Genomic DNA, 117360 nt, shown 5'->3' with positions numbered 1-117360 from the left:
TCCAGGATGAAAGAAGTTCCAAACCCACCCACGGGCGCTTACACTGTCTCCCATTCACCTGACTGTCTCCCATTCACCTGACTCATGTCTAGTGAGGTAAGATGCAACCTACATAAAAAGTGTTTCTTCTGCTATAAAACGCTATCAAAAGCTGCTGTACTCCGATGAAGGAGCTGGGCATCTTTACAGCACTCACGATATACAGAATGCTAACTATAAAACAGGTCATGTCTCAATAGTCTTCTTAGCAACTAAAAAAATCATTATCTTCATTTTGCAACTCTGGCGCAGAGAGATACCTTACTTAAGTCTGTGCACCTAATAAGAGGGCCACAAAGGGAGCTAAACCTAAGCAATTCTGCATCGTATTCCACTTTATTAACTGAAATGCTATTTGTCAAATCTATGCTGTCCTCCCAGCCTGACTGACAGGTACAAATGCACACATGGGCTCTGAGAAACTACTTCTTCATGTCTTAGAAAAGTTCAAGCAGTTTCCTACACAATACACACAATGTTCTGATTCACTGTGTGCAGGTCCCATCCTCTACCCAGATTCAGTTTACCTAAAGACTGGTTTCCCACAGGGCAGCCAGACTGCTCAAATAAAGCCCACAAGGAAAGGATGGTGGCGGAAGGGAGCTGAGCAGTGGGCATGTTGCAGAAGAGACAGATGTCCCCTCAGAAGGACCACCTAACAGTACTATGGGGGCAGGCGGACCCCCCCTTCTGTCACTGGGAAGAACCAGTGTCTGCCAGGTCCTTCTGGGCTCCTGACAATTCTATGCAGATTTGGACCCCAGCTGCTGGATGGGACTGTGCCAGAAGGGGCAGCAGTGTCAGTGGTGAAAGGGGTGGGCACAAGATGAACACAAAGACTGTGGCGAGGAGGGGAGCCTCCTCCATCTGGAAGGTGCAAAGCCCAGATGGGGTTTCTCTGGAAAGGCCAGAAAAAGTGGGCCCAAGTCCGACCCCATCAAAGCCAGGAGCATGCTGGCTCCAGGCCTAGGGCTTCCTGGGACAGCTCTGGACAGGGCTGCCCCTTCAGGATTTATTTATCATGGTAATAGGGGTTGAACCCAAGGCCTTGTATGAGCTAAGAAAGTGTTCAACCTCTGAGCCACTGTCAGCCCATTACCTGGAGAGAAATGGTCACACTGCAGTTATTAGTTATTAGTTATTAGAGCAACCTTGGGATCTAGATTCTTGGGACCCCAGTCATATTCCCTGACTGCTGTGTCACGTGAGGGCCAGGCATTTCACTTTTCCCTTAAGTCTATTCCTGCTCAACCTTAAGGTATAGCTGTAATTTTGTAAAGGCCTGCGTCCTAGTTAGGGTTTCTGTCGCTGGGATGAAACACCATGGCCAGAGCAACTGGGGAGGAAGGGGTTCTTTGGGCTTATGCTTCCACATCATCATTAAGGGCAGTCAAGACAGGAACTCAGACAGGGCAGGAACCTGGAGGCAGGAGCTGATGCAGAGGCCATGGGGGGTGCTGCTTGCTGGCTTGCGCCACCCTGGTTCTTGGTAATAAGTAGTTGTTTTGGTTCTATTGGATACTGTGTGTGAGGTCCAGATCTCTAAGACGGGACAAACCTGACTTGAAGGAGACAACCGTGAGCTTTTAGGGGAAACTGAACAGTGACAGCCCTCTTCAGCACCAGGCTAGTTCCTCTACAGGTCCCATGACCAGCTTGGATGTGTATTGTATTGAGCTGACTCCTGCTTCAGACCCACATAGGAGGCCTGGATTCTCCATGTGGTGTTTCAGAGACCGGTCCCTGCTCTCTTGGCATCTCTGAATCCAGCCACATTTTACTCTTGTCTTAGGGCTGACAACTCAATAATGCTGGGTGACAGCCTCTCCAGTGCTCTTGCTGCTGGCCTCTGTCTTGAAGCTGTTTGCACCTGCTCTGACCACCAAAAATGGCTTGAGCAAGAGCTCACCAAGATGGGTGTCCTGGGCAAAGCATGCTGGTTGTTTTGCTTTGATTTGATTTTTGAGACAAGGTCTGGTTACGCAGCACTTCCTGGTTTCAAACTCCTGAGAGCTGGGGTTCCTGGCTCTCAGTCTCCCCTAAGTGGGGGAAGACTCACTTGGACTGACCATGGGAGATCTGACATTAGCTAAGGCCTGCTCCCAGCATCCACTTCTCCTCTTGGTTAGCAAAAGGGACCCACATCAGCCCAGGAGTTCAGAGCTGGGACACAAGGGCTGGGCCTCTTCCTCTGGACTTCTTGTTTTGTTTTTTAGAGACAGGGTTTCTCTGTGTAGCCCTGGCTGTCCTAGAACTCACTCAGTAGACCAGGCTGACCTTGAACTCAGAGGTCTGCCTGCCTTTGCCTCTTGGGGGCTGGGATGAAAGGCGTGCACCACCTGGCCCTCTGGCTTTCTCTAATTTTGGTTTTGACTTAAAAGTCTTTGCTCTACCCAGTCTGAGCCTTCCCTTTGGGTCCTTCAACTTACTTTGGAGATTACAGAGAAGGAGGAAAAAAAGAAAAAGAAAAAAAGGTCCTTTCACACTTTGCTGCACCCTCCCTTGACCTTGCTGACACTCTGCTCAGGGCAACACGTCTCTTCTGTCCACTGGTGCAAGTTTCAAAAACCGCCGAGCTAAGGAAGGACACAGGCAAACTTTTGAAGAGTGACATCACCTCGGCCAACTGACTGTCAGTAAAAGGGCCTTTGAACTGTTCCTAAAACGGACCATGAGACCCAGCATATACTGCCTAGGGACTGGTACCCACCACTGTCCAGTACCATCTTCAGGCTGGCTGCATGTTTCTGGAGAACTGGCACCTTCAAGGTTAACCTGGAATGTAAAGTGTTAAGCACTTCTGGGCTGGCGATTTGCTGGGTAGCGCCTGGCCCAGACACATGTCTATGAGAGCCAAGGAAATGGTGTGTCCGGGGAGACCGAAAATCAATAACTCAAGGACAGGAGTGGCTTTTGTGGGCGTCATCCGAGGGAAAAGTGCTGTCAACAGGAGAGCCTAGAGCCTCTGGAGATCAGTCTAAGAAGCTTGCTGCTGGTCTTCAGGTCTAGCGGGTTCATCTGGTTCTCCCCCTTCACTTCCCTTACCTGGCTTGTTCTGGCTGACTTCCTGAAGCTCTTCTCTCTACCCTGCTCCTGTTTGATGCCTCATTCTCTCATTCCTACTTCCCTGTCCCTGCCCTGCTACCGGCAGGAGAGGAACTCTCTTTGAGCCCCTATACCATGTGGTTCAGGGCAGAGAGGTCCTCAGGGGTTCAGGACTGCAGCCGTCTGCCTCTATGACCCCAGAAAAGTCATAACGCCACTCTGCACCTCTGAGCAAAGAGGAAATTGAAGTAAGTTATCTTTAAAAACAGCTAGAGTGGGCAGGAGAGAGGCTCTGTTGGTAAAGTGCTTGCACAAGCATGAAGACTTGAGTTTAGATTCCCAGTCCCCTGTGTAAAAAGCCCGGTAATGTGGCACTTGTAGGGAGCCCCAGCTCAGGGGGTGGGATAGGAGTTGGGGAGAGAGTGGATCCCTGTGGCTTGCCCGGTGAACTAGCCTAGCCAAATGGGTGATCTCAGTTCAGTGAGAGACTGTCTCAGAAAGGGCAGCGAGCAATTAAGGAAGATACCAGATGATGACCTTTGACTTTCACATACAAAGCAGCCTTGTTGAGGTAAAATTAACCAAGTAAGTTACACATACCCAGCACACACAGTGGTTTGCTTTGCCCTGAGAAATGCATATAACTGTCATATCACCTTTACCTTACATACATACCAACTGTTATTTAAAAACACAGCAGGGGAGAGAAAGAAGTCATGCTCATGAGCTCAGGTGGAGGGGTCTTTTATTGGGGGAAGGTGAATAGAAAAAGGGGGGACGGGAGAGGGGAGCTAGGCCTCTGGGGACAAGAGCAGCCAAAGAGGAAAGAAAGAGAGACAGAGAAAGAGGGAGAGACAGAGAGAAAGACAGAGAAGCTGAAAGAGAGAGAGATGAGAGGTAAACGTCTAAAAGAAAACGAAGTGAATGTGCACAGGAGATGCTCTTAGTGGCTGCATCTGAGGACCTATCCTGTCAGGACCCCAAGGGCAGGCCAGTGCAGATTCCTTAATGCAAACACCGACTACCCAAAAGACTTTCTTTGTGGCCCTTTGCAGCCCCTCTTGACATTTTCATGCCCCTACTGCCCCATAGCCCTCCTTCTGCCAGGATCTATTTTCTGATACATCAGGTTCACTCTATTTTCTAGACTATTCCTATCATTATTAGGAACATGTGTACTGTTCGGTCTGCTTCTTTCCCTGAGTACCACTGAGATTCATCTGTTCTCTATCAGTTATGTGCCAGTAGCTCATCCCTTTTCATTGCCGAATAGGATTCCATCATGACTATGCCTGTTTGTGTACCCATTCCCTGCTGGTGAGCATTTGGGCCAATAGCAAAACCTGTTCACGCCCGTACACACTCAAAGCAGGTGAGTTCACAGGATATACTGCTCACTTTCTTAGCTCATTAGCGGTCAAGGACGGGTCCAGCCTTTTCCTTCATGGCAGTTCAACGCAAGATGAAGTCACCCTCCTCTTGCTTGGGTTTGAACCCTGTTCTGTGAGTTGCGCCATGACCTTACTGGTTGTTTTGTGGGGATAATTACTCCTCCCGGGGTTGTGAGCATTACATTACTGCATGTAGCAACGTTTACCACATGCTCGGCCCAACATTCAGAAATGGGAGCTGTTGTGATCTTGCTTGTGCCTCTGAGATTTTTATCCTCTAGAATAGGTTTGCCCTATATCTCTGAGCAGCTACTGTGGCCCTTAGTGGCTCCTCCATCTCACTGAGGAATAACTAAGTCCTAAAGGAATAAGGGAGCGGAACAGGGCCAATCTTTGAGCTAGTGATGAATACAGATATGTCCTGGGATCCGACCTAGGGACCATTTCTACTGACAAGACAGGCAGAGGCAGAGGAAGGCCCTTGGTGTTTTCCAGTGACTTCACAGGGTGGTTCCTGAACTTCTGGGGAACTATGGGACCCCAAAGGGTTCATATTTAGCCCACTTTTCTTCAGTCACCTCAACCAAGTTTGCCTTGGGAAACCAAGGCAAACCTTAGTCACTTCAGGATGAATGGAGATAGATGTTCAGACTTCTGTCTTCTTCCATCTGTCTCCAAGCAGCCGAGGAGATGAGAACGCGGGCCAGGGCCCTGGAGATCACTCAGGCCCTTCGGTGTCTTTACAGATGGGAGAGCTCCAGTCTCGGGTCTGCTTTCACTAACTGTATCAGAGCAGGTTAGGCTCTGCCAGGACCACACACAACTCACAAGTTCAGCAGCTGAATACAATAAAAGTTTATTACTCGTGCATGGTCTGTGAACAGCACAGGTGTGACAGTGACGAGGCTCCTATAGCTTCCCTCTTTATTGGTTAAAGTCACAGGGCCACTTACTATCCAAGGATTAAAGACATGTAGGCCTGCCCTAGGCTGGAAGGCAGAGCACAGGAAACGTGAACAGCCCTAACGACTACTACCCTAGCCAAGGGACCTTTGAGCCCATTTCCTCTTTTGCAAAACAGGCATGATAAGTGCATACCTCCTAGCTGATCGTGAGGGCAGAGGAGAACATGTATGTAACTAACACAGTCCATCCAACGTGGTTACAGGGCGAGAGTTCAAACTCTCCCCTTTCAGAGGCCCGGCCTCCAGGGAGGATTACCTGTGTCCAGAAGGGTCCAGAAGGTTAAAGTTTCTTCCTGGAAAGCACCCGGTTCCCACTGTGCTGTGTGTAATCAGCAGACGGTGGGTAAGTTCCTGCAGCTTCCCCTCTCCACCCAGCAGATCTCACACTGGCTGCTCAGATGAATCTAGGACTCCAGGCATGCAGGGCAAGCCTCCCACCGCTGAACTCCAGCCCAGCCCCCACTATGACAACCTCATCCTCATAACCTGTGTCCTGTCAGCCTTCCTCACACTCCAGAGAGTGCCTCTCCGACTGGTACTCTTTTTAATAAACCCAACCCTCTGTCCAGACAGAGGTGGCGTCTGCTGGAGAAAAGATGGAGAACCCGAGGACAATGTGAAGGCTTGACACCCATTCTGAGGCAAGCACTGGGTGGGATGTTTGGTGCAGGGTCCCCCACTGTAACTTCATAATGGTCCCGAGATGAGAACGTGATTCTCCTCGATGTGGGAGCTGATGCTGGGTATGGTTACATCACTGGCCCAGGGCTACATAGCTCATAAGGGGAAAAACTGGGATGGGAGCCCAGATCTCTGTGACTCAGAAGATCACAACTCAGCCTCTGGGCTGTCTTTCGTTATTTCACTCAGACCAAAGTTTTGTCAGGACTATAAACTTACGATAGTCTAATTTCAGATGTTTAGCCTTGGGGTCCTTATCATGCTGCCATGGAGCCTGCCCTGGGATAGCACAGCAACCAGACTTTCAGCTTGTAGCTCAGCTCCAACTTACTGTACTATGCAACTTTCAACAAGTCTCTTTATCTCCTTTGGGCCTCAGTTCCTTCACTTGAAAATAAACTAGCAGTAAATGTGTCCTGGGGGTTCTTTTTGAGTTTAGGACTTGGTAACACTGAAAATTGCCACATTAATACTGTTAGAAGGTACAGCGAAGGAGAAGGGTACGTAAAATCACCATGTTTAATTAAAAACCATGTACAGAAGCCAGTGGTGGTGGCACATGCCTTTAATCCCAGCACAGAGGCAGGCAGATCTCTGTGAGTTCGAGGCCAGCCTGGTCTGCAGAGCGAGTTCCACGATAGGCTCCAAAGCTGCAGAGAAACCCTGTCTTGAAAACCAAAACCAAAACCAAAAAAAGAACCATGTACAGCGTGGTTGGCGCACACCTTTAAGTCCCAGCACTCTGAGGCAGAGACAGTCAGATCTCTGAGTCAACACCAGTCAGGAATACAGAGTGAGTTTAAAACAGTAAGGGCTACATAGAGAAACCCTGTCTCAAAAACCAGAAAGAGACAGAGAACTGTGTATAATGAGGTATGCCTAGAGTTATCTAGAAACTGAGGCAGGAGGACCATGAGTTTCAGTGCTGGCCTGTGCTTCATGGCTTAAAAATAAAAGAAATAGATACATTTTTGAGGCTACATAGAGCATTAATTAAATCCTAACTATATTTGAAGCAAAAAAAATAGAGTTTGTTTTAAGACTGATAGATGTTTGAAACCCACAGCTCTCTGCCATCCTTGCTATTTATAACAGACTCTGGTTTCCTCTGTGGCTCAGCCTGTCTCCTCCTAAACACAGGAAGTGAGGCTCAGTTCATGTCTGCACTCAGATCTCCTGAGTCTGCAGCTCAGTGGACCTTTTCTAGGGTCCTGAGCTTCCTGATGGTGGGAAGAACGGGCCCTGCCTCTGGGTGGACATTGAGGCTGCAGCTGGACAGCTGCTGAGGATACTGTTGAAGAACAGACTGAGGCCTCTGCTCCCACGGACCCCCCCACAGATGCTGGGAAAGGCCTGGGATTAGAACTCACAGTCCTGAGTTCTGTATCCACCACCACCATTGACACCAGGGCTTATTTAGATTTTACAAGGCTATTGCCCAGGGCCACCCCTGAAAGCGGGGGAGGGAGACTCAAGTTGAGACCACCTTTGGGAACATTCCTGGTATCTATGGGTATCCCCCTCCAGTGTTTCTATTTGTTCCCACAGCATCACTGTTAAAAAGTGGAATGTGTCTAAGAGAGCTCTGGGCCAGATGGCTGCCCTAAGTCACTGCTGGAGTATTTTAACTACAGTTGCGTGGGAGCTTCCTGACTTGGAGGGGGCTTCCCACACCTCCCCTAGGTTCCCATCTGCCCAGACGCCCACAGCTCCTGTCAGGAGAAATGATGGAGGACCCAAGATGCCTGGGGGAAGGGACTCAGCTCAGAATAGGAGTCAAGGCTTATGGCTTATACTCTAGTCCAGTTAGGGGCCAGTTCTCCCTCTCTCTCTCTCTCTCTCTCTCTCTCTCTCTCTCTCTCTCTCTCTCCCTCTCTCCTTTCCTCTCCTCTCCCCCCAGTGTGTATGAGTGTATGTGTGTGTGTGTGTGTGTGTGAAGCATTGGGGGCTGCATATGCATACAGTAGCTGATGCTGAGAAACATCATGTGTATGTCTATGTGTGTATCATTGAGGGGCTGCATACAGTAGCCGATCCTGAGAGATGTCAGGGGTGTGTGTGTGTGTGTGTGTGTGTGTGTGAAGTATTGAGGACTGCATACAGTAGCCAATCCTGAGAGATGTCATGGGGGTGTGTGCCAGGTGTGTGTGTGTGTGTGTGTGTGTGTGTGTGTGTGTAGCATTAAGGACTGCAGACAGTAGCTGACCCTGAGGGACCTCAGGGTTTAGAAAGGAGAGAAGGGAAAAAGAGCAGCTGGGAAGAGGTAGGAGGTGGGAACGCGGCAAAGCAGCAGTTGTGTTGAAGCCGGATAAAGCTCAACAAGGGCCGAGACTGTTTTAGGCTTTCTCTGGCCTGATCTAAATCTCTCCAAACTGCAAAGCCTCTTTCTCACCTCAGATCCCCACATGACCTCACTTCTGAACAGCGGAGCCTAGGAGGCAGGGTCTGAACCTCCGCCACCCAGACGCTCCTTGATGGCCCAGGAGGGAGCTGCTGGGGTGGGTGGGGGTAACTGGAACCCTGAAACTATCTAGGAGGCCCAAATCTGCAGCCCATGTGCCTCATTGCTTACCCTAACTGGACACCCTGGACGTCAGAGGATGCGGGGGGGGGGGGGGGGGGGGACAGCTCTGGTGGCATTTCCCAGCAGTGGAACTGTGAGTCAGAAGGGTCACCTACTGGTGGAAGTCTGGGAAGACCTAAGGCAAACAGGAAACCAGAATTAAGTACCAAAGAAGCCCAGAGATGGATGGGAGGGAGAGCGTTTTGGTAAAAACACAACATTATCATCCAGGAGGGCTTAGCCTGTAGCCTGTGGCTCCTTCAAGGAGAGCTGGGCCCATCCTGCTCCCTTCCCCTTAAGCACTCCCTTAGTGGTGATGGGAAGCCTAGAACTACAGGCGTGAGTTCAAATCCTCTGCTGCGTATAAGACTCTATTTTCCCACTTGCAAAATTAAAAAGGAGCACTAGAACCTAACTCATGAGGTTGGAGAATGAACAAGAACATACACAAGCAGTACCTGCCTGTGTAATACAAGTATCACTCACCTCCCTCCGTCCATTTCAGTTGGAGGATGGGGAGGTCTCAATGCCTCAATGCCCTGCCGGCCTCTTTTTCTAAGACATGTGGTTCACTGGCTTCAGATGCAGATATGAATATGCAAGATCCCACCAGAACCCCTTATCCAGACCTTGCCCCCGCCACTGTGGGGCATGGCTCTCCTCCTGTTTGCTGACAGAGTAGAAACAATACAGTGACAGAACTTTGAAATTTCCCTTTAAAATTATTCCAAGCAGGGATCTGGGTTCCTGGGCAGAGCAGTCACAGACGGTGTGGGGGGACGGGTGTGTGTGTGTGTGTGTGTGTGTGTGTGTGTGTGTGATGGCACCAAGAACTGGATCTTTGTGACCCTAACCCACACCCTTGCCAAAATCTCTGAGGCGATTTCATCATCTGAGGCTGATGCAAGAAGCTCAGGAGCCAGGCTCCCCTGTCTCCCCTCCCCCAGAGGTCTCCATCCACATCTTGAGCTGCAGCTGGGTCCTCCTCTTGGGCCTTTTCCAGAGGAGGGAGCTGGGTGAAGCCAGGGAAGGGAGGGCAGCTGGTGAGGGGCCCTGTGAATGGCCCTAATGTTGAGAGTTGGGGGGCAGGGAGGAGTGGGGCTCAGAGGGAGGGGAGGTGAACTGGAAAGGGAAAGGGAACTTCACAGCCTCCTCTCCTCTCTCAAGGCCCGGTGTTAAAGTCTCCAGGGCTGCCCTTGTCTTTTATGTAACTTTGTGTTTGTGGCTGCTGGCCTTCGCCTTCCCTTCCCATCTACTTTGCCATCCAGCCTCATCCAGGTATCTGGAATTAAAGAGCCCTTTTGTTCCTACCACTTCCTAGGCAGCTCTGGCCTCCCACATTGACCCTCTGCCCCCACGGTCACAAAGCAGAGTGTGAACCAGGCCCAATGGGTCATCTATGGGTCATAAAGGTCAATGAGACCCTAGTCTAGCAGGGAGAGTCTGAGCTGGCCTGCAATCAAAGCAAAAGATGGACTTTTAAGATGTTTCAGGGTGGAGTTGGGGAAATTTACTAAGGCATAAACAAGAATCCCCTTCAGTAAAGGTTGACGAATTTACGGGAATAAATGCAGAAGGGATACTTTCCTGGTTTTTTCAAATTGCGAGTTGCTAATCACTGTGGGATGCTCTGAGGTGCAACACACTGCCCGGAGGCCAGGGTTCTTACCCACTCCAAGCCACAGATTCGCTGTATGACCTTGGGCTGTTCCTCTTTGAGTCCGATTCCCCATTTAGGAAAGGAAGGTGCCACTGAGGCCGAGGTACCACGAATTCAAGGGCCGAGGTTCCCGAATGGTCAAGTTCCAGGACGAGTACATCATGCCACTCCCGCCTTCACCCCCAAGCCCTCCAATCCTACCAGCCCCTCCCAGCAACCCGGTGGACGCGAGCCAAGAGGTCCCTTTAAAGGCTCAAGTCCCGCCTCTGCTGCTCGTTGGGATCTTCTATTGGCGGCTCCAGGGAGGGGCGGAGCCCTGTGCGGCTCTGAGGGGCTGGGGGTGGGTCCTGGGGCGGCTCGGCCCCCGCCCCCTTTGTTCGCGCTGCGGCGGGAGGTAGCGGCCAGGGTGGGAGGTGTGTGCGCGCGTGTGCCGCGCTGTAGGGAGCTGCGGGTCTCACCCGCCCGCTGTCAGCCAGCTCAGCGCCGCCGCGCGATGGCTGGAGGAGACGCGCGGGACCAGCCCCGTGGGGCCGGCCGCGGGTGAGCCCCTCGCCGCCTCCTGCGAGCATGTCACCTCCAGCCTGCGAGGTCGCTTTCGCTAGCAGTGTCCGTGCCTCCGCCTCCTGCAGCCGCAGCCGCTGCCTGGAGCAGTGGCCCCCGGACTCCCACCCCTGATCCGCGCCCAGACCCTAGTGCCAGAGGACCATGGCTGGCCAGGGCGACTGCTGCGTCAAAGTGGCCGTCAGGTGAGCGCCGATGGCGGTGAAGGGGCGTGCGAGGAGGGGGGCTCGGGCTTTGTCTCGCGTGGACTCGGGCGGGGGGCGCGGGCACCGCTGGATCTGGAGCCCGCAGTCCAGGAGGAGGGGCCGACGCGCGCTGGCCCGGCTGCCTCAGGGGAGCGGCGGCCCTGCAGACTGATGGAGGGTGGCTTTGTTTGGGTGGTAATTTCTGGCCCCTCTTGGGAGCCCTTAATGATCAGAAAATCGAATAAACAAGGAAATCCGGTATTTCACACCCAGCTCTGGCCCAGGCCGGAGCGTCTGTGTGTTTCCTCTTCGCCTCCCCATGAGGCTGCTGTCTCATTCGGGGGTATAGGAGGGAATTCCCCCCTCCCCCCATCTACCCTAGTTAGCTAGTTCTCTGCTCTTGATCCAGCTCACCATCCTGGCAGCGGGTACTACAGACAAAGATCGGTTGTGGGACCCATGAAAAGGTTGGAATTGTGCCTCGGCCTTCCACAGGGTGCCAATGGCTTTTGGAGAGAACCCTGATGGTCCTGCCCCAAAAGGAGATGGAGCTAGGGGAGGGAGGGAAAGGTGTATCTGAGGGACTACCCCGAAGGGGTAAAAGGGGTGGCACGACCCGAATGCCACATCCACAGCAGGCACACAGATGACACTGAGCAAGCGGGGAGGGCCCCTAGGTTTATCTGGAGTCCCATTCCCAATACCTGTAGGTACTAGAAGTGATCGGACAGACATTAGGGGGAAGGAGTGTGACTGAGTGGGTCCTTTTGCACACAGGTGCAGGGTCAGGAAATGCTACAAAGTTGAACCATCTGTGTTCTTTGTGCTGGGTGGAGATGCTGTTCTCCAGCTCCCTTGATTTGGTTCTGGGGTTTTCTCTTTGAGGACATATGAGAGAGTGCCGATGGTAGGAGCTGGTCACCAACTCAGGCATGTCCAGAGGAGCACACGTCTCTGTTCCAGTCTTGAAGAATGGGACGGGGGAGTAGTCAAAGCCTAGGGTGGGTCTCTGAGACCCATCTCCAGATCCCCCGGGTTAGAGATGACCCAGATTCCAGGGATCCTGGGAAACTGCTCCTAGACAAGATCAGAGAAAGCGATGGAATAGGTTCGCTCTTCCTGCTTCATTTAGAGCAGGTGCCTCCAGCCGCCTGACCAACTCTGCAACCCAGAGAGGAGGCACTGGGACAGCGTACAGCTCCGGGTCTGAGGGAGGGAGGCGGAGGGCCTCCGGTCCACACCTCCTACCGCACTTAGACCCTCACTTGTGCACTCTCGTCCTGGCACCGAACAGCCTGAGACAAAGAGGAGCCCTGCAGGTGCCTGGTGGGCTGGTGGGGCGGAGCCAGGCTTGACATTGCAGCGGGGACCCTTGGAGGTCGAGGGAAGCGCATCGTGGGGGTGGGAGTGAGACGCGTAAATATGGCATTTACAGCAGGCGGGGAGAGGCGAGCTACCCACCATAAAAAGAAAATGGAACCCTAACCCTCAACCAGTATGAACCAGAACTGACAGGGCAGGAGGTGGGGTGCGCTATCCATGGGGGCTTTCCTTTAGACTCCATTTTGCAGGAGAGGGCCAAACAAAGGCCTTACCCCCTCGGTTCAGACTCCCCAGTCTGGGCCTGGCATGGTAAAATATGGAGTTCCTACTTCAAGAGCCCAGGGGCATGGGCACCTGTGTAGAGAGTCAGGGAGAAGCTAGTGTTCCCTTCCCACGACCACCATGAGGAGGTTCCTGGGACCCTGATGGTGCCTGCCCTCTGCACCCAGGTCTTTGGGACGTTTTTCCCAGCTGGGGTCACCTGTGTAGATGAAGTTGTGGGGCAACTGACCACAGTTAGCCTTTCCGAGGGCTCCAGGAAGGTGAGAACTCCGCCCACTCATCATCTGCCCTCTGGCTCTTGATCAGCCAGCCCGGCACACGCTGGACCTCCATGGGCAGCTGGCCCTTCAAGGCAGACAATGCCTGGACAGGACCCAGGTTCTAATCAGAGGGCTGAGGGTGGGACTGGGCTGGGAAAGAGAGCAGAAGGTGCCAGTGATGTGCTTTAGGGGGAATTCTCCGTGGTTTAGGATCTCTTTTTATGTCCCACCTTCAGAAATCACTGGTGTCACTGAAGGGACTGGGTTTGGGGCTACAGTCCCGTGGCACATTTGTGAGAAGGAGCAAAGATGTGGGATTGCCTAGACCTACCCACTACCGTAAGTTTCCTAGCAGCTGCTGGCAAAGCCAGCTCTTTCTGACTTCCCGGAAGTTCTTCCTCATCTTTGTAAATTCCCATGAGAATCACGGTGTGGGATCTGGCCTGGGGAGCAAACAAGACAGGTTGACCCAGGAGTGTGTGGGGAAAGAGAGGCCCTGGGATGTTAAAAGGGGACCCTGGAGCTCTTGGCTTGTAACTGGGTTGGAGCTGCCTATGTACAAAGTGATGCTTGGAGGCCTGGATTCCTAGAGTCAGAGAGGGAACTTTGAAGATGTGGGGGAGAGGGCCAGGTGTGAGCAGCCCCCAGATCCTCACATTGTGGTCTCCCCTGCTAGGTGGAGTCAGACCCGTGTGCCCTGAATCCAGGCCAGTCAGCCTCAGGCTGGAGACTCCCAACCAGCCCTCCATCCGCCTATGATCCTTTTAGCCATTAATCCCTGTACTCTAAAGGTCTTTACCTGGGGTGGGGGGTGGGAGGTGGAGAAGGGTAAGCAGTGACGTCAGAGAGGGAGGAGGTGGAGCTGTAAGCACCATGCTGTAAAAACAGAGGCCTGCAAATGGGGAGCGTAAGCGAGGGGGAGCAGCCAAGAAATGTAGTTGGCATGGTTAAAATTGGGGATGGAAACCAAGTCGCATAGTAAATTCATTTAAGCCCCCAGCTCTAGGCCGCACCCTAAGGAGAGCCCTTGGTTTTGCCTAGCCCCTTCCCCTTTTCTTTGCCTGTCTCAGCTTCCTTCCTTTAGTGTGCTGGGGAGGGGGAGGTGCTTTGGCTAGCCCCACAACCGGCCCTTAAGGCTACTGAGGGACCCAGCGGGCAGTGGCAGACTCCATCCCTGCCCCTTGCTGGGACTTCTCACTGCAGCTACTTCCCAAGTATTAGGCGTCTCTGAAATCTTGGTCAACAACTGCCTAAATTTTTAATCAAGGCTTGGTTGGGCGGCCAGGAGAGTAAAGACAGAAGTTCTGGGGTCCTTACAGGTGGGGTGCCTTCGGGGTACCAAAGCTAAGCATGGCTATTCAGTGCCAGCCGTGCCCCATGCTGCCTAATTTATAGATCTGGGGAACTGGGCCCTCTACGGGCTGTACGGAGACCTGAGAAGCGTAGTAGTGGCCTCCAGTTTCAAAAACAGTACTTCTGTCATCACAAGGAAGTGGAGTGTAGCAACCGCAGGCCCCGGAAATTGGCCCCCTCCACTACCCAGTCAGCCTGCTTGGTTGGATCTTAGCATTTGAAAACAGCAGAGGTGGGGTGGGGCAGGGGCCAGGGAATCCACCGGGGCGACACCAGCCTGACACCCTTATTCTTAGAGCTTGGAAGGCAAAGGGCCCAGCTTATGTAATTGTCTACCGGGTGGTTGGGTGGGTCACGCAACCCCTTCGCTCTTCTCTGGACCTCCTCTTTAGCCACTGTGGACTAGGAACACTTGGCTCACTCTGATCTGCTCCTTGTGTGGGAAAGTGCTTAGGGTGAAGGAGGAGGTGGAATGCCCTTGCAGGGACCGAGATACAGGAAGACTCCAGGCACCCTGAGGATGAGTAAAGTGTTTAAACAAGATCCCTAAGTGTCCCTAAGAGGTGTCTCTTAGTTTAAGTGATAATAATCTGTTTAGTAAAAATGAATTTATTTACATCTATTTATTCATTTATTTAAGCAGAGGTATGCTCCAGTGGACATGAGGCAGTGACTAAACACCATAATTGCTTAAATTTTTGCTCAGTGCTGGGTACTGTGCCTGTGCTGTCCTGCTCAGTTGACCAAAGAATTGATGCTGCTCTCAGGAGCAACACAGGGGAGCAGGGGTGGGAAAGACTGGATCTGCGCTCTGGCCACTCTTCCTTTCCAAGTACATGCTTACGACAACGTCGTTTCTCCGTCCCGCTGCTAATTGGCCAAGTGCTGTGCTCTCTGGCTTCAGTTTCTTCAGAAGCTTCACAGCCCTGCCTTGTTGTGGTGAAAGGGGATGTGGGAAATACACACGGTGCTGAGCAGATGTGCGGCAAGGGTGAATCGCTCCAAATTTGCCTTAGCGGTTGCTGGGCATAGCTGCCTGTCACCACCATGGCCTGAGCTTCCAAATCCCTGCTGTCTTCTTTTGTGGTCCAGACTGTTCTCCTCGTCTTGGGTCCCTGAGGCTGTCTCTTGCCTGAGCGCCACCATGTCACTCCCCAGGCAAGGAAGTTCTAGCAGGGGTTCTCAACCTTCCTAACGCTGTGACCTAATACAGTCATGGTGACCCCCAACCATAAAATCATTTTCGTTCCTACTTCATAACTGCAGTCTTCCTGCTTCTATGAATCATAATGTAAATACCTGTGTTTTCTGATGATGGTCTTTTTGGGGTCGTGACCCATAGGTTGAGAACCTCTGTAGGGTAACCATCCAGTCCCTAGGCAGTGTCTCCTAGCCTCTCCCTTGGAACAGCTGGAGCTAACTGCCAATCAGCTGCTTCAGCTGAGAAGATTTGCGTGGGGTGGGGGCACTCCGAGGGACCGTGAAGCCATGGGCAGGTGGTGGCCTATTGGTTGTGCCGTCCTGGTCTCTAGACTCTTCTCTGACCTCCAGCTTGTCTATGGTATGGGAAAGAGGGCATGTTATGGCCCCTGTCCCTGCATTCTAGGCTGTTTACCTTGGTAGCATGGCAGTGGGGCAGGCTGCCTGTCCTTTCTTTAGGCCGAGCTGTCCTAGTTCAGTGAGGTGCATCCTATCAGAGAGAGCCAGCTGCCTACAGATTTTTAATAGGGAATGGCAAAAGAGCCAGAGGCGGTGGGGGGGTGAGGGGGGAGCGCTCACAGCCCTCTCTTCCAGCCAGCCAGCCAGCTGCCTGTTGCTTGGCATTCCTCAGCTGGGGAGTGTCCCCTGGGCCCAGCCCCTACTGAGCTGCCCCTCACCAGATGCAGATGCCGGCACAGCTCGGGATCTGGGCTAAGCCTGATGCTGCAGTGTCTCCTGTCTCTTGGGAGGTCATGGAAAACCCCTGCCAGATGCCCAAGGATGGGAGTGGGACAGAGAAACACAGTTGAGTGGCACTTCCCTTTCCACAGGCTCCAAAGACCGGGGAGACCTGTCTCAGGAAGCGCCTGGTGCTGATCACAGCCTGGCTGCTTGGCTGGCCATTCCCAGGCGGGGGTACCTCCCCCAGACAGGGGCTAGCCTTCTCCCAGCCTCTTGCTCTCTGGCTTCTGACACCTCTCACTTGTGGCTTGCTGCTTCTAAGCCTGCCTGCTTTCAGTTCTTCTGGGGTGTGCATCTGAGGCTGAGGTCATGGACAACGCGGCTCTCTAGAGCAGGTGTCTCAGAGCAGGTGTCCTCCCCTGTTTACCTCTGGGTGTGACTTAGAACTCAGCGGCCAGGACTCTAGGATGGACTGAAAGGGTGAAGTTGAGGACATGCCCTTCGGAGGGGAGGGAGTAGGGTCGGAGCCCTAGACACCCCAGTGCCTCCTAAGGATTTTGTGGGGTGTCATGCCCCCTCTCTGTGATCTCAGAAACAGAAGTCAGGCAGAGAGTGTTGACTGACCCTTTTCACCAGGTCTACCAGGGTCTCATCAACCCATGTCCTTTGACCCCACAATACAAAGCCTTCTTGTTTGGGGTGCAGAGCCAGCCCAGTCTGTTCCCCGAGGACTGCCACAGGAGAACTCCAGTTGACTATGAAAAGCCAGGGGAGGTTCCCATAGGCAAACAGTGATATCTACTGATTCTCATGGGGTCCTGGTGACTCTGCCCCTAGTAGTGCTGGGTTTTCCCTCCCTCTGCGAAAGAGTCAGCATCCTGAATTAGGTCTTGCCACCCTGATGGAGAGAAGACTAGCCCTGGTGGGAAGATGCCTTGTCTAGGCTAAGTCAGCTAAAAGCCCCTGAGCGTCTGAAAGCCAGACTCCCCTGAGAGAGCAAGGATTTTGTTTCTAGCAGTCTTCCCCAGAGCTGGCAGGTTGCCAGGCTGCCTAGGAGAGGTGTGTGTGTGTGTGTGTGTGTGTGTGTGTGTTGGGAGTCGGGGGGGGGGTGCTACAGAGGGCAAAGGAGGCCTGCTTTCTACAAATGGCCCCAGCTCAGCCTCCATAGCTACAAAGCGGTAAATGCTTTCCTTGTCGGCAGGCAGGCAGACAGGCAGGCAGCTGCTGGTGGGATCAGCAGGGATTCTAAAGGGATCATTTTCCTCCATCCTGACCCCTCTGGCCCTGCCTAGGGATGGCCTGGTGACTGCAGCAGGATTGGGCACAGACAAGGCTGCTTTGAGTTTCACGTGCATCCTTGTAGACTGTGGGACTCGGAGCTGGTGAAAGGTCACCTTCGGAGTTTCACGTGTCCCCTGCTTCGCAGTGTTGTCCTAACACATTGCCTGTGTTCATGTGCAGAAGTGCACCTGGCACCCAGGCTCTCCATAGACGTTCAGGACTGTCCTCAGAGGAGGCTAAGGGGTGGGAGAAGCAGGGCTGCTGCCCCCAAGGCATGATTTCCTACTCCCTCAGGCTTGCCTTTCCAGGATTTAACAATCTCTACAGGCAGGAAGTTCTTTTTGCTAGCTTATCTAAATCCCTCCAGCTGTAGCTAAGTTCCCCTTTGATCTTGCCCAGTCACTGCCGAGGAAGAGCTGGCCCTTGGCAGGTCACAGAGCCCAGCAAAGTGACTCTGTGTGAAGGGCAGACTGGAGACCACAAGGCTCCTCTGAGTCCCTTCCCTTTCCTTTCCCTGGCATACGTGAGCCAAACACACACCATGAAAAGCCGGCAGCTGGGCCACCATTCCGTCTGGTCACCCGTGGTTGGAGCTAGGCGTGAGGAGTCAGGCTGGGCATGAGGAGGGAGCCAGTGGGCCTAAACTGCCTTTGGTGTCAATCAAGCTTGACTAAAGCACAGAGACTGGGTGATAGGCTCCTTTATTGTCCCTCTGGAGTCCTCCCCCATCAGCCCCCAAGGGCTCCTTTTCAAGAATCTAGAAAGGCCTCATTATAACAAAACAGATGTGCTTTTAGTCCGAGGAACTCCTTCAGAAGGATCTAGCATGTTGATTATTTTGGCCATCTGAGAGGTAACTCTAGTCCAGGTCTCTGGTTCTGAAAGCCTTGGGGGTAGGTCTGGGGAGAGAGTCTCTCTGTTCAGAAGTTCCTCAGGTGCAGATCTTACACAGGTGAGAGAGTATGAAAGCTAATTTGCCCAAACTCTATGGAAAAGGCAGCCTTGTTTCTTATCAGCCAAATGACCTTGAACTAGGGGCCAGGAAAGAGACCCACGGAATAGCCCACTGTAAACGGAATGACCTACTGTGACCATCATGTACCAAGTGACTGATGACATCTCATTGTCTTGTAGCTAAGGAAGTGGGAATCCTTAACCAAAGTTTAGTATTTGGTGAAATGGGTTCCAAGTAATGTCCCCACAAAGAAAGGCCATCAGGGATCAGATTCATCATCATCTTTATTTAGTTTTATTTTATGTACATTGATATGAGGGTGTCAAGTCTGGAGTTACAGACAGTTGTGAGCTGCCATGTGGGTGCTGGGAATTGAACTCTGCTCCTCTGGAACAGCAGCCAGTGCCTCTCCAACCCCTCATCATCATCTTTAAGAAGCTCCTGAGGACCAGAGAGATAGCTCAGCCTGTAAAAGTGCTTGCTGCCAAGTCCAATAACGTAAGTTCAATCCCCAGGATCCACACAGTGGAAGAAATAAAGACTCCAATGGATGTCCTCTGGCCTTCACATGTGCACCCTGCCATACATGCACCTACACACATGCATGCATGCATATATACACACAAACATAATTTTTTTTTAATTTAAACTTCTGAGCCCGGAATAGCTCTTGGTTATTTTATGTCACCTGTTATTTCTCATCAGTGAAAAGTCTTTTTAAGTGTAAAAAGCTGCACCCTTGTAAGCCTTGGCTGAAGACTTGGGGAGAGAGTAGGTTAGGAACTCTGGGGGCTACCCAGCCACTAGCTGAGTGGGTGGGACTAGTTTCAAAGCCCAGCCAACCTCTAGGAGCCCAATAACTGAGCGGAGCTCCCAGGAGGGGCATTGGCTGACTTTGTATGACCTCACTAGAGGCCTTGAGGTGATTCTTCTTTGGGGTTGGATGTGGGGTCCCAGACATGTGCCCGGATGCATTCAGTTATTACCCTCTGCAGAGAGTGTGTTTTGCCCTTGGCAGCCCCTCAGCATCCCCTGGCCTGTCCCCTACCGTGTCCTCTGCCCTTTGCTTCCGCCCTGTCCTGCTCCCGAAGAGCCCTGGAACCGCTGAGCTCAGCTCTTCCCTCAACCCTGGGCTCCAGCTCGCCGCCTTTGTCCCCGCCTTTAAGTCTCTGCTGCCGCTCAGCGCTGCGGGGGTGGGGACAGTCGCCCACATCACGCCAGCCACTGCTTGTTTCTGAGCAGAGGAAGCGCGGCGACCTCAGCCGCGGTGCCAGATCCTGCCTCTGAAAAGCCTTGGCTGCCCTGCCCTGCCTGACGTTTGCCAAATGGCGAATAGGCCAGCTCTGTTCTGGGAGATTCCGGGGTGGCGGCGGGGGTGGGAGGGCTTTCGGAGAGGGCCCCACGGCCCTCCTTCCCTACAGGGAGAAGAAAAGGATAGAGGGATGGTCTGCTGTGAGATTCACACTGTCCCTGGCAGAAATGTCGGAGGATTTTTAGGCTGAGAGCCTTTATTGATAATAGGAAACTGGCCTGCAGGTCATACATAGTATGCCAATTTAATTGTTTTAAAAGTCGCATTTTTCCACTCCCAGATTTTCTATTTTAGGATATATTCTAATCATACAGTGATGGGTTTCAATATGCCTTTCTCGTGTATTTGTCTCGTGTACTTTGAAATCTTCTTATTCTCTGAAGTTTCTTCCTGAATTCGGCTAGACTCTAATTCTTTTCTCTTCAAGTCTTACTTTTAATTCAAGTACTACATCTATAGAGAAAACATGATTAGAGTTTTCTGGGCCCAACTTAGCAAGAGGCTCTCTAGTCTATTTCCTGCAAATGACATGATTTCATTCTTCCTACTGGCTAATATTTCATTGTGTATATGTACATTTTCTTTAGCCAGTGATAAGCCCTGAGAAGCACCTAGGCTCATCCCACAACTTGGCCATTCTGAAATGATCTGTAGTAAACATGGGTGTGTTGACATGGTGGTCTCCTGCCTTTGATTCCTTCTGGAATATACCTAGGTGTGGTATATCCGGATCATCAGATAGTCCATCTTGATCAGCTGAATCTTTCTTGCCTTCTCGTGTTCTGTGCTTAAGATGTGTGCCCCCAATTGCCTCTTGCTAGTTCTGGCCTGCTTGGTAGCTCACAGGGAGCATGGTACAGCTGGAAGAACCTGGCAACTGACCCCCGACTCCTTCCACGCCACTGGGAAGAATTGAGCTTTGAGGGATTGCCATCTGTGTCCCTCCTCCCCAGCTATAAAGAGAAACTTCTCCTTCCATAGATCACTGCCACTTTGAGGGCAACCCACAGAAGTGACGTCATCGAGGGTGGGACCATTGGAAGAGGCTATTGGAGGGGAGGGTGATGCAGTTCTTAAAAAGCTAAAACTGATGCTGGAGAGATGGCTCAAAGGTTGAGAGTACTGTCTGCTCTTCCAGAGGTCCTGAGTTTGATTCCCAGCATCCACATGGTATCTTACAAGCATACAGAATGAGATCTGGTCCCCTCTTTGGCATACAGGCATACATCCAGGCAGAACACTATATAGATAATAAACAAATCTTTTTAAAAAAAGCTAAAACTGAGAAACCTAGATAATCCAAGTGCAGGCTGAGGCTTAGACCATGAGAGGGTAGAAGCAGGACAAAGTCTCCTGTCTCTGGCATATTGGGCTGAGGGTTCAAAATCTCCACCAGGCACCAAAGATGAGCTCAGCTGTCACACGGCCGTGTGCCCTTGAGGGCAGGGCAACCTAGTTCCCTGGTTGGCGCCGCCAGAGTGCACATGCTCTATCCAGCTCCGACAGTGGCAGGAGGGAGGAAGTTTCTAGCAATGCGGGGGGGGGGGGGGTGGAGTGGGGGGGTGGAGTGTTTAGGGAAAGAAAGCTGCGAGGGAGTTAGGGGAGTGCCTGTGGTCTCAGCCTGGACAGAGGCTGAATGCCAGACTGCTTGTCTTCTACCTGAGTGACGGAGCCATGGTTCCTGCTAGGAAGTGGGGATGATACCCTAGCTTGTAAACCTCCAAGGTAAGGGAGTAGTGGGTGCTGGCTAGTCCACTACCCACATGCAGGAAGGCCTCTGTGAGATCTTCATTCTTTGCTTGCTCCTGCAGCCGCTTGTTATCCACAAGACTGACACAGTTGCCCTCTTCCAGATCAGTTGTTCTGAGAATTAGTGACTCACCCAGGGCCTATGTCCTTTGTCTCCTATTTATTTCCCCTCCCTGGGCGAACCTCACAAATTGCATCCTGATGTTTTGAATAGGCTAGCAAGAGGCTAGACGGCTTTCTGATACAGAACCCCTCATATCAGGATGTGCTGGACCAAAAATAGAACCCCAGAGAGACCCCACAACTCTTGGGACCTTAAGCCCCCGTTGACCCTATGTACACGCTCCCAGACTGCTCTCCTCTCCTCTCTTCTGTACCATGCCCTTGGATGCTCTGGCGGCTGGCTACTGAAGACCTTGGGAGGCCTCTGACGCAGGCCTGCTCCCTCTGTCTCCAGGGATGTTGATTCAATCTTCTCCAATCGCCGGCATTGCCATCTGCCTTCAGTAATTAAATGGTATTTGAACTGGATCCAGAAATCCCATCACAGGCTGCCACGTGGTAGGGAGGGTATCTTCAGGAACTCATACTCATCTATATGGTCGGAGGGTCCTCCCAGGCTGGCGCCATGTGTCTTCAGTTCACCAAAGAGCACCCCAGTGCCTGGGAGGAAGCCTCCGGTCTTAGCTTCACAGGCTCAGGACCAAGTCAAAGCTCCTGTTTCTCTGCTATGCCTTGCTTCACCCTCTGCAGCCACCCATGCTTTCCCGGGGTGTCTGAGGCTCCCTCCACTCTCCCAGCCCTACTACAGGGCTGTGGAAGAGCTAATACATTCAGCCTGCCTGGGCTTGGAAAGGCTCCTCACTGTCTGTGACTCGGAATGACACCATTGGGTTTCCTTGTCTGTCCGTAGGGCACTGGTAATGACCTCCTGGGGTTGTGCGGTCAAGAGTTAAGATGTGTCAGTCCATAGACCTTGCCCTGCATGCAGTGAGCTCTGTGTGTGTCAGTCACAGTGGTTAGGGCAGAAGTAGAAGTCAAGGTAGGTGGAGCCTGCTGTCCCTGAGGTCTGGGGCGGTGGTGAGGAGGCGGGGTTCTGGTCTGGAGGTCCGCAATGAACATATGAGCATCAATTTTGCCCTTTCTGTCAGAAACAAGTTTCAGTGAGTAGGTAAGAGGCTAGGAAGCTGGGCTCCCATCTTGGTATGGCTCTTAACAGTTATGTAAGGTGGGGACTTCTTTGGGCTTCCGTTTCTTTCTGGAGAGAGCCACTAACTAAAGTGACTTTTTAGACCTTAAAGACCTCAAAGAAAATACTTCCGAGGAAAGCCAGACTCCCACATATGGGTAGAGACTTGCCTGAGTGCCCACTCCCCTCTGACCCCCATCCCACATCCCCAGTCCACTCATCCACAGCGGAGAGCAGCCATAGGCTTGGGAGCTCCTTACCCAGCTGATGGCTCTGAGTGGGTCTCTGGGGGTTGTGGCAACTGGGACAAGGACAAGATGATGACTTGGAGGCCTGGGCTCTGTAGCTAGGCACCTCTGGGCCTTGAGTGGGTGCTGGCCTGGCCCCTCAACTTTCTTCTCCTGGTAAATGTTGGCATAGGGAGAGGGGCCTGACAAGAAGTTCATTGTAAGAGTACAGCCCATCCGTGGGGCCGCTGTGTGAACCCATGGCGGTAGAGCCTACCCCCACTCTTGCTCTAGGATATCTGAAGGGTGCTTTCTGCCAGTCCTTGCATGCGCATGCTTACTGACTCAGGCTTGGTTGCCATGGGGACCTCATCATGGTGATGCAGCTTAGAAAAGGAAGTGAGGGGTGGCTGGATGGAGACAGTTCTGCCAATGGCTAGCTCCCCACTCGGTGCTGGTGCCACCTCTCCCTCTAAATGGGGATCCCCCTGAGCCAGAATTTGGGATGTTGGCCCACCCTGCAGCTGGCTCAGTGTCCCTTCTCATTGCCTTGACAGGGTACTTTGCACTTGACCTAGGCTGCCCTGATTGTGTTTGGTCTGGCCCCTCAACTCCTGAAAGAACCAGAACTTGTGTCCAAGAGTACCACTAGGCCCTGGCACCTCGGGAGATGGCTGCTGCCCCAAAGACCCTTGCAGCCTCCACAGGTCTCAGCAGAGGTGCTGGCCTTCTTCCAACCTGACTCTGGCCCAGCGGAATGTGATCCAGAGTTGTACGGAGCCACCTGGCCTGTCCCCCTCTCCCCAGCCTTGTCCCTAAGCTTTATCTCTCCAGAGTGGGCCAGCTGTCATCTTGCAAGAGGGATACTGACTTCTAGGCCCTTGGGGACAGGGGGTGCCTTCACCCAGGTTTGGCCCCTTCACAGCCTTGGGTCAGTCATTGAGACAGAGGCTGAGAATGTCTCAATGTCTGATTCAATGTTGTACCACGGGCAATCAAGCAAATCAATAGAACCCTCTCAAGTTTACAGTGAAAAACACATGAGTTCGTTTATATAGAACATACTTAACGTACATTCGGAGTACCAAGCATTCAATCAATGATAGCAACTGCTGGTTTGGGTGATACTCATGCATTACTGAAGGTGTTCCCTGGGGCTCCCGACCTTGCTTCCTTCCCTGGCTTGTGGGGTTGGCAGAAACATGGCTGGTAATGCGAGTGGAGGGCCTGTTGCCTTCACCCAGCTGCTCTTTCTACCCTACGCAGGATCAGACCCCAGCTGTCGAAGGAGAAGATTGAAGGCTGTCACATCTGTACCTCCGTCACCCCTGGGGAGCCCCAGGTCCTGCTGGGGAAGGACAAGGCCTTTACCTATGACTTTGTCTTTGACCTGGACACCTGGCAGGAGCAGATCTATTCAACCTGTGTGAACAAACTCATCGAAGGCTGCTTCGAGGGCTATAATGCCACAGTGCTGGCCTATGGACAGGTAAGCCACCCCTGCCCCAACCAGTGGCCATTTCGACCTCAGTCTCCCCCTACCCACCCAGTGGGGGAATAGGCCCACCAGAGAGCAATCAGTTAAGGCCCAGTTGTGCAATTTTGTCTGGCGTCTGAGTTATGAGCGTATGGCTGGTTAGCTGAGGCAGGGCTTTTATCAGAGAATTCTGTAGGGTTTGACTCTGGGTTCGAAAAGGGGCAACTTGACTGGAGGTAATGGGTAAGAGCCCAAGCCAAGGCTTGCTGGTTTCCCAGAGGGCGCTGGTCGCCACGTGCTCTCTGTCTTTGCCCTTGCAGACAGGGGCTGGGAAGACATACACTATGGGCACCGGCTTCGACACAGTGACATCAGAAGAGGAGCAGGGCATCATCCCAAGGGCCATTGCACACCTCTTCAGGGGCATCGACGAACGCAAGCGGCGGGCACAGGAGCAGGGCGTCACTGGGCCTGAGTTCAAAGTCAGCGCCCAATTCCTGGAGGTACTATGGCCTTGGAGGGTGGTCGGGAAGGAGATGTGTTGGAACCTAAGGCCATGGAAGCTGGAGGCCCCAACAGTGCTGAGAAATGAGCATAGGGAACCCTGGAGACAGCTACAGAGGGTAGTTCCCCGCTGCTGGGAGTATCTAAGCAAGGGTTAGAGAAACACTTGGGGGTAGTTGAAGTGTTTCCCGCTTCAGATGGACCCTGGCTGTTTCTGGCCCTGCCCTAGGGCAGGTCATGTGGGCATTCTGCTCTACTTCTGCAAAGTGGGTTTGACCTCTTTCTAGGGATGAGTGAGTCTGGCATGGAAGCTTCTACCTGGAACATGGTGGGAGCCCTGCTCTGTCACTGTGTTCTATCCCCACCAGGCCCTTCCTCTGCTTCCAAGCTCCTACCTGTATCTTTTGGACTAAGATGCACTGTGGCCTCTCACTACGGAAGGGTCTCTGGCAGGGGCTTTCCTTCATTCTAGTCCTCCAGCTTTGGAGGTATCAGCCTCAACTGTGAAGCCACACGCTTTGTGGAGTACGTGAGGGCATCTCTGGCTCTTTCACATTTGGGCTGTGCTGTCAACTGTCATCCCATAAGTAGGTGCTCTGTCTATCCTGGAGATGGCCCTCATGAGGGGAAAGGTCCAGGAAAGTGATCGCCTTGGTATTTCTCACAGGAACCCGACCTGGCTCCTCTGAAACATGTGGGTGGGCAGTTCTGATTCTCAGCGTCTAGTTTCCCTACCAACGAACCCTGCTCTGGTGTGTTTGGTGGCTTCAGAACCACTCCGTCCCTCCCCTCCCAACCCTGAGGCTTTAACCGGACTTCGTTTGCCCTTGGAGGGATGGATGGGGCTGAGACTTGTCCCTGTATCCTGCCCCAGTGTCTCTTTCCTGTGCACCCATGGTTGCTGCTTTTCCCATCAGGGACCTGTATTTTAGTCCTTTGGGTTTCATCTGTGTATATATATGCATGTATGTGTGCTCATGTGTGGTTGCATATGTGTTCATGAATATGCATGTGTGTACACGAGTGTGTACATGTGTGTGAGAATGTATGTATATGCGTTTGTTTACATGAGTGTGTGTTTCTTGTTGTCTGTATATCATTGAGCTTTTTTTCTGTTTTCTTCTCATTGCTATGGAGAACTTCAAAGAACACACTAGTAAATTTCAGGCCAGAGAGTGAATCCCAAGGGGTTAACTGATGCAGTGTGTCTACCCGATACAAGATAGACAGACATCATGGTACTCTTGTCTCCACCATCTTGTCCTTCTGTTTCCTCTTCCCCTTCCTGTGGGATATTTTTGCCCTTTAAGGCCATCAAAGCCTCGGATGTCCATGGGCTGCAGTGCCCTGCTCTCTGGCTCTCTTGGACTCTATTGGCTAATGCCCTTCTCCCACTCTGCCTGCCCCGCCCCCAGCCCTTGACATCATAGCCTTTCCCCACAGCTCACAGCTCCGCTCACAGCACTCCCCTCAAGAGACATCTGAATGGGCTGGCCACGCCTGACTACCAGGTACAGAAGGCTGACCCACAGTGCCTCTTCTTGCTCCCTCTGCTCCTGAGCATTGGGCAAGGCACATAGCCATCTTTTCCCCATCCAAAGATGTCATCACTTCTACCTCAGGGACCACAGTGCTCTCAGAGCTTCCAGCTCCTTGGACTCTTGGAGCTTTGCCTTCCTTCATCTGAAATCACAGCCTTGTGCCATCTCTGCCAGACTGACGCTGTAATGAGATCCTCCTAATTCAGGCTCGTGTCTTCCCCATCCCTTACCCCTAGGGCTTGCATCCCTCTGTCCTTGGCCTCAGCCTCCCTCTGGAGCTGAGAGCTGCTGGATGCTGTTCCTTGGGGGAGTAGAGCAGCACAGGGAGCCTCAGGATAGCACTGTCTAGGAGGACCAGGGTTCAGCGAGTTTAACTCCAGAGCTTGTTTCCACTTTAGCAAATTGAGATGGTTATAAATACGCGAAAGCCCCTGGGGCTCGGAGGCATGGACCATGTGAGCCCAGCCACGGTTTCCTTCCCATCACAGCTCTACAATGAAGAGATCCTTGACTTGTTTGATAGCACCCGTGACCCTGATGCCCGCCACCGCAGGTCCAACATCAAGATCCATGAGGATGCCAACGGTGGCATCTATACCACAGGTGTCACGTCTCGTCTCATCAACTCCCAGGAGGAGGTGAGCACCCTTATACATGTGCACCTTTAAAGGCCAGAGCCCTACAACATGTGGGTCCTGAGTCCTCTCTTTGCCTCTGTCCCCAGCTGATCCAGTGCCTGAAGCAGGGCGCCCTGTCACGCACCACAGCCAGCACCCAGATGAATGTTCAGAGCTCCCGGTCCCATGCCATCTTCACTATCCATCTGTGCCAGATGCGCGTGTGTGCCCAGCCTGATCTGGTGAGGTGCTCTTGGGGGCCCAGGAGCTACACGCTCTAGGTGTATCCCAGGGACTGGATGGATTAACACAGGACTAAGCTAGCACTCCAGAGATGGGGCTTGCCTCTTCCACTCAATTTTTCTTCCTCTTCAGCCTCTCACCCATTTATGCAATGGAGTAATGATCAACAATAGTGTGTGCAAATACAGTGTTTGATCTCAGGTGCTTTGCATGCATGCGGGCTTGGTACTGTGCAGCCTACCCTCACTCTTGCGGATGGTAGTGCTGTGGGGTGGAAGGCCAGCAGAGGAATAGGAGTAGGGCTTGGGTGAGCCGGTTGTCACATTCTGCTGCAGGTGAATGAGACGGTGACTGGGCTTCCGGATGGAGCAGCTCCCACGGGCACCGAGTATGAGACTCTCACTGCTAAGTTTCACTTTGTGGATTTGGCTGGCTCCGAGCGGCTGAAGCGGACGGGGGCCACGGGCGAACGGGCCAAGGAGGGCATCTCCATCAACTGTGGTCTGGTAGGCACACGGAGCCAGATGGCATGGGCTCAAGCAGGCTGTGTACTTCAATGGCTGCCCAGTCTTCTTTGAGCTTCTTCGAGCTGTTTTCTTCTTCTTCTTCTTCTTCTTCTTCTTCTTCTTCTTCTTCTTCTTCTTCTTCTTCTTCTTCTTCTTCTTCTTCTTCCTCTTCCTCTTCCTCTTCCTCTTCCTCTTCCTCTTCCTCCTCTTCCTCTTCCTCTTCTTCCTCTTCTCCTCCTCCTCACTCCTATTGGGTCTTCCTTCACCCTCAGGCTTCAGTTTCCATGCCAGTCTGTAAACCCACCCAGGAGCCTGAGTGCTGCTGGTGCCAGAGGGTACAGATGTTTGGGATTGTGTCCACCCTGTATGACTCTCGAGCTCAGGCACTTTCTCCCACAGCTGGCCTTGGGCAATGTGATCAGCGCCTTGGGAGACCAAAGCAAGAAGGTAGTGCACGTGCCCTACAGGGACTCCAAGCTCACTCGGCTGCTCCAGGACTCTCTAGGGGGCAACAGGTATCTGATGACCAGTGTCTAGGAAGGGTGGGGAGTCCCTAGATAGAGATACTGATGTGGGCTTAGGGCCTGACTCCGAGGACCTAGGGGGCCTTCTCAGCCTAGGCTGCAGACTCAGAGGCAGGAACTTTGTTCAGTGACTTGTGGCTAGGTAGACTCAGTTTCATTACTTCCCAACAGTGAGAGACAATCCTAAAGGAAGCCACATAGCCCAGTGAGACAGGAAATGACAAGTGTCAGGCCTACAGAGAAGCCATGACATATTTACATCACCAAGCAAAGGATTCTACAATTAGTCATCACCCTTGCTAACTGCTTTCAAGGATTTTCCTCTGTGGCCAGGTGGTCCAGGGTCCCACACCCCAGGTTCCAGGTCCTTTAAGCATTAAACTGGGGAGGGGATCAGGGTGAAACAGAACTTCTGCTCTGGAACAGTACTTCTGGGCCTGGCTTTGTCCTTTGTTCTCACCCAGCCTGGTTGCACCCTTAGCCAGACCATCATGATCGCCTGTGTGAGCCCCTCGGATCGGGACTTCATGGAGACACTTAACACTCTCAAATATGCCAATCGGGCTCGCAACATCAAAAACAAGGTGGTGGTTAACCAGGACAAGACCAGCCAGCAGATTAGCGCCCTGCGAGCTGAGATCGCACGCCTGCAGATGGAACTGATGGAGTACAAAGCGGTGAGCACTCCCAGAAGGAGCTGGTCCCCCCTCCACACCCTGCCCTGTAACATCCCACAACCAGGTCCTGAGCGGGCCTCCTGCCTTCCCATCACCCTCCCGTCATGTCTGCTAGACATCACTGTGCATCAGATATAGTTTCTAGTCCTGGGTTTTAGGGCAAATCCAGCTCAGACTGAGCCATCTAGGCTTAGAATACAAAGTCTATGAGTTAGAGCACCTTGGTGTTGTAGCATGGGTCTTTCGTTCAGGGAAGGTACTTCCCAGGTGCTTTTATGTCCACTGAATATACTGTGTTGGAATCGATGAGACCACCCCACTATGGTGGAGTCATTGACGATGAAGGCACAGGGTGCTGCAGGGGTAGAGCAGCCAACCTGCTTGCCCAGGTGGTCAGGAAGAGCTTTGTGGAATGGGCCTTTTATGGAAATTTAAAAGAATGGTGTATCAACAGAAGGAGGAGGCCAGCAGGCATTCTGGGTAGAGAGTAAGCCATATAAAAACAACAGAAAGGGGAAAAACCGGTGCTCTGGGGGGGGCGTGTCTAATTCTATGTAGCCAAGGCTGACATCACCCGCTGGTGGCCCCTAGTCTGGATCTGTCACATAGATGGGTGGGTTTGGAATTGGTTTCAGAAGCATGCAACTTGTTTGACAGCTTTTCTGAAAGCCAAGAAGGAAGTTTCAGCTTCTGTGGAAAAATTTGTCTCTACCAACAACTGGCACTAAGTTGGCTGGAGTGAGTAGCGATGTTTCTCATATGAAGAAATTTCATAATTCAGGCACAACCAAACTGTGCCTTTGCAATCATATCCTGTCTGTAAGCTATTAAGAGGCACTGGCCTCCTTTGCAGCTCAGAACACAGGCAGAATCAAGGCAATGAAGAGGGGGCAAATTCTACACCGCTAAAACTTTACCCTTATAGTAATCTCCTTTGACTAAGCAAAGATTCTGGTAACATTCGTGGGCAGAAATAGAGGGGACTTAAAGGGGTGAAATTCATTAGTTTGACTTTGTACTTATACAACAGACAACTCTGTAAGCCCAGTGTCTTGGTGACAGTGTGCGTAGTTACTGATTTTAGCTTTAGTGTAGACAGTAAATGTGGGAGCAAAGATATCGAGAGAGTGACCGCCTCTCCTAGACTGTGACTTTTCTCTACCCCAGTCCCCACCACTCCCTGTTGTCTTTGTGTGCCAACTGCCTGGCAGGGTTTTGTCACTTGGATTAGCATTCCTGGAGAATGAAAGCAAGCGATAGCAAGGTAAATCGAGAATTTGAGCTTTCTAGCTGTTAGAGACAGAACTGTGTGTTTGCTCATTTTTGGAAACAGGGTTTGTCTCTGTGGCCGTAGCTATTCTGGAACTCTCTCTGTAGACCAGGCTTTCTTTGAACTCATAGATCCATCTGCCTCTGCCTCCTGAGTGCTGGAATTAAAGGTGTGCGCCACCACCGCCAGGCTTTTTTTTTTTTTTTTTTTTTTTTTCTGAAGAGGAGTCTCAGTATGTAGTCCAGGTTGACCTGGGACTCACTTTGCCCAGGCTGGCCTTGAATTTGTGACCTTCAGAGTTCTAGGCAGTGAGATTATAAGAAATGAGCCCAGCTGGGTAGTGGAGGCACACGCCTTTAATCCCAGCACTCGGTAGGCAGATGCAAGTGGATCTCAGTGAGTTCGACGCCAGCCTGGTCTACAAAGCAAGTTCCAGGACAGCCAGGACTGATACACAGATGTTACATAGCAAAACCCTGTCTCAAAAAACATAAAAGAAAACAAAAAACAAAAAAATAAGTGAGCCCCCATATCCAGTGCTATGTCAGCTTCTGAGCCTTGGGAGACAGGAACTACGTTAGGAAACATGGAGAAAGAGAGAGACCACTCTGTCCTGGGAAAGGCTCAAGACGGGTGGAAGAGGATTGTCACTGTTCCCCTCCCATGAGATTTAGCTCCTGACTGCTCCCTGCCTGTCTCCATCCCAGGGCAAGCGGGTGATTGGGGAAGACGGTGCTGAGGGCTACAGTGACCTGTTTCGGGAGAATGCCATGCTTCAGAAGGAGAACGGGGCTCTGCGGCTTCGAGTGAAGGCCATGCAGGAGGCCATTGATGCCATCAACAACCGGGTTACACAACTCATGAGCCAGGAGGCCAACCTGCTTCTGGCCAAGGCTGGTAAGTCTGGGTATAGCAAACTAGCTCTCACCAGTAGCTTGCCTGCTACTCCTCCTGCCCCTGGTGTCAAGCAGCCAATGCATAGATTAGTTCATTTATGCATTCCCCAGCAATTTAGCATGGCACACACATAGCTTTCTTGTTAAACATGTAAGAGACACATAGTGCATTAAGCAAAAGATGAAACTCTCCACAGCTGACCTTCCACCCACATCTCCTCTGCTTTCAGAAGAATCCTTCCTGAGCAGCCAGTACGTGTTTTCCCACACTTTCTCAGCACATTTGTTTTGAGTATAAATGCATTTGGATATATCATTTGTGCGTGCAGATAATATGCATTGCATTTTCTGTAGATGAGGTCATACTTTCTATTTTATGACTTCCTTTATTTCATTTAGCATCGTGTCTTATAAAATCTCCATATTCAAAGCCACTTAATTTTTAAATGACTACATGTATGCTCCATATGTGATGTTGAATAATTTATTGAACAGCTACTATTGACGGACATTTAAATTGTTTCCAATTTCATGCCATTATCTAACACTGCTTGGATACAACTACAGTCATGTTCAAGTATTTCCTTCACATAGATTCCCATGGTAGCTGTGTGAGCTACCTTGCTGGAAGCACATGCAAGGCCACCGGCCTTAGAGCCATGGCCTCAGTCCTTGCTGCTGTCACCTGTTTTCCTTATTCTGCCTGTCTTTTCCGTTCAGGTGATGGTAATGAGGCCATTGGTGCTCTGATCCAGAACTACATCCGGGAGATTGAGGAGCTGCGGTGAGTTAAGCCCGTCTAGTGTGAGCAGGCTGGATGGCCTTGGCGAGGCTAATTTTACGTGGCTCACCAGGCCCCACCCACTCACTCTATCCACACAGAACAAAGCTCCTGGAGAGTGAAGCCATGAATGAGTCTCTCCGCCGAAGCCTCTCACGGGCTTCTGCTCGCAATCCCTACTCCCTGGGAGCTTCTCCAGCAGGTCCAGCCTTTGGGGGCAGCCCGGCCAGCTCCATGGAAGATGCTTCGGAAGTGATCCGTAGGGCCAAGCAAGACCTGGAGCGGCTGAAAAAGAAAGAGGTCAGGCAGAGGAGGAAGAGGTAAGTCAGATGTCACTACCTTCCCTGCAGCCAGAACATTGGAAGGTGCCCCCCCCCCCCATCCAGGAGAAGTGCTCCCTGCCCCAAGTACAGGGAGGAGCACCCCTATGCAGCCTCACCCCACTTGTAGAGGCATCACCAGTAATGCCCTTATTCGATGTGGAGCAAAGATGCCTCCCAACCTTCTCTTATGTGCTTTTCCTCAAGGTTAATTCCAGGAGATAGAGCGGGACTGGGGGTGGGTACTGGAGGAGTAGATCGTGTTCCCTACAAAGCAGGAACTGAGTCCCATCACCACCATCCTGTGGAGCTAATCTCTAATCCGGCTTCGTTTCCATTCCCTAAGCAGCCCAGAGAAAGAAGCCTTCAAAAAGAGGGCAAAACTCCATCAGGAAAACAGTGAGGAGACTGAGAACGAGGCTGAGGAGGTGAGGGCTCCCCTGGCTGCTTCATCATGGGCTTGCCACCCTCGTTCCTGTTGGGGTAGAGATTCCATCAGTGTTGTGTGGGCCGGGCCAGAGAGTTGTCTTTAGTTGATCCTTGAGTTTCTCCATAATGCTGATTTGTTGCCATGGTGATCTCCATCCCTCGGGCTTTTGCTTCATCCCAAATGGATGATGCTAGACTGAGCATCCTCCACAAATACTGTACCCAGGCTACTAGGAGTGGATGATCTTCCCAGAGGAGGGTGTGGCTGGCTCCCACCCCTGCTGATACCCCTGAAGTCTCGTGTCTGGCCCAATCTCTGTCTTGGGGCTCCCATCTCATGAGACAGGCGCGGCCCTAATGGTACATTGTGCCCAGGAGGAGGAAGAGCGAGACGAGAGTGGCTGTGAGGAGGAGGAAGGGCGTGAGGATGAGGATGAAGACTCGGGCAGCGAAGAGAGCCTGGTAGACTCAGACTCCGACCCTGAAGAAAAGGGTGCGTGGGCCAGGACCGGGGAGATGAGTCGCTGGTGGCCAGTCCCCATGGTGGGGCTGTCAATCAGGTCTTGGCCCCTAAGAAAAAGTTCAGATGGATCAGGTGGGGTAGGCCGGCTAGCGTGCTCAGAGACTGCATGTCAAGACAGGGCTCTGACTCCTGCCTGTGACACCAACAAAAACAACAGTAATGACAAGTGATGGGAATTCTTAGCCCCCTCACATGCCCACTGCTGTGCTGTGTTTGACCCTTCACGAGGCTTGATAAAGCCAGTGCTCACCACTGTCTTGTGCAAAGGTATTATACACCCCCACCCCAGTCACCACTGAGCATGCTCAGAGAGGTTCCTGACCCACTTTGGTGGATCCCGAAAGGGGTAACCTTCTGAATGAATAACTTTGGCTGGTGCTGGGACCCTCTCCTTCATGTGGAGACATCTGTCCTTCAGCTCTGTCCTGTTGTCATCTCACCTGCAGCCCTACAAAGGTGCTTTGAGTTGCTTTACCCTCCTTCATCCAAGCAGGGTCCCGTGTCATCAGTCATGGTGACATGGACCCATGGGCCCATCAGGGTGAGAAAGGCGTTAGACTCCCTCCAAGCTCTTGAGACCCGATGAGCATTTCTGAAGCTGCTCATTGAATGTATTGCCCCATGTGGCAGTCCTCTGCCTACTTTTCTGGTCACTGATTGCTCACTGCTGACAGAGGATGTCCCCTGACCCTGCACTGTTATGTCTGCTCCTTTGCCCCAGCCCCTGGCATGGGGCTGAGTCTGGCTCTGTCTGGCCCCGCCCTGCAGAAGTCAACTTCCAGGCAGACCTGGCAGACCTGACCTGCGAGATTGAGATCAAGCAGAAGTTGATTGACGAGCTAGAGAACAGCCAGCGGCGGCTGCAGACGCTCAAGCACCAGTATGAGGAGAAGCTGATCCTGCTGCAGAACAAGATCCGGGACACACAGCTGGAGCGCGACCGCGTGCTGCAGAACCTCAGTGAGGCCAGCACCATGCTTCTCTTTCCCGATCGATCCCTTGCTCTGTCAAAAGACACCCAGCATCATTCTGATAACACCTGGCCTTCTGCACAAGGGACCTCTGACCAGCACGCTGTCACCTTTTGCTATAGTTAAAATGTTCTTGTATCTAACCCAGCTTCTCTGCTACTTTTGTTTTGTTTTTAAATTACATTAGAGTGTGTGTGCGTGCGTGCGTGCGTGCGTGCGTGCGTGCGTGTGTGTGTGTGTGTGTGTGTGTGTGTGTGTGTGTGTGTGTGTGATTATGGCACACATGTAGAGGTCAGAGGGCAACTTGCAGAAGCCCATTCTCTCCTTCCACCATCTGGGTCCCAGGGATTGAATTTGGGTCATCAGGCTTGGCAGCAAGTGCCTTTATCTGCTGAGCCATTTTGAAGCCCCCTCTTTCTGAGACAGAGTAGCCCAAGTTGGCCTTGAACTTAAGGTTCTTTCTGCCTCGGCCTCCCTGGTGGTAGAGCCGTGGGTCTCACTTTGCCTAGCTCCTTTTTTTCATCTGATACATTGGAAATCTTTAACCTTTTGTCTCCCTAGGCATGTGACTAAGACACCTCCTGACCTCCCCCACCCCACTATATCCGGTTTATAAGACTTCTCACACTGTGCCCCTCTACTGCTCTGCAGCCTACTCGTTGGGCGATTGACTTCCTCGTCCACTTATTTAGCAAGTGCTAGTTGAATGTTAGAGAACAGGTGGTACTCTAGGGACTAGAGCTGTTTTAGTGTGTGAACTCCTCCTCATGGAGTGTGCACTCTAGCAGGGTGACAGCATAAAGTCAGCAGAATGGCTAGCAGGGCTGGCACAACTAAGTCGGTTTTTTGTTAATCACTTAGGGGGCACAGGCTGGGCATGGAAGGGCTACATGGAGAAGGAAACCTTGGAGTAAGGCTCGAGAGAGATGAGGTAGCCCAAGAGCAGAACTAGCAGTGGGAAGAGCATTCCAGACAGAGGGAACAGAAGCTGCTAAGCCCCTGAGGCAGTCGTGTGCCTGGCATGTCAGTGGATGAAAGCGGAGGCTAGACCACTTAGGAGGCAGATTGGACAGGTGTTAAGATGTGGTCAGATTCAAGCATCTCAAAGGTAGTGTGGACAGGAGGCATGGTGGATAAGGGAGCCGTGTCTTAGGAGCCAAGCCTCTGGGCAGGAGGCAGTGAGGTTTTCAGAGATGGAGTGAAAAGTGGAAGTCAGGCTGGTCTTGGACCTGCAGTTGGGGATGTTGCATTCTGGTGCAAGCATCTGGCGAGGAGCCGGCGTGTTCCTTCCACTGTAGTTCCATTGCCCTAGCTCTTGTTAACTATCCGCTTCTTGCTGGCACCACCTTTCCAGGGACCAAAGTCTCCTTCTGAAAACGCACTGAACGATAGAATGTCAGAGCAGGAAAGAGCCTAGGGTGGCTGCTGAGCCCACATCCTCATTGTTCAAATGAAGAAGTAGGCTCAGGGAAGAGGTCAACCAGAAAACAAGAACCCCAGGCCTGTCTCTCCACCGAGCCCCCATTTAGTGTGAGCCGTGGAGCCTGCAGCTCCGACACTGCTTTCCGCTGTTCTCAGGCACCATGGAGTGCTACACAGAGGAGAAGGCCAACAAGATAAAGGCGGATTATGAGAAGAGGCTGCGGGAGATGAACCGGGACCTGCAGAAGCTACAGGCTGCTCAAAAGGAGCACGCTAGGCTACTCAAGAACCAGTCCCGCTACGAAAGGGAGCTGAAGAAGCTGCAAGCGGAGGTAGCTGAGATGAAGAAGGCCAAGGTAGGCAGAGGGCATGAGGAGCGGGGTCGAGGGCCTTTGCGGTGGCTTAGAATCCATATTCCATGTTAAATATTATCACTGCTGTCAAGTGTGGGTCTCCCACTGAGCACAACATCACCTGATCCAATCCTGCCCCAGTGACCCACTTCTTCCCAGTTACCTCAGCTCAGTACTGGGTTCACTGCAGGTACCTTGCTTAATGCTGCTGTTGTGTTGGGAAGGTGTACTAATAGTTGCACTACTAGTATAATATATGTATATAATCTAATATGCATATAATATGTATATAATCTAATATGTATGCATATATACATGCACTATTAGTATGTAACACTATAGCTGTACTAATAGTTCCCATCTGTACAAGGAAGCCTTAAAGCTTCATTTGGTACAAGCCTCTGATCACAGTAATAATTGGCACCATGGCCAGCTCTTGGTTAGGCATCTTGCATGCTCAGTCACATTCCATGCTTAGGAAAGGAGGATAGCATTCCCATTGTGTTCATGGAGATTTCAGGCTCAGGGAAGTGAATTTCTGCTACCAGGACATAGTGCTGGGTTGTAACATCTGCCCTTAACGTTCCAAACTGGTCTGTGTTCTTGGTAGCTCTGGGCTCTCTTTTCTACTTGGCCACAGCCCACAGGGCACAGTCTGCAGGGTCTGCTCTGTTGATGTCATGGGCTCAGGTCTTGAACTTCGGGTATCTAGGTGGTTTCAGCTCCTGCCTGGGGCTCACAGATCCTTGCTCTGTGTCTTTCATTCATTGCCCTCAGATCTTCCTGTCCTAGCCCTTAGCTTCTGGTGTCTCCCAGCTCTCCACAGCCCTGAGCTAAGCTCTAACAAAGCTTGGCAAAAGTGCTAGCCCCAGCAAGCTGAGTCCCTTGGGGACTCCTGGAACAAAAGCCATTAGGAACTGTGTCTTGACTGCTGGCCTGACTGATCCTGAGCGGTACACACAGGAAAGGCAGAGTTAATCGATTTTAGAGGAATGGATGTGTACCTGGCTGGGCTCTCTGTCCACCTGACTATGCTCTTATGATCCCAGGGCTACAAGTGGAAAAGAAGAACCCAGGGTTAGCTCAGGGGTGCCTAAGCAGGGCCCCCTTCTTCCCTAGAGGGGTAGAAAGAGGAGCAGCTGAGGACTGCAGCGGTCTGTGTCTGCTGATCTTGACTGTGAGGCCCACAGCTTCGGGATCTCCTGCAGTTTAGGAGAGCTGCAGAGCAATGCTGCCTCAGGACTGAGCCCCATTTCACCCCTGCCCTGTGCCGGGCAAGTACTCACCTCCCTGCAGTGAGGAATGCAGGAGATGGAGAGGAGCCTAGGTTTGGGAAGTAAGATGACCAGGCTCCACTAGCCAGCTCTTCCTGGCTCTGTGATTCTTAGTTACTTTGTCTTAAAGGCTCATTTCTTTCTTGGTGAAACAGGAGCGAGGCTTTTCTCATCTGAGCCTCCTAAGGATGGGGTCTGCCTTGTAACAAGCTCTGATTGTGTGGCTGTCGCTGTAAGATTGGCCCTGGAATCTCAGCCAGGCTGAGGATAGTGGCTTTTAATGGGGGCTGGGATAGACTTTAAGTGCTAAGGCCACTTCTTTAACAGTTTGTCAGGGTATCTTAGCTTTGAGGGCTGCCTCCCTGACCAGTGTCCTCACAACCAGCTATGACTGGGCATATCGGCCACTCTGGCCCAGCCCGGCCTCACCTCCGCTGGCTCTGCCTTCCCAGGTGGCCCTCATGAAACAAATGCGTGAGGAGCAGCAACGGCGACGGCTGGTGGAGACCAAGAGGAACAGGGAGATCGCTCAGCTCAAGAAAGAGCAACGGAGGCAGGAGGTAAGAGCTCCCAGGAGCTTTCACCCCCGCCCCTTGCCTTCCAGGTACCCTCCAACCCCCAGTTCCCACTAGCTCAAGTGACAACAGCCTTGCTTGGAACACAGTATAGCCTATCAGAAAGGCAGAGCCACTGTTGGCTTCTCTCCTAACCCCAGCATGTTCAAGAAAATAATCTGCCAGAGAAGGACATGAATTTTCCAAAGTCACCAACAAAATCAGACACTTGGAGCTTCAGGCCCAGAAGAAATAGTCTAGGAAGACTGGGTCTCTAGTCCAGGTTTGTGTTTGTGGTAGGAGGTAAGACCAAGAGAGTTAGTTAGCCTCGCGGCCACCCCTGGTAGAAGGGTGCAAATCTGAGTATCCATTTTATCTACAGTTTGGCAGTGTGAGCATCACCCCTCATGAGGTCTTGAGCTGTTCGCTGCAAAGCACACAGTCCGTCTCCAGCCCTGTCTGGACAGCCAGAGTGTTGCTGGTAGCCGGATGTGGCTCCACCCTTTCCTTTCAGTTTCAGATCCGGGCCCTGGAGTCTCAGAAGCGCCAGCAGGAAATAGTCCTGAGGAGGAAGACCCAGGAGGTGAGTGTTCTCATCAGGCCAGCTGGAGAGACAGGTGTGGCTCTGGCTCCCAAGAAGCACTCCTCTAAAGCAGTAAGAGGCGAGGGAGAGTGAACTCTTGCTATGTATTGCCAGGATCTCCTTCCGTTCAGCGAGCGCATCCTTGCCAAATTGTAGTAGCCTGTGAGAAATGACTTCTCGACCGGTGAGCCGAGCCTAGAGGGTGCAATACACATGTCCCATCCCCAGTGTCGTCTGACTGGTCATTTAAAAAAGAGAAAAAAAGCCAGGTGGTGGTGGCACACACCTTTAATGCCAGCACTTGGAAGGCAGAGACAGGCAGATCTCTGTGAGTTCAAGGCCAGCCTAGTGCAAAATGAATTCCAGAACAGCCAGAGCTGTTATACAGAGAAACCCTGTCTTGAAAAACAACAACAACAACAACAAAACAGAACAACAACAAAAAAAGAGAGAAAAAGGGGGGGGGGGCTAGAAAGATGAACCCAGTCAGTAAATTACTCACCATCTAGGCCTGAGGACCTGTGCATTAATCCCCAGTGCCCACATAAAAACTGGCATGGTGGAGACAGGTGGATCTCAGAGCTTGCTGGCCAGCCAGTCTAACTTATTGGAGCGCTCTCGGTTCATTGACAGACACTTCCTGCAAACACAGGGGGAGAAATAGAGCAAGACACTCAGTGTCTGCCTCTGGCTTCCATGTGCTTGGGGGCACATGCACAGGCACACCTTCAAGAACGTGAGAGTGAGAAAGTAGGAGAGAGAGAACGAGCATCTCTTGTGTTTATCACAGACTTCTTATCCCTTTATAACCCCAAGCTCAGGCCTATACAGAGCTGCCTCTGTTCTCCCAACACCTCAAGCCAGGCTTTCCTGAAATTCCGGTCTTCCTTGCTCACTGGGTCCCCTCTTCTCGGCCCCCCATTTTCCTTGCTCACTGGGTCCCCTCTCCTTGTCCTCACTTTGCCCAGGTCTCTGCACTTAGGCGCTTGGCAAAGCCTATGTCTGAGCGAGTGGCTGGGCGTGTAGTATCCAAGCCCCCCAATTTGGATTCTGGGGCTGAGGTGTCTGCCAGTACTACCTCGTCTGAGGCTGAGTCGGGAGCTCGCTCTGTCTCCAGCATAGTGCGCCAGTGGAACCGGAAGATCAACCACTTCCTGGGGGACCACCCTGTGGCTGCTGTCAATGGCACCCGCCCAGCCAGGTGAGGAGTGTGAGCAGTGTGAGCTGTGCCTGTGAGCAGGACGGGAGTGTGAGCAGAAGTGTGAAGATCCGGGAAGTGCCCTGGTGCCTAGGATGTCTGCTTCAGAATCTGTGTAGGAGCTCAGTAGAGCTTCAGAGGTGCAGAGCAGTCAGCCAAGGCCCCTTTGCCTCTGCCTCCCAGGAAAAAGTTCCAAAAGAAGGGGGCCAGCCAAAGCTTCAGTAAGGCGGCAAGACTCAAGTGGCAGTCCCTGGAACGGAGGATCATTGACATTGTCATGCAGAGGATGACCATTGTCAACCTGGAAGCTGACATGGAGCGGCTCATAAAGGTGGGACCTCCTTTCTCATCTCTCCCACCCCACTTTCCACCTGTCCAGTCATGTGCCACTTCTCTAGCTCCTCACTCTTTCCCGTCTCCACCTCTGCTCCTCATGCCCATTCTGACCTCTGGATGATCCCAGACAGACAGTGACTTGGTGTTGGAGCTGTGGGCAGGGCTTGCCTAGGTGTGAGATGTCTCCTCCATCACTATCCTCCTTACCCACCCCCACAGAAAAGGGAGGAGCTATTCCTCCTACAGGAGGCTCTGCGGAGGAAGCGGGAGCGGCTGCAGGCTGAGAGCCCCGAGGAGGAGAAGGGGCTACAGGAGCTGGCTGAGGAGATCGAAGTGTTGGCAGCCAATATTGACTACATCAATGACGGCATCACTGACTGCCAAGCTACCATCATGCAGCTGGAGGAAACCAAGGTACATGCAGGACAGTCTGGCTGGGTGGGGCGGTAGCAGTGAGTGGGCTTGGCAGCCCTGTGTGATGGGTGTTTCTGCTTTTTGGTCTCAAAAAGGAGGAGCTGGACTCAACAGATACGTCAGTGGTCATTAGCTCCTGCTCGCTAGCTGAAGCCCGCCTACTCTTAGACAACTTCCTCAAGGCATCCATTGACAAGGTGAGCTCGCAGCTCCCCTGGAACTGGGCATGCATTGTGTACCCTGGTGGTGAAGCCCACGGGTTTGGCTCCTTCCCACCTGCGTCATTGACAGGCTGGGACAAGCTACTGAACCTGCGAACCTCAGGTTCTACGGCTATAAAACCAGAGCACTGACAATACAAGGCTTGCAGCTGGCTGCACAGAATTCTACACATAATGGGCTTGGCTTCAGTTATAGGTGGCCAGGCCCATCCACAGCAGGACCGGGCGTGGGTCTGTTGGAGGCAGAGGGGAAAATGCGTGTACATTAGGGATGGAGGAACAGGAAACAAAAATTACATTCTACCCTTGGCCTACCAGAATACCAGGAGTCACTGGGCCTCTCTCCTCAGTGACCAGAGAATATGTTTCTTCCTGTCCTAGAGCCTGAGTCTTGGGGACAGATGCCAGCTAGTGTCCATATAGTTAACTGGAAAGAGGTTGAGAGGCCATCCTGCCCAACTCTTAGCCAGACCCCCCGGTGGCTTCTCAGTGTTTCTTTCTGTCTTAGGGGGCTGTATCAGTGTGCTGGGGTGCCATGATGAAATGTCACAGACGGGGCGGCTGGTACAACAGAGATTTCCTCAGCCTGAGATCCCAGTGTTAGCCAGGTGGTTTTTCTGAAGCCTCTCTCCATGGCCATTGTTTCTTCCCATGTCTCTACATGATCCTTCCTCTGTGTGGCTTGTCATGATCTATTATTATAAGGACACCAGTCATACTGTATTAGGGACCACACCTATGACCTGGTATTATCCTGGTTCCCACTCTAAAGGACCTGTCTCCAAGTACATTCACATTTTAAGGTAACAGAGGTTGGGACTTCTCCATTGAATGAGGGATTGTAAGTCCACCCATAACGGAGTATATGCTAGGGTGGCCTTCATTAATGCATGTGTGTGTGTGTGTGTGTGTGTGTGTGTGTGTGTGTGTGTGTATGTGCGTGTGTGTGTGCACGCACGCGTGTGAAGGGCTACAGCATCAACCGTAGGCCAGGAGGAGTATACCCGACCTTGTTCTTTGGCCCCAGGGTCTACAGGTGGCCCAGAAAGAAGCCCAGATCCGGCTGCTGGAAGGACGGCTTAGACAAACAGACATGACGGGCTCCTCGCAGAACCACTTGCTCCTGGACGCTTTGCGCGAGAAGGCCGAGGCACACCCCGAGCTGCAGGCCCTCATCTACAATGTACAGCAGGGTAAAGCTTCATTGTGAAGAGGGCTTTCCAGCTCCCCAAACTCCCCTGCCTCAGAATTCCCTCAGAAGTCTTGGTCTGATCTAGCGGGTGAGATGCTGGAGAAAGGCTGTGTCCCCTTTCTGCGTACTCTGATGGGGTCTCTCATCCACCTTCCTCCTTCCTTCCCCCCACCCCCTCAGAGAATGGCTATGCCAGCACAGACGAGGAAGTCTCCGAGTTCTCTGAAGGAAGGTGAGTTTTCAAGCAGGGAGCCAGCAGCCTTCCAGCATGCACCTGGGGGTCCCATAGGACCCCAGGGCTAAGCTTGGATTTGCAGGCTCTTTGGTACCCATATAGCTAGATCCTAGAGAGATATAGTATAACTATCATGATCCTAAACTTCCTTGCTTTCTTCCTCAGCTTTTCCCAGTCATTCACCATGAAAGGCTCCACCAGCCATGATGACTTCAAGTTCAAGGTAAGTCCTGTTGGAAATGAGGCTGTATATTTAGTAGGGCCAACTCCTTACATCCTGATCCCTATGACCGTAGGTCCATGCCTCCAGCCCTAATTTAGTTTTATTCATAGAATAAATTAGAAATGCCAAGAAAAATTGTGCCTGGAACTGGGTGGAGGCCAGAGGAACCAACCTAGAATTTGCTATGTAGACCAGGCAACCCATTCTTTTCACCATGGGAGAAATGACTAGATGCGCTGACAGCCTGTGTCTTCTCTACCTGGTGAATCACTATATCCAGAGACCCTGCTTTACAGAACGTCTCCCTCCCACCCAAGACTCTGGGTCAAAGCCAGCTCTAGATCCCTAGTTATTTTCCCTGTGGTATTTGTTCAATCGCATGGAAGTCAACAGTGGGAAAGTTTTCTTCATGGTGGCAGATTGACAGATTAGTGATAAGAATGAACCAGCACTCAAGACTTATTAAAGTTGGCTGTAGGGAACTGCAGACTGAGCAGTGAGTTGTGCCTCGTCCTGGAATGATCTGATTAGGTCAGTGTGATGGATACTCGGTGGTTTGCATAGTCTAAGGGCCTCCACCAGCAAATCTCCCTCAGGCCAGACAGTTATCATTTCCCTCAGGATTTACCCACTTTTCATGTGTTTGCTTCCATACTGGAGGTTAAGCCCACACTGAACTAGATCTTCTGTTCTCAGTTGTTTGTTTGTTTAGTTGGTTGGAATCTCAGCCTCCCTGTACTTGGAATAGTGGGGGCTGTGTCATCAGGCCCAGGTCTTACTTCCCCTTTATGGGCCATCAGTTGGGCAAATTGGCCCACTCATCCTTCCTTTCCTAGGGTGAGCCTAAGCTATCTGCTCAAATGAAGGCTGTGTCTGCGGAATGCCTGGGACCCCCGCTGGATAGTTCCACCAAGAACATCACCAAGTCCCTGGCCTCCCTTGTTGAGATCAAAGAGGATGGAGTGGGCTTCTCTATCAGAGACTCCTACTACCGGGACAAGGTCTCACGCACTGTCAGCCTGCCCACCCGAGGCAGCACTTTGTAAGGAGGGGAATCTGGGTACATGGGTCAACGTGGGCAGAAAATTAGGTCTTGGATTCACTGGACCCTTTTTTTTCTAGCCCTCGGCAGTCTCGAGGTGCCATGGACACATCCCCTCTGACCCGAAGAAAGTCTTATGACCGGGGGCAGCCTATTAGGTGAGAAAATACGTTCTAGAATCCGCACAAGTCACTGTCTGGTCCTCAGGGGCATGAATGGCTCTGAGAGTCTTCTCTGTAGATCATCACACACACTTGCTAGTGCGGCCCTTTATGGCACCGTGGTCACATACTCCATCTTCACAGCTAAATGGTGAGGTGTCTGGGCTCAGAGTAATTGTAGCAACCTGTGAGAGGCAGGAGAAGAACCTGCTCCAGACCCCAGTCTTCCCTCTTTGCCCATAGCTCTGGCTTGCAAGTGGCCTTGCTTGAGAGGAGTTGAGAGGGTATCGCTATACGTGCAGCCTACCAGACTTCATCTGTGAATTAAGAGAACACACTGAAATCGCAGTCTGAGGACTAAGCTGAACTCAGGATGCCGATCCAAAGGGAGGGGAGTGTAATGGTGGCTTTCCAAAGAGGGGATTGGACAGGCCACCGAGGTCACAGACTCTTCCTTGAAGGAACTGTCAGTCCTCATGGTTCACAGTTCAGCTCCTGCAGCTTGTTCTGAACTCCGAGTCAGTAAACCAGAGCCAGACTGCTCTTAGGGAATATTCCCTCCATATGGAGGGCCAGGCTCCATATGATCATGTCTTCAATGATGTCTGCATCATCTTGTTTAAAGAAAGACCTTAGAGCCGAGCGGTGGTGGCGCACGCCTTTAATCCCAGCACTCGGGAGGCAGAGGCAGGCGGATCTCTGTGAGTTCGAGGCCAGCCTGGTCTACAAGAGCTAGTTCCAGGACAGGCTCTAAAAAAGCTGCAGAAAAACCCTGTCTCGAAAAACCAAAAAAAAAAAAAAAAAAAAAAAAAGACCTTAGTTACTGTATACAGATTGACAGTATTGAGCTCAACAATGGCACTGTAACCCAGGCCCTAATGAAGCTTGTCTGATCTTTCTCAGCTTTCTAATGCTTAGCAGTGTTGGAGAGGACTGTTGCAGTGTGCTTTGGAACTGTTTCAGGAATCAAAATCTCCATATAATTGGACGTGGTAGCCGACACTTGTAATCTTAGCATCCAGACAGAGGCTGGTCAAAGCCTTGCTAAGCCAAGGCCACTCTGGTCTATATAGTTTGTTTCAGGCCAGACAGGGCTACGTAGTGAGCTCATGTGTCAAAACAAACAAATCAAAACCATCACTAAGAAACACAAAAATGCACTAATAAACAAAGGCAATAACTGGAGCATCCCCAGGACACTTGTTTCCAGGATCAGGGTGGAAACAGCCTCAGCTGGAAGCACACACATCTTTGAGTTACTCAGAACTTCCACTGCCCCATGTAAGTCTGAGAACCACACAGAGAATGACCAGGAGCATTGATTGTGGGATTAGAAACAAACTTCAAACAGTAGATGAAACTCCAGCTATACCATGAGGGTGTGATTTAAGCATCTAGGGGCTGGAGAGACGTTGGCTCGGTGGTTAAGAGCACTGGCTGTTCTTCCAGAGGACCGGGGTACAACTCCCAGCTCCCACAGGGGTTCACAACCACCTGTAACTCCAGTTCTAGGGTGCTCGATACCCTCTGCTGGCACTGCACACACAATGTAATACCGATATAAATGCCAGCAGAACACCCACACACATAGAATAAGATAAATATTTAAAAAGCATCATCTAGGGCTGGAGAGATGGCTCAGCGGTTAAGAGCACTGGGCGCTCTACCAGAGGTTCTGAGTTCAATTCCCAGCAACCACAACCACATGGTGGCTCACAACCATCTGTAATGGGATCTAATGCTCTCTTATGGCTTGGAAGTATACACGAGAGCACTCATACATAAAAATTAATTAATTAATTAAATAGAAAAGGAAAACATCATCTAGGCTCTTGGTTAGGGAAAGAATTCTGAGGTCACTACACAACAGGCCCTGTCCCCTGGGGCTTTATGGTGGGACAGAAGCTGGAAACCCAATACTGGGTGGACTTGTGCATAAGGGTGTGGTCACTGGTGACTCCTGTTCTCATTTACCAGATCCACAGACATGGGATTCACACCTCCATCCTCACCTCCCACTCGGCCCCGCAATGACCGCAATGTCTTCTCTCGTCTCACCAGCAATCAGAGCCAGGGGTCAGCACTGGACAAGTAAGAGCAGGCCTGAGGAGAGCCAAGCAGGGCGCTGAGACTGGGAGGGAGCCTGTGGGGCCCGTCAGCTGGGTAGACTGCAGCCGGTCTGTTTCAGCTCCTCTGAGTCATGAGGCCCTTGGTACCCTTCATGTTTTCTGTACTCATCAAGGGTCTCTCCTTTCCCCCGAGCATGCTGGGGTGCCAGGAAAGGAAAAAAAGGAGGTCACATCCCTAGGGTGGGACAGTCAGGAATCGTAGCCGTGGGGGCAAGCATACCAGAGGGTATTCTAGAATGCCCCTTCCAACTGCTTCTGTCTTTGCTGTTCTCTGAAGCCCTTTCTTAAGCTCCAGCTACTGATTGCAAAAGCTTTACGTAAGGCCCCGGTAATCCTTGAGCACTTGCCCAGTGGACAGAGACCTCTGAGTCATCTCCACGTGGCAGGCTCAGCTCCACCTGTGTTCACAGCTCCTGTTGTTAGGCCGTCATTGCTATAGGGTCATCCCTGTATTCAGAATGTGCTCAACCTTGCTTCACAGTCTGCTGTACACACATGATTCCATAGGAACTGCCAATCAGCCCAAGAATTGTCTTTCTTCCCTGATTTGCATAAGAATGTGGTCCAAAGCAGAGTCCAGGGGCCTTTGCCTAGAAAGAGGCCCAGAATCTGGGACTGTTGACTCTAGCTAACCCTGACAATGGGACTTTGCCTTCAGGGGGACCCCATTGTTCATGGTTTCATTTCTGTGCTCCCCTAAGCCCACTGTGGCCATCTTCGGCTCCATAGTTACCCAAAGGGCTCCCTTCTTTCCTCCTGAAAGCTTTCCTGCCATGAGGAGCAATGATGCTATGACTTTCAGGGGAGCTCCAGATTATAGGCTGCCTGCCCTTTGTATGTGATTCCTGCTCTGCCTGCTTTGTATGTGATTTCCTCTCACAGAAACTTCCCCTTCTGGCTCAAAACACTGCTCCCTAGGTGCTAAACTCATGCGGGGCAGACCCAGCAGGTCAGCGTCCTGGATACTGTTCTTGCCCAAGCTTACTTCATCTCAGCTCCTACTGAAGAAGCTGTGGATATGCCTGGCCCGCCCATCATGATACACCTCTCCCCAGTGCCATGCAATTGACTTGATTGATCACTTGGTTTATTATTTATTTCTTTGTTTTGCTTTTGAGACAGGGTCTTGCCATGTATCTAGTCTCGAACCCTTTTCCTTCTGCTTTATTCTCCTAAGCGCTAGGATTACAGGCATGAACCACTACATCTACTTTGTCCTCTCACAAATTGGAGCAGGACTCTGCCCGTCCTAGCCTGGTCTACATGCTTTGGTCCTATCCAGTGCTCCAGTCTTAGGACCTACAAGCAACACAGAGTTAACTTCTAGACGTGGTCTGAGGGAGGAAAAGAGCAGCGGGGCCTTCTTGTGTCCTTGGACAGGCTTGAGCATTGCCGGGGTGGTACAGCTGGCCCAGCTTATACAGTGGGCCAACCAGAGAGCTTGGAACTAGCAAAGAGCCCTGGAACCATCTCCCCAAGAGTGGGCTGGCCTCCCACACCTCCTATGGCCCTCTCCTCACCCCTACCCTGCTAGCTGAGAGACTCCCTGGTTGTGCACTGCTGGGGGACTCTTTCAGCTCCCAGGACAGTCTGTCCCCACCCCAACCCCACCACTCTCCCCGAAGGCCCTCTTCCCCTGCCTCTCTCTGCCTTCCCTGAAGAGAATAACCGCCCTCTGACCTCCCTGCTCTGTTGTTGCTGCTGCCGCTGCTGCTACCGCCATTCCTATATGTGTTTTCCTCTCTCCCCTAATCCAGCTAATTTTCTGCCCTTCCCAGGTCTGATGACAGCGACTCCTCTTTGTCGGAGGTCCTGAGGTACACACAGAATGTCTCTCATGTTTGATTCCCTTTCTTGCTCTCTCTTCTTTCTCTCTTTGCCTCATGCTTCACCAGCCCCGCCTGCCTGTACCCCTGTCCTCAGCATGCTGCCCCTCCTCTCCTAGCCCCCGCCTCTTCCACATCCATGGCCCTCCTGAGACCTCTTCTTGCCCCATGGTTCCTTCCTCTCATGGTGACCCCGTGGCCTCAGACTATGCCATGCCTGGCTAGAGCTAAGGGCTTGTGGTGGGGGAGGGTGCAGCTGCTTGTGGCTGGCCCTGTTCTCTTCTCCCTCCTGCCCTGGGCAAGGTTGGGAGGGACATGGAAGCCTGGGTTGGACTGGAGTGGAAGCAGAGGTACCGCGAGGACCTTGTCAGCCTGCTAGTCTTTACCGAGTTTCTTTGGCTATGGTGGCTGTGCTTGTGGTTCTTGTAACTTAGCTTGTGTTGGTGGGTGAGTCTTGCAAACTTCAGCTCTGAGGGGCACCCAGGGGTGGGGGGGCAGTGCCCTGCTTATATCTCTTAAGCACAGAGCTTGTGGGTGTCTATTACCCTTCAGGCCACAGGACAACCAGAGGCTAGTCCCTTGAGCCTAGTGAGCACAGAGCCCTCACAGCAAGGGGTACGGCTTAGGACCCTGGCCAGCACAAGGCTCTTGTGCAAAGGCCAAGAGCTCCCTCTAGCTCTCCAGGCATGCTCTCTGCTTATCATACTCTACCTCTACCATACCGTGATTAGCACCACTGATTTATCCTGTGCAATGAGGCCTTGCCAATAGATATTACTAGTAATATACCAGCCTTTAGATCACTGACTCCTTTCGATACATTTTCATGGCGATCTTGGCCTAACTCAGCCCAAACTGGCATCACAAGCTGGCAGCGAAAGTAGGGAGCTATTTATGCATGTGCTTATCTGGCATGTCTGACTAGTGCCCTGGTGTTGCACCTGGCCAAGGCAAGTCTGCAAGACTGTGCAAGAATGCTACAAGCAGCTTGTCAGTCATCTCAGTAATGCCCACACCAGCCACTGGGCCACTGTCCACAACAGCGTTCTATTTAAAGAGCTAGAACGTGGTTTTTGATGCAACCTAGCTGGGTCTCATCATTAAAGACCTTCCTGAGAAAGACAAAATCACCCCCAGAACCCCAAAAAGTAGATAGAGCAAAACTCTCATACTTCCTTGCCACATCCTTATTCCTGTTCCCAGGGCATTGTGCAGGACAGGCAGGTACCATTCCAGGCCCAGGCAGGCTCACTGCAGAGAGGTTCAGGCATCCCAGCCCCCAGCTGGGCTGCAGTCCCCTGGAGTTTTGAGGGTATTTTAGTTTGTTTGTTGGCTGGTTTGCTTGTGTTTGACAGGTTGTCCTATATGTGCCAGGCTGGCCTTGAGCTCCTTATATAAACCAGTCTGGCGGCACACTCACAGCCATTTCTGGCTTGAGCTTACCAAGTGCTAGGATAACAGGTGTGTGCCCAGCCCTGATTTATCCCTTTGTAAATGACCGGCACAGGTCTGACCATGCTGGCCCAATTCATGTGGCTCTGTGTAGGTGCCCGTCTCCCTCACTGGCTGGCAAATGGAGTCTGGGGAGTGTGACAACCTGTATGCACATCCTTCCTCTCGCCTGCCCCCAGTTTTGATCGCCAAAGAAGTGTAGACTGATGGGAGCTACAGAGGCCAGTGCTAGCCCTTGGGCCTCCGTCCTGTCCCAGCAGGGCTGGCTGCATACCTATCTCTGGCTTCAAGTTAGGTAGCCTCTCCAGATCCCGTTCCTTCCAGCATGCCTGGCATGGACTTCTCCAGCAGTCTGAGGATGGCAACCGCAGCTCTTTCTGGCTCCCAGACCTTGGTGGAGTTTTGCCAGCAGTCCCTGAATCTCTCATTATTCACCGTCCCCTCTCAGCCCAGAACCCTCTGTCATGTGTGCCTCAGTCAGCCTGGCCACGATCCCCTTGGCTGATTGGCACATCCTCTTTCCCTCTCTCCTGGGAAGGGGCATCATCACCCCCATTGGCGGAGCAAAGGGAGCACGGACGGCCCCATTGCAGTGTGTCTCCATGGCCGAGGGCCACACCAAGCCTATCCTCTGCCTGGATGCCACCGATGAGTTGCTTTTCACTGGGTCCAAAGGTGCGTGGAGACTTGAGGGGCCAGTGGGGCTAGGTTCTCTCACCCACCACTGCACATTCCTTTTCCGGAGCAGGCTGTGAAGGCAGCAGCGTACAGCTTCTCCCCCACCAACCCCCCAAGGGTTGAGGCTATGCGGAGAGCTTGCCACTTGTCTTTTGCCTTGGCTCAGGGTCTCAATCAGTACACTCCTGACTGAGCCTACCCTCCCACATGATCCTGCCGGCTCTCCCTGCCCACCTCCTCCTGTAGACATTTTTGGATGCTTTTCTGAAGTCCAGCATGTCTGTTCTCTAATACCATGAACTCCTTTCCGATATTACCTGGCACCCACGTCATGTCTGCCGCTGCATGTCTGTCAGTGCCTCTGGTCTCCGCAGTAGGAGTTTATAGTCCTACAACTAATCACAACAAAAATGTTAAAGACTTGACCAGAAGAAAGAACAAATTTGTAGCATGCATGCATAATAGGGGCCTGTGTGTGCATATACGAATATATGTATACGTATATATGACACACATACATTTATCCACACGGGAGAAGGGATAGCTGTCCACTGAGTTGTGGTTCATCGGTTCCAAGTTTCCCCATGTTTGCTTGCTACTTGGTCATGTAGTAAGTAGTGGATTTGTAGCAATTTTCTTTCAGCCCAGGACACCTCAGCAAGGGCCAAAGAACTCACCATTACTTAAAATTCTCAGCCCCTTTTCTGTCTCCTGAGTTTTTTATTTTTTATTTTTTTATGAGATTGCACATGCATGCATGCTTCTCCCTCAGACTTAGAGTTCTGAGATGTCTCTCCCTACCAAGTGGGACCCCCCCCACCCTCCTTTGCGGGAGCTTCCTGGCTCCTGATGTCAGCTCCTCTCCATAGTTGTTTCCCTGTCTCTGGCAGACCGTAGCTGCAAGATGTGGAACCTGGTAACAGGGCAGGAGATCGCAGCTCTCAAGGGTCATCCCAACAACGTGGTTTCTATCAAATACTGTAGCCACTCCGGGCTGGTGTTCTCTGTGTCCAGCTCCTACATCAAAGTGTGGGACATCCGGGACTCGGCCAAGTGCATTCGGACCCTCACGTGAGTGCTTCACTACCTTCTGCTGCTTCACGGGGCTGGGTTTGAGAAAAGCGCTTCCCCGTGTAGGTGTGCACTAATCATGGCCTGATTAGACAGGCACGAAGGCCCTTACTGGCCCCTAGAGTGACTTTGACTCCAGAGGACAAGATGGTTTGGGGGGCAGTTTCTGAATAGCAGGTTAGTGAGCCTTTGACCTGCCTGGCCCCTCCCTACCTTGGTCTCAGTCCTCCAAGATCTACCGTTTGAGATAGACTGCATATAGCCCTAGGAATCCAAAAGACCAGCAGGAGGCAGCAGCCTCCAAAGCCAGCCAGCTACCCATTGTCCTGAGCAGGGACACAGACTCTCCAGAAGTCAAGTTTTGTTCTTATGTATGCATTAGAAGCCACAGATTGATTATTCTGATACTTGAAAAGCGAACACAGGATATTTAGGGCTGCAAACTTACTCAGCACGATGCAGTAGTCACAGATAATGTCACACATTTGACTGGACCTATAGAATGTAGACCACCTAGAATGAGCCCCACTGTTTGTCATGAGCTTGGGTGATGTGTCCATTGTAGGTTCACCTGTTGTAGCAAAGGCTACATGAGGTGTTGACCATGGCTATTTTGGGAGGGAAAGAGGTAGATGGGGAAACTACCTTCCATTCAGTCTTGCTGTGAATCTAAAGCTATTTTTTAATGAAGTTTGCGGGGTGGGGGGTAGTACACAAAATGAATGTTATCACCTCTTTCAGTGGATAAAGAAACTGAGGCTCAGAGAAGTTAAGTGATTTCTACATGAACCAGGTTCAAAGCCTGTCCCTTGACTCTTACAGTCTGTGCAAACTGCCCACGCACACCACCGGGTCATAGAGACATGGTGGCTAGAGTGTAGCTCTCCCTTTGGTCCAGCTTCTAGGGGAGGTTGTTCTGCCTTCATAGAGAAGGCATCCTGGGAGACGTGGCTTTTCTGAGCTGGTCCGAGTGAAGTTTGTTTGTTTTTCTGGCCTGAGTGAATAGCCTCTTGTGACCTGCCTTTGCTTTCTTTTCTCTGAGTAGGTCCTCAGGCCAGGTGATCTCAGGAGATGCTTGCATAGCTACATCCACGCGAGCCATCACCAGTGCCCAGGGGGAGCATCAGATTAACCAGATGGCCCTCAGCCCCTCAGGCACCATGCTGTATGTGGCCTCTGGCAATGCTGTCCGGATCTGGGAGCTTAACAGGTCAGTGAGATGTCAGGAGAATAGGCCCAGGAAAGGGCCACAGGCCTCAGCATAGTGTGGACCACTCCAGTGTGGGCCGGACCTCAACTGTGTCTCCGGTTCCCCAATCTGTGCTCTTGCCTGCTGCCTCTGAAAACCTTGGTCCTTGATCTTGTTTTGAAGGGGAGAAAGTAGTCTGTGTCTTTTCCAGGCCAGATTCCCGACTATCCCTGGTTGGGCCTCTTCCCACTGTAGGTTCCAGCCCATCGGCAAACTGACTGGCCATATTGGCACAGTGATGTGTCTGACAGTCACCCAGACTTCGAACCAGCATGACCTCGTGGTGACTGGCTCCAAGGACCACTATGTGAAGGTACCTGTAACCACCTTGACACTAGCTGGGTTCTGACTGGAGCCACCTCTGCTCTGAGGCCTGAACGATGCTGTTCTCACTATTTCCACCTATTCCACCTTTACCCTCTGTTACCTGGGGAACACTTAAAAAACAAGGAGACTTCTGGGAATTGCTGCTGGAGAGAGCATCTCAGAGAAGACAGGAAGATGTGTATGATCAGTCATAGAATTATTCTGTAAATGGTGAAAAATTAGCAATGTAATGTGTAAGGATTGCAGGTACAGCCTCTGAATGGGGTATGATGTGACAATTAAAATGATAAGTAGGGGGACTGGAGAGATGGCTCAATGGTTAAGAGCACTGGCTGCTTTTCCAGAGGACCTGGGTTCAATTCCCAGCACCCACATGGCAGCTCACAACCGCCTGTAGCTTCAGCTCCCTGGAAGCTGACACCTTTATACCAATGCACATAAAAAGTTAAAATTAATTATTTAAAAAAATAAGTAGGAAAACATACAAAATATGCGAAACCCACTAATTTGGTTTGCTCTCTATGATATAGTTGGACACTTTGTGGATGAAAGGGAGATGGAGGGGTGGGACTATGGCAGTGTTCTTCCAACAGTGCTCAAGGCCTGCCCCAAAATGCCCCTCTCTGGGCTCTGCCCTCCTCCTCTGCAGATGTTCCAGCTGGGCGACTGTGTGATGGGCACCATCGGCCCAACCCACAACTTTGAGCCCCCTCACTATGACGGTATCGAATGCCTGGCCATCCAAGGAGACATACTGTTCAGTGGCTCCAGGGACAACGGCATCAAGAAGTGGGACCTGGAGCAGCAGGAGCTCATTCAGGTTCGGGGAGGGGAGGAGTGGGATGGTCCAGGGCCAGGCCCCAGGCAGACCTTAGCAGGGCCCCTCCAAGACTGCCTGCTGTCTGCCAACTTCCCTGCAGTCCCCGCCCTCCTCTCCCTGAAGTCTGTGTTGGTTCCACTGGGGCCCTCTGATCCCTGCTCCCGACTAAGCCTTAGCTTCCAGTTTGAATGTGAAGCACCCGGTCCTGTGTCAAGCACTTGACTTTAACCTGGCTCTTCTGGAGGCTGAAGACTTTTCCAGCAGGGCAGATTCAGAAGTTTGAATGTGGGAACTGTGCAGAAGGACCCGTCTGGGCCTTTGAGTCCTCTGGCACAACTTAGCTCAGCCTGGCTCCTGAGAATGCTGGGGTCCGTCCATATGATAGCTGTAGATGCTAGGAGCCAGGGAGCATCCTTCCACCGCTAGCAAGAGGGGTATGTGTGTTCCTGGGGCCTTGTGGCAGGCCCCCTCCTTTCTCTACACCTTATCAGCCCTGACCCTCCCACAGCAAATCCCCAATGCTCACAAGGACTGGGTGTGTGCCCTGGCCTTTGTTCCTGGCCGGCCCATGCTGTTGAGCGCCTGCCGGGCAGGCTTCATCAAGGTCTGGAATGTGGACAACTTCACACCCATTGGTGAGATCAAGGGCCACGACAGCCCCATCAATGCCATCTGCACCAACAGCAAGCACATCTTCACGGCCTCCAGGTGGGTGCCAGGCAGGATGGCCTCTTGTTCCCCTCCCTCTTCCCAGAGTACGGTGACAGGGCTGTGCAGCTGTCCCCACAGATCCGATTCACCCAGCAGAACCCCACAGAGCCCTTCTCTCTAAACCTCCTGTTCATCTTCACTGAGCACTAAGCTCCCAATGTCCTGGGTGCTGCACTAGACAAGGGATCAGGGAGCCCCTGGGCCCCGGGCCAGGACTTGTCCTCCCAGCAGTCCCAATCTCTCTCTCACCCCTGCAGGAGCTAAGGCCTGCCCTGCCACTTCCAAACCTCTGCTCCTTCACCTGCAGCTCTTGCCCCTGCCCCCGTCAGGCAGTGCCCGGTCCTCAGCCCCAGGGGCACTACTCAGCCCGGTTTCTTCTTTTCTCTCCTTGCCCCCACAATGTCCCATCTCTCCCCTCCCATCTCTTCCTACCTCTCCTCTCTACCTCTCTACCTCTCCCCCCATAGTGACTGCCGGGTAAAGCTGTGGAATTACGTCCCTGGACTCACCCCCTGCCTTCCTCGCCGAGTCCTGGCCATAAAGGGCCGCGCCACCACCCTGCCCTGACCCCTCTCCAACCCTCCCCTTTCCTCTCTCATTCTTCCCCTCTTGCCTTTTCCTGTCTTTCCCCCACTTCGATCTGAGCTGCTTCTTCACGGTATGAGACTGTTTTACTCTTGACCTTCTTATTCTCCCTCCGTGCCCTGCCTGGCCTAACAGATTGCACCAACAACCCATCTTGCCAGCATGAGTGGTGGGACAGAACCTTAGGTAGCGGAGAGCAGAGGGGGAGGCATTGAGGCCTGGACAAACCAAAACAACAAGAATGCCCAGGACGCCAGTCCTGCAGGGTCTTGGAGACCATGGCCTGGGCCCTCCCTTTGCCCAGAACCCTTCCCTGTGCAGTCAGTGCCCACTGCTCCTGAGCAGTGTTTGCCTTAGCCCAGCCATACCTGAGGGAGGTGGGGAGTCTGCCCAGCCTTTACTTTTGGGGACAGCTGGCTGGGCTCACGTCAATGGCTGAGCATCCTCACTCTGTCCTCCCCAGTGACCTGACAGTGAAGTTCTGGAGCATGCGACGGCTACCGGCGGCCCACCCTTGAAGTTAGGACTGAGGGCGGCTAGACCCTCGGACCCCGCAGCCTACACGGCACGGAAAGGAAGCTGTGGCCTGACCTGAGCGGACCAGTCAGGTGCACTGAGGACAGAGGGTGTGGCCCTTCTCTTGCTCTGCTTCCTCTCACTGTCCCGTCTGTCCCTCCCCTGCCTCCTGAGAAAGGAGAGGCCGAGGAGGGAATAAGCTGTGAAGCCAAAGGGCACGATCCCTTCCCCCGCCCAGTTCCTCGCCCTGCACAACAGGTCACACTGTCTCCTGCTGAGGCAGCCCTGCCCTTCCTCTGGGCCCTCAGCCCAGGGTGGCACTGGGAGGGAGAAGAAGTCCTCCTGCCCTCCTGCCCTCCATCTATCCTCCAGTGAGCTAGCCTCTTCCATGTCTCCCAGCCCCACCTCTGGAGCCACTGCACCTGCTTCTGAGCCCACCAAGGTAGTTCTCAGGTAACCATGGAAACCAGATGTAAGCAGCTGAGTCCTGCAGCTGACCCTAAACCCTATGGCCACTGACCACCCACCTCAATGGGGCCCAGTCATTCCTTGGGGCATCCTCTGCTGAGGGCGCGGTGGAGCTGCTTAGACGATTCCTCTGGGGAGAAGGTCAGCAATACTGCAGTTATCTAACTTATTGTTTTTTATTTTTATGTTTTGTTGTTGCCTCCTGGAAACTGACTTGACGTTTCTTCCCATCTTCTCCCCTGCACTCATGGGGGAATCTTCTCTTTGGCACTCCAGCCCCCTGCCCCACCCTATGCTCCGTGGGCAGAGGAGGGCAAGGCCTTTTCCACCCTTTGCCGCTCTAGCCTTTGCCCCAGCTCTGCTCCACCCCAGCAAACCTTCTAGAATAGTCCAGGTCTCTAGGCCGCCTGATGCCACAGTGCCTTCCTCCATCCTGAGGCCTGGCATCATGCTGGGCAGCCTTATGCCAGCCATGCCTGCAGCCCACATGTGTCTTTTCCTTATGGGCCTCGTGCCCACAGACCCTGAAGGTCCGAGAGTCCACCCAAGACCAGCAGCCTAAGACCAGGGAACCCATGCTCCCCAGAGTCCTGTGTGGTCCAGATTGGTAGACTGTCCACTAGGTAGAGGCTTGGGTAGAAAGACTACTAACCTAACTCCCCAGCTAATTACGTTTCAGCCCTCATGGGGACGGGAAGCCCCCCCAGCTTCTTTTCCTTTAGTTATTCTAGAAACAGATTGTCAAGCCTTAAAACCAGCCTGGGCCAAAGGCCCTCCCTTTTAGATTAGCAGGAAGAGGCTCATGCTCCTTCCTTGCTTCTCCCATGGGGCTGTGGACTCAGCTGCAGGGATGAGGTGTAATCTGTGTCTGGCGCTCCCTATAGGAACAACTCTGAATTTATAGGACTAGACTCCATCCCTCACTCCTGGCTTCCCCTGCCCTTAAACTGGTCCACACTTACTCCATTGCTTCACTGATCTCATGCTTCCTGGTCTTGTTCCGGGAGCCGTGAACCCCCAGCTCCGTTCAGAGGACATGGTGACTTTGAAGACTTTGGATAGTTAGCATAGCACATCTGCAATTGGTTCTTCTCTCTCTGTGGCCGGGTACACTGGTACCTGTCCATGTGGCCCTGGGATGGGAGGGTCCCTGCTGAGGACAGACCCTCTCTGAGCCATCCCAGTGCTGTATTGGAGACTGAGACTAAGATTATGCCACCTGTCGGTGGCCCCTGTCGGACATGGTGTTAAGTCTGAGTACATGGATATTCAGAACAATATGCCTAGAAAGCGGGTCAGCTGGAACCTGGACAGTCTCTGCAATGACCAGAGATCCTCCTTCCTCTGCTCATCCTGAACATGCTAAGAAACTGCCTTAGCACTCAGAAGTAACCACATCTTCTCCTCCACCCCTCTCCACCTGAATGGAAAGCCTAGACCTTACGTCCTGTAAGAAAACCCAGAACCCATCTGCATGAGTGTTTACAAACTCCAGAAACACATGAGACTTATCTGACCCCATGGGCTGGACTGCCCGAGCCTGGGGTGCTGTACTGTATAGCTAGCTGCAAGGCCAGTTCTTGTACAAAGCGTGTGGTCTTACAGCCCCGTGAGAGGTGCTCACCGTCATTGCCCCTTCTGCCATTTCTGATGGGTCACTACCTCATGGTGGGGCTGCTATGCTGTCCCAGCGAGTGTCATTGACTAAACTTGAAATCCTTTGGAGCTCTAAGCGCATTGTCCCGAGTCATTCTGAGCTGTGTTCTGGGAATGTTGGTATCCCTGTCCACTCTTTCAGGTGTCTGAGGTACACAGTCAGGGGCAGGCTCCTAGCTCTACTCATTGCACAAGCGTCCTACGTGTTGGAAGCACAAACTGGTTGTGATTTGAGCACAATGCAGGTCTCGGGGTAGACAATATGGGCAAACATGGGCCCAAGAGGCTTTTCCCAGATGGGCTGAGTCTTAAGTTAGACTAGGGATGCCCATATCTGTGGCTGACTCACCCATGTACTTCTGGGACTTATATTACTTCTTGTGCCCATCCTAAGACTTGAGGCCCAGGCCACATCTGTATGCTGTGGGGTCCTCCCTAGACCCCCATACCCCAGGCCTATAAAAACCCACATATAGCTGTACCCCACCATTCTGAGCCTGAAGAGCCTGGACCCAGGCTCCCATCTCCTGAACTAACGTCCACATCCATGCTTCTGAAGCTGATTGGCTTCCGTCTGGATGGAACTTGTCTACTGTCCCCGCTCTCTTGGACCTTCTCTGCACAATCCTGGGTCAGAACCCATTCCAGTATTAACCAGCTCAGTGTTTGCACTTGTTGGAGAGACTTGACCCCACAGCAGCCAGATCCTGGAAGGCTGGGCCTGAAACAACCTCCAAAGTCTGCCAAGGAGGGAGAGAAGGCAAAGAATGGGAGGCTGACCCAGCCCAGCCCTTGATGTGGTCAGAGTGCCACCATCAGCTACTTGAAAAGGGACAGCTATGGATCTGGAAGACGCCTCCCATCCTCGCCCCAGCTGCAGGCTTGGGCAAAGGGCAGGTTGAAGCACAAACGCACGCACGCGGGGAGGATGCTGTCTCCTGGGGGCATTCTCGTGCTGCCCTTGTGATGGCGGTGCAGGCAGAAAGCTGCTGTAAAATCGGGGCATTATGCTCTACCCTGCCAGTTCCTGGGTACCTCCCCTGGATTCTGGGCTGGGTGTAGCCACACACCCTTGGCTGAGCCTGGTTGGTTTGTATGGGCAGAACCTGCCCTGCAGGAGCGGTGAATTCCATCCTGCCATGTGGCCCAAACCTGTGGCATCCGTCCCTTTGTCCTTTCAAGTTGGAAACTGCTTGCTGCTTAGAACAATGGCCAGTAACTCCACTGAGCCTTCCGGAACCCACCCGTCCCCTCCTGACTCCCGGGTCTTCACCACTCCTTAAGTGCAAGAAGAGACTCTGCAGGGCAATTTCTGTTTCTTTGACATCTTTGTTCTGTCCCCGGTGCCCACCCCTCTTCATCTCCAGCACCCACCTGACTTCCTTTGCCTCCTCCTTCCTCCTTCAATCCTGTGTCCTCAAGGCTTTGCCAAACAGTGGGAAGTCGGTACTGCTGAAAGTCAGAAAAGACCACTGATGTCTTGGCGCCCCGCCCTGCCCCCAGCTCTTCCAGCCGCTGCCCCTACCCAGGCTGCGGGGTCTCTCTTGGCTCATGCGCTCTCCCGTGACACAGTAGCTCAAGGTGTGTATATTCTTTGTACCTCTTCCGATGACTGTACATAGGATATGAAAGTTATTTAAGCCTCATGCTGTACATTTCTGTTCTGGAATTGGATGTGTGTGTTCTAAGATAAATAAAACTCGAATGATCATTGTCTGCAGAGGTGTTGCCAATGGGCTGTTGACCTGTAGCTGGTGGTGCTTTCTTAGGGGTGGGAAGTTGTTTATGGGTAGGTATATGAGGCTGGCCTTTGTAACTGGGCCCCATGGGAGAACAATGCTCTTTGATGAGTTTATGGTCCCTTGGAGTATGTTCTCTTCTCCCCGCCCTCTATGTGGCCTGCAGGGTTCAATGCAGGGTACAGGTGGTCAAGAGCAGACACCAGCACTGACTGACCATCCAGTACTGGGTCCTTACTGTTTGGGGCATTCTTTGCTAGATCATCCCTGGTATTAGGTGACGGCCTCTTTATGAAATGAGGACCAGTCACAGGATGGAGAGACTCAGGACAGGGCTGGCCTTCGATCAGCCTGCACCACCTAAGCACCTACTTTCCGTCACTCACACATTGCAAGCCTTCCCTAGGACTCGGGACTCCCTGTGTGTGGCACCAGCTGGACATGTTTCATTTTGTTGTCACGTATGGAGAGAAGACAGAAATGTACACATACTGAAAAGCTCATATAGCAAACTAGCTCTGCGATGGTTGTGATGCTGTTACTAGGTCGGTGCTTCCCAGCCTTCGGGAAGCTGTCTTCTCCACCACCCTTGGAATGGAACCCAGCGCCTCATGCATGCTGAGCACGTGGCCTGCCACTGATTTACCCTTCCAGCCCGCACTCTATTCTTTCTGTGTTGTCATCTGTCTCTGTACACTCCGGTGTGTCTGGCCCACTCCTTAACGCCATCTGCAGTTAGAAAGCGCTGAGCCTTTATACAGCCGGGAAGCCAAGAACAACTTTTTTGTGGCTTTGTTTCCCAAAAGGAAAACCAAGTGGATTTTGAACCCACACAAGTCCCTGCTGCTCACAGTGACCCAGCGAACCAGAGTTCTGGATGGGGCAGGGGGGAGGGAGGAATTCCGAAAGAGGCTTCTGCTCTTCCAGCCGAGGAGCTGGTGGGAGGGGACCCTTATCCGCAAAGGGAAACACAGTGACCATTCCTGCCCCGTGTCCCCAGCTTCTGGAGCAGGCACAGAGCCTTCTGCCTTGGAGAATGGGTTGACTTCCTGAAGATCATTGATTTTGGCTAGGCAGCTGAGCTCCACCCCATGCCAGCCTCCTGCCTCACCCTTGCTCCCCAAAGTGCATGTTTTATATAAGATCCTATTCTACTATTCCACAGACAGACACAGCCCATTGTGAATTGTGGGAAGTGACAACTGGGTGTGGTCAACTGCCACTGGGCTGGGCACACAGATGAAACTGAGAGGGGTTTCTGTAGCTTCCTGCTTGCGCCAACTCCTCCCTTCATCCCCCAGAGGCAGCAACGGTTTGTCAAAATTCAGGTCAACCTGTGGGAACATCAATAGTCTTGGCCATGGGCCCAAAGTTAAGAGATTCTTAAATACCGGGGGTGGAGGGGCTAGAAAGATGATGGCTCAGTCGTCAAGAACACTGGCTGGATTTTCTAAAAGTTTATTTAAAGTCTGCAGGATATGGTGCACACCTTTACTCCCAGCCCTTGGAAGGCAGAGGCAGGTCGATCCCTGAGTTTAAGGCCAGCCTGGTCTACAGAGTAAGTTCCAGGACAGCCAGAGCTATGCAGAGAAGCCCCGTCTCAAAAAAAAAATGTTTATAATTTTAATTGTATGTGTGTACATGTGTGTGTCCTACACATTAGTGTGCAGGTACCCATGCCTGTGTGCATGCATACAGAGGTCAAAAGCTGATGCCAGATGTCTTCCTCAATCACATTCCACCTTGCTTACTTACTTATTTGTATTTTATTGATTTTTGATTTCTTGAGATGCAGATCTTACCATGTAGTCCTGTCTAGCCTAGAATTCACTGTGTAGACCAGGCTGGCCTTGAGCTCACAGAGCTGTGCCTGCCTCTCCTTCCTGAGTGCCACCATACCTGGCCTCCCCCTTATTTTTTGAGATAGGTCTCACTGAGTTGAGAGCTTTCTGATTCAGTCTGGTCAGCCAGTCCCAGGGCTTGGGTTTTGTGTGTGCACCCCCACACTCTGTTCTCTTATGCAGGTCCTGGGAGGATGGACTCGGGTCATCACACTTGTGCAGCAGACACTAGCCACTATGTCCCTCATAAGAATCTATGCCTTTCATTGTCTAAGCCTGGAGGCACCTCAAAAGACATATTTTTCCAAATCCCTTATTTTATACACAGAGGGAACTGAGGCCCAGAGAGGCCATCAGAACTAGCTGAGGAGAAAGCAGGACAGAAGAGCTCCAGGAACCCGCTCTTTTATACCTGTATCTTGGTTTGACTCAAGTGAATGAATGCAGCAACATGTGGGGACACCCAGTCTTGGAGGAGGCTTTATCCCAAGCCCCTGTTACTGGTTGTTGTGTTTTATTTTATTTTTAATATAAGATATACTGTTTGTCCTTGCTTGTAAAGGCACATTCATCCTTTGGGGGCAAGGAAGAAGCTATCAGGTGTCAGTGAGTCTTGGGTATTTCTATTTATACACAGGGTTTATACTCCTATAGATAAAGTGGTTAGCCCAGAAGGCTTCCCAGTGGTAACTGGGGGCAGCTAATGATGAGCCAGGAACTGTGAGAAAAGCCTCCTGGCTGATGCAGAAATTAGCAGGACCTTTAATGCCACCCTTGGCTTGTTTGCTAGCAGGTGAGATAATGCAAGGAAGATGTGGACCTACGGAGGCCCAAAAAGGAGAGGGCATCTCGGATTCCTGAAGGCTTGTGTGCAGGAGACCACTGGGAACTTCAAAGCACGGAACTGTGAAGCCAGACCGTGTTTCACAGTGGACAGGATTCAGCCAAGCCATTGAAGGAGCTTGTATTTGTATTAGGAAATTGCTGTCCTATAAGCTTTTCCCAGTGAGTAAAGTTTGTGGTATTAGGAGACAAGATGGTGGGGGGAATGGGCTCTGGGAGCCACAGATGATCCCGTATAGATCCAGAACATCCCAAGGACCCACTGTTGGGCCGATGTCAGTAACACTGATTCCAACAGGGGTATGAGAAAGAGCTATGTTAGGGGAAGGATACTTCTGGGCTGTGGTTTGGGCGGTGCCCAGGGGCAGCCATATGCTACTTTTATAGAGTGGTCTTACAGAGCTAACCATACTCTCTGTGAGAAAAACAAAAAACAAAAAACAAATCACTTTCCTGCTTCAAATAGCCAGGGGGACACTGCTATTTACCAGCAAGAATACTGCCCAGCCACTAGGAGAATTCAAAAGCAGCCTGGGTTATGTAGTAAGACAGTATCTCAAAAAAAAAAAAAAAAAAAAAAAAAAAAAAAAAAAAAAAAAAAAAAAAAGCTGGTGGACTGGAGAGATGACTCAGAGGTTAAGAACACTGACTGCTCTTTCAGAGGTCCTGAGTTCAATTCCCAGCAACCACCTGGTGGCTCACAGCCATCTATGAGATCTGTTATCTTCTTCTGCTCTGCAGGAATTCATAAAAAAGGACTGGTTATGGCAATATACACCCATAATCACAGCACTCAGGAGGCAGAGGCAGGAGAATATGAGTTTGAGGCCAGCCCGGGCACATGGCAAAACCCTGTATAAAAACAAAACACACAGCTGCTAGTACAAATGAATTCTAGTTACCTCACGTGTCTCACGCCCAGCCTGCAAAGAAAAGTGCTTAGATCATGTGACTGAATGAGAGTGGCCATGAGGCAGTAGCGCCAGAGAAGCCAGCCTGTCCCAGATGATTTCACACACACACACACACACACACACACACACACACAGCAGTTTGTGACTACAGATTGATATCTAACTGAATAACTGAACAAAAATGAATGCTTTCTCTTTTTATTGGCAGAGTTCTACAGGAACACACCATTTCTAGTACAGGACTCAGAAGGTAGCCTGCTGTCACAGTGTTGGTGGCAAGCCTTCATTTTGGACCCTAGCATGCGGGCTCAGTGGTATCTCCTTAGGAACCTCCTCATGCAGGGGCAGGAGGAAGGGGTCTTAGCTGGAGTCACCGGCTCCTTGGCTTCGAGGATGTAGATAGTCTGGACGGTGAGGCAGCTGACTACGGGGTCAGGGTCTCTCTGCATGTACCTGAAGGCTGTAACAAATAATACAGGGGATGGCACAGTGAGCGTAGGAAAGCGGGCAGGCAGGCAACAGGGCCCTGGCACTGCTTGGAGGAAGAGGAAAACAGGCAACTTTTACAATATAAACAAAGATGTCTTCTAGAAGTCCACACTGTCCATTGCGATCAAGACCCCTGGCTCAGGGAGACACAAGAAGGCTGCTCTTTTGGTCCTCCTTGCCTCTCCCTAGCTCTACCTCCTCCTGCATTCTATGTGAAGTCCTCTGACCACCCCCCACCCCCCAGCAGAACTGCAGCCCAGGACAGAGCCATACTGGCGGGGAGGGGGGGGCACTGTGTCATGAATAGGAGAGCAAGGCACAGTGTGCAGGGGCCATGTCTCAGGGACAGTGAGACACAAAAGTTCCCACAGGATAATATGAGCAGTGACGAGACTCTTGAGGAGAGGAGCTGGGGACACTGGTACCCCAGGGAAGAAGATAAGCATCCACACCCCTAAAAATATGCATGCAGTAGGCAATGAGGTGGCCACTCACCTATATATTCTTCCTCGATCTCCTCTTTCTCGGCCCTGTTGAGAACCCGGATGATCTGACCTACGGGGGCACACAGGCACTCAGTGGCCTCACAAGGGGCCAGTGGGCCCTAACTATAAGTTCCCCAGTAAAAGTCATCACCCTGTCCTTTTGTCTATCTTTCCAAGCCTAGGTTACCAGCCTCAGGGTTGGACTTGCTCCATGAAACCAAACTGCTTCTCCAATTCTGCACAGGACTGTACACATTTAGGCCAGGTGAAGATGCAGAGAAACTGTGCCACAGGGATGCTAGTCCTCTGGATGGCAGGAGGTAGAGTCTACCTGTCTTTGAACCCACTAGGGGACCACACAGAGACCTGATGTGCCACCCTTCAGGGGCTATTCTGCCTTGGTTTCTTAGGAGTTGGCCCATTCTGCTATAGACAGGTTATCCCTACCCAACCTTTGTGGTGGAAGGGAACAGATGGGGTCATTACCAGGGACTCTGTAATTACCATGGGTCCTGTAATTAGAGCCTTACGTGCCCAGACCATAATCTGAACAACCCAACTTCAAGGAGACAGTGGCCCCGAGAAGACAGAGGGCCATCGTACCTGTAAACCACACAGCGACCTGGCGGATGGGGCCCTGCGGACTCTTGAAGAGAGCCACACTCTGCTTCAGGAGCCAGAGCGCCTTGCTCCTTTCCTGCTGCAGCTAGAAGAAGCAGCGTTAGATGGCACAGCTGGAGTGGCCCACTGCCAACCTTCTTGCCTCTCAGACAGTCGACATAGGAGGGGCAATGCAAACTGTGCCAACTGCAAAAACCACATCTTTAGAACCTCTTATAAATTCTCCTGTGTCCCAACTTCTGGAACCTTAGCTCTTCCGTGAAGCCTTCCTAGATTGGCCAAGCCACGGGACTGGAAATGTATAAGAAAGCCCTTGACATAGCCATTCTTCAGTTCTACTTGACATCGCGATTCTTCAGTTCTACTTGACATAGCGATTCTTCAGTTCTACTGGACATAGCGATTCTTCAGTTCTACTGGAGTCTAGGTTTCCTTGTCCCCATAGTCTCCGGCATTTGAATGTTAGATCCGCAATTGACAGCTCTGCTGGGGAGGCTTAGGAGCTGTGGCCTTGCTGGAAGTGTGTCACTGGGGGCAGGCTTTGAGCGTTTAAGGACTTGTGCCACTTTGAATTTGTTCTCTCTGTTTTCTGCTTGTCATTCAAGAATGGAGTCCTCGGATCCCTGGTCCTATTACCATACCTTCACTCCGTCACCATGGACTCTCACTCTCGAACTGAAAGCTCAGACAAACTCTTCATGGTGTTTAATCATGGTGACAGAAAAGGGACTAAGCATCACCCTCTTCCACTCCTCCCCATGAAGATGGCCCCTCTGCTCGGGTAGCCTTTCTGCAAGCTGGAGCTGGGCACAGTGCCCTGCCTTTGTATTAGAAAGTGTATTCTTCTCTGAAAGACTCGGAAATTACCAATTCGTGCGCCTAACTCTCCAGGGTAGACAGGGGGCACTGAGAGGGCAGGAAGCACCGCTAGTGCCAACACAAGGCACTGTCGCTGCTAGCTCCTGACACCACCAGCTACAGGGAGGAGACTGACTCAGGTGGCTGAGGGTCAGGGGATGGGGGTGGTGGGGGTGGGTGGTGACTCCCTGGCACAGGGCAGAAGGAGCAGTCAGCTGCTGGCTTACCAGAGCACTGAGGATGGTGAATACATCATTCTTGGAGAAGACCCCTTTGAGTTTGGACCAGCCCAGGAAGGTAGCTACGCTGCAGAGGCTGAGCCTACAGACCTGGAAAGATGGGAGGCTCAGCATGAGGGATCATGGGAATAAGGTTGGACAAAGACACAGAGTGATCCAAGAGGGTCACAGCCCATTTGGCCTTGGTGGATTGAAGACCCAGAGCCTGTAGGCATTCAGGCTCAGGAGAAATGGAGACCCTGTCCAGACATCTGGCTCTACTGATAACCTCTTCCCCATGAGGAAGTGGAAGCAGCAATTGCTGTGATAGAAATACCGAGTCCCACGGCAGTGTGACTCTCTGTAGAGCACAGCCGTTGGCACCGTGCCTTTCCAACCCCAAAGCAGTCTCTCTGCAAACAAATGTCAGGTGTTTGCTATGTAGCCCAGGTTAGCCTCAAATTGGCACATTAGACTCTTGAGTACTGGCTTCACAGAAGTCTACCACCTCACCCAGGTTCCTCAAAGTCTTGGTACCCCACCTGGGTTTTCCCTGCTCTATATCAAAGTTGGCTTGGTCAGGAACATCACTGAGTTCATCAGGAGGGACCCATCCCTCTCCATCATGTGCTCAACAGCATCCTTGGATGTATCTAAGAGGTCTCCTGTTAGAAATCAAGGCAGTAGTTTCCAAGTGTTTAGCTGTGGTACATGCTTCTGGTCTCCTGGGCTCACAGCTCCATCAGTCGTAATCCAGGCCTCTCTGCGCTGCCCAGAATACAACTACAACAACCTCAACTGGATCTCTCCCGCCCTAGGAGCCCCATCTCCCTTCATTGGGAAGGTAAAGGCAGACTATAGTCAGGAGAAAGTCCGCGAGGACCAAAGCAAGGCAGCAGAGAGAGGAGCTGGTGCCACTATGAGACTTCCTGCATTGGGGTTTGCATGCCCACCAGCTTCTACTGGACTTGGTAGCTAGCTGGGTCAAACTGAAACTGGAGGAGAGTCAGCCCAACAGCCAATCACCTGTACTCGCTGAGCATCTCCAATAGCAAAAGTCTAGTGGGTCCCCTTGGTGTTACACCATCCTGTCACAGCCCTGGCCAAGGGCTCACCATGTTCTGTATTAACTTCTAGGGAGAACCTGGAATGCCAGGCTCCACAGTCCAGCTTCTCACCTCCACCACGTCGGCATTTACATCCTGCAGATGTAACACTAGGAGGACTAGAAAGTTGAGGATCTGGTGCCTCAGGGGACAGACAAGGGTTATCTTCGAGACCTTAGTTAGGATACTTCCGTAGATCTGGAAGGTTATCAGGCGCAGCTCCTCTGACTCCTATGTAAGAAGATACACACTCAGGAAGACACAGCACCTCTGCTCCTGCACTGCCCACCCAGGTCAGAAGGGCTCTGAACTCTGCTCCCCCTAACCACACTCCCATGCACACAACCTCTCCGCCCCGGGTCTACTTCGTTCAGCAACACAGCTCCCCTGTGCTGCTCTCCTCTGCCTTCTTGTTGATGATTACAAAACCAAAGCGCAGACGCAGTCAGTCTCCCAAGAACTAAACTGGGGTCAAGGAAAGGGCTTTGTAAGAAAACTCCATCCAATCGGGCGGTGGTGGCGCACACCTTTAATCCCAGCACTCCGGAGGCAGAGGCAGGTGGATCTCTGAGTTCTAGACCAGCCTGGTCTACAAAGTGAGTTCCAGGACAGCTAGGACTGTTACACAGAGAAACTGTCTCAAAACTGCCCTCTTGCGTGTGCATGCGCGTACACACACACACACACACACACACACACACACACACACACAAAGCTCCACCCTCTTCCATTGGGTCGCAGCTACCTAGGGCAAGATGGGGGGGGGGGGAGGGCTTTACCTCCTCAAAGAAGTGGACCAAAGTGAAGGTCAGTTCAGTGATGAAGGAGGAGGCTTGACGCCAGGTGAGGTCCCTGAGGATGCGCCGCAGCATGAGGAAGGTCTCCATCACCACCTCACTGCTGGGGGAGTAGCAGCAACTCAACACGTAGGACTGCAGGATGTGAAAGTGCCTCATCTACGGAGGGACAGCCACTCAAAAGCAGAGTCAGGGAACTGTCCCCACCAGCACGTCCCATCAGTCCCTCCCCTCATGTAGACCACTGGGCACAAGCTCCTGCAGTTTTCACTCTGGACGTAGGAATGGCCCCAACATTGAATGGTGATCAAACTGGGCTTTCCAAAGGGTACCAGGCCAGGAAATTTCTGTCCTCCATGGGCAGAGGTGAGAAGATAGAGATTTTCCATCTGCAGCACCATAAATTGCCCTCCTCATTGTCTCCCTCAGTCCTGATGATGCCATTCTCCGGACATCTGGATGGTACATCTGGGATCCTGGGATTGGCTTACAGGACAACTTTCTCCAGGACCTTTCCTGGATGGCCAAGTCCGTCTGAATTCTATACCAGACAACCGGCCTCAAGAGGACCATACTCTAATTCAGTGTGTCTCCCTGTCTATAACTGGACACGCTAGCTCTCCAGGTCCACCTGTTCCTTCTCCGGGTGACATGTCCTTGTCCCCTCTCCCATTTTCACCGTGTTTTTGTGCTTTGTGAAGATCTCTGCAATCTGCAGGAATAGATAATCTATGGCTGGCTCCTCGCGCTTGAACCAATTCACCAGAACCTTGGTGGAGACTTCATCCACAATGCCTGCCACATCTGGACAGTGGAGCAGCTGGCAAGAGGAGACCAAGAATGACAGAAAGGTAGACAAGGGAACAACTGAATCTAGATTCTGTTTTGTTGTAAACTAACATTTTCAGAGCCTTGGTAAGAGCTTTAAGGACAAGTTCACATTCTGTCATTCATCCATGGTGCAAGTCTTCCTCGGGCATCTTTGAGAAGGGATGACGGGAGTTAGCAACAGGAAATGTACGCAGCTGTCACAGATCCTAGCACTGGGGAGCTTTTTGTTTTGTTTTGTTTTGTTTTTATTGAGCTATATATTTTTTCCATTCCTCTTCCTTACTCTCTTCTCCCCTTCCACTCTCCCCTCTACCCCCATGCTCCCAATTCTCTGGAGCTGTAGTCTGGGTATCCTTTGCTTTGCTTTCTATCTTTTATCCACTTATGAATAAACACATACCGTGTTTGTCTTTCTGAGTCTGGATTACCTCACTCAGCATGGTTTTGTCTAGTTCCATCCATTTGCCTGAAAATTTAATGATGTGATTGGTTTTTTTTTTTCAGCTGAGTTGTGTAAATGTAACCCTTTATTTTTTTAATCCATTCTTCAGCAGAGGGGCATCTAGGTTGTTATTGGCTATTACGAATAATTCTGGGAGCCTTTCAAGACATGACCATGAACTGCCTGGAGACTATTTCAAGGAAAGAGCAGCGTTGCCACAGGTTGAAAGCAGATACAAAGCATCATGAATGGAAGTTTGCAAAGGAGGCAAGAACTTGATTGAATTAGACTTGAAGATAAAGGAGAACTTCCTGAACCCCAAGTCTTCAGACTAGAAGACAAACAATTTGCTAACTCCACTCCAGCCTGAAACTTGCAACTGCTTCTATGGGTGGACATCTACTCTTCTCAGCTGGGCAACAGCATTTGAAGGAACTTCTAGAGTGTTCCCCAATACCAGCTGTGCCTAGATCACAGCTGTAAACTCGGGAGCTTAGAGAAAACTAATTCCTGTACCCCACCCCAGAGCAATTCTGAAGAACGAGGCACTCAGCATTAGAAAAAGGTGATGTGAGGCTTAGCATCTCCTAGAGCAGGGTTCTCAACCTTCTTAATGCCACACCCTTCAATACAGTTCCTCATGTTGTGGTGACCCACACACACACACCATAACAGAATTTCGTTGCTTCATGGTAAAATCTAAAATAACAGAAATGAGTTCATTTAAGATGTAAGAGTTAGTTAATAAGACACCTAAACTAATAGGCCAAATAGTGTTGTAATTAATACAGTTTCTGTTGATTATTTCGGGTCTGGGCGGCAGGGAAACAAACGAGCAGTCTCCGCCTACGGAGACCTGCCGTATGAACACACCCCTCAGCTAGTTAGGCCCCTGCATTCTCCAAGAAAATCCTTAGCATACTTAGCAAGTGTCTGCTAGGATCATAGAATGAAGAGGCCTGTTAATGTCCTAGTATTATTGATATTGTATTATCTTCTGTTGGTATTCAGAAGTCATTTTCTTCTTCTCTTAGATAGGTTGAGGCTAGTGAGGTGGAAAAGTGGGTAAAAGCATTTGCTATTGAGCCTGAGATACAAGTTCAACCCCTGGGAACCACATGGTAGAAGGACAGAAATGGTTCTTGCATGTTGTTCTCTGATCTTCACATGTGTGCTTGCACATGCATGCATATACAAACAAATAAATATATGTAATAACTTTCAAAATCAGGCAACTTGAACTTTCAAAGAAACCAATTTAAAACTAGTAAGGCAGACCTCAAAAACCTGCCCAGCCCCGGCTAGTGAAAGCATAAAGTGATACAGCTTTACTGGAAAATACTTGGACATGAGTATCAAAAGTCACAGAAGCCACCCACACTTCTGGCATTCATACTTCCACTATTATAATCCTTACTGTAAGGCAATCATCTATAATATGGGAACTATTGCGCACAGAGATGTTTCCTGCAGTATTGTTTGCACTTGTTTCAAATTAGAAACAGAATATGCTACGCATTATGGAATACCGTTGTGTTAAACACTTCATTATTGTTAGAGTTTTGTGCGGTGAAAGCAGAAGAGACCAGCAAAAGGGGCAAGAGGCTAGGCATGGTGGAGCACGCCTTTAACCCTACCACAGAAGCAAGTGGATCTCTGTGTGTTTAAGGCTAGCCTGATCTACATAGAAAGTTCTAGGCCAGCCAGGGCTACATAGTGAGAATCTGTCTCAAAAAGGGCATGTGGTGGATAGGGAGAAAGTGGAGGGGGTGAATAAGAACAAAGTTACAATGCTGTATATGTATGAAAATGTCCCAGTGAAACTCATTTCCTTGTATCCTGACTAAAAAGTTAATTTAAAACAAACAAAAATTCAACAAAAAGAACATAGAATATTAGAGACTAATTTAACCTTATACGCATACCCACATACACTCACCCACACAATACACACACTCTCTCACACACACACACACACTCACTCACACATACACACTCACACACTCTCTCACACACACACGCACACACACACACGCACACACACACACACACACACACACACTCACTCACACATACACACTCACACACTCTCTCACACACACTCACTCATACACACACACATACTCACTCACACACTCACACACATACACACACTCACACACACACTCACTCACACATACACACTCACACACTCTCTCACACACACACTCTCACACACACACACTCACTCACACACATACACACACTCACTCACACACTCACACACACACTCACTCACACACACTCACGCACTCACACACATCTTCATACAAGCAAAGGCATGTAATGGGTTTATAGAATTTGGATATATTTATGAATTTCCTACACATTTTCCCTGACTGATGACTGAATTATAGAGTGAATCAGAGTGGCTAGTCAAAGCTGAAGTAACTGCAGGAGAGAAAACTAGTACCCCACAAGGTCAGGGCAGATTCAAAGCCTTGATCTGAGGAGGATAAAGGCCTATGACTCAGTAAAACCTAATAAAGAATTCTTTCCTGTCTTTCCTAGTTCATCTATGGACAGGGGTAAACCAGGCCACTTCTCTACCTCTGGAGCCTTTTAGATGAGTCCCCTGGGCGCACTTGCTTCCCAGGAAGCTGTCCCCACTGCCCTCTGTCCAACCGTCTCTAGTCACCTCTGTCAGAAACACCAGGGCTGTCAAGTAATTGGCACAGTTTGAGTCCTCAAGGGTCCTGATGAGGAAACTGAAGACAGGACGATTGTGCCAACAGTTCTTGACGACCAGGGACCTGAGATAACAATAGGGCGCGCAGAATAAGACCCTATTCCAAGCCACGGGACAGGATCAAAGGCGTAGCAGGTTGCCTGCCCAGGGACTGGATGCCCGCTTACCTGGCCAGCTGAGTGACTCCATCATAGTGACTTTCAGGGCTGACAACCAGTTCCCAGGCCCCGAGGGTCTGAATATAAGACATGTGTTCTATGTACCCCGAGCTTCGCAGTAAGGTTTTCAGGGCCTCTATGGAAGAACTGAGGGCAGAGCGGGAGGCAGGGTGTCATTGCCAGTCACACCCTCGGCCTTCTAACCTCCCATGGGATTCCCACTGTTAATTATGAACCTGGCCACAGGATGTTCACAGACCAAGTACATTTTGCAATTGATGCAAACAAAGGCTGAGGGGTCTCCCAGGCAGTTCGGGAAGCCTGCAGAGGCCGGGGAAATGCAATCTAGATCTGTGACCCAGCAGTCTTGTTTTGACTTTATTCTAGTACCGAAACTGCATCCATGCAGGCGGCCACTTTAACAAGTTTTTTTGAGAAAACCTAGGAAGGTTTCTTGAGTTGGTGTATGAGGAATAAAGTAAGCGTGGAGGATGGGAAGAGGCCAAGCTAGCGGCGCCGCCAAGATGCTGGCATACAGATCACAGTCCCTAGCACACTGGCCCAGGATCCAGGGTACCTAACAGTTTCATGCGGCTTGTCCTGGCTCTCGGGGCTCTCATTAGTCACCAGGAAAGAGATTTGGAAAAGCAGTGCGACGAACAGGGAGGCGAAGAAGATTTGCACCTCCGACTGCTGGCTCGGGATCAGCAGCAGCTCATGGATGGCCCTGGTGACCTGGAGTGGGGAGAGTACGACGTCATCAACGTCACTCAGTTCTTAGCACCTGGATAGGCCTGCCCAGCGCAGTCGCCGGTGGTGCCCGCGAGTGAAGACTGAGCCAACTTACGCCAGGTTGCTTCTGGAATGCCTTTATGTGCTCTTGTAACTATGGGTCTTGCTTTAGTTTCTTAGCATCCTTGAGCATTCGGGCAGGCCCGGGATGTTTGTCTCCCCTCACTGCACCCCCATATTCAAAACTAGAATCTAACTCTTCTGTTTTAGGTAAGTCAGTTGGTTGGAAACCCTCCTTCTAACCCAACCTGGAGACGCTGCTGTTAGAATGAGACTTGGGTCCCGAAATGGTACTAGTCCATAGAGCCCAGGCTAGCCCAGCAGAAATCCCCGTGTGTTCCCTTCCCAGCTCCCAGCCCTCCACCTGCCCCTCCATACAATCAGTGCTGAGAGCTCTGTTCCACCGCCGGTCTCCTGGTCCGTATGTGTCTGGGGTGAAATCAGCTTCTGTAGCAGATATTTCATGATCACTTGGTAGCCTTTAGGAAAGGAATCCAGGATTTCCCAGGATTTCTTTGTCCCTCTGTAGAGACAGAAGCCACTAACAGTTACAGGCAACCCGTTTTCCGCTGATCTACGTTGCTTTCCGGAAGGGCTTGACTCAGCTCCTTAGCCCAACTCCCCGCTTCCATCCTGTCCTGCCCCTTCTCTTTCCATTCTTTCTGCCTGCTTCATCACCTCAAGGCTTCCCTGTCCTATGGTCGTCAAATATAGGCAAATAGGAAAATATTCACTTCACCCATGGGCCTGAAAACATCTAAGACCAAGCTTGTGGAGTGCCCTTGAGAACATCAGGTCAAGTCCTTACCTTGTGGCTTTATCAGCACCCTGCATCTGGGGCTGGGGATGCAGCTCGATTGGTTGCATGCTTACCTAGTATGTGTGATCCTAAGGTCAAGCCCTGCCACTACTAATTTGGGTTGTTCACGTACCCATAGTATCACCCATAATACCAGCACTTGGGAGGTGGAGGCAGGAAGATCGGGAATCCATGGTCATTCTTAACCACACAGGTAGTTTGAGGTCAGCTTGGTTACACAAGACTCTCCCTCTCCTCACCCAAGAAGAGGAGGAGGAAGTGGAGAAGGAAAAAGAGGAGAAAGGAAAGATGGAAGGAAGGAGGGAGGGAGGGAGGAAGGGAGAGAGAGAGAGAGAGAGAGAGAGAGAGAGAGAGAGAGAGAATGTCTTCCAGAAGAATTCCTCCTGGAATGTTAGTGCAATCGCATCACTTTGAGGCAGGGCTGGTGGCTTCCCTTCTTCCCGTCACAGCCCCATCCAGACTCCCACCTCCCTGTCCTCTGCAGAGACTTCATAACCATCTTTGTTTTCACCTAGCATATCTTTGCACATCTGGATCTGACAAAACCACAAGCAAAACAAAAGTAAATGTCTAAAAAAATATTTTCTATAAATAATAAAGTGGGGTTTTATTGTTGTTGTTGTTGTTGTTTTGTTCTTTTGGTTTTCTGAGACAGGATTTCTCTGTTCTGGCTGTCCTGGAGCTCACTCTGTAGGCTTCTGCTGACCTTGAACTCAAGAGATCCTCCTGCCTCTGCCTTCCAAGTGCTGGGTTTAAAGGTACTACTACTGCCCTACAATCAAGTTTTAATCGACTCCATTTAATATCCTCCTGAAGTCACCTAGGACTTTGTGAAACATCAGAAGAGCCAGGAGTAATGAATGGCACGCACCTTTAATCCCAGCGCTTCGGAGGCAGAGGCAGGTGGATCTCTGAGTTCAAGCCTAGCCTGGTCTACAGAGCGAGTTCTGGGACAGCCAGTATGGATTCTATCTCAAATATGTAAAAGAAAAAAGAAAGAAAAGAAAAGAAAAGAAGAAAGCAAGACATAAATGGATAAAAAAGATAAGAGGCAAAGAAAGATGTTCAGGGATGGTTCAGCAGGTGAAGGTGCTCACCCCAACCTAACCAGCTGATTTCTATCACTAGGGCCCACGATGCGAAGGAAGAAAACTAACTCCTACAATCATGCGAATTGTCGTCTGGCCTACACCCACACACACATCACATTCACGCACAGCACACACACACGGACACACATACACACATGCTCACACACTAAAAATATTTTTCAAAAAGAGAATTTCACTGTTGGCAATGTGGCATGACATGTGCTCTAGGGACAAAGGCAGAGTGAAGAATGGCCATTCTCTGACGGAGGGCATTTAGGCTGACCGCACCTTCCTAACAACACCCGCGGACAGCAGGAGGCGAGAGGTCAGGCCTTCCAAGGTTGGACAACAACAAAACCTCAACCTGCAAGTTTCACAGGAAGTCCCTTGTTTAGGGAGGACGGCCTGAATGAACAAATGGATGGGCTGGTGGACAGACTGTTACTGAGGACAGACTAAAGGGCAGCCTTAGAGGGAGGAGAAAACCTGTTTCACAAGAAAAGCATGGGATGCGGAGAAGGGAAGGCACCCCCCACAGATCTAAACATGGGGTTGGAATAAGAATGTTCAACAGTACCATAATAACAGCAAAAAAAAAAAAAAAAAAAAAAAAAAAAAAAAACAAAACGACAAACGACTGTCAGCAAAAGAATGGGTAAGGCAAAGTGTGGGACAATCGTATAATGAAATATTATAAAATTATAGACAATCCAAGGGGCCAATACCCAGCTCGAACAAACTGGATAAACCTAGGAACACAATATCAAGAATTTAACAGATTAAGTAAATATAAATACATTCACATGTAAATGGTTTACTAATACATTTTAACGAGCCTTGTATAATAATTTTGCATGTAGTAAAAAAATTATTTTATATCTATTCAGCATACAACAAAATTGTCAACTGTATCTTACTAGTCCATAAGCATTAAAAATCTAAATTGAAAAAGGAGGTTTTAAGATCATTCTCCCCGGTCATTATTTAAAAAGAAGAAATTGAACAAAATATTTAACACTTGGAGACTAAAGATTGTTAAAGATCTGTACTGGTTCATCTTTGGATATTTGGTGAAATTTAAAGTTGATTCTTGTTTTCTGTTTTTGTTTCTCTGTTGTAATTAGCAGTATAAAACAGAAACTCCTTTCCCATGATAAGAACATTTATCAGAAATTAATATTAAGCAATTTTAGTTTCTGTTGCCCACCAAGAATGAGCCACCCACTCTAGCCTAGCTCTCCCACCGATTAGAACAACAGACACTCGAAAACATAAAAGAGTTTCATCACCCCTTTCTCAGTGATTGCCAGCTACACAGAAAGATCAATACGGATACAGAACCTCGAATAATACTATCAACTATCTCAATCTAACTTCCAAAACTTGAATTTGATTAGATCCTGAAAGTGAATAAAAACAGGCAGATTGGAGACTGAAGCCAAAATGCAGAAAAGTAATCCACTGAGTAAGAATTCCGATTTTGTTTTTCCTCTTTTATCGCCCAACTTCGACCTACAGATGACCCCAGAGCAAAACTGTGCACCAGACACAGGGAACAGACCCTCTGGTTGAAATTCTGTCCCCTTCCCTTTCCCCCTGTCCCCCAGCATTGGGAAAATGGGGCCCTGTGAGTCAGACAGTGTGTGAGTAGATCTTTGTTCTTTTCAAAACCTTCTCGGTGACTCTGAGAGAGCTGCAGACTGGAAACTGACTGGCTGGAACACAGAGACATGTGACTTGGTGGGTAGGGTAAGGGAGACATCGCTACTGTTGTTGAGGGCCTGTTTTATTATTTTAACTTGGGTCTGAGGTGCTGGGGGTCAACTATCAGGGCCTTGTATAAACCTCATAAGGCCTCTGCTGCTGGACCACAGCCTAGTACCTCCCTGTTGTTGTCCTTGTTGTACCCTGGCTTATTTTTGGCCCTGATAACTGTGCTGTGTATCAACAAAGAGAGTTTAAAAGACTTGGGAAGGGATCCTTCAGAGGCAGTAAGTGAAGGATTTCCCCAGTTCTGTGTGCAAACCAACACAATCCACCGTCACCCTCAAGTACTCGGGTAGAGAGAAAGACTCAAGGAATCCTGAGACAAAGGAAACCATGTGGGGAAGGGACAGTCAGCCCAGATTCTGTATCCAGTGAAAATAATCTTTTAAGATGAAGGTAAAATAGGAAACAGTCTCGAATGAACAAAAACGAAGGGACATTATTACCCAAAAATATGCTCTCGGTGAATTTTGATGAAAAGTTTTTAGCTGAGGAGAAATTTTATCATAGTGAAGTAGGCACGTCAATAATAAAAACAACAGAAATAGCAAATATTTTAGTAACTGTAATGGGTCATTTTCTCCACTTAGTTTAAAAATGTACATGACTGTTGGGCAGTGGTGATGCACACCTTTAATCCCAGCACTCAGGAGGCAGAGACAGGTGGATCACTGTGAGTTTGAGGTCAGCCTGGTCTGCAGAGTGAGTTCCAGGATAGCCAAGGCTACACAGAGAAACCCCATCTCAGAAAACCAAACCAAACAAATGAAAGAAGTATACAAGATTGTTGAAAAGGAAAACAGTAGCTATTGGCAGTTTTTCTCAGTATATGTAAGCTATCATATGAAGCAAGGAAGGCAAAGGGAGTTCCTCTATCTTCCTTCCCTAAAGTCATAGATATTAGCTATTAGTAGACTGCAGTGTGGCCATATAAATTCATAATTGTCTAGTAAGTTAAAGGTAAAATCTGATCCAATGAGTGTGTAAAGAAAAATGGAGCCAGGTGGTGGTGGCATATGCCTGTAATCCCAGCACTCAGGAGGCAGAGAGAGGTAGATCTCTAAGTTTGAGCCTAGTCTAGTCTACAGAGCAAGTTCCATGGTAGGCTCCAAATGCTACACAGAGTAACTCTATCTTGAAAAGCAAAAACAAAAACAAAAAAACAAAGAAAAGAGAAGTGGAATATATGAAAGAATTCAAATAATTAAAAAAGATGAAGAAAAGAAGACTATAATAGACAAAACAGAAAGACAGAAAACAAATCACAAAATGGTGCATAAATCCAAATAAACCATTAATTACATTAATTGTAAATGGTCTAAATTACAAATTAAAAGGCATGAATTTTTAGATTGGATGAAAACGCATGGTCTAGCTTTGTGGTAAAGTGTTTGCCCAACATGCATGAGGCTCTCGGGTGGATCCTCACTATCACAAAGCAAAAAGAATAATACAAATACATACAACAGCTAAATACAAAGGTAAAGCTATATTCTAAATGAAAGAAATGCATTTTATATATATTAGCTACAGTAAAAGAAAAACAGAAGAGCAAAGACCTTTAGTCCAAAAGATACAATTTGTTACATTAACAGGATGAAAAAGAAAAATTACACAATCACTTTAATAGATGCAATAAAAAATTTAACTACATTTAATATACATTGTGATAAACACTCTCAACAAACTACAGATAAAGAAACTTTCTTTTTTACTTTTAAAAATACTTAATTTAAAAAAAATTTTGTTGGGGGTTGGAGAGATGGCTCAGATGTTTAGAGCAAATACTACTCTAGAAGAGGACCCAAGCTCAGTTCCTAGCACTCACATAAGACAGCATCACGACCACCTACAAGTCCAGTTTCAGGGGATCTGACACCCTTTTCTGGCTCCTATGGGCATTATCTTCATGTGCACAAACTCACATACAGACATGTACATATATATATACACATATATATGTATATATATATAACTACTTAAAAATAAAGATGTGTGTGTGCGTTAAAGACAATTTACAGAACTGAGGAAGTGATTCAGTAGTTAAAAATGCTGGTTGCTCTTCCAGAATACCTGGGATCAATCCCCAGAACCCATGTAGCAGCTCACAACCATCTGAATTCCAGTTCCAGGGAATCCAACATTTTCTCCTGGCCTTTGCTGGTACCAGGCATGCAAACAGTGCCCAGACACACATGCAGACAAAACACCCATACTCAAAAAACTAAACTAAATTTTAAAAAGAGAACTTTCAGGAATCTTTTTCCTTATGCCATGTGGGCCCCAGGGTTTGAACTCGGGTCATCAGACCTGGGGACAGAATCTTTACTTGCTAAGCCATCCACATATTATATGGTTGTAGATACAGAACACTTTAGAAAGGCAAAATGATGGGGATAGATGACAGACCAGTGGCTGCCAGCAACTGAGGGACCAGGAAGGGGCTGGTCCTAGAAACTGAGGAGGGGTAGCCATGGACATGCCATCATGGTTGTGGTGATGATTGTTGTGACCAGACTTTTAAAGGATCCATATAACTGCATGTTTAAAAAGTGAACTTGCTATACATATGTTAACTTTTTGTTTGTTTTTGAGACAGGGTTTCTCTGTATAATAATCCTGGCTGTCCTGAAACTCCCTCTGTAGACCAGGCTGACCTCGAACTCACAAAGATTCACCTGCCTCTGCCTCTGGAGTGCTGGGATTAAAGGCACATTCCACCAGCTTTAACGTTTTTATTTAAAAAAGAAAACTATAATACAGTATAGCCTTACAATATAAGATTAATAAGCCATTAAACTTTTTCTTATTAAATAGTTATAATTTAGGAAACTTTGAGATAAAACAGTAAATAAAAAAGCACACAAATTGGAAAATATAGTATGGGCTTAACTATACATATATTATATATAATAAGCATATATTATATATAATGTTTGTTATATACAATATAACATAACATGCATTATATACATAGTTTTTAAAAAAAAAAAACACTGTTTTCAGAAGGTAGACAAATCATAAATTATACCCAAATGATAACAGAAGGCACTACTGGCTGATATTTAACACATTATATTTTTTTTGGCCTTCTCTAAATTATACATGCTTCCAAGATTTTCTGCAATAAGAGCTAGGTGTGGTGGCATACGCCTTTAATCCCAGCACTCAGAAGGCAGAGACAGGCAAATCTCTGTGAGTTTGAGGCCAGCCTGGTCTACAAAGTAAGTTCCAGAACAGCCAAAGATACACAGAGAAACCTGCTCTCAAAAAACAAACAAACAAAAAGATTTTCTGCAGTATGGCAAACAACTCTTAGAATCACTCTGCTCCAAATAAATAAGAAGCTATTCAATCTTGAATAGATTTTTGAGAATAAGCTGGGGCTGGGGAGATGCGTTTAGAGCTCCAGCCTCCTCACAAAGTGGCATGCGGCCGCACCCGTTCATAACCCCAGCACCGGGGAGGCAGAGGGTCAAGTCCCTGGGGCTTAATTGGTGAGCTCCAGATTCAGTGAGAAACCTTGTCTCTGAAAAGTAAGATACAGTGTGGCTGAGGAAGACTCCTGACCTCACCCCTGGCCTCTGCACACACGTGTGCACATCTACACACACCTGCAGCCACATATGAACATGTGCATGCACATGCAGATATCCCATTAAGAGGACAACTAGCAGCCTGTAAATGTGTAGCTAAGAGGACGGGTAACCTCTGTGACGCGTCCTCTGTCTTGTACAGCGTCAGGATGACCTCGTCTGTGTGAGACTGGACCAGCAAGTGGAAGGTCTTCCTTATGGTACTCTGGGCAGCTTTATCGGTGACTCTGTCTATGTGGAAGCAAATTAACTGGATGATTTCTGGCACCTGAAAGAACAGGGGGGAGGGGAATTGGTTGTTTTGAGAGTGGGAATCACCATTTAAAGTGGGGCTGCAGACAGCATAGCGCCCAGTGTCAGGCCTGAGCACACCTGTCTGCTGCACTCCACCCTGGCCAGCCACTCCCAGAGGACTGTGGACCTGTGGCCTCCAGACCCTCAGAGGGGCAGATAGAAAGCAGCCATGGAGGGCCATACCGGGTCTGGAACACACGGCACGAAGAATGAAGGAAGAATGACTTGGGAAGTGGAAGACAGGATTGTAGGGTAAAGTGTTGCCTCTCTGGGGAGGGAGGGACTGGCTAGTTCTTCTGTTTACTGGCTTACGGAGCAGAGGCTGCTTCGTGTTGCGTGGCATGGGCTCTGAAGCCTTGGATCTGAAAGATGCTTCCAAAGTAACCTTTGTGACTTAGAGGATGATTTTTATCTTCCCTGTGTTTTCTGTCCTCACTTAGAAAACAAAAGGGATGATTTTGTCTCTCCAGCTTCGGCGTTAGCACACCTGCACTAGCTGGAACAGCGCTTCTCAGCCTGTGCTGTGCGACCCCTTGGCGGCTGAATGACCCTTTCACAGGGGTCACAGATCCGATATCCTGCATAACAGGATATTGACATCACCATTTGTAACAGTAGCAAGATTACAGTTACGAAGTAGCAACCAAAATAATGTCATAGCTGGGGGTCACCACAACACGAGGAACTGTACTAAAAGGGTCATAGTATTAGGAAGGTTGAGAACTGCTGTGCCAGATCATTACCTGTCATGCACAAAGTCCAGAAACTCCAGTCTCCAAGGCTTATGGCCTTTGTTAGCCTTTCTTATTTTATATTAATTGTGCGCATGTGCAGTGACTGTGGAGACTAAAAACAAAGGATCCCCTGGAGCTGGAATTACAGAAATGAGCTGCCCGATATCGGAGCTGGGAACCGAACTTGATTCCTCTGGAAGAGCAGAACTTGCTCTTAACCATTGAGCAATCCGTCCAGTCTGATTTTAATTCTTTTTAAGGAAGTAGTTTGCAAATAAAAAGCTATGTCTAAAGTAACAAAAACCTGTCTAGGTTGGAGTTTGGGTATAACATGGTGTGTTCTCTTCCCTGGTTTACGCCATGAACCAAGGCTGCTTCTTCTTGGGATGCCGAGAAGTGAACACAGCCAGGGGCCAATACAGAACTACATTTTGAGAGCTGTGTCCAAGAGGGTGACAAGCGTCTTTACCATCTTTCCCTTGCATGGCTGGCTCTGAGGTACATTAGTCCCATTTGATTCTTCACCACTACTTCATTCTTCCCCACAAAAAAAATGCCTTTTGTGCTACTGCAAAAACAACTCACCATATAGGTTTTTCCCTTCAGGGTTAAGGCACTTGGGATTCCTTATGCTAGTTGATAGGAAATAGATCAAGACTCCCAAAGAGGACAGAAAGATATTGAAGCAGTGTGTCCTCCAGCACCTACCTTGGCAACTTCTGCAAGAGGGTACTTCAGAATGACCTTTAACGTCTTAGAGGCTGCCAAGACATTATTTGTGCTGCCGCTGGTCATGGCCTCCATGGCCACTATGATCACATCGGCTCTCTCTACAGGGGTCAGGTATTTCCTGAAGAACTGAAAGAAGAACGGGACTCTCCATTCCAGCATCCGCTCGAAGACTGCCCCGAAATCTCGGGCATCCACAGAGACCCATCAGACAGGCTTCCATTAGGAGGCGGCCTAGGAAGCATCTCTGATTTGAGATCAACTCTAAAGCATTACCAACCCTGATGTCCCCGAGCAAGAGCAATAGTTTAGACAATGTGACACAGAGGATGATACCAAAGGCCTTTTTATTTCTAAACTTGAAATGCAGTTAGGTAAGCCCATTGGAAACATGTTCTATGCCTAGTGACTGTACAGCAATCCCAAGGAAGTAGAAAGCCAGGCCTCACATAGGAAGCCCATTGGGGTCAAGCAATACTGGTGCTAACTCTGTGTGTGGCTCCATTGTCGGGATCTAGGGAGGACTGAATAAAATGATGCTCTGTGTACACACCATCATCCAGGGCTAGGACAGAGGGAAGACGGTGTGAAGGAAAATGCTAAGAGTGGCTGTGGCAGGACACTGAAACTAGCCGGGAAGACCGAAAAGACTTCCCGGAGAACAGTACCGAGGAAAACGCGGACGAGGTTCCAGAAATGAGGCAGAATGTGTGAAGGCTGGGGGCAGGAAGGCCCTCAGTGTGACTGCTGTGTCTTACATGGAAGATTGGAGCCAGCAGGAAGAGGAGACTGAGTAAGGACAAGGCAGGGCAGGTAAGGCGAGAACCAGACCGTCAAGGTCCTGGGGCACCACCTGAGGAGGGTCAGACTTCAGAGAAAGCCAATGGAGAGTTTGTGCGCAGTTTGAAGTTTTGTGTTTTAGAAACGTTTTTCTACCTATACGTGGAAAAGGCATGGTGGAAAGATGACTGAAACGGAGCCTTTGGTAAGAGGCTACTGTATGGACCAGGAGAGAAGTGATGGGGACTCTGTAAACACTTCTGTTTGTTGGAGTTATGACTTCTGTAATCCACGACCCAGCCTCCTCTCTGACCTACTAGCCCGCCCCCTCTTGACATCCCATGTACGGTGGGCATCTGGGTTACCAGTGTGAGGTTCTGCATGTTGGCCAGCCAGTTGCCACGGAAATGCTTCTGTAAGTCCTTCAGGATACTCTCTGTCTTCGGTCTGATACCTCCAATCCAAAAGGAGCAAATAAGGGGGCTAAGCCTCATCAGAGGAAAAGGAACCCACACTCCCATCTCTGCTCCAGGTCTCTGAGAGCAATAGAGACAAATGGATTAAACAGCACTGGCCCCAAAGAATAAAGGGGGTTCTCTAGCATTTAAGTGAAAGGCGAAGGGAGGATGTGGGCTGGGACTCAAACTGGCCCCGATTCCTGTACCACGACAAGATGTGGACTTGAGTCACCCCCATTGAATCACAAGAAACTGCCTTTAGTGAGGTTTACAAATCCCTTGGTACCTCTGTGATCATGACTGTTTGATATAGAACAGCCAGCCCAAACTAGTGGGAGCTCACGGACTCTGGACTGACAGCTGGGGAACCTGCATGGGACCAAACTAGACCCTCTGAATGTGGGTGACATGTGTTTGATCTGTTGAGGGTGGGATGGCTGGCAGTCACACAAGGACCTATCCCAGATGTATGAGCTGGCTTTTTGGAGCTTATTCTCTGGGGTGGGATGCCTTGCTTATCCTTGGTACGAAGGGAGGGACTTGGTCCTGCCTCAAGTTGGTATCCCAGACCTTGTTGACTCTCCAAGGAAGACCATACCCACTCTGAGGAGTAGATGGAGGTGGGAAGGGGAGGGAGTTGTGGGGCAGGAGAAGGGGAGGGAGGAAGAACTGGGGTTGGTATGTAAAATAAAAAGTAAATTTTTTTAAATTAAAAAATATGAAAAGAAAAATATCCCCACATTTGTTCCCCCAAGAAAAGATGCTTACATTCCTAGTGTTACAAATATGGTTGGGAGGGGACATCTCGGAAATATTGAGGTACCAAGTGGACCCCCATAAGTAAGCTTAGCTGCCCCCTCACAAGAATGTCATTGAAAAGGACATAGTATCAGGAATGGGGCTGGCATTTATCCAAGTAAAGTTTCTAGGTTTGATCAACTGATCAGCTGGCCTCCTTGCATCATGGCATATTCTGGCCCCTCGAAGATGCGCCCGCTAGAGGGCCCAGCTTTGGGGGGTATGTCTGAAACAATGCAGGTCTCCACCAGCTCAGTAGGTCCAGCTGCAGGCGTCCACCCAAGTGCCACCCACTTACTTCTCTGAAGCACAAGGATGGTGAACAAGTAATACAAGGCCTCCAGTGCTCCTGAGCTGACATCCTGGTTGGGATCCAGGCAGAAAATGCTGAAGGTCCCGATCAGCCTCCCGATTATGGAGAAGGAGACCATGTGCTGACGGGAAGCAGAAATGGTCACCTCATCATCCCGAGGCAGCTTCTCTCCCTGAAGGTCCCCCACCCAAAATTACTCCTTCCTTCCACATTCTTCTATCATTGCCTCTGTGTGCCCCATGCCTCTCTACCCCACACTGTCCTGGCCAAGGAAAGCATCCCTAGCCAACAATAAGGAAAGGAACAGATAAAGCCCTGAAACACCTTACCCAGTTGGCACTGGGTCTCCATCGGCTGCCTAGGCCAAGGACCCCAACCAGGCTTATTGGAGCTTATTAGGTCCAGGAGAAACCAAAGAACAAATCAAGCTCTTGGTCCTCAGGGACAGAAATACACTGACGCAGAAAAGTGGGACATACTCTGTCTACCTGCCCTCCAGTGGCTCCTGCAGAAGCCGGGTTCAACCAGAGGCCCTGTACAGAGACGCGAGGCCTGCTGGGTCTGCCTTGCCGCGAGCGACTTCAAATACTCACTGACAGTTCCGAGAAATTGCAGATAAACCTCAGCAGTCGGGAGATAGTGCTCAAGGCTCGGGACTGTTGGTGCACTTTGTCAGACATCATTAACCAAGGTAAGATGATCTGCGGATGGGACAGAGAGACGCATCAACGCGGCCTTGGAGCAGCACTGCCTTCCTCACCAGAAAAGACCGACAGAAGACACTACGGAAGTCGCGGGGGAGCACCGCGACGCCGTGAACTTGGAAAGGCGAGTTCTGATTCACTCATTCGGTTCTGAGCCTCTTCACCTGGGCGATGGTTCCAGGGAGAGAAAGGCGCATCTTCAAGGGCCAGGAGGAGCAGGAGGAAATGGAAGACATATCACCCCCGCTCGCTAAGCCAGAGAAGTGTTCTCTGAAGGGCGAATTCAGAGCCAGTGGTTGCTACAGCTTGATAATAATGTGCTTCCAGTCAGGACTCTGTGGACAACAACTCACAGGGTCCTCCCGCAGTCCTGTGGGATGGTATTTTTATCGCTGTTTTAGGTCGAGGTCCCACCAGTGAAGAGGGGCCTTTGTCCTGCTTGGAGCTTACTTTTGGGGTCAGAGCCAAGGAACAGGAACCTTTCTCCCTATCAGGGACATTTTTTTTTAAAGGGGGGATATCCTGGGTGGTGGTGGTGCATGTAGTTAATCCCACCACACAGTTCCTACGTGTAATCAAGAGGCAGGGGCAGGCTGATCACTGAGTTGGAGGCCAGCCTGGTCTACAGAGTGAGTTTACCACAGTCAGGGCTACATAGAAAAACTCTGTCTCAAAAAACCAAAAATATTTAAGTTAAGTAAATTAAAAAAATAAAAATAAATAGGAAAAATCAGGGGCTGTAAAGGAGAGGGGGGATAGAGGATGGTCTGGAATTGTGTCTCAGTGATACAGCATTTGTCTGAGGACCTAGATTCAATTCCTAGCATTAGAGAGAAATAGAGGGAGGAGGATGAGAGAGAGAGAGAGAGAGAGAGAGAGAGAGACTCCGAAACAGAGACAGAGAGATGAAGAGGGGGTAGGAGAGGGAAAAGAAGGGAGAGAATAAGAGAGGAAGAGAGAAATAGAGAGAGACAGATAGAGGAAGAGGAGGTGGGAGAGGGTGAGGGATGGAGAGGATAAGAGAGAGGGGGGAGCTACCCATATCTGTTTTTGTATCCAATACAAATTCAGACTTGTAGTAGATGTATACTTAAAATATACAATTCAGCTGGGCTGGGCAGCTCACACCCGTACCCTAGCATTCATGAGACAGAGGCAGGAGGGCTGCTGTGAGCACAAGACAAGACTGAGCTCCGAAACCTAGCCAATAGGAGGAACCTTCCAGGCCAGTGTCTGCTGCTTTATTTCTTCATGCCCAGTGACTCAAGTATACCGTATTTTAACACTAGGGTCTTACCCTCGAGTTCTGCTGGACAGTCATGGGCAGAGGCAGGCAGATCTCTGTGAGTTTGAGGTCAGCCTGGGCTACAGAGTGAGTTCCAGGGCAGCCAAGACACAGAGAAACCCTGTCTTGAAAAACCAACAACAACAGCAAAAAGAGATTGCTGAGTCTCAGAATAGACTTGGAGCTTTGGACTTATAAACAATTTTGAGACTGTTATAACAGTCTATGAGAACTTTTGAAGTTGGACTAAATGCATTTTGGTTTATGTTGCTGCTACAATCCTATGGAGGTCAGGGAGAGGAAAGTGGTATTTTGAATAGGAATGGCCCCCACAAACTCCTGTGTTTGAACACTTGGTCCATAGGGAGTGGCACTATTAGGAGGCGTGGCCTTGTTGGAAGCCACAAGACCAGCCACAAGACCTTTCACCCCCAATCTGTCCTGCCTATAAAATACACTAGGTCAATGGTGGCGCAGAACTTGTGGGAGTGGCCGACATATGTCATTGTGGGAGCGGGCTTTGAGGTCTCAGAAGTTCAAGTCTAGCGGCTCACAGTCTCCTTCTACTGCCTGTGGATCAGGATGTAAAACTCCTCAGCACCTTCTCTAGCACCAGACCTGTTTGCATGCTGCCATGTTTCCCACCATGATGATAACGGATTAAACCTCTGAAACCGTAAGCCCCAATTAAATGTTTTCCCTTATAACAGTTGCCATGGTCATGCTGTCTCTTCACACCCTAACTAAGAGTGATCCCTCTGAGTACTCCTAAAAATGCAGGATGTGTGGTCTCAACTGGCCACCTATTGTAGACAGGCAAGGCTTCCAGAGGTGGGTCTGGGTTGCATTCAATTGAGTTGCTGACCAAGGGAGTCCCATGGAAATCCCCCCAAACAACCCAGGCTGCTGCTAAGACAAAGGGTTGCCCTCCACAAATTGATGGTGGGGCCCGTTGCCATGGGCAACATCTACAGAGCTCATTGAACACATAGATGTCGAGCCATCACCCCTATACTCTAGTCTCTTTGGTGCAGGAAGGTTCTCTTCAGGCCACTGAAGGAGAAACGTGGACACCAACCCAGCCACAAGACCTTTCACCCCCAATCTGTCCTGCCTATAATATACGCTAGGTCAATGGTGGCACAGAACTTGTGGGAGTGGCCGACATATGTCTGATTTTATCTAAGGTCCATTTTATGAGAAGGAACCCATACCAGCACTGCTAGGATAACCAGGAACCAGAGACTAGATAGCCCAGAGACCTGGTAAAACCAAGCACTACTGGTCAAAAAAAGGTATTAATCAAATGACTCCTGATGATTTTCTACTGTACTGTAGACCAGTGCCTTTTACAGCTGTCATCAGAGAGGTCTCCCCAGTATCTACCCACAGACACCCACAGCCAGACATCATATGAAAAGAGAGTCTGAATTGGAGATCTCCGTCAAATCCCTCCCCTCAGAGCTTCTAAGCAACAGCCTGTTCTTTCCTAATGAGCAACAGAAAGAGAGTGGGTCCAGAGGAAAGGGGAAGGAGGTGTGGAGGAACTAGGAAAAGTAGAGAGAAGGGAAACTATAATCAGGGTATATTGTATGATATTGCATGAGAAAAGAATCTATTTTCAATTAACAAAAGAGAAAAATGTAGACAGTTATTTTGACAAAAATAATATTAAAAATAATAAAATAACCCATTTTTTAATGAGAAGTTGGAAACTTTTGCATGGTGCTGTTTTATTTTCTTTTGTTATATATAGTTAAAACAAAGTCTCGCTATTTAGCCCAGGTTGGCCTCAAACTCATTGCAATCCTCCTGCTTCCGCACTTCAGTGCTGTATTTATAGACATATGCACTATGCTGGGCACCATTTTTCTTTGGAGAACAAGAAGCCTAGTAATGAATGTTGAGGACTTCACCACGACTGGAACTAGAGCTCAGCGCCCCCCTCCCCCCTCGAACTCCAAGAATAACAGAGCTTTGTTATTGCACTCACAATGAGGTGTCTATAAAGCATGGAAATACCTCTCAGCAAACACGCCAGCCACAGTCCATTCCAGAGCACTCTGTCACTCCCCGCACACAAGCAAATGCCTCCTGCAGACAGACCTCGTCAAGACGTCTTACGCGCTACCTGGACACTCTTATCTCTACTTGCGGTGTTACAGAATTTCAGGCAAAATGTCTTAGTCCAGTCAATAACCACTTTGGTCGCTGGGCGGCGGTGGCGCACGCCTTTAATCCCAGCACTCGGGAGGCAGAGGCAGGCGGATCTCTGTGAGTTCGAGACCAGCCTGGTCTACAAGAGCTAGTTTCAGGACAGGCTCCAAAACTACAGAGAAACCCTGTCTCGAAAAACCAAAAAAAAAAAAAAAAATAACCACTTTGGTCACGAACATTATTTCCAGGGAACCCTTGGCTATTTTCCTAATTCAAATTCATTCTCAGGAAGTGAAAGTTAGTCAAAACTAAGACTATTTGAAGTCAACTAAAGAAAAACAAAAGTACTTGGTAAAGCTTTGAGTCTGCTGGAGATACTTCTCATCAAGAAGAAGAAGAACAGCCTATGGGGGAACACTGATCTCCGTCACAGAGCAGTGAAAACACACTAAGAAGATTCAAGTGTAAGCGGAACAAAAATAACATAAATATGAGCACTGCTAATGTCCCAGCATGCCCTAGTTCTAGACAGAAAAGGCTCCACAGCCTGATGGCTGTGGTCTCCAAATGTCCCCCTCAGAATGTCTTGAAGGAGACGCAGGACTGTGTCCTCCAGTGATACTTATACATGCCGGGGCTGGAGAATCTCTGACCTAGAGTAGCGCTGGACTGTTGTACTCCTGCCTTGCCCTGCATACGTACAAAAAACAGCCACCTACCTCTATGAAGTTTTGCAATATAAGCATGTCGGGGCTCCTTTGTTCCAACACAAGAGCATGTAGCATGTCATCCAAGGCCTGGATTGTCTGAGGATCAAGGAGACATGGGGTATACCATAGGATGACTTCCGTGTGGCGTGCTCAGCTTCCTGAGAGCACCCCCTCCATCGTTCCTACAGAATGAAGGAGCAGGAGGCCAGCGTGGTTCTGTTGTCCTTGCATCTGCTCACATACACCAGTGACACTCAGGTTTTCCTTAGTGGTGAGCTTTCTCGGTGAGCTTACTAAAGGTGGGGGCAGGCCCATCTCAGTTTGTAGCCAATAGTAAAATACAGGCTGTAGACACTTCTTGCCAATTAAGATAGCCTACTGGGATTCTCAGTGTTAGATAGTCATGCTCCCAGTTTATGGAGACTTCTGTGTTTTATCTTTGCAATGTTGGGAACTGAACCCAAGACCTCTTGGGTGCTAAGCAAGTGATTTACCACTGAGCTGTAGCCCCAGTTCAAATTTTAAAACCAAATATTATTGGGAAAACTTGGCAGTCCTTTTGCCAATTATTATATATAATCTGTGGGTTTTATTGCTAGTCTAAGACTAAGGCTGTCATGTGGACTTTCAAGGAGAAGGAATGTGGGTGATGACCATTCCTTGGGAAGCCCAGGATGACAGCAAGCAGAATGGAGACCATGGGGTCCTGAGAGAGGGATCAGAGCAGGAAGAAGGCCAGGAAGGCAAGCAAACAGGAGGTGATCCCCAAAACAAAGCCAACCCCATGGAGATCTTCAGCAAGAGACAATAATGGTGCTTTCCTTGTAGAATAGTCTTTCCTGGTGTGTGACTTCTGCTTGTGCTGCCTTTGTTTAACGCTGTGAAGCTGTGTTACTGTGCCTGTCTAAATCACCTGATGGTCCTACTGAAGAGCGGAATGGCCAATAGCGAGACAAGGGCAAGGATAGCATCGAGGTTGGCAGGCAGAGGGAATAAAGAGGAGAATCAAGGAGGAGGAGCAAGAAAAGGAGGAGAGAGGACGCTAGGGCCAGGCCAGCCATGGAGTAAGAGTGAAGGTAAGACATACAGAAGTAAGGAAGATAAAACCCCAGAGGAAAAAGGTAGTTAGGATAATTTAAGTTGAGAAAAGCTGGCTAGAGCTGGAGAGATGGCTCAGCCATTAAGAGCACTGCCTGCTCTTCCAAAGGTCCTGAGTTCAATTCCCAGCAACCACATGGTGGCTCATAACCATCTTTAGTGAGGTCTGGTGCCCTCTTCTGGCCTTCAGGCATACACACAGACAGAATATTGTATACATAATAAATAAATAGATATTTTTTTTAAAAAAAAAAAAAAGAAAGAAAGAAAAGCTGGCTAGAAGCAAGCCAAGCTAAGGCCGGGCAGTTATAAATAAGACTCCATGTAATTTATTTGAGAGCTGGGTGGTGGGTTCCCCAAAAGAGCAAAAGCCAACCACCACCATTACCTGGAGGTAGAGACTAGCGCTGTCCTTTCGGTCTATACTGGGCATGATGGGCGGCAGGGAGAAGACGCTGGTGATGCTCACGTTGACCAGGTCCAGCTTCTGGCATAAGTGGAAAGGTGGCTTCACCTGGCTTGGAGGAGAAGCGAATAACAAGGGGCTTTGGGGGGGCCTGCGTGAGGCTGAGGTGTATTTTCAGAACACTCTGGGGGAAGCTGCTCTGCTATTCTCTGAGGTACAGAAAACCATGGACCGCTTTTCAGTGACTCCTTGTCAGGGTAGGAGACCACTGACTAGGGAGGCTTCCTACACTCGATGCCCTAATAGATTTTCAATTGGTCCCCCTGGTCCCAGGATACAAGCAGATGAAGTGGCAACTATAGACTTTGCCACGTTTAGACTCCAGCCAAGTTCCTAAACTTTGCCTGTCTTCCCAATCCAAATGTCCTCAGGACCAGCATCCCCAGGGGCTGGGAGAGGATCTGTGGGGAAGGAACCTCAGGGCCACGATGCAGAGCATGGCTTGCTGGCGCACAGTGCTCTCCAGGGTACTGGTGGGTTCTTGCTGGATGAACGTCTAGAAGGATCAGGGAAAATAAGAATTTACCTCAGAGAGGGTCACCAGCCTTGGGTTGAAGGACTGTCACCTTCAACCCAGAGTGACCAACTAAGAGTTATGTTCTTTCTCACCTCAATTTTCTTGGCCAGAAGCGTTTTGGGGTAGTAGTTATTCATGTTGCAGTTTGCCTGGTAACGCACAAAACTGCTCAGAGTTGCCACAGCATTCAGGAAATTCAGCTTCTCTAAAAGGGACTAAGGCAGAAGACAAAACCAGTCTCGGGGCAGACCGTGAGACCTGCACTCCACGCTCTGCCCGGTCTCAACCAGACTGAAGGATTGGTTATGTCCCGGTGCTAGACAGCACTGATATTTCCAGCCTCTGTAGCCTTCTGGGGACAGGAGGGCAAAGAGTCTACAAGGAAGGTCCTTTAAAGGTGGGTACTGCCGCCTTGTCTAGTGGCCTGGCCTCCAAGAGCCCCTAGTGAGCTGACATTCTGGTGGCTTCAGGAACAGGGCTAAGGAAAGATGGACCTTCAGATTTTTCCACTTTGCTCCTCAGTTCTCAGAGAGTTGAAGAGAATTTTCTTACCATCTCGCCTGGTTCCATAAAGTCCAGAATTAGCTGATAGGCTTCTTTTTCTGATTGGCACAATCCTGAAATGGGGGGGTGTCATTGAAGGAGATTAGCTGATTTCATCAGGTGGGCTAGGAAAGACAGACTCTTCCCCTCCCCCTCCATTGAGAAGACCAGAAAACCGCCAAGGTGCAGCATGGGCATGCCTAGCGCCTCTCGCAGGACTTTCAAGGTGCAGCATGGGCATGCCTAGCGCCTCTCGCAGGACTTTCAAGGTGCAGCATGGGCATGCCTAGCGCCTCTCGCAGGACTTTCAAGGTGCAGCATGGGCATGCCTAGCGCCTCTCGCAGGACTTTCACTTAGACTTACCAACTCTCAGACTTTCTGCATCAGATGTGGCCACTGATTCGAGAATGATTAGGAAGGGAGAAGCCTTTAAGTCACTCTCAGCGTTCCACAGATCTCTGGGGGACTGTCCCACACTGCCTTTGAAAGTCCTGTTTGTGGCTGGGCAGGGGTTGCACACACCTTTAATCCCAGCTCTCAGGAGGCAGAGACAGATAGATCTCTGCGAGTTCGAGGCCAGCCTGGTCTACAAGAGCTCGTTACAGAACAGGCTCCAAAGCTATAGAAAAATCCTGTCTTGAAAAAAAAGAAAGAAAGAAGGAAGAGGGAAGGGAAGAAGAAAGAAAGAAAGAAAGAAAGAAAGAAAGAAAGAAAGAAAGAAAGAGAAAGAAAGAAAGAAAGAGAAAGAAAGAAAGAAAGAAAGAAAGAAAGAAAGAAAGAAAGAAAGAAGGATTGATTCCTGGTTGTGAATGGACTTTGAGTCTCAAGTCGGCCTTTCTTATGGACCGGGAGCGGGGGGGGGGGAAATGACTATAACTTAAAGGACCTGCCGCAATGAAAGGTGAAGACAGAGTTTAGGAGGGAGGCTGGGGGAGTCCAGAGGGATAAGGATGAAGGCTATGGCAGTGTGCGGCCCCAAAGCAGCACAGATAAAGGGCCTGAGCTCAGGCCTCTGCTGTTCTTCCACATCGCCCTACAGACACAATCCCAGGCGGGGCTTGAAGGCACAGCACGGCTCTTCCGTTCACTAGCCTGAGGCCTGCAGCGAATGAAGCTCTCAACTTAGTTTCCTCAGTTGTGCAATGAGGAAGATGGACCTCCACGTTGTGGGGTTCAACGAACTAATAAAGGCAGAGGGATCTTCAGTAAGTTAGTGCCGCCCACCCCCACCCGGCCCAGGACTGTTCAGCATGCCTGTAATCTTAGCGTCTAGAAGGTAGAGACAGAACCAGGAGTTCAAGGTTATCCTCGGCCGATACTGCGTGCAAGGCCAGCCTGGACCTTCAGAGGGATGAGTTGAGAGACTGAAACAACAGCCCAGAGAGACAAATGGTAGCATAGCAAGGGAGAGGACAGCAGTAAGCTGTCAGATCCGGGATCTATTTTGATGATCAGCAGAGACAGGTGATGGATGTGAAGTGAGTGTGGAAGTTAGCACTGGGACTCGGTGGTAGGGCACTTGCTCAACATGCTGAAGGGCCTGGGTTCAACTCCTCAGGAAAACTATGAAACACAAATTAATTAGTGGCACACACCTGTCATCCAAGCATTTGGGAGACATATGCAGAGGATCTTGGATTTGAGGGCACCCCGGACTATGTAAGTTGAGGCTTAAGCCTGCCTGGCCTGCAGAGCAAAATCCTGTCTCAGAAAGTGAAAAGAGATACCTAAGCAAACAAAATCCAAAACAAAGAGCCGTGGTGGCACACACTTGTGATTCTAGCACTTGAGAGGCTGAGGCAGAAGGATCAGTGCAAACGTGATGCCAGCTTCATCTACAGAACGAACTCCAAGACAGCCAGCGCCATGGTACATGGTACCACATAGCAAGACTCTGCTTCAAGGGGGATAAAAAACAAAATAAAACAAAACAAAAACAAGCGACAGATTAAATTCTGGCCTGAGAAACTAGAAGGATTGGGTTGCCTTTTGTTGACCTGAGGCGATCTGGAAATGGCAGTAAGGACAGAGTTCAGCTGGAGCATGGACCATGCTGATTCTGAGATGTCTACCGGCCATCAAAGTGCAGATATCAATAGACTTTCGTATAAGGCATGATGAGGCATCCCTGCAAGCCTAGCTAATCAGGAGGCCGAGGCAGGCAACTCACAAGCTTGAGTAATGTAGCAAGACTCTGTCTAGAAGGAGTGGAGGAGGGAGGGGAGGGAGGAGGAGGGAGAAGAGGAGGGAAGGGGAAGAAAAGAGAAGACGGACAGAATAAGAGCAGGTAGAGGTGCTAGCCACCAAGGCTGAGAGACTGAGTTCGATCTTCTAGACCCACACTGGTGGAGAGACCCTACTCCTGTAGGTTGTTTTTGACCTCCACACGTGTGCCATAGCATGTATGCACATTATACACAGCATGCACACATGCGCTAAAGGAATAAAGGACACAAACTGAAAAATACTGGTGGTGTCGGAACTTGGACTTTGGACACTGCAGGTGTCTGTCAGAGGTTGATGGCCTGCACTACAGCTCCCCTGAGCACCTAGTTGTCTTTAAATGAGCTATGTCCAAGATCTTAGACAATGTCAGTGCCAACTCCAGGCCCCTCAGGGAGGCAGGCTTGCAAAAGGGGCAGACCTGTAGAGACGAGAGCTCTGGGGTAGGGGTAGCCAGCAGTAAGCGGACATGCACCCTTGGAGTGGCGTCTCCAGCAAAGGCCAGGCAATCATCCTCATGCGCACTCACTTCCAAACTGTGGCAGTAAGATGAGAGATAGCCGGGCCTGGAGAAAGCTGCTCACCTGAGAAGCTTGGCTTCAAGAAGAAATCGTAAGTTGATGGATGAAATGCTACTCTGCTCAGATTTTTCTCGAGGTGTCGATTCGTCTGCACACCCAGGATAGAACCCAATAGCTTGTGATGGGACTAGCAGTCAGGCCTGGCTTGAGCTGGGTCTTCTTGGGGAGTCAGGGTTAGTATAGGGGGAGGTTGCAGGAGACAGCCTGACCATTTACAGGAAAAGGATAGGGTTGGAGGTGTGGTTCAATAGCAGAGCGCTGCCGTTAGCCTTAGCATACACTGAGGCTCTAAACGTATCCACGGCATGGGGGCGGAGTGCAGAAAACAGGAGAATAACTACAGGAAAAGAACCAACCCAAGATGCTGCCCCTGCTGGGTCCCCTTTGTCAGTTTCCCACTTCATCTGCTCCCTCAGGGGAAGGGGCACAACCCCCAGGTGCACAGCCCCCCTGAAGGGTCCTGATTACTTATGATTTGTGTAGGCACCTGTTCCATCCAAGGATCTCCCCGGGATGATCGCAGATTCAAGTTGGATCTCAGGGAAGTCTCCATCTATGGCTCTGGGTGTCTTAAGGCCAAATCCCAAAGCTGCTCTGAGTGGAGGGGCTTCATTCCTGTTCCCTGGGATTCATCATCCCACTTCTGCCCTCTGGTAGGGGAGCTAAGTGCTCCACACGCCTGCCCTTTCCAGACATGGCACAGCAGTAGGATCCTGTGGACTGAAAGGAGCTGCTGCCGGACCAGGTCTTCATGCTGGCACATTTCATGGCTGGCTGCTTAGGAAAAACTTCAACATTTTTTTTTAACTCTTCCCCTTTAACTTGCTTTGCCTCCTACACAGATTATCTCAGCAGAGCCCTCTGATATTGGCTCAAGTTTTTCCCCGGAGTTGGGAGTGGAGACTGGAGAGATGGTTCAACAGTTAAGAACATTGACTGATCTTGTGGAAAACCTAGGTTCCATTACCAACACCCTCACAGTAACTCCAGTTCCAGGGAACCTGATGCCCTCTTCTGGCTGAAGTGAGTACTGCACACACATAGTGCACATACAGTCAAAACACCCATACACATTTAAAAAAAAGTCTAAAAATATATTGCCTTGGCCTAACAGATAACGAGTGGCTAAAATACAAAATCGAATACTCGCCTAACATGTGTGAAACCCTGGGTTCCATCCCCAACGCAGCAAAGAAAAGTTCAAACTCACCACAAAATAAGTTAAATCCAAAATCAAGTCCCTACTGCCCACAGCTAAAAGTTAAATTGATGCTCAGATCTGAGATTAGGATGCCCACAGCTTCTCTCTAGAGGCTCTGGTACTACCTTCCCTCCCCGCCTAGCCCCCAGTATAAAGTAACCCCCAGGCCTAAAGAAGTTAGGCCCTTGAAGGTCAGATGCCCACAGTCCCTAGGGCTGGGCACCCAGGGCAGGGCTGCAGTCACACCTGCATAACCACCTGCCTGCCCCTTTGTGACCTACCTCTTCCTTGACTGTGGACAGGGACAGGCAAAACAGAGACCCCTTTACTTGACACATGCTACCTCAGACTCAGACCACAAGCTTCCCCAGAAACTGGAGTCACAGGGGGCAGTCTGCTCCCAGTTCCTGAGCAACCCAATAGGGCCCAGTGAAAGCTGCTGTCTCCCACCCTCCACCCACCTCCCCGGGCTTTTTGCAGAAACATAGAAGGAGTTATGGACAACCCCTCTTTCACCCAAGGAAAGCCTGTTTTTCCAGCCACAGGAACTGTTTCTCACAAGCCTCTAACCACTGCTTGGCTTGGGCCATTTGACACCAGAGGTAGGCTGTCCCAAAATCTGATCTCTCTGGAGATGACTTCCAAAGCATAGCTCTCAGTCCCTGGAGACATCAAGGAGCTGTGAAGGATTCCTGTTGGTCAAAGAAGCAACTTGGGTCTCCGTCTGCCACCCCACCTGCTCCCTAGAGACATGGCCAGACCGTTGGAAAGGTGAGCCAGACACCCAGGGAGCTGGGCACAGCCTTTGTTAGAAAACTCTACACATACACACAGACACACACACAAAATCCTTCCTCCTCAGCTGGGCCAATCAGACTTTATTGAAGTATTTGGCACAACGTTGCACAGTTTCAGCCCTGCAGCTGCAGGCACCGCCACTGTGCGAACACATGAAATAGCTGTTAGGTAAGACCAATAAGTTAATGCGGAGGGTGTTCAGGCGTGGGGAGGGCCCAGCACTCAGATGTCTCCCAGCTTTGTGACTTAGGATCTAAGGCACTTAGGGATCCAGAGAACACACTGGGAAGGGGCATCTATACACTAAGGAAGGGGCTCAGAAGCCAGACAAACAAAAGCAGGGCAGCCAAACAGTGTGGAGAGTGGAGCTGGGACAACTGTAGGATGCGGTGAGAACACGGGACAGAAATGCCTTGTGCATCTCCTCAAGCTTGCCTTAGCCCCCTAAATTCCTAGCACCGCCCCTCCCCCAACCCCAGTGCAATGGGCCACACTGTTTTCTCTCCAGCAGGGGAAACAGACCATTAGAGTCAGGCATCTGGTGGTAGTCCAGTCCGGAGAGGAACCGGGAGAAGTGCTCAAGTGGAGAAGGCCATACAGACTGACAACTGCCTACCTGGGCATCTGACCCAGCAGCAAAGGACCTTAATTGTACCAGTGGTCTAAGTGTAGGCAGCTTCCTGGCTTGCCTGGTCTTAGGAGCTGGGACAACTCATTCATGTTATCTAAGCCAATCCAGCACCCTATAGGGAGTCATTAATGAACTTCTCCTGGTGTGAACAAACAGGATTTTTCTCAGAGCAGAAGCTGGCTGAGCAGAAAATGGAAGGAGCAGTAACTGCCTCCTCAAACACGCCACAGAAGTGGCACTCAAAAAACGTATTCATATATATATAAAATGTATAAACATGTATACATTTTTTAAGGTGCTGGCTTCTAGGACTATGAAGATTTCAGAGGGCATACTTGCTAACCAGCCTAGCCTCACAATGGCCAGCAGTGGCTGTGAAAGGCGAGGTGTTCTCCACCAACCAGCTCCTGATTAGACAGTCTAGTGTAGCCTCAGACTCCAGGTTCAGTGGTATGGAGACAGAACAGAGGTGGAGGCTGCTAGCAGAGACCTGTAGGGTTGGGAGAACAGCAGGAAGACAAGGCTCCGCCAGGACATAATGACTTTCCTGCCATGGAGTGTGCATCACAGAGCACATAAAAGGGAGAGGAGAATCCTGCCCAGCATATGGTACCCAGAGATCTGGGAACAAGGGAAGAGTCCTTGTTAGGTGTGTACCACATCCCACCTCCCACGGTTGGAACCAGCAGCTACCTCAGGAAGAAGGCACAGAGCATCGGGGGAATCCCAAGGGGCCTCTAGGCCACTTGGACTGCATAAGAAGATAAATGTTGCAATCAGCCCAGCAAGTTCTTAAGTCCAAAAGGCCAGACTCCGGGGATAAAGTATAATCATATTATAGGAACCGCGAGGACAAATCACAGATATAAATCCTCAGGTCAGGGCTTCTGGAAAACGCTCATGTAAAAAACAAAAGCTTCAGCTCTGAGTCATCGGCCGGCGATGAGGGTAGGAGAGCCGAAAGAAGCACTTAGGGGTGAGGGGTGTCAACCCCAGCTCCAATATGAAAGTCTTTTCCAGCTGTGGCCAGGGCTTTCAACATAGTTACACCTGGCTGATGATCTCGCCATTCTCAGGCACAAAGACTTGCACCGGAGCCCCATCTGGTGACCTCCGGAGTACACACACTGGGGGCACCTGTCACAGGGAGAAAGGAGAGGCGGATGAGCAAACTAGGCAGACATGTCAGCACTGAGAACACACTCACACCTTTCTTCTTGCTTTAAAGCATAGAGCACCACAGACCAAGCCCCAGTGGTCTGCTCGCGCCGTCCCCAAGAATGATGCTCCCAGGTGCCACCCCACCCCCCACATCTGTTTACCACTCCAGGTTCTTTGGGGTGTGACGGGCACCCTGACCTTCTTCCCCACCTTTCCTGGACTCATGTCTCATCACCGTCCCTGTCTGACAAGTTGGGATGGGCCAAGCCTAGACCAAAGACAGGTCCGAGCTCGCAGGAAGAGAAAAGCATGTCAGCTGGAAGGGTGTTCAGCCTGGGACTGGGCCAGGGTGCTGCCCAGCCAGGGATGGCAGCTGCAACAGCCCAAAGAACCAGGGGGGAGGGGGGAGATGATGCAGCTGGGCTGCTGGGAATCTGGGGTCTCAAAGAAGCAGCTTGTTGGTAACTTCTAGAGCGTGTCCCCTGCATAGCCTTCTGAATCAGGAAGGGAAAAGAAAGAGAGGATTCATGCCTGCTATCCTCGCTCTTAAGAATGAAGAAATGGGTCTCACAGAAACCAAGGTTGCATCCCTACCCAAAGTCAGTGTTCTTAAGCCTAAATAGTACCACTGCACCCTACCTTCCGGCCTCTGGGAACCTGGATGACATTACCTCTCACTCAGCACTCTTGTACATTGATCTAGTCATTTTAGGTGCTTATTCGCCCTATGAGAGGAGTCACTTACAATGCCTGTCTTTTAGAGGGGGAGAAATAGAAGCCTGCAAGTTAAGTAACCCACAGGAGCATATAACATAACAAGTGGGGCTGGGATCAGAACCCGGTACTCTAGCTGTTAACCAAGAAACCATTTCAGCTTGGCTGCCCTGAGTTGTTTTCTGCAAACCCGTTTTCCAGATTCTCTCTTTGTCCTGGGCCCTGGAGTCAGGAAATTCCAGGGGTTAATTTGGGTTGCATATTTGGTTACACGGAAGTTTATCTGTTGTGTGGATCATCTGTGAAGCCATTAGGGGGAAATCTCCACAGCTATCTGTGTGGATGATCTTTACAGGGCCACACTGGTATGTGCTCTTGCATGAGACACTAGACACAGCAGGCACAAGTAAGAGACACCCCTAGGGAGGTCAGAAGTGCTTTCTAAAGCCAAAAGAATACACTCTTTCTTTAGCCTAATTTTCTCACTTAGGGATTACTTGGCCAGTAGTCTGCTGATCTAATGTCTTCCCCCAGGGGATGCTCGACCTGTGTCCGGGGTCCTGAGGCCCGCCCGAAGCTCTCCCTCCCGGGAGGCAGGCTCCTAACGCGGAAAGCCCCTTGGCGGTCGAGTGAGTGGGGGCGGCTGCTCCGGAGACGTGCCCGCTCATGCCACCACTTGAGCTCCTCGGAGACGGCTGCCTTGCTGAGTCCCCTGCCCGCAGGACTGTCCTTCAATGAGGGTGTGCGCACGATGCGGCTGTGGGAGGGCACCAGCCGCTGGTAGCGCAGGGGAGCGCCCTCCTCATCGTAGGCAGCACTTAGGGCTGCACGACACAGCTCCCACTCGCCCGGTGGCAGGTGGCCCTCGGCCACCATCACGTAGCGCCCCGTTGGGAAGTATCCAGCGGGCAGCAGAAGTTTAGGGTAGTGAGTGGCCAGCTCTCTGCCATAGGCTGGGCCCCAGGCCCCATGATGGCGAGGAGGTTCAGGGGGACCGAGGGGCCGCAGAAAGGAAATGTCTGGGCTGCTGCTGCCCGGTGAGGTGGGGTGGGAGATGCTGGAGACGTCAGAGCCGCTGTCTTCAGAGCAAGAGTGACAGGCAGGGTGTGGCAGCGGGGGCTTGCTGGGCGTGAAGCAGGAGTCCGGCACAGTCACCGTGTAATGAGTGGGGCGGCGGCGGGGAAAGGCACTGCGACCTCGGCCCTCTGCACCTGATCGGAAGGAGTCCATCCTGAAGAGGAAAGCAGGAAAGCTCTGAGTGGGGGGAGGAGCCACACTGTCATGATAAGTTATGACTTTGGAGGCCAGGGTTCTATTCCAAAGCAATGAGCGTGTGCTAGGCTTACTCTGGTCAGACCTCTTCAGTCTTGTGCTTATATGCAGAGGCAACACATTCCCTCCCAGCATGCTCTATTGCTATCTGCTCCTGCTCCATTCATGCCCAAGTGATTTTCCTTCTAGCCCTTTCCACATCACGATAAACTGAATCCATGGGTGCTGGCATGAGTCACAAAACCCAGGTCACAAGTCCCTTGCATAAAATGGGTAAGCGTTACATACAATACATCCTGTGGACTTTAAACCATCTCTGGAGTTCTTAATGCGGTGCGAAGGCCATGTAACTAGTTCACGTACTGTACTATTTAGGAATAGTGACGAGAATCTGCAGAACAGGGAATGTGGCTCAGAGGTAAGAATACTTGCTTAGCTTGCATAAAGTCCTAGGTTCAATGCCCAGTCTTGCAATGGGAATTTGTTCCTGTTTGATACATATGTGATTTTTAAAAGGATTTTGGTTTCTCAGTCGATTCGAACCACAGATAAGAAGGCCGACATTCTGCGATAACCATGTCACATTTCCCAGGCAGCTAGGGTACACTCTGCTCAGTAACATTTCGTTCAGACTCTGTCTGCTTAGACATCATCAAGCATCTAACTTCAATGTGAAAAGTTTTCATGTGTTCCAAACACATGCGTGCAGGGTGGGATCATGGAGGGCTACAATCTAGTCCCTGTCTGCTTATATACTGGGCACGGGGCAGGGTTCCCTTTGAAATTTCTGTACAAAGACATTGTTTATAAAATGACCTTGGTGGTAGTGACAGTATAAAACCAGCTTTACTTCGGGGCCATTGCATCTGTCTAAGGCTACCTGATGGGCAGCCTGAAGAGGCTTTGGTGGTACCAGGTAGGCGTGGCTAGCACCACTTTTCATAGCTCATTGACTGAAACTACTACTACCAGGTAGTAGGAGCTTGGAAAGAAACATACGGTTGATTTTCATTATTCATAGGCTTAGTATTTGCCAATTCACCTATTTGCTAAAATTGATTCCAAAGTCAATATGCGCAGCGTTTTGCAATGGCTAATCTTGTCCACTTGACAGGATCTAGAATCACCTACGAGACAAACCTCTGGATACATCTGTGAGGAGTTTCTACACTGGGTTAGCTGAAGTGAGAAGACCACCCTAAATATGGATGGCACCTTTCCATGGGCTAGGGTCCTGGACAGGATTAAAAGGACTGAGAGTTGCTGAGCCTGGTGGCACACACCTCTGATCCCAGCACTCAGGAGGCAGAGGCAAGTGGATCTCCAAATTCAAGGCTAACCAGGTCTACAGAGTGAGTTCCAGGGCAGTCATGACTACACAGAGAAACTCTCCTTGAAAAACAAAAACAAAACAAAGGAACTCAGAATAAGCTGGGAAGCAGCATTCATCTCTCTCTGCTTCCTGACCACAGATGCACTGAGTTACCTCATCCTCCTGCCGCCATGCCTTCCCTACATGGTGGACAGCACCTCCAACTGTGATCCAAAGCAAAACCACCTTCCTTGAGTTGCTTTGTCTGGTATTTTTATCCCAGCATCGCAGGAGAAAAGTAACTAACACATAGTCGTGATTGCTTGGGGCAGCAAAGGACTCAGATTGCTTTCAGAACATATCTCCAGCAGAGGTTGACCAAGGGGAGGCTGAGGCAGGAGGATGGTGGATTGCAGGCCAGGCTAGACTACACAGGGAAATCTTGTCTACCAACAAACAACAATAACAAAACACAGCTGGGGTACATAGAAAGCTTCTCCATCACTCACGAGGCCTGGCTTCCTTCGCCAGCTCTGCCCCACACTGAAATAGAACTAAATAGAAAGTTGAATGTGTGGCCTTCATACTTCATCCTTCGGACTTCCTGTGGTATTACTTAGTGTATGGGGGAGGGAAGGTGACTTTATTATTTTTTGTTTGCTTGCTTTTTTGTTTTGTTTTGTTTTTGTTTATTGAGACAGGTTTGGTGTAGCTTTGGAACCTGTCCTGGAACTCGCTCTGTCAACCAGACTGGCCTCGAGCTCACAGAGATCTGCCTCCCAAGTGCTTGGATAAAAGGCGTGTACCACCACCGCCCAGCTTGCTTGCTTGTTTCGAGAAAGGGTCTCTCAGTGTAGTCATGGCTGTCCTGAACCTTGTTCTATAGACCAGGCTGGCCTGGAACCCACCTGCCTCTGCCTCTCAAGTGATGGGAGGCACCACACCTGACTACTTTATATTTAAAATGGCCCCACAAGTGATGCTGAACTGCTCCCTGCAGTTTTGAAGCACAAGAACACTGAACCGTCCTGTAGAGAAAATAAGACTGCTAGATCAACTTCATTCAGGCTAACTTACAGTGTCATTTGGCAAGAGTCCAGTGTTAATGAAGCCGCAGATATATTAAGTGTCCTTAAACAGAAACTGTCCTTAAACAGAAACTCATGTTCAACAAGGACATATGCACTACTGAGTTAACGAGCAACACTGTCACCAAAATCTGTATTTCTTTAAGACAGAGGTTCTCAACCTTCCTAATACTGCAACCCTTTAACAGTTCCTCATGTTGTGGTGACCCCCAACAAAATTGCTTTCGTTGCTACTTCGCAACTAAGTTTGCTACTGTTATGAAATGTAAATATCTGTGTTTTCAGATGGTCTTAGGTGACACCCATGAAAGGGTGGTTCCACCCCCAAAGGGGTTGCGACCCACAGGTTGAGAACCTCTGCTATTGTGTGTTTACAGCCATGCTGTAGACCATGACTACCGTGAATAACGAGAACCAACTGTGCATCGACTGGAAAAGTATGCTTTGTCGGCGACCAACAGTAAGCCAATATTCGCCAGTGTGTGAAAACGGGGAGAGGCTGGGAACCTTGAGTCAAGGAATCCTCCTTTGTGGATGAAATGCTTTTGCACTCTACCTCCTCAGAGAGACGCTCCCGAGGGACGCACAGGAGCACCCAAGGTGCTAGCCGTGTGTCACCCAGGGTGTCTCAGCCATATCTGCGTGTTTGCGTAGCTGGGGATGGGAATGGGTGGTCCCTGCACCCCTAATGTAGCCTTCTTACCTCAGAGACTGCGACTGGCCCCTCCTGCCCTGCATCTCAGGGGTAGCTGGGGCACTGGTGCGGCCCTGCCGTTGGCCAGGAACATTTCGGATGGGGACCACGTGGTAGGAGGCAGGGTCTAGCAGCCACAGGCTGGAGGTGCTGGGCTGCTCCTGAGGAGTAGTGGCTGGACTGCTGCAAAGCAATAGGGGATGTCAGTGACCACAGTGGCACTCCACCTTCCTAATGCTGTGACCCTTTAACACAGTTCTTCAAGTTGTGGTGACCCCCCAAACCATAAAATTATTTTTGTTGCTACTTTATAACTATAATTTCACTACTATTGTGAATTATAACGTAAATATCTGTGTTTTCTAATGGTCTTAGATAACCCTTGTGAAAGGGTCTTTCCCTCAGGGCCAGGACCCACAGGTTGAGAACCTCTAATTTGAAGGCTCACAGGGCTGGGGCCTCAATGGGAGTGGTACAAAGTGTCAGCACCCCAAAAGGCTACCAGTTCTCACACCTCTGGCATCACCTAGCTAATAAGAGGGAGCACTTGGGCATTCCCCATCCACAGCCCCAGTCAGGACCACCCTAGTGACCACCTGCACATTCTCCATCCACAGCCCCAGACGGGGCCACCCTAGTGACCACCTGCACATCCCCATCCACATCCCCAGACGGGGCCACCCTAGTGACCACCTGCACATTCTCCATCCACAGCCCCAGACGGGGCCACCTTAGTGACCACCTGCACATTCCCCATCCACAGCCCCAGATGGGGACACCCTAGTGACCACCTGCACATCCCCAGATGGGGCCAGCCTAGTGACCACCTGCACATTCTCCATCCACAGCCCCAGTCAGGACCACCCTAGTGACCACCTGCACATCCCCATCCACATCCCCAGACGGGGCCACCCTAGTGACCACCTGCACATTCTCCATCCACAGCCCCAGTCAGGACCACCCTAGTGACCACCTGCACATCCCCATCCACAGCCCCAGACGGGGCCACCCTAGTGACCACCTGCACATCCCCATCCACATCCCCAGACAGGGCCACCCTAGCACTCTCCATCATCTGCCCCCTGCCTTCCTCCCCAGCCTGACCTGGACTCGCTACTGAGCTCAGAAGACTTCCTGGGCTTCTCATAGGGGTGATCCAGGCTGGTCTCCTTCCATGGACTGTTTTGGATGGGGGCCCGTTCTAGGCCGCCAGACTCAGGTCCTGTTGGCTGCAGGCCCTCAAGGCTCTGGGGTGGGAGAGGCCGCGAAGGTGGTGCCGGTGCTGGTGCCGGTGCTGGGGACTCTGGGGGAGGTTTTGGTGCTTTGGAATCTTCTGCAAGGGTAGAAGAAAAGGCAGAGGCTGGGGAAAACCGGCTCAGCAAGAACCTCCACAGCCCAGGGTTTGCTCTCCCTCCTCGATGCCTTGACCTACTGCTCTAGGCCACAGCCCCAATCCCAGATAAGAAACGCTGTTTTCTTCTCCCTTGGGACTCCTTCCCCCCTCCCCCAGTCCTGTTTTAATTTTACACCTGCTTCCTTGCTCATTCTCTCTGCTCCACTTTCCAGCACTTGCTCACGGTGCCTGTCTGCAGCTACCTACTTTTCTTGTTCCTGCCTCACCTAGGCGCCCTGTTTCCTTATTGGCCTGGGCACACCCTGGGCACGCCCTGGGCACGCCTGCCTCGCCTTCTTAGTCCACTTTGACCCTCAATGCTCTCAGTCTTTTTAAACACGATCCTTAATCCACAGTCTTGTACGTCCTCTCCAGCGTCACCTTCCTTTCAACCACAGCAATGATTTTGAGTAGTCCATTCACTGGCTCTAACTGGCTCTGAAACATAGCCTCTGAGCGAAGCAGGGACACCAGGGTTAATGGGACAGGCTAGAGATCATCGTTCCCTTCCTCATCAAAAGGACCCATTGAAAGAAGAGCTCAGCACATCCCCCACCCTCAGCCAGGCATGAGCCTGGACACACAGCAACTGATATCAGATCCGGGGCAGACCCTAAGCTGGTGCCCCTGCCTTCATCAGCATCCTCAACTTTCCAGTCCCGCTGAGGTGCAAAACCCCACAGCTTTGGCATCTCACCTTCCTCTAGAAGTAGCCCATCAGACAGGGAGCTGTCATCCGAAGCACTGAGCTCTGCAACAATCAAAGGGGAGGACAGGGAAAAGAGGCAATGAGCCCAGAGTTAAGCTGCCCAATTCCTCTGCCAGGACAGCGGCTGAATTCCCCCAGGAAATACCCACTACATGCTAAACCATGTACTCAGAACTTATTACTTATTAGAGGTAAAAAGGGGTTCACAAATTAAGGACTGGGAGACAGAAAAAGTGATTTTAATTTTCCTCTATCCTGAACTACCCAGCCCTGAATAAGACATTTCAAGGCTCTGGACTACAGACTTCCCATCAGCCAACAAGGACTTTCTGGTAATAAGGAGAAAGACCGAGAGCCACTTTAGAATGCTTTTAGGATGCAGAGTATTTTGCTAGGGTGTCTACAATCTTCAAATATCCCAAATGCAACTCATCTCCAGGGTCTCAAACATAAGAATTCCTGTAGTACCCACAAGAGCAGTGGGGGTGAGAGTCTGGGCTGTGGGGACTATGGGGCCCTAAGAAGAGTGGCCTGCTAGTGCCCTGCCAGTCACCTGAGGGAACTGGAGCCCGGCAGTGCCATGTGAAATACAGCTGTCACTCAGGACATGGGGTGGGGGAGGGGGGCCCTATTTTTCTTTTGCCCCTGAACAGATGTGATGCTCTGGAGTTTGAGGCTAACTCTGGGTGACTCAGATGGAACCCAGAAAGCGTTTTCAACTGTTTGAGAACAGAGATGAAAAAACATTAATAATAGCTAATATTAATGAGCTACTGTGCCAATCCTTTCCTAAATATCTCGCCTACGCTAATTCATGTAAAACCCCTAACAACTGAGGTAGATACCATCATCTCCATGTAACTGGGGAAACTGAGTCTTAGCCCAGGCAAGGAGATTTGGGTCAATCCACCAAAAAGGCTGCTGAGGAAGAATTCACACCTGACCGGTCTAGATAGAGGCTGTGCTCCGAGTAAGGCACATCCCTTGATTAGCTCTCCTGTCAGCCAGTAGAGGTTGTTACCAGAAAGTTCTAAGTGGAACAAATAGTCTCAACCATCTTAAAATCGTTTGTTAAAAAGGCTGGTACACTTCATCCCACAGACCAAATCCAGTCTGTGGGCAGGGCTGCACCGGTGAGGCCGTATTGAGACGCAGCTCCAGAGTCGTGATGTCTGGCTGCCTCAGCACCAACAAGGCAGAGTTAGTTGTGATAAGGGATGGTATAACCCACAAAGTCTAAAATATTTGCTCTCCAGGTCTTTGTGGAGAAAATTGCCAATCTCTGATCTATAACTAAAGCCAAAGACAAATTACACCTATAGCAATTCTTATCGTCTGTGGCTTTGTGACTAGGCTGCCGAGTAGCTAGCCAAGGCTTTGCATAGCTCACAGTTAACCTTTACTTTGGGGTGCAATGACGAGAAGCCCTCTTGTTGAATTCTTCTGGTTCTTTGTTTGGTGTCTTTTACAAAAAACTTTAAGGGCAATTTTATTTTTTTGCAAATGTCAAGTTGAAGAAATTATCCAAGTGTTATTCTCACGGCCCACTAGTGCAATGTGGGTTTAAATCATAGGTGTTGGTCAGGGCGGAAAGGTCTGGGAAGACATCATTCCCTGTCACCTCCAATCCTCATAGAACCAGGACTGTTGGTTTTGTAGGTAAAAGGATACATTGCTGTGAGGAGTTCTGGAGACACGTGGCTTTGCAGGGTGGAAGCTGGGAGGATAAGCTGCCAAACACAGTGGCTCCTGAGATGCCCACTGTCTCCACCCTGTCCCAGTTTGGTCCTGGCTCACCCCTGTCCTGCTCTCTTACCTACCATGACTTCCCCCGTAGCCATGACAGAATACCCCAGGCAGAGACAGAACCATGAAACCATACTTACTAAGCTACACTGCACAACAAATCAAACCAGACTACGAGACTACGCTAACTCAAATGAAAAATTCAGTTCCTCAGTCACACAGGGCACAGTCCAAATGTCCAGGAGCTACGTGCAGCAGGCAGTCACCATGCTGGCCAGCACAGTGTTTCCATCGTTGAGTCCCTATTAGATAGTGTTGATTGACACTGTCAATCAACAAGTACATACTGAGCACCCATTGCATGAGGAGTCCAGGGGGTGGTTCTTGGCTTGCTCATAGTAAAAATTAGCTCAACGCCTGGCCGCTCCTTGCCACCTGCAGAGAACTAATTACCCTCACCTGGCTAATTACTTTCTCAAATTGAATAACCCTTGTGTGCAAAGGGGGTGGTGGGTGGGGTTTCGTTTTCTTTCTTTCTTTTTTTTTTTTTTTTTTTGGTCTGTTTGCTTATTTTTCCTTCCAAATTGAAAACACCCTCTAGCCTCAAACTAATTATTAATCTCTTTCGACTTCCTCCTTTCCAGGTGAGCACAAGGGACGGAGGAGCCACGAAACAGGAATGGTTAGTCCAGAACCACTTCCTTCTGCACTCCTAAATCAGGACACTAGAACCCAGAACCTCGGGCCTGTCTGGAGGGCAGGGTCTGCGCTGGAGCCAAACGAGGCACTGTCTGTGCCAGGTGTTTCCTCTGCACACCTCTATCTTCCCTGGGCTAAAGGCCCTGAGAACCTCAGCTGCTCGCCTCCTACACAGGGTTAAGCCAAAGCCCTAGGCACGTCCTGGCCTGCTTCCCCACTTCCGACAAGGAGTGTCATCAGTCTCAATGGCAGCGGCAGTGACACCATCCCCCCATCCCCCAGCAAAGTCCCCCTCTGAGCACAAGTGCCTAGCCATGGCAGCACCTACGGGCAAAGGAGCTTCCAAACAGTACACGCAGGAGAGGGACCAGAAGGGCTGAGACCCACTGGGACAGGACGCATCTCATCATTAATGGCTCCTTCAAGTACAGAGGTGGCCCTTGGGGATCACTACACTACATCTGGTATCTTTCCCATTCCCAGGGCCTGTGGGAAATGGAGACCGAACAGAGGGTGCCCTTTTTCTCAGAGCCTTGGGAAGAGAGAGTGGTGTCCTGAACTGGGACCAGACCCATTGGAGGCCCTGGCTCAGTCTAATGCACTTCTGGGTTTCTTGGTCAGCCATGACATAGAAGAACATTGTTCTTTGCCATCTACTCCAGGTTTCCAAGGGTGACCTGGCTGGCGTCTGTTCACACACTTCTCAACTAGTCGCAGCTGCCAAAAGCAATGCCTACCCGAGGCATGGAGCGTGGGGATCAGGAAGGACCTGCAGGCTTCTAATGTGTGTCCAGTCAGGAAAGAGAACAGCTGGGCGAGAACCCAGCTGATGTGTGGCGACGGACACAGGGGCGCGAGGGAGGCTATTGCTCCATGGGCTCTGATTCAAGGTTACAGTGAACAGACCAGCAGCTTGTCCCTAACACCGCCTCCTTAAGATGCGGCCGGGGCCAGGCCAAGAGATTTCTGGGAGCAGGGCTGAACCAGGAGTGAAATGGAGGTTACAAGTCCGGACCTGACAAGCCGGATTTGGGTCAGGGCAAAGGAAAACAGTCCCACCTCAGGGCTCAAAAGCTCACCAAACTGGACACACTGAGGTCATTTTTGGCTGGCTCTGGTTCTGAGGTGCCCCACAGCCTCATCTCTGGATCGGGGCTCAGGCACTAAGCCACAAGAATGGTTCAGCAGAGATGTGAAAATCAGGACTCCTGACCACGGCAGTTGTAGACACTGAAAGCACTTTGAGGGTACAACTGGACTTCAGCCTAAACACCCTAGCAGGAGGCACTGAACCCATCAGCAATTGGCTACCCACAGTCACAGTCAATCCCTAAAGCTGCCTAACTCGGGCTAGAGGAAAGCGCACCACTGTAGAACCTTCGGTTTACTGAACTTTGCCCTGAAGGTAATATTCCAGATTGAATAAACCCTTGGGTTATGATCAAGCAGAGAAACGCCTTCTGTCTATAAAGTTTTGTAAAAGTGGGGTACTATAAGGGAGATGCAGAAAAAGGAAATGGATGGAGAAGGTCTCTCAGGGAGGAGATGCCTTGGTGGGGTACATAGGTAAGGACGGAGCCTCCGTGGGCCCAGGAAAGAGTACCCTGACGGTGCGCTGCATACTAATGTGAAACATGAACACAGGCAGTAGCCAAAAGCATAATGCAAAATGGAGTACAGGGCTGCGTTGTGAGAGGCCTGCACAGCTCACGAGAGCAGCTCAGGAGAGCGGGCTCACCTCTGCCCAGGGAGGGCACAGTGGTGGGAGGGGGCTCGCTGTTCCGCCGCCGATCACCCAGCCGGCGCTCAAGCTCCCTCAGTTTCTTCTCCTCTTGCAGAGCCGCGTGCTTCCGCTGCCTGCGAGCCTGTCTGCTGAGGTTCTCCTCGGCACACAACCTTCGAGCCGCCTCGGTGATCTGAAGCTGCAGAGCCAACTGGCGCTCCAGGCTGCTTAGGGGGTCCTGGGGAAGGGGGGTTGGGAGTGAGGGCCAAGAAGAGTCCTTGGCGCTAGGGGGAACAGAAGACTCCAGGTGGCTCTGACCCGGTGGTGAGCAGGCAGCAGTATCCAGGGACACACAGCAAAGGGTGGAGCGGAGGGAAGGGCTCAAAGTCAACTTGTCAATTGTGAGAGTCCCACCCCAGGTACCTGCTGTGCAGGGCTGGGAGAGGACTTAAATGGGACACTTTCCTTCCTGACCCCAAAGAATCAAGCATGCCAACTCATGGGAATCTAAGGAGAAGATCACCTAAGACCAGAGCCACCCCTCCTCCTACCTAGGCTGAGAAAGGCCGGACCTCATGCTACACCAAACTCCTTGGCAAAAGCTTCTTCGTGGTGGTTATTGGTATTCTTAATCCTCTGCCCACTAGGGACAAGCCCAGTATCTTCCCTTGAGCTCAGCTCCCCAGCAGCTGAGATGGCATGCTTACTCAGAGCCATCTGGGCTACTCATGAGGAGAAGCCCTGGGTTAACACCGTCAGCACCCACCTGGATGGCAGACATTGCCAGAGCACTGGACTGCTTCGGTAGTCGGCCTCTGGGGATGGGGCACAGTGACCATCCCCTCTGACACTCCTCACCTGTCTGTGCAGGGCCCACTCATCCAGCTTGTACGCTGCTCCGATCCTACGCCGGACCTTGGGGGCCTTCTCTCCTGGCTTAAGGGGATATTCTGCTGGCAAAGTACCAGTCAGCTCCTGGGGTTGGGGAGCAGAGTCAAGTCAGGCCCTCACCACGTGCTCCGCCCTCATCCAACCATTTAAACTTGCTGTCTAGTCCCACGCTACATGGGCCTGACATCCCAGAAACCTTAGAGATCACTGGGCAACCTGTGCTCTTGCCCAGCTCATCCCATCATGCCACAGTTGTCTTCTTACTCCCATTCTCCAGCACCCCGCTCTCTCCCCTCTCGCCTTCTCAGCCCATCTGATCACTTCCTCCGGAAGGCAACCCTGACCCAAGGTACAGTTATCAAATGTGCGTTCATCTCTCTGACCTCTCTGCAGCCCCTCATCTCTTCCTCTCCAGTACCTGGACCTCTGCCAGGTCTATTTCCCCTCTACTCAGTGTTCAGGTCAAACCCACATAAGGGAGACTCTAGGCCCAGACCTCAGTCTGATTTCCAATCCCTTCAACAATGTGACTTTCCCCTCAGCCCCAATATCCCAAAGCATAGCTCCAGGGCTCCTGAGATGAACCCTAAGCTTGGAGGGGCAGGGCTTCAGGGGCCTCCTCACCGCCTCCCTCAGGCAGAGCCTACGCAGTTCCTCCAAGCAGGCCTCCAGCCTCGCTTCCAGGGCCCTCTGCTGCTTGCGCACCGCGTTGGTCAGCTCCTTCATTGGTGAAACAGGGCTGTCTGGGCCTGCACGAAGACAAGGGACACCTGCTCAGGACTGCGGAAGCAAGGCATCCCTAGGACACTGTTGACCACTTCCAGGAGTGTGCACTCCCCTACAGTCTCATGCTTGCCCACAAATTACAAGCTAGCTGCTAAGGTCTGTGTCACAACCACAAAACATCCTATCTCCTGGCTGCCCAAAGGTTGGTACCATTATAGTACAAGGGGAGAGCTGTCCCACCAGGTGACCTGTGGGGAGAAGGGGTCATGGGCAGAACTGTGTCTTCCCCCTCGTCTCCTGTCCTCTCTCGAAGCCAGGGCAGTCTAGACCCACAGGCTCACGCTTAGTAGAGAGACAGGACATTAACAGTCATTGGGTAAGAGTTTTTGGCTTCTTAGTTCGTTGCTGCAGCTAAAGTTGGACACAGCAGATCCCTGCTCCAGACAGGACAGAAACTCCCGGCTAGTGCCGTCCAGCAAGGAAAACTACAGTTCCTGGAGGTGCCAGACCATCCAGTCTCCCCCACCCCCCCACTTCCCTTGCCACCTTCTCCTTCTCCAGCCCTTTGAGAGGTTTAGCTTAACTCGCCCAAGGCCTAGGGACTCAGTCTGGAGTCAGCAGGTCCCAGGGCAGGGGAATTTCCTGCGTCACTCACCAGACTGCAGGATGATGCCGCTGTCCGTGTCGCTGACCTCATCCTTGCTCTCCATGATGGCTTTCTGGGGGGGAGGGGCACAGAGGAAGAAGGGGCTGCGCCAGTCCCAGCCTGGGCCAGGATGGGTAGGTTGCCCGGCGGTTTCCCAGCTTTTAAGAGAAAATAACAAGAACACTCTTTGAAGCCGCCTGTGGTTTCAATGCTTGAGGTGGGGAAATGGAAGTGAGGATTGTGTTTCTGGAATGATCTGGGGGTGAGAGGTTTTCTGGGGTGGTAGGGACACTCTTAGGGTAGAGCCTAGCTCCCCCTCACTATGTCTCCTCCGCAGAAAGTCATCTAGGTCCAAAGAGGTTGGCTGAACTGGTGGCTGTACAAGAACAAGAAAGATAACAAAGAGAAGATGAAAAGGCGGGAAGATGGAACAGGATGGCAAAGGGGGGAGATGACAAGTTGTTTTTATGAGGTATAGCCATCCTCACCTCAAGAATATAGGAGGCATGAGGCATGGCCTGCCTACTGCCCTACTGGCTAAAGGCATTGGCAAGAAATGGCTGGGCAGTGAGCACAATGCCAAAGCCAGTCTGGGGCACAAGGACCAGGGCACCTTGCTGTCATTCACCTATAGGTCCGAGGAAGCAGTTCCATGCCAGAGAGTTGTCCTGAATCCCAAGCCACCAGCATAACCTAGGAGACTTCCCCGGGAGGAGTTAACCTGCAGACTCTACACTCCACAGCTAGGCGGGAGGAGTCTATTGGATGGCTGGGAGCTGACTAGAAGTTACCAAGGACGGAAAGGAAAACACTGGCTTCTCTGCCCCCCTGTGACTGGAGAACACCTTGGTGGTTTAGCTACAGCCCAGCACGTCACTCACCCAAACACCTGTGACCTCCCCTTATCTCTTTTCCAAACCCACACCCTCGGTGGGATCCCAGCTGGCCAGGGCTGGCAGCTGTTGGCTAGAGCAGGGGTGGGGAAGGGTGGGTGGAGCCCAGGCGGAGGTCTGGAAGCAGAGGACACCACCTCCTCACTGAGTCAGCCCATTGAGCAAGAGTCCAAAAGTCCTTCGGAGTTTCTGTCTGGAACTTATCCTGCTGCCTCCACAGAGGACAAGGGCTGCAGGGGTGGGGCACAGTGGGAGGCGGGGGGGGGGGGGTGCTTCGTCCCTGCCTGACAGACAACAGAGCAGAATGGTGCTCCTTGGAGAGGGGGTACCACTGTCAGCTAAGCTCCCCAGGTCGGCTGACTGAGCCCGAAAGAGCAGGTGGATAAGGAGAACATTACTAGGTTGTGTAAACAGCACAGCTTATCAGCACACCGTGGGCAGCAATGGTTAAAACCAAGGCCCTGAAATCGGCATGTACTTTGCACTCTGCAATTTCAATCTTCCAAGCAAGACTAAAGAATGAAGGCACGAATAAAAGGAATAAAATTGACGTGGCGCCTTGACGGACGCACTGAAGGGACCGGCCATGTCCTCTAGGACTTCCAGGAAGCTAGGGCAACTGTTAGTTCATGCTGTCTGTTTGTCTCAAACCCTTACTCTTTCTAGCCCAGAGAAGCAGGCAGCTGGGTCTTTCTCCCACCTCAGGGCATCTTCCCACTCTCCCCAGAAGAGGACAAGCAACTAGGAAGCAGGACTCTAGCAGGGCTGGCAGCTGGCACCTGGAGCCTTTTGCTTTGGACAGAGGGAGGGGGTAAGTGGAAGGGGAAGCCATCAATTAGTCACACTTGCTAATTAATTATTAACCACTAAGAAGTTGCCTTGAAAGGTTGAAACACCTCAAGCCCTTCCTCTCAGGGGGGCTGTTGCAGACAAGAGAGGGGTTCGTTCAGAGACTAAGCAGACAAGAGGAGGTTCGTTTGGAGACTAAGGGATGTCTTAGCATATCTTCTCCAGTTTCTCTCTCCTCACGGCTCTGATATACACCATGGACTCAATAGGATGCAGGGTCAGCTCTGGGCTCACTTGCTGCTCCAAGGAGAGCAAAGTGCACAGGTGCAGAGACCTGGGTTCAGCACCCAGTTGTGCAGCTTCGTGAGACAGCCGAGGAGGGTCTCTGGCCTCCGAAGGCCCACTTTTCCTCACAAGGATAATGAAAATCAGACAGGTCTAAGGCCCTTCCCAGCCCCTACGTCTGAATTAGCTTCTGGGCAATACAAGACTGAGAATGACACCCATAGAGACACATAACACAGCTCTCCAATGTGAGGAACCTTCCCCAGAATTCAAAGGGGCAGCACAGGCCCCACCCAGCAGAGCTTGGGCCTAGGCATGGAAGGTCTCGCTTTAGAAAAAGGCAGTTCAGGTAACAACCCCACCCCCAACTCGGGAGTCTCTCTGCCCCCCTGACCCTCCCAGCCAGCCCAGAGCAACACGCCTGCCACCCCAGACAAAGCTAGAGGGAGAAAGATTGTCTTAGAAGGGGAGCGAAGCTCCTACACTTTCAGGGAAGCCACTGGGGACCTCCACATCACAAATGTGTCCCCAAAGCCAGATCCCCTCTGTCCCAGCTCATCTTTGTTGGAAATTTAGGCCTGCTCACAGTGACAGGGTCCCTGTTCCCAAACCCACTAGGAAACCTCCTTTTCTCCTGAACCCAAATATGACCTTAGGTGTAGGGGAATGATAGCCATGTCTAACCAGGGCTCCCTCTATTTCCTGGTCTGCCTACAGCTCAAACCCAGAGACTGGCCTCACCCCTGCCCCACCCCCACTCTCACCTGCTCCAGAGCTCAGTTCAGATCAGGAAAGACTTCTGATCAGGGGTTTGGGGTGCCTTTTGTGCCACCTCGGGGTCTCGCACCTGGTGCTCTAGCTTCCAGCAAGCTCTCCACACGCTGATGGCCCTGACTCTCCCTCTCAACGGGTCCCGCCTGCCTGCTGTCCCTCCCAGGCAGCCGGGCCAGGGGAACCAGGTTACTTGTTACGACTTGAGTCAGAGGGGAGGAGCAGGTGAGCAAGTCCTTCCCTGAACTAATCCGGCTGCTGGCAGTCGCCGGCAGGCAGTTCCTAGGCCTCTGCACTTCCGGGCCGAGGGGAGCAGGGAAAAAGGGGTTCCCCATGAAAGACAACCAGAAGGCAGCAGAATCAGGTTTCCATAGCCACAAAGAACCCGAATACAGTGTGCTGAGCTATGAAATACTTCAGTGCCCTTCTGTCCTGCATGGTTCTAGCCTCCCGTGTATCCCACTTTCTCTTTCTAGAAATTGAAGAATGTTAACCCCCCCCCCAAAAAAAAAACAAGTAAAAAATTCACTGTACACAGACAGCATCATCAGAAAATTTACAGATACAGGGGGTCACTGCTTTCCCTAACATAGCTTCAGTTTTCCCAGATTAGGATTTAAAAGCCTCAAGTTTCGGGCTGAGTTGGGGATTGTGTCAGACACCTGTAGCAACTTGCAGTCCCAACTACTTTGTGATCTGAGGCAGGAGGATCACATGAGTCCATAGACTGAGGACCAGCCTGGGCAAACAGAGCAAGGTACTACATTTTTAAAAAGAGGAGAAAGAGGAAGAGGAGGAGGAAAAGACAGCTGCGAATGTATGGACGGCATTGGCAGAGTACAAGTTTAAAACCCAGCACCTAAAAAAGAAACAAAAGCAAATGAACAAGAAAAGCAGGACAGGATTGCTCCTGCAGACTCTAGGGTGCTAGAGATGGGGGACCACGCTGCTTTCTTTTTATTCCAGCAACATCAAGAGCATCCCATCCCATGTGTAACCGACACGGACCCCAGCAATCCTCTGTGGGGCACTGACCAACAGCCTAGCCATCGCTTACTCCACAGGAGAGCAGCAATCTTTAACCTGTTCTCCAAACGCGGGGAACCAGTCACTACCCTGGAACTTGGTCCCTGCCAAAGTTGGCTTCCAGGCCTCTCAGTCCACTGACCCTCAAGCAAATAAAAACTTTCTTAGTATACAAGACCTGAAGCTGACAGCGGCCTCTTCCCAGAGGCTAGAGATACATTGCAGATTGACTGCATCTTTCAAGCCTTTGTCCCATCACCTTCCATCCTCCACCTCTGCGACCTAGGAACTCAATACGGACCTTCCATCTCCTAGCCCCTAAGGTACCCCTGGTCCTCACTCTCCAAGCCCTAGAGCCTAAGCATCAGAGAAGCTGGCTGTTAAGCATCTCCTGCACAGAGCTGTGTCACAGTCTGCCACCACCCTTCTCTACAACCCCATTCCTTCTAGACACAACCCACCCCCCATACCTTCACATTCCTGTACACGCCCTCTTTCCAAACAATGCTAGCCCTGGACTCCTACAGGCTGACCACCTCCTCTCCTCTCCCCAAGCAGAGGCCGAGGGGCCCTGACAGGGGACAGACCCTCCCCAGCATGGGGAGCATGCTCTCTGAACCTCCTTCCCACCCCCCTAGTCCTCCACAATACTGCAGTCTCTTCCCTTCCCCCAACAGGTTTACGCGCTTGTCCAGTGTCTGCGAGGGGTTGACTCTGGGCTTGAGCTGCCTTGGCCCATCCCCCCAGCTCCAACTGGGGATGGTGGTGAAGTTTCTAGAATCAACTCTGCTTGATTTTCTTAATGTTTAAAATAAAGAGACCAATTATGAAGCCCAATTATACTGAACTGCAGTTCCGAAACCACAAAAACGTAACAACATGTATACTTCATTATTAACATTAAACAAAACCCAGCAACGGGTCATTTCAAGCAACCAATGAATGAAGCTATTTACATATAACTTCAGTGCAGGAGGAAACCGACCTCATGAGAAAGCCACAGTTACTGACGCTGCCCCTGCAGCCTGAGGTGTCAGGTTTGGACCCAGTTAAGAGCTCAGGTAACACCATCTGAATTCAAGGACAAAATTCAAAATCGGGTTAAGGCCTGTACCCACCGGGACATAAATTCCTTAAGCTGTCTTCCAGGAAAAGCCTCCAGGCTTCGCCAATGATTCCTGCTGCTTGAAACCCGCTTTTCAAGAATGGACTTGAGCAGGAGAAGCCAGGCCAGCGACATCACAAACTCAAACCCCCTCAAGCAGAACCTGTCCCCCCATCAAAGAAATATGTAACCTGCAGAGAGGCAAGCCCTGAAACCAACCATCAGCTTCCTCCCTCTTCAGCACCCACTAATCGGGTAGGAAGAGTTTCACTCACTGCTCCCAGCCTCCTTGCAGGTCAGCTGTGTGACGGCTTTTCATTTTTCTTTTATTGCAGAAACCCAGGGCTGTAGTACAGACTTCTATTGACGATGGGTAGTAGGCCCCTGCTCAGCAATGGACCTCAGACCAACCTGCTTGCGTTGATCCTTGATTTTTAAATACTCCAAATCCACCTTCAGCATTCCCCAGCCCAACAGAATATAATAAGGTTTGGAGTGCAGTTGACAAACCAATAGCCCTCCTGCCAAGAAGGGGGGTTAGGAGGGGGCCACACCAAGGATAGGTGGGCACTGCTGAGGTAGCTTAGAACTTGGAACTCGGAGCCCGACTCTAGGAACCAGGAAGCTGACGCTTCTGGTCGCTAGTTCCAGGGCACTGACAACAAGAAAGACCACCGACAGGCAAGGAAGCGAGGGCTCCTTGCACAGCCCTGGAATGCGACCTCGGTGGAAGACAACCCTTCGCGGGAAAGCCTCCTCTTCAAAACCTTTCGTGTCCAAACTCTTGCACAGACCTGTAACCAACCATACGCCCCCTCGCAGCCCCAGAAGTTCCTTCTTTAGATTTCTGTGATCGTTAGGAGTCAAAGTTTTTAAAACCCCGTCCTCCATCCTTAACACCTCCACATCCCCAAATGCGCCCAGCAAAGTACAGGCACCAGCAGTCCCATAACTTTACTTAATGAATTAAATCAATGGCCAGCCACAGGAGCTCACAACCCGGAGAAGACGGGAAATTGTCTGGGACTCTCAGGGCAAGAGGGATGGAAGACCAACCCCCGTTACTGTTTTCTTTCTCCATTCTTCTATCTGGCCACTGGGAAAGGTGTTCACCCCCAACTAAGCCAGGGAAAGGAACTCGGGCTAGCCGGGGATGCACCATGAAATCAATCCTCTAGGCTCTCCGTAAAAAGCCCCTTTGTCCTGCCCCCCCAGCCCCTCCCCCACCGCGCCCTCCCCTTCCAGGCCGGCCTGGAACTTGGGCTCCTTTTGTTTGCCTGCCTTCTGGCTTGCCGGAACCTGGCCAGGAGATCCACCGGCCTGGTGAGAGAAGGAGAAAGGTTGAGCCGTTGGAAACGGCTTTGGGGTGGGAATTCTCGACTTCTTGGTAAAATTACCCCCGTTCCCTGCAAGACCCCCTCTGCTGAGGATGAAGATCGGGGTTCAGGGACTCGATCTCCCCCAGTTCTCCCGCATCCGGTTCACTAAGTTTCCGCCTTACCTGTCCCACCGAGTTCTGGCTCCCCGCGCCTGCCCCCGCGCCCCCCGCGCCCTCCGCACAGCTTCAGGACCTGTTGGTCCCGCCCATCTTCCCTCTCCCCAAGGCTCCCCCGGGCCACCCCTCCCCGGAGGTATTTCATTTAACTTCGGCATTTGCAGCATCCCAAATGTTAAAGATCCCAA

The 117360-nt window shown here is 50.7% G+C and overlaps 3 protein-coding genes across 5 annotated transcripts; 1 reads left to right on the top strand and 2 right to left on the bottom strand.

Moving 5' to 3' along the window:
- Positions 1–10788: 10788 nt before the first annotated feature.
- On the top strand, positions 10789–58551 carry Kif21b (kinesin family member 21B). The gene is made up of 35 exons (XM_038349626.1): positions 10789–11090; positions 24169–24391; positions 24700–24882; positions 26913–27062; positions 27149–27283; positions 27620–27790; positions 28190–28305; positions 28796–28991; positions 30969–31158; positions 31878–31941; positions 32040–32258; positions 32605–32686; positions 33063–33180; positions 33979–34170; positions 35760–35959; positions 37683–37790; positions 38299–38367; positions 39336–39568; positions 39749–39896; positions 40121–40315; positions 40411–40512; positions 41564–41729; positions 41909–41960; positions 42129–42186; positions 43023–43228; positions 43309–43386; positions 45367–45480; positions 47297–47335; positions 49335–49471; positions 50365–50545; positions 51591–51755; positions 51990–52107; positions 52771–52941; positions 53450–53649; positions 54701–58551. The coding sequence occupies exons 1-35, from the start codon at positions 11050–11052 to the stop codon at positions 54753–54755; spliced, it is 4875 nt and encodes a 1624-aa protein (XP_038205554.1). The 5' UTR covers positions 10789–11049; the 3' UTR covers positions 54756–58551.
- A 3971-nt stretch (positions 58552–62522) lies between these two features.
- LOC119827147 (maestro heat-like repeat-containing protein family member 7) lies at positions 62523–95277 on the bottom strand. Its single transcript, XM_042054028.1, has 23 exons — positions 95176–95277; positions 93408–93492; positions 90609–90673; positions 90149–90271; positions 89956–90035; positions 89462–89591; positions 87985–88071; positions 83713–83820; positions 83105–83240; positions 81916–82004; positions 80750–80899; positions 79127–79281; positions 72118–72262; positions 71525–71682; positions 70957–71094; positions 70739–70853; positions 67468–67608; positions 66771–66947; positions 66064–66222; positions 64895–64996; positions 63792–63894; positions 63199–63258; positions 62523–62674 (listed from the first exon to the last, which is right to left on the bottom strand). Exons 1-23 carry the CDS (start codon positions 95275–95277, stop codon positions 62523–62525), a joined length of 2760 nt encoding a protein of 919 aa, XP_041909962.1.
- Positions 95278–95508: 231 nt separating this feature from the next.
- Inava (innate immunity activator) lies at positions 95509–113728 on the bottom strand. Of its 3 annotated transcripts, none has more exons than XM_038349436.1 (10): positions 113540–113728; positions 110818–110966; positions 110061–110185; positions 109404–109520; positions 108561–108783; positions 104366–104419; positions 103380–103608; positions 102285–102458; positions 98456–99140; positions 95509–97171 (listed from the first exon to the last, which is right to left on the bottom strand). In XM_038349436.1, exons 2-10 carry the CDS (start codon positions 110870–110872, stop codon positions 97079–97081), a joined length of 1755 nt encoding a protein of 584 aa, XP_038205364.1. In that variant the 5' UTR covers positions 110873–110966; positions 113540–113728; the 3' UTR covers positions 95509–97078. The 3 variants fall into 3 exon arrangements, with proteins under 3 accessions (XP_038205364.1, XP_038205362.1, XP_038205363.1); XM_038349434.1 differs by lacking the exon at positions 113540–113728 and adding an exon at positions 111437–111748; XM_038349435.1 differs by lacking the exon at positions 113540–113728 and adding an exon at positions 111437–111748 and having other exon boundaries at positions 102285–102455.
- Between the last annotated feature and the right edge of the window lie 3632 nt (positions 113729–117360).

The sequence above is a fragment of the Arvicola amphibius genome, chromosome 12, assembly GCF_903992535.2.
Source record: "Arvicola amphibius chromosome 12, mArvAmp1.2, whole genome shotgun sequence".
In the NCBI taxonomy this organism is placed as follows: Eukaryota; Metazoa; Chordata; class Mammalia; order Rodentia; family Cricetidae; genus Arvicola; species Arvicola amphibius.
This window is presented reverse-complemented; position numbering and strand designations above follow the sequence as displayed.

Bases quoted from the DNA above. Each gene is read 5' to 3' on its own strand.
- Kif21b (XM_038349626.1), top strand. From the start codon at position 11,050: ATGGCTGGCCAGGGCGACTGCTGCGTCAAAGTGGCCGTCAG. The intron at 32,687-33,062 runs GTGAGGGCTCCC...CATTGTGCCCAG, and splicing joins CTGAGAACGAGGCTGAGGAG to GAGGAGGAAGAGCGAGACGA. The intron at 45,481-47,296 runs GTAAGAGCAGGC...TGCCCTTCCCAG, and splicing joins CAGGGGTCAGCACTGGACAA to GTCTGATGACAGCGACTCCT.
- LOC119827147 (XM_042054028.1), bottom strand. From the start codon at position 95,277: ATGTCTCCAGGGACTGAGAGCTATGCTTTGGAAGTCATCTCCAGAGAG. The intron at 63,259-63,791 runs GTACGATGGCCC...GTGCCCCCGTAG, and splicing joins GGTCGCTGTGTGGTTTACAG to GTCAGATCATCCGGGTTCTC. The intron at 62,675-63,198 runs GTGAGTGGCCAC...TATTTGTTACAG, and splicing joins GATCGAGGAAGAATATATAG to CCTTCAGGTACATGCAGAGA.
- Inava (XM_038349434.1), bottom strand. From the start codon at position 111,498: ATGCTGGTGGCTTGGGATTCAGGACAACTCTCTGGCATGGAACTGCTT. The intron at 103,609-104,365 runs GTGAGATGCCAA...CTACCCTTGCAG, and splicing joins TGGGCTACTTCTAGAGGAAG to AAGATTCCAAAGCACCAAAA. The intron at 97,172-98,455 runs GTCGAGCATCCC...TCCCTGTGACAG, and splicing joins CCTCAGGACCCCGGACACAG to GTGCCCCCAGTGTGTGTACT.